General features: G+C 38.3%; 3 protein-coding genes and 1 long non-coding RNA gene across 10 annotated transcripts; 2 read left to right on the top strand and 2 right to left on the bottom strand.

Moving 5' to 3' along the window:
• Window positions 1-63,083: 63,083 nt before the first annotated feature.
• On the bottom strand, window positions 63,084-86,958 carry tpcn2 (two pore segment channel 2). Of its 4 annotated transcripts, none has more exons than XM_034308571.2 (27): window positions 86,608-86,958; window positions 86,331-86,493; window positions 79,625-79,680; window positions 79,450-79,526; window positions 78,593-78,770; window positions 78,356-78,472; window positions 78,111-78,217; window positions 77,552-77,624; window positions 77,230-77,329; window positions 75,025-75,090; window positions 74,862-74,926; window positions 74,658-74,764; window positions 73,863-73,944; window positions 73,670-73,756; window positions 73,408-73,527; window positions 72,553-72,612; window positions 71,698-71,826; window positions 71,482-71,531; window positions 71,276-71,375; window positions 71,057-71,128; window positions 70,161-70,232; window positions 70,001-70,071; window positions 69,270-69,372; window positions 69,090-69,172; window positions 68,907-68,988; window positions 68,124-68,215; window positions 63,084-66,676 (listed from the first exon to the last, which is right to left on the bottom strand). In XM_034308571.2, exons 2-27 carry the CDS (start codon window positions 86,482-86,484, stop codon window positions 66,574-66,576), a joined length of 2,406 nt encoding a protein of 801 aa, XP_034164462.1. In that variant the 5' UTR covers window positions 86,485-86,493; window positions 86,608-86,958; the 3' UTR covers window positions 63,084-66,573. The 4 variants fall into 4 exon arrangements, with proteins under 4 accessions (XP_034164462.1, XP_034164461.1, XP_026786216.1 ...); XM_034308570.2 differs by having other exon boundaries at window positions 86,331-86,490; window positions 86,608-86,957; XM_026930415.3 differs by lacking the exon at window positions 71,057-71,128 and having other exon boundaries at window positions 86,331-86,490; window positions 86,608-86,955.
• On the top strand, window positions 67,374-68,899 carry LOC128319227 (uncharacterized). Its single transcript, XR_008302666.1, has 3 exons — window positions 67,374-67,510; window positions 68,057-68,203; window positions 68,464-68,899. It is a non-coding gene; the product is annotated as an uncharacterized LOC128319227 (long non-coding RNA).
• Window positions 86,959-89,048: 2,090 nt separating the features above from the next.
• Window positions 89,049-108,235, bottom strand: nadsyn1 (NAD synthetase 1). Of its 4 annotated transcripts, XM_034308572.2 has the most exons (21): window positions 108,058-108,233; window positions 107,856-107,916; window positions 106,733-106,849; window positions 106,589-106,642; window positions 106,361-106,450; window positions 105,457-105,508; window positions 105,088-105,176; window positions 102,987-103,104; window positions 101,840-101,971; window positions 100,586-100,657; window positions 100,363-100,487; window positions 99,354-99,402; window positions 99,109-99,211; window positions 98,034-98,202; window positions 97,434-97,569; window positions 94,720-94,826; window positions 94,508-94,639; window positions 92,688-92,757; window positions 92,173-92,301; window positions 90,542-90,718; window positions 89,049-90,441 (listed from the first exon to the last, which is right to left on the bottom strand). In XM_034308572.2, exons 1-21 carry the CDS (start codon window positions 108,140-108,142, stop codon window positions 90,403-90,405), a joined length of 2,106 nt encoding a protein of 701 aa, XP_034164463.2. In that variant the 5' UTR covers window positions 108,143-108,233; the 3' UTR covers window positions 89,049-90,402. The 4 variants fall into 4 exon arrangements, 3 of the variants coding, with proteins under 3 accessions (XP_034164463.2, XP_053094049.1, XP_026786221.3); XM_053238074.1 differs by lacking the exon at window positions 89,049-90,441 and having other exon boundaries at window positions 90,561-90,718; window positions 92,099-92,301; window positions 108,058-108,235; XR_004579071.2 differs by lacking the exons at window positions 89,049-90,441; window positions 90,542-90,718 and adding an exon at window positions 92,468-92,507 and having other exon boundaries at window positions 92,178-92,301; window positions 92,616-92,757; window positions 108,058-108,234.
• Window positions 108,236-109,901: 1,666 nt separating this feature from the next.
• Window positions 109,902-120,331, top strand: dhcr7 (7-dehydrocholesterol reductase). The gene is made up of 8 exons (XM_026930361.3): window positions 109,902-110,026; window positions 112,529-112,641; window positions 112,924-113,146; window positions 115,185-115,275; window positions 116,141-116,354; window positions 116,425-116,629; window positions 117,726-117,857; window positions 119,016-120,331. Exons 2-8 carry the CDS (start codon window positions 112,535-112,537, stop codon window positions 119,478-119,480), a joined length of 1,437 nt encoding a protein of 478 aa, XP_026786162.3. The 5' UTR covers window positions 109,902-110,026; window positions 112,529-112,534; the 3' UTR covers window positions 119,481-120,331.
• Window positions 120,332-144,179: the final 23,848 nt, after the last annotated feature.

Raw genomic sequence — 144,179 nt, 5'->3', positions numbered from 1 at the left:
CCACGTTCTGTTGTAAATGAAGCATTTAAAGACAGTGCATAAAATTACAAAGGCCACAGTGTTTCCTTGAGAAAAAGTTCGGGCCACAGCATAGGGAGGCATCCTCTCAACACTAAAGCAGGATTTAAGATAAGACAGAGAAACCCTAAATGACCTAACTCTTTTATTCATTCACAAAACCGAATGGGTAAAAACCATTTGTGGTGGCTTTCTGATTTTTTCGCCCCTCTCTCTCTCTCTTTCTCTCTCTCTCTCTCTCTTTCTGAGCATGACTCCCCCCGCCTCTCCCTGCAGGTTGATTTTGTCAGCATGTCTGTCGTTGGTTCCCACTTATGGTTTCATGTGATTTCCTATCAAGTCCTAACGACATTAAGCTATTTTTATCAATGGCTGCCTGCCTATTGTCCCTTCTAACCTCAAGCCTCCTGTCTCCATTGCAGAACTGAATGCAGTTCAGTAGTTTATCCTGAGCTTGCAGAAGTAAAACCGGTCAGCTGACTCTCGGCCTGTCTGTGGTGTTAGCAATCATGAATTAGCATTAATATCAGAAATAACAAGAGAAACAAAGAGACAAAAGGAGACAAAACCAGAACTCGACTGTTGCACACAATCTGATGAATTAAAAATGATGCAGAACTTTGAAGTGAATAACTAATAATACGACAAATGATATCAGTGACGCGCAGACAAGTTTTTTTTTTTTTTTTTGCAACAGTGCATTGCCTTGCTCTTGAATCAGACAGGATGCAATTACATCAAACTTCTCATTATCAACTGAAGTCACAAATAGCATCTACTTTTTATCTTTTGTTGAATTTGACACAGCAAGCAAGCAATAAGAAGCTATTTGGAATCGAGGTAAATGTTTTTTTAAACCTTTGCCGGGAGTGGTCTGCCCTATGGCAAAACAACTGTGTTTCAACTTGTCATTCTACCAACTTGGGTTAAGTGTATTGCACCAATGTAAACTGCTCGCTATGAATAAATCCCAGAGACAAGAGCCGTGCTTTGAAAAAGGGCACCAAATGAATGACTGTGATATTTGCTGTTTGAGTCATGACTGGGTGGATTCAGAGCCTCTGGAATTTACTTGCAATTCTCAGTGTAATTGGATCTAAACGCCTTTTCACACAGTTTGCTACCTTTGGGTGCAACCTGCAAGTTATTACATTGGACCTACAAATATATTGAAGATGCATCAAGGTTTATATGTCTTGCTTTTAAAGATCCATAGTGTTATAATCCATGTAGTCAGCCACTTATTGGACAAAAATTGGCATAGAAAGCCCGAGATGCTGTCACCTAGTTTTTCTTCAGTTAAACACATTAAACTGTAATACGTTTTCCTATATGCATGCAACGAACCATTACTACAAACTTAACAATTTAGAGCAAAGGGTTCTCAAGCTTTTTGTAGCCAGGGACTCTTTTAATAGTAAAATAAATTCCACAGATCCAATCAGTACAGATTTATTTTATGAACATAAAACAACTATTCAAATATTATGCTCACAAATTAAATTTCTGCAAACTATCTATTAGAGCCATAGAGCTTTTTATTCCTGGACTTTCCATTGACAGGATACATCTGGTCCAAGCAGACATTATTTATAAGCCTACTTGTTTTTAAGTGAGATTTGGATTAAACCCATTTCATTCAAGTAACAAGTAACTACAGTGGATATAAAAAGTCTACACACGCTTCTTAAAATGGCAGGGGTTTTTTTTTTGAAGTAAAAGAATGAAACTAAGATAAATCATGTCAGATCTTTTCCCATCTTTAATTTGAAATTGCAACATATACAAATAAAGTGAAAAAAATAATCAGAAACTTTTTTAGGGAAAAAAGGAAAAATAAAAAACTTATAATAACCTAGTTACATAAATGTGCATACCGCTAAACTAATACATTGTTTTGGTTTTATTGAAATTGAAATTGGTTTTATTTCCCTTTGATTTTTTTTTACACCACTCAGTCTTTTTGGGTAAGAGTCTATCAGCGTGGCATATCTTGGCTTGGCAATATTCCCCCAATTTTTCTTGCAAAAACATTCTAGATCCATCATATTGTAAGGGCATCTCTTGTGCACAGCCCTTTTCAAATCACCCCACAGATTTTTAGTTGGATTCAGGTCTGGGCTCTGGCTAGGCCATCCAGAAATATTGATCTTATTTTGGTTAAGCTATTCCTTTGTTGAATTCGATGTATGTTTTGGGTCATTGTCATGCTGAAAGGTGAAATTCCTTTTCATCTTCAGCTTACTAGCAGACACCTGAAGGTTTTGCACTAAAATCGACTGGTATTTGTAGCTATGCATGATTCCCTCCACCTTATATATGTATAATAGCCCCAGTTCTGTCTGAAGAAAAGCAGCTGTAAAGCATGATGCTGCCACCACCATGTTTCACCGTGGGTATGGTATACTTTTGTTAATGTGATTTTTTTTGCACAAAACATACCATTTGGAATTGGGGAATTATTATACCTTTTGGAATTGGTCTCATCGGACCATAACAGATTTTGCCTTATAGTTTGGGGTGATTTAGTTGGACTTGGATGTTTTTTGTGAGAAAGGGCTTCCATCTAGCCACCCTACCCCATAGCCCAGACATGAAGAATATGAGAGATTGTTGTCACATGCAGAGAGTAATCAGTACTTGTCAGATATTCCTGCAGCTCCTTTAATGTTGCCATAGGTCTCTTGGCAGCCTCCCTGGTAAGTTTTTGTCTTGTCCTTTTGTAAAATTTTGGTAACATCACTGTGCTGCCCCATTTTGTCCACTTGTTGATGGTGGCCTTCATGGTGTTCCATAGTACATCTAATGTTTTGGAAATTCTTTTATACTCCTCTTCTGACAGATATCTTTTAACAAATGAGATACTGTACATGCTTCTGTAAGCTCTTTGCAGACCATGGCTTCAGCATTTGGATGAAACCAAGAAGATGTTAAGAAAATCCTATAGAAACAGAGGGTCTTTATTTGGAGTTAATAAGAATAATGTCATTGATGACAGCTGTATTATAATTACTTTTGGACATGAGATTGAATGTGATTGGTTCATTCTGAAAACAGCCACAAGCCCAGTTATAAAAGGGTGTGCACACTTACGCAACCAGGTTATTGCAACTTTTTTATTTTTCCTATTTCTCCCTAAAATGTTTCTGATTGTTTTTCGTTTAATTTTTATACGTTATTATTTCACTTCGAGGGTGGAAAAAGATCTGACAAGATTCTGGGGACCCCACATTGAGAAACACTGATTTAGAGAACAGAATGTGATCTGAATTTAATAGAGGTAATACAAGTTTGTGCTACAATAAGAAAAAAAGAAACAAATAAAAAAGCAATAGGCCACATTTATGTCTTAACCACAGTAGGAAGTGAAGCAATAGGGTGGTTCTTTGGTCATACATATCATGTACTGCAATACATGAGAGTATGTGAGAATAAAGTCAGCAAATAAGTTGAAAACACGTCTCCAAAGAAAAAGACTATAACAAACAGACAACACAAACAACTTTAATAAGACATGAATAAATGAAATGATCAGTTGGGCTCATGGCTACATCTAGGCTTTGCAGACACCAAGATCTGGACCTCAGTAGTCCCAGAAGATTTGGTGGAGTTTTTTTGCATGCATATATATACAGGGTTTAATGGGTTTAACCACCAGGAGCTTGGGGGGAAAGCTGATGCTCATCTCTTTCATTTAAAATGTTGCCAAAACTTTACATGCACACTTTCTTATTAAATACTGGATATAACATGTTTTCATAAGTTTGTTTAGTGAAAACAATTTTTATGTAAAATATACAAAAGCACAAACATCTCAGTTCTATCATTTTCAATAACTAATAAAATAGTTTATTAATAGTAAGATTTCTACTCTATTGTTCTTTAGTATGAAATTAGTTCAGTGTGACATTTTTGAAGAATATGCAAGGAAATATAAAGAAAATTCTCTGTAGGAAACAGTGATAAGCAAAATTTCAATAAGCAGACAAAATAAATGATACATTCTTGCAAGTTTCCAATTTTCAGACGCTAAAATCAACAGGTAGCTGTTGTAAGTAGTAGTAGTTGAGTTATATTTAACTCAGTAAAATTAAAGAGCAGTTTCGTGGAAGAATGCAAGGGTAACATAACAGAGATTAAAAATTAACATCTGATGTATTACAATCAATTGCGATAGTATATTAACTATGAGACATTTCTACAATGTAGACCTCACAAAAATTTTGATCTTGATTACGGCCCTGATTGGGTCCACTACTTTTCTGTGTTGGAATATACAAGATCAGCTGCTCTTGTGACAAAAAGGACAAGTGGAAGCAGTTGGTGGCAAGCATTAACAATTAACAAAAGAAATGATAAGAATAGACTAAACAAACAATAACAAAAGGAGCCCAGTGTGGTTGCAGGCTGCAGTCACATTCCTTAAGGTAAGACCAGGAGGTCGGCTCAAGCAGCTCATTTCCCCAGGTCATCGTCTTTCACAGGGACGCGCCGCATCAGAAGGGCCTCCGCTGGAAATCAGATCCAATCAGATGTTCCCAAGGCTTTGAGAGGGCCGGTAGAAGTCCCCCTATTTGATATTTGATCAGATTTGCCAGGCTCTCTAACCCCCACCACAGCTCAGCCACTCTCTTTTCCCTCTGCTTAATGGGAAGTAAAAGTCAGTAAGCCTTGTGGAATTCAGGACTCCTGTTACATGAGCATGTGCTTGCCGTCTGGACAAGGGCCTTTTTTTGCTCTTTCTCTCCTCCTCCCCCTTTCTCTTGTCCTCTCTCTTTCTCATGCCTATTTCTCTCTTCTTTTTTTTATCAGTGCACTTAGCCAAATGTCACTGCATGCAACTGCATTAATGTGTGGGCCAGGCACATGTCTTGAGAAAACGTTCTCTTCATTGTACTCACAGTAGTCATATCATGCATTTCCAAAGTGCTACACCCTCAGGTACCTGGTGGAGCATGTCCCCGGCTTGCAAAAGTGCAATGTCTCATAGACTAAATATCTTGTTGAAAAAGATTGCATGCCAAAGGTGTTATTCTCAGCTTTGGCTGTTCCAGCAGGAAGGAAAACCGAAAGGTCTTTCCCATTACATAGGTCAGCTGACTATCAACAAGTGACTTGAACTCTTCTTGGCTAGGCTTATTATCAAGCTGTCCAAGTAAATAGTGTATCATTTTTGTTACATAAGATGATCTTTTCTTTGGATACTAAAATTCAATACAGTGCATTCATTGTCACAGTTTACAAAAAAAAAAAAAGCCCTCAACCCAGTGAAGTTTAGATTTTCTGTGAATGGGACAAAAGCATCTCTAATGTGGTAACCAAACTCTTCCTTGGCCAAAATGTGAGAACTTCCAGCTGTGGGGCTAAATCCAAAAAGATAGGACAAAGCAGCATGGTGAAATCAGTATACAACAGGAGCAACAAATCAGGTTAACCAAGATTGTGGAGAGGTTTTGTGCAGCTACAGAAACATGATGTTTCATTATTGTTCTTGAGCAAAAACTAATTAAAAGTGCCAACCACTGTCATCAGATGTTGGATGTGCAGCTGATCTGGATCACTGAATGCACTGATTGCGCCAGATAGTTATACATATCCCTGCATCCCAGCCATGGCCTTCTTTCTCCATGTGTCCCTGATTAGCAAGGCCTTCTCGGGGAAAACTGCCTCTGCTCTCCAGACATCTCCACCCACACCCATGGATGAGGACAACCTGAAGTTCAAGCAGTCCTGTGCTGAAGGATGCATTACATCATATGCAGCCCGGACATCCAGACCGCGCAGAGCTTCCTTTAGGTCATGTGAGTTATCTTGGCACGAGGCACAAGTTACAGGTTACTGATAGCTTGCTCTGAATTAGCAAAGGTGACCTCTGCATCTTTCAAAGCTGGAGGATTCATTATTTAATAGACACTCAACACAAGATCATTCATTTATTCATCTTCAATAAGCACTTTCCCACACCTTTAATGGGCTGATTAAGGACTACAAGTGGCTTCTGCAAAGTTGAGATTCTTGGGTATGTAGAAACAAGGGCAGGCTTTACAATCCATCATAATCATTTTGATAAATGGTGCAAATAGGCCACCATATACAAACCCACAACAATCCTTTCACTCTAAGGCCATTTCTGGCTGCCTGTGGGCATAAGGTCTATAATATTGCTGACCCCTCACCTCACCCCACAAAACCGCTTCCTCCAGCAACACTGTGCCACTCATTCAGAGTCACTGGACTGTTTCAGCCACAAGTCTGAAGATGCCTCATAGAGGGACAACTGGAGTGAAGCCCTTTGCCGCACGAGTTGAATAACTTCCGGCCACTTTAATTGCAACCGAAGGAGCAGAGTTGAAAGGTCATGGTAGCTGCAGCTCTTCAAGGGCCATGCTTCTCAAAAGGGGGTTAGAACCAGATAAGATTGGCCAAGCACCCCATGCTGTTATGTGACATATTTGCTAAACCGTGTTTGCTAAAGTAATTGTCCTATATGTGAAGACTGAAAAATGCAAAAATACAAGTCAGAACAAACACATTCAAGGTAGACTTGTTAGGTAGGTCTTATCATGCTTAAAAGTAACTGCCTTCTTAAAAACGCATGCATGGGAATAGTATTTGCTCAGAGATTGACTGAAGAGTACAAGCCAATGACAAGCAATAGTTGTCTTAGGTGGTTAGCTGGTGATACTACTAAAACCTACTAAAAACCAGCGTCTTCTAACCAGCGTATCAATGAGAAATGTGTTTTTCTTCATAAACCTCTAGGAAGGTTGCATTGGTGACTTCTTGCCTAGTTACTGTTATGGAGGCTGCCACACTGTATTAGAGGTCAGTGAAGAGATGAATCTGCTTGTGGCACAAATTTGGTGCATGACAGGGACTGATTCATAAAGCACACCGGACTGAGGAAGGAAGCATGGCCGCCACCACTGCTATACTTATTTCCTTTTTCTCAGCTCTCACTGTCAAAAACTCAAAAGTTGTGGAAGTGGCAAATAACCATGGAGTCCCCACGGTTTACTGACATGTGAATGTCTTTGCTTTGTGGTTTTTGACCAGCGGCTGGTCCAATAACAGATGCAGAAACATAATCTTTCTCTTTCAGCAGACAACCACATGCACACACACACACACACACACACACACACACACACACACACACACACAGCAACACTGCAAGTCCTCTCCTGTTAGAGGCAGGATCTTTTCTCATTGATCCAATCACAAAGCATATGTTCCTGAGAGGACGACCAGTTGCATTACAGCTCTACTGACTGGTCCACCAATCCCTACAGAGTCTCACCCCCCACCCCCACCCCCAAGCTTTCACCATTCACAAAAAGCTCAAGGCACCTTTCTCATGTCTCAATTGTTCTTCAGTGAAACTATTGTGCAATCCTTTTAACAGAATCAGGAACTGAAAAAGCTAAAAGTGCATACACCCAAGAATGCCCTTTTAACTCATTAAATCCTTTGGAAAATGCCTGCAGAACAAATGTATTCTTCTTTTCAGAGCACAGTTGTCCAAAGGTACTCAGTGGTCAATATAAGCTTTGTTATCACTTACTGTTTTTATGCACTTACCATAGTGTCTGAGTATCTTCATGCACCTAGGCTGTTTTTATAGACACAACAAACAAAGTGACTGTGTTGATCTGGTGATAAAAGATTTGGGGGGAATTCATATTCTTCATACATGTAGTGCTGAGTTGCAAACTTCTTTATCAAGAGCATATCTCAATTTCATTCCTTATGTTTCCAGGGGAAAAAAACATTAATTGCTAGTGATTTTCCCTGAAATTAACTGAGCCAGTGGAGCACATGGGGAAAAAAAGTGTCTGTTTGGCCTTCTCACAGCAGCATGGGGGTTCACAAAGTCTTTACAGGATCAGATCTCTCTGCTTGGCTTCAGCTGAAGTGGGAACCTTCTTCAACTGCACTATCAAGCACTTTTATGCAATTACAGTCAATATTTAAGAAACAGCAAGGGAAAAAATCAGCTGACCAGTACGGCTGTCATGAGAGGGTGGATTCTATAGGGCTGATGTTGGTGGAGGCTTGAGAAAGCAGAACGATCTTGGTGGGGAATGATTTCAAAGCCATGCACTCAGCAACTCTGGAGGTGCTCCGTGCAGGCATACACTTGAACGCAGACAGATTTGACGATAATCGTCCCACTGAGTGAAAACTGATGATCTTAAAGCATTTCTGTTGTGCAGTGTAGTGGAAAGCCAAGGAATACTACATCTCCAAGAATCAGTATGAAAACTTCTAGTAAGGAGGACAATATGGACAGGAAAAGTAAAAAAAAAAATGTTCCAACACAACAGGGTATACTATTAATGGCCTTCCTCCTACTCCTATTAGTCTTAAAACTGGGTGTTTAAGAAAAGAACGCAACCAACCCAACAAAGAATGCCTTCTACCCAATTTGATATGGACTTCACTGGAATCTTTGCAAGTCTGAACAAGTCCAAAGTCTATCTGTGAGAGGTCTTCTAAGTGAATCCATTGAAAAGAAAACCTCTCTGCCCTGCTAACAAGGATACGCTAGTAAGCTAGCCGGACCGCATGCTGTACGCTAGGCCGAGAGCACATGGCTTGGGGGAGAGAGCTTACGTGGGAGCATTACCCCTGCCTAGTGTGTGGGCTGGAAAGTCTTTGTTGTAGATTACTGTCCCATGAGAACCCGGAGCAACAAGCAGGCGGGGAAAGCAGGCTGCATAAGGGAGGGGTGTACGGAGACCGACGTGCATCAAGCCAGGAATGTACGCTGCCCCCAATACACACTCAAACACCAAACATGTGCAGATATACACACAAACACCCACAGACACAATACTCGAGGATCATACAGTAAACAACACTGATGAGGGAACAACATCAGAGGATGTCCCTGAACAAAAGGCAGTTGTAGGAAGTGTATAAGACAAGCTGAGTTCCCAGACAGATACTCCTGACTGATGCTTGGAATTCCATTGGATTTGGATCACACTTAAGGTAGATTCAGGATGAAAAGTCTATTTCTATGAAGATGGCTTTGGTTACAGCATGAAAACTCCATGCAGCGACTGATCTTAGCATTAAATGAGTCTTGTTCTTCATGCCATTATAACTGATTCTAAAACCATTCATCAAACTTTACAGCTTTTCCCTACTTTCTTGACCTCTGTGAAGTTCCACATCACATATTTGGGACTCCAGCATGCCATTTGTTGACTGGCCTGGTGTAGGTCAAGCAGTGTCTTGCTGTGCCTTATGAGTCATAAAAGCTTCTCCTTTGATATACAACGCATGATAATTATCATTGTGCTTATATACTGTGCCTAAGAAGTATCTTAGGAATTCTTGAAAAGAAGTAGCCATGTAAACTTGTGGGTGGGTGGGTGGGTGCATGTGGCTGTGCACACACACACACACACAATTTTTTATATATATATATATATATATATATATATATATATATATATATATATATATATATATATATATATATATAATGTGTGCATGTATGTGTGTTTTTTACCACATTGTTTTACCTGCTTACCTGCTCACCCACTTGTAATGCTAATTGTAGCAGTGGGAGGCAATGACTATCAGACCCAAGACCTGAGAAGCTGTCATTCAGGTCTTAAAACAGTAAGTCTATAAGCCTCATCCCCCATTTATTCATCTTATTTTCCCAGCCCTCCCACACTCTCAAGTGTTTTACTAGTGCAGTTGGATTACAAGCGCCACCTTGAGGAGCTGCCCCTGAACTGCACCTCTTTCATAATAATCCATATTCCTTTAACCATTTCAAGCAATATTACAACTGTTAATAATTAGTTTAGTTTTTTGTTTGTTTGTTTGTTTTTTTGCATTCTTGGGTGTGACATTCCAAATTATACAGTGTAAACCCATATATAATACCCAAATTAAATGGTGTGACATAAACCTGATACAATAATTTATGTTCAAATAAAAGTCAATCATATATGGAAAGCAACGGCATGAAAAGATGTCATATTTCTTATATCATGATATGTTTTAGAAACTTGCAATGAATATTTTAACACATAATTCTTAAATTTGTTGCAGAAAATGTGAGCTGTGCAGATGATTTCTGCATGGGTGTAAATGGGTATTGCATATATTTTGAGATATGCCATGGGTATCTTTTATTTAAGATGATGTTTCTGGGCTTATTCATGTGAAACGTGACAGGGGGTTTACCACTGCCAGTCCCTGATAAGTAAAAAATATTTGACACCCTTTTGTTTTTCTCCAAGGGCGTGTTAATGCTCCAGAGTGACACTGCACTAATGATGATTTCATGTCATTTCATGTCAAGTCAAGTTTATCTAAAAGTTTCAAATACCAATACTGAAAAAAATTTATATCGATACTAATACAATATTTTTTTAACTGCTAAACTTTAAAAGATATGGGTTATTTTTATTTCATCTACCTAAAATTACGGTATAACTGCTGTACAGAACAATCTACCCAAAGAAATACACAGCCATTAACAATAATCTGTTCATAAAACACAATAAAATAAATTAAAAAATGAAAAATAAATATCACAGTGCAGATGAGTGCAAAAATCAGACAATTTAGATAAAAGAACTGTAATAGAATATAATTACATAATTACAATATTACAGCAACAATTATAATATAATATATATAAAGAGCTAGATACTCACTGTTGTTATAGTAACTTAGGTGGTTATTGTTCTCTGTTATCTGTTATAACTGTTATAATCATGACCTACTTTATTCTAAATTGCTAGTGATCTGTATTTGTTGCAGGTCGGATTTGTTTATTTTAACGCCACTATCCAGGGTCTATGCTGTAACAACATTTTAGTTCAAGGACAATGTTTGAGGAAAGACATTGATGACATAGATAAAGGTCTTTAAACCTAGTTAGTTATCTCTAAGTTACAATTAAAGGTGCTAATTAGCATTCATATTCACAACATTCTTCCTTTGATGCATACTAAAAGGGAAGTCATTTCATTTTCATGTCAAAAAAAGTTTTGAATATTAATAATTTGCTCTAAGTTCCCAACAGAAGCAGTTCAGCTTATACACCTAGCAATTAAAGCAAGCCACTGATGAGCGGTTAGCATAATGCTAGCTTTCTTTACTTGTTAGCACTGTTAGTAACCACGGGAGAACTTGTACCCATTGGGGGAGGAGTATTCCCAAAGGTAGTCTTTTCATCCTCCTTCATTGTGACCTCCAACAACTCCAGGGGTCAGCTGTCAGAGGTGAGATGTTCAAATCGTCTTTCTAACATTGAGGACGTGTGTGGGACAGGAAGGTGTCAGGTGTGTAACGGCCACCATGCTTGCTTTGGCTTGCTTCAGGTCAAGTCAGGTTTAAGAATCAGACCAGGTGCTATCAGTAAAGCAGGATGCTGACCTGGGATCAGGTCTTTGTTTGCTTTTTAGCAAGTATTCCACTCATTTGTCAGAGAAGCATATCCAAGCAGGGTTGCCAAGTCTCAGCAAAATTACCGGCTATACATTTTTCTTCTTTTTTCTCGGACTTTGTGTAGGAAACAAGTACGCCGTGGTATGCACGTATTTCTCAGGTACGGTATCTGCAATACACCTTTTAATCATCACCTGGAAAAGCCATTATCCACTAGATAATCCCCAATTCCCTCTCGAAATCTTTGCAAAATTTTTTACAACAGAAATGCTGTATATCATAGATACACTATCTGCACTTTTCCTTTGTTTACCATAAACTACATTTGTGGAAATTGTTTAGATTTCATTCCAATTATTTGCTTTCAAATAACATCTTGCCATCCACGAACTATTTTTAATGCCATCCATGGACTTGTTTTTTCCACCTACAATCTTGTTCCAAAACAAGCCCAACTGTATTAACTGAGAGCCTGGCAACCCTGCATTCAAGGCCTACAAAGCTGCAGGTTCTGTTTAGGCCGGTCTATCCTTCCATTTACTTGTAGCTGGGTCAACGATCTAGACAATCACTCAAACTTTGAAATAATGAAAGGAAAAGAACTGACACAGAAGTGATGAGTGATACCTCCATCATTATTGAGTTGTGTAAATATGACAGTGGTTTTCGTGTTTTTTTTTTTTTCCTCCAGACCAACTTGTTTCAGGCTTAAATGCATTAATAAGAGGCCCCATGGGTACACACCCTATAGTAAAACATTCCTGAATAGACACAGAGAATAGAGCTTTGTTCTTGATAACCATGCATGCTCAACTCCATAAAAAAGGATAGGTCGCTTTGATATTTCTCTACTGAAGAATAGTTTATGACTGGTATACAGTGCAATGAAATGATAAGAACTAACAAGTGCTAACTTATTGCTGGACTACAAGACTTTGCCTTGGTTATATGCAACATGTTGAAGAAGTTGACCTGGAAAAACAAACACTATGTAAGACTGACTACTTCAGTGTTACGTTGACCTACATAAAGTCTCTGTAGATATTTTCTTGTGTTTCCTCCCTGACTTCCCTGGGCCAAGTTGTTGGAGGGGACTCCAAGCTGTTTACATTTACTCCATATCCTTTACTCTGACACCTTCAATAGGAAATAAACCGTAGGTAAATATTGATAAAAAGCACTAACACAAAAAGTTTTGTGTTCTGTCATTTTGGCATCCACCCCTGTTTGAACAGTGTAGGTCAGATGACTAATGGCGTAAAGAAATTGTGAATGAAGGAGGGAGCTACTGATATGAAGAGGGCACCATTCATGCATTGCAGCTCTTTAGGGAAACATGAGCCCAAGCAAAGGGGGTGGGCTCTTAAGATCCTGCTGCACGGCTACTGAAGAAAGATGCTGTCAATCATTCCTGGAAATCTGAAGATCATTCGGGCAAAGTGAGGCCTGACGAATAAGTGAATGAAAGAAAGAATGAATGAACGAATACCAATTTACAATTCAAAAGACTGGGAACATAGCGTGATAGCACTGTTACTCTGTTCCTCTTACAGAAAAAAATGCAGCTTTGTCATGTTACCAAGAAACCAGAAAATTCCTTTTTCCTGAAGAAACATCTAACTGTTACAAAGCTCTGACACTGGAGACTCCTTCCATAAATGTTACATAAACATCTCCTATAAGAAGGCTCCACTCAATTTTTATCTATATCAAATCAAGTTTTTCTCTGTTAACTAACAGCACATTTTTATCCATATTTATTAGCTTTAGATTATGTGGAGTGTCCACCATACAAGTCTGTATGTCTGAACTCTTACTATAGGAATGATAACTTATTAAAATGAGCACAAATCTATCATTTGTGTTACAGCCAGAACTACTGTCAGAGCTGCTGTTATAGGAAATTAATCTACACCATCTGATTCATGAATTCAATAGCGCTGTGGTATAACTGCCTTTAAAACGCTGACCTCACTCCGTGCTGTCATAAATAAATATTTTATGTTCATCCAGGCAATTCTGAAGAATAAGTCAGTTTATGGCATGAACATCTGTCTGCATATGGCTGACAGTATTGCGTTATCCTCTTGTACAGTGTGAAGGAGGTAACCCAATTCCAAGGCCAGCTGTTGCCCAATGGGTGTTCTAGAGCAGGGGGAACATTACTCTTCTCTCTGGCTCCTTCTGTGAGCACTTCTAAGGAACAGTTTATAAAAACCAAGGCAGCGCTTCTACAAACTGGCTCATTCCAGCACTCCTGCCTGACCTCCCCAAATTTAACCTTTGGCCCGGAAGGCCAATATTAACTCTCAGCCAATTGTCTGGGGGCTCCCTACTTCCCCTGCGCAGCCCGTGAGAACATTCCAGGACTGGTTGCCAGGCGAGGTTGGGTGTTAGAATGCTGACCTCCAATATGTCCCGGGTTACCCTTGATCTCCTCTCCAATCCCCCCCCCACCATCTCTCCCAGCATTCTGCTTAGAGGGGCTACTGCTTACTCTCAGCTCCAACACCTTGAGTCCTGTCAAGCCCTGCTACCCCCAGTTCAATTACTACGAAACACCTGTAGCTGTTTAGGTCTTCTGAACACACACACTGTTCTCTTCCTGTGTCAGAAATTGCTTTCCAAATACCTGTAGGATCTGATCATTGAGAGTCCTAAAAATGAACATGGAGGCTTTTATGGACCAACTAGTCACGTCAAAACTCATGCGTGCTCAGTTATATCACTATACTACTTCTTTTTTAAATGCAGATTTTGAACGCTGCATATAAAAAAAACATGTATGCCCATTTACAGTTGCTGTGGACAGTCAGCTGATGTGTCCATTTCCATTAGACATGGGTAACTGGGTCAAATTTCCTTTTGTCCTTGTCTGTCTTCTCTTTGGGGGTGAAGGATCTGGGGGATCTGGGGGTGGAGGGTTTTTTTCTGTCGAGTCACTAGTGCATCGGACAGGGAGCGACCTCGGAGAACAAAGGCCAAAGCCGCCGTATCGCTGCGTGGGAGGATGAAAGGCCGGTCGCTATCAGGCCCGAGCTAAGGGCAGCTGCACTCAGCTGAAAAACAACACGGGCCACAATGTGAGAGGAGCAACACAACGCTGTGTGTGCGCAAGCAATCAGAGGGCACGGACCTGCAAGAAAGGAAAATGAATGGTCCTCTGCCACAGAATGCAAGGTTTTACTCAAAGTGACAGACCTCCTAACAAGCTGCATGTAAGCTGTTTCCCTAATCAAGTTTCCTTAAGCCAAGCAATGTGACTGATATCTGAGGTAAACAATGCAGCTTTGATAAATTAGGGACACTAAATCATCATTAGTCAGGCACTTAATCAATGATGTCAGGAAAAAGATTAATGATATCAAAAGGATCGAAAGCACAGTGTTGTTTTAAGTTAAGGTCTGGGCATGGTAGGCAAAAGTATAAAGAGACAATTTCGCTGTGTTCCATTTGCATACTGACAAAAATCCCATCCATTCAACCAACCCAATCAGCACTTTTCACAAGATTCATCTATAAATACTGTAGTTTGCAGTGCATGGTGACTTACAGCATTGTGCAGCAGTGGTCCTACTTTCATTTGTTTCATCAACCAGATGATAAACATTTAATGCAATTTTTCCTATATGAAGGTAGTTATGGCATCAAATCACTGTTACCCATCTCTATCAAATAGGCTCCTAGACAAATCTTCAAGATACCAGTTTGTTTCTGCTGGTTTAGGTAGGCATGTATGTATGTATGTATGTATGTATGTATGTATGTAGTTGTTTTGTCCTTTATCCTAAAGCTATCCAATGCATCTCTCAAAACTGCTGAACCAAGGGCAAATGAAGCCACAAGCCCAAAACTCATGACTCGTCAATCAATGACTTTCTTCACACTGCGCTACATATGTAGTTTGTCACTTACACTAGAATGACCTCTGCTTCTAAACAGCATGAAAACATTCAGACTCTTTCATAGAGGTTAGTTAATGATAAGTGTGCAGAGGCATGGGAAAGGAGCTTGCTTATCACTTTCACAGGTTAACAATGTCTTGGGTGCAAAGTGTTCTTTGAGTAATACTGAAACTAAAAGTATAATGTAAAGGCAATGCCCCTGACTTTGGATAACACATTCCTTAGAAACAAATACACACAGATTGGTAAAGATGATAGCAGAGATATAAATACAGTCCACAAAACATTTAAGAGGTGACTTTTAATGTGGTGTACACCCAAAAATGATATAAGTGAAACAGCATTCAAAATCTACAAATAACAGTCTACAAATAGTACGAGTTAGTCAGCTTTCTGCCCTAAATACGACCTTTGTGAATAATTCACCATTACAAAACATTACTCACTAACCTTGAGGGTCTCTTGAGAAGAACCAAAAGTATGACTCTTTTCATTCCTTAATAGCAACATTGGCATATTCACACTTTCCTATATGAGTCACACAGGAATCTAACATAGCTTCACTAAACAATGCCTTGAAACATTAACTCAAAATACTGCACAAAAGCTTTTATTGGTTAGGCTCACGAGAAAGTCCCTTTCAGCCTTCCCTTTTCATCCAAATGATTCAGCCTGCTATTTTTGATAGTTGAGGGTCACTCAGGCGAGAGCAGAGAGTATGGAGGGCTCTCCATTCTTCCTTCTGTTGTGTGATTCTAGCTATCTGCATCCCACCTGGAAGGGCTACAAAGACTTGCAGTGAGCACTAAGGGCTTTCCAAGGCTCTCTGGTCAGCAGCGGTCGATCAAAGGGGAATGACCGCCAGGCCATGAGAAGCTAAAGCTGTTCTGATTAAATGCATTTAGAAGAGGAATCCTGAGTCAGCAGGTTTGGCAGTGGACCACTTGATTCTTCACTGCAACACAGACTAGAAATTGATAACAGGGAAGACAAAGAAGAGATAGGCGTGGTCTTGGCAATGACCAAACCTCATCTGATGGGGGGGGGGTGCGTGGTCATGTGATGTCTGGGCAGGTCAAAGCCTTGAAAGTTCTTACATCATTTTTAGTTGCAGGTTTTTCTGATCAGCATGGCCACAAAGCTACAGTGTTGCTGAGAAAATTTCAGGATAATTGTTTGAAAATAATTAATGTTTTAATACATGCAAGGTCACACTTCGTAGACACATACTGTAGCTTTTTAATATTTTATATTGAACATTTTCTTGTCTAAAGAGTCTAATCCATCTATCAATTCAAACCTAAAGGCATGCCCCAAACCAGAGCCCCAGAGTAGAACTCTGGACTGAACTTCTCAGCTTTTTGCCATTGGGACCCCACCAGGAAAAGCCTGTAAAAAAAAAAAAATGAATGAATGGATGAACGAATTAATTAATTTTCTTAGTCTGTCTACATATTGAAGACTAACAAGGTTAGTAACAAGGAGACCCAGATGGACGTGTCTCTCAAAACCTTTCAAATCAACAGGGTTAGGGTCAGGTGACTGGGTAGGTCCTTGCATTACAGACAGCACTGCCTCCTTCCCCTCCAAATATCTCCTGCATAGCTTGGAGATTTGATTATGGTCACTGAAAATCAAATATCTGAAAATAGGCAAGGGGCCACAAAACTTTTTGGTATGCATGAATTGTCAGATTACAAGGCCCAACATTTACAGTTTAACCATAGCGGTTGACAATTTTTGACCACTTGCTATGGTGATACATGAGCCACCTGAAAACTATGCTTGTCTGCTTTCTCGGCCAAAGCAGCAGTCAGACCAAATGCGAATAAAATTTACTGCATAAAAGCCAATTTGCTGAAAGAGAAAGCATGCAGGACCTGAAAGATGTGCATTTGCTTCTGGTAGTGTGTCAACTTTATTTAGGTGAAATTTGACATTGGAATACATGATCCTCATTCTTGTGAGCCTATAGAAAACAGGTGGGTGGGGCTGTGGTCTCTGGCTGGTAAATAATTGCTATTTATATAAATAAATAATTAATTATATAATGGCTGTATATAATTAATGCTGTGCTCATGGTGCCATGTAAGTAACTTGCAAGTTGTATTTACATTTACATTTATGGCATTGGCAGACACCTTTATCCAGAGTGACTTACAGTAGTGCACTGAAGTTTCTATCAATAAACACATCCTGATACTGGTTCACTAGGTCACGGACTAAGAATACTACCAGTCTAAAAAACTCGAATAGTTGTAAGAATGTAATTTTCCACCTCGGAACTTTCGATGTGCAAAGTGGAAAAAAAACTTGGACAGGCCTCCAACAAAACATGTTTTCTTTGCTCTTTCAGAGCACGTAAAGCTCATAAAAAGCTACTTTAACCACACTTTTACAGTTACAGTGGCTGACGGTTACAATAGCCTGAGTGGTTATTAATACTATTCTGCTATAGTGAACTTCAAACATTTATGCAACATTTTGGACTGAAACTGCAGTACAGAAACAATAGCAGATAATAGCGAGTAGTGTAAGCAACAAGCTAGCCGGCTAACATTAGTGATAACTCTAATGTTGATGAATACCTTCTCAAAATAACGATTAGTTTGGTCAATGTTATAGATTTAACTAAGTACTGTGTCTGTATATCAACTGATCTAACACCAATACTGTTTTTATTTAAAAGTAGAGAAGGGGGACTTTACTCTGTTCACAATGTGAGCGGCCATGTTGATTTTATGTCACTTAGTACCCCAAGTTGACGAGTTGAAATTTGAAGTTGAGGGGGTGTTTTCGGTGGCTTTTACCAGTTCTAGGTGGGAAACTACAAGTTGCAACTTTGCCTCGAACACAGCACAAGTAGAGGTTACAGTTGCTTGGCACGCGGTTAAAAAAAACAAAAAACAAAGTTGTCTTGTCATCCACTGACATATGCTATGATTTTTGTGGTACATTCCACAACACCATGCACCCACAAGCGCTAAAATAAAAATAATGGTAATAATGTCTTACCTAAAATACAGTACCAACATGTATAAACTAGCCTTTGTTCTGCTATGACTGTCACAAGACAGAAATACAGTGAGATTTTTTTAAGTTCCTGAGGGAGAAACAGAGGACAGAGGACTAAAGTGCAAAGGGCTTCTGCAGCTCAAAGCAAGAGAAAAAGTCGTTGTTTGTTCAACCAAGAATTCGCTGGTTAGGTGAGAAATGTCCAGCAAGATGAAGCTCAGAGGGGCACGAGGAAGAAAGACATTCCTGTGGGTGAATGATTGAAAGGGCCGATGGCCGCTGTGGTTTCACGGCTTTCATGGCTCTTCACACGGATTCAGACTGTCGCCACGGCTCCTGAGCCTATGACATTCTTTGCTCTTGTTTCACACTCCCTCACTCAAATGGTTAATGTACATTGGCTGCTTTAATCAGATTTTATAGATAGAGTACCTGATTTTCCGAGCTTGAAAATTAACCTCCGCATAGCAGGGCAAGCACCTGACTGACAGATGGGCAAAGTCAAGTGTTGTTTTGGAGTGTGAGTCTTAAGGCTTCATGGAAAATGCCTCAGGATAATTGGTTCCACAGTGATACTGAATTCTGATTGAACTGAATCCTGGTAGCATGAAACTTGGTTGAACCAAGCCTCAAAAAATATATCACTATGTCAAGGGTCATACGTTTTTTTGGTAAACAGTCTGATACACGGGTACACAGGTATCGACTGACACAGGCTTTCTAAAAGGTAATGAATGGATGACATGGCAGCCATCTGCGGGAACCGTTAAAAAAAACCCACTTGGGTTATTTGTTCAGCATTTTGTTTTGTATTACCTAATACCTACCCATTTCTATGTTATGTGATTCCCACTGACTAATCATTAAAAGCCAGTAATTGAGAGGGAGGTAATAGCCCTGCCCTCTCATGTTCAGAGGAAAGAGATCCAGATGACCAGCTGTTCATGTACAGAACCTGATAATCAAGGGCTTCCTCCTACTTGGCCCACGTCTTTGCTATGGGAGAGAGTTATCAGGGATGAACCCCTCAGGCTTAGACCACGGGTGGAGGTGGACACCCTAATACCTCACACTGTACCTCCATGATAATAGCCTTATCAACATAACCACATCTGCAGCCAACAAGAAGTAGGCAAAAGGCCAATGAGGAAGAAGAGTCACACTAGAAATGTACAAACTACTTGGCATGCTTCCTCAAGAGCCTACTCTTCATTGTAGCTTGACTTTTTTTTTCTTCGATCCACAGACTGCATGGAAGAACACGTCCAGGAGTTGTCAAAGTCCAGCTTTGAGCAGGTGCAAGCAAGGTTATGAGGTTATGAGGAGTGTCTTGAGATGAATAGAAAGGTGAAGAGGGAAATCATCGGTGGTGAATGGAGTCGCAGCTGCCCACCATCCTTCAGTTATTTATGATCTTGACACCTCCCTGAACTAGGTACAAAAACAACAAGCAGCACACTTGATGGGCTCTATACAAACACCCAAGAAGCTGTCGAGTCAGAGCTGTAAAGATAACAAGGGTTTCTATCTTTTTTGGTTAAATCATCTATTTTAAATACCATCTGCTCTGCTGTCTTCATTATTCTCAATATACCACAAGGGTCCAAAATAGTAACCTGTATGTCCAATAAGAGTGGATTTTTCTTGCTTACTGTATATTCTGCTTGAAATTGCCTTAGATACCAAAATTTTGGTATTTAAATTGGTTTTTATAGTTTTGTAGATTTTTTTACATTATTAAAATATCCATTGAATTATTTTATTGTTTATTATATTATCTCTGAATGCATTTTATTTAATCTACTTTTTAATATATTTATGTGTCTACATTTGTGTACTTTTTTATCTCCTTATGCTTATTTCTGTATCTTATATTTTCTTTTCATCTCTGATTTTAGCTAGTGCGTTCTACTGCATTACTTTTTGTCATTTAATTTTTACTTCTTGATTGTACAGCACTTTGAGCTAGCACATGTATCAACTGTGCTCTATAAAAAAAACTTTTATTATTATTATTATTATTATTATTATTATTATTATTAAGTGGAAATTTTAGTAGGATCAAGTAGGGGCACAACATAAAAAAATATAGGTGTGCCCAACACCTGGGATTAAGACTTGCAGCCCTAGTAATGCTACGTGCCTTAAGTAGCCAGGGATCCCTGAGGACAGGACTGGTCACGTGGTCATAAGGAGGGAGGAACAACAAGGTTCCTTCACTCTGTGTTACACTATGCACTGCATGACATAGAGATGGTTCTGCTCTTGGTATATACTGGAGCTTGGCAGTGCTGCATAACCTGTAATTTAGATACTGGATTTACGAAAATATGTACAAAGTCTTAAAACTAAAATCTTAAAAAACTAAAAAACTTAAAATTAAAAATTTAAAACCTAAAGAGGATTCAAAAAAATCTACCGATGACAGTGTATTGTATCATACTATATATATATATATATATATATAAAATCATAAAGTAGGGATGGGTGATATGACAAAATACACAATATTTATCTTGATATATAGGTTTCCTAACACTGTCAGCAAAACAGTAGTGTTGCATTTTAAAATAAACGTTTAAAGAATTCATTCTGTGATACTGCTATTTATTGCAGACAAAATTAAATTTGGGGGGTAAATTTTTTTTACTTTTTTTATATTTTACAATTTTGAAAATTAAAAAAGTATAAAGCTGTTTGTTATTTTAAAAAGTAATTAAAAAAAATCACAATATCAATATTATATCATCATCTTGCTCAGCCCTATTATAGAGTCAAGTGCGAAAGTTTGTGTACCCTGAACAGATAATGAAGTTTATCAGGACAGTGAACAGTCGAGTCCAAAGGTTTGTGTACCCTGAAGAGAAAATGAAGTTTATCAAGTCAAGTCAAGTGCGTTTTTTTGTCATTCCTCTATATAGCTTGTAAACATTGGAGCAAAATGTCGTTTCTGCAGGACCATGGTGCAACCCAGAACAGTATGCAAGACAACATAAAGTACATTACACAACAGTGTGAGACGAGTGCAGGACAATAAATACACATAAGAGAACAGTAGAGACACAGGACAATGAATAGACATGACAATAAATATACAAAACATGGGCTGTTAACTGTGAACTATTTAGTGTAGCAGCACTAAGTATAGCAGCAATATTGGCAGCAAAAACGAGTGACTGATGTAGCTTTGTAAAGTGCAGGTGTGCAATGTTTTTGAGTGATCCTGGGTTAGGTGTTTGACTAGCCCAGGTGAGCATTGGGAGGCAGCAGGGTGTTGAGTAATCTGACTGCCTCAGGGAAGAAACTGGTGTGGAGTCTGGTGGTAGTGGCATGGATGCTCCTGTACCTACTACCAGATGACAGGATGGTGAAGAGTCCATGAGAGGAGTGAGAGGAATCATCCGCAATACTGGTGGCTTTGTGGATGCAGTGGTTGTTGTACGAGGTGTCAGTGGTGGGTAGAGAGACTCTGATGATCATTTCAGCTGTTCTCACAATTCGCTGTAGGGTCTTGCAGTCGAAGACTGTGCAGTTCCTTTACCACACGGTGAGACAGCTGGACAGGACGCTCTTTATCGTCCCTCTGTAGAAGGTGGTGAGAATGGGAGGGGGGAGTTTGGCTCTCTTCAGCCGCTGTAGGTTATTTATGTTGGTTATTTAAACCAACAAGCAATTTAATGATTTTATGAAAACTGTTAAATAGTACATGTTATGATCTTAATTGTGAAAAAATAAAAACGATATCAGTTTAACACTTTGTATTTCCTTTTCTGAATGTGATATACTTTATATATTTTCTAATTACTTACAGGCTCACTCTTTGCTTTTATAACTAACCCCTTTCATTTACTTGAGAAGCTTTCGAACCATTGTAGTTGTCTACAATGTGAAGTTATCACTTCGGTTCTTGACATATCTGCCAATAAGTCTGGCTTTTGATTCTTTACAAACTATTTCTGTTGATTTTGCCTTTTTTTGTTTGTCTTGTCTGTCTTATATTCTCTCATAGTGTTCTTTTGATTCATAAATAAACTGTAAAACAGAGGTAGATCTTCCTTATTTCCCCTTTCAAAAACCACAGGGGATGCAAACTTTTGCACTCGATTATATATTCCGCATCAAATGAGTTCGCAAAGACTTTATGTGAATTTCCTGCCATCATCCTCAGAGATACAGAGAATGGGATTGGCAAATCAAGGAAATACTTCTCAGCATCTGAACAAAGACTATCACAGGAACTAGTGACCCAGGGCAGGTCAGGCTTGAGGTCAGAGATCATGACCAAAACTCACCCACAGCATGCAGACAGACTGAAGCAGGCGTGAGTGTGCAAAGACCAATGTCACTTCCAGATGGACATGATCTTCAAAACGGCATGATGTCTGACACACAATTCTCCAGTGTGCCCAGTCCTATATTTATTAAAAGAAAAACATATATTAAAAATAAATAATTTATAACAAGCTAGTTAAATGTATGCCTATAGACTAAGAGAAACAATTAATATACGATCATATAGCACACTGTACTTGGCCATCTCAGCAAGTCAGCAAGTTGCTGGTGAACTTATCAGTCCTCAATTTGCACATAAGATATTATTTGGTAAGCATTTATATTTTCTCTCTATATGTTTACCTGTGAGGTGACTGCATGTTGTCAAAAATATCATCTGACATCCATGGACACTGATTAATCCATGTAATAAAAATCGTCCTACCATGGAGCAGATCATCAAGGTCAAGGCATCACACTTTGAAGACCATTAGGTTTAAATGTACATACCGAATGAAAATGCTGGTTTTGCAAAATACATGAAATCTGACATGAAATCTGCTTCTGTCTCTTCTCCCATATTTCTACCATATTTCTACAAACAAAAGAAACATGCTTTTATTTAATGAGCTTCACGGTAGATTTTCTGAAAACATGTCAAACAAACTTTTCAAATGTTCCTGGAATGTAACAAACAACTGAACTGAAATATTATTAGATGGCTATTGCTGTCAGCTATAAAAAGCAGTTTCTCGAATTGGGAAAGATGTTCTTGCTTTGAAACATAGCTTGCTTACTCTGTCATATCTGGAAAGATAGGAGACTTTCCAGAATGTACGGAATGTCAGGAGTTGAATAAAGTTGTACTGCAAATTGCTCTTTGACAGACAGTGACACTATGTTACATCCCTATATATAAATATAAATATATATAAGCAAATGCTTAAGAGCCTATGATTGGATCATTACTGCAGTGATTAAAATGTTTCAGCTGGCAACAGTTCTTTTAGCCTTAACTGATGCAGTGGTAGCTTCTCATTTCTTAAACAACCATGGCTGATTACGTATCCCATGGTCGTGGAAAAGATGTTACTGAAGGGGAAAATTGTTGGCCTGCATCAAGCAAAGAAAACAACTAAGGAGATTGCTGAAATCACAGGAACTGGGTTATAAAATGTCCAGTGCATTATTAAAGCCTGGTCCTAATTAAAGCCTGGTCCTAGTGGTGAACCGTCAACTTTACAGCAGAAATCTAGTTGGAAAAAAATCTTGAATGATCGTGATCGGAGATCATTACAACGCTTGGTGATGTCACATCGTAAAAAATTCGACAGGAGAACTCACGGCTATGTTTAATAGTGAAAGTAAGAGCATTTCCACACGCACAATGTGATGAGAACTTACAGGATTTGGACTAAACAGCTGTGTGGCCACAAGAAAGCCATTTGTTAGTGAGGCTAATCAGAAAAAATGACTTCAATTTGCTAGGGAGCATAAAGACTGGACTGTGAAGCAATGGAAAAAGGTCATGTGGTATGATAAAATCAGATTTACCCTATTCCAAAGCAATGGGCGTGTCAGGGTAAGAAGGGAAATGCATGAAGTGATTCACCCGTCATGCATAGTGCCTACTGTACAAGCCTCTGGAGGCAGTGTTATGATCTAGGGTTGCATCAACTGGTCAGGTCGAGGCTCAGCCTCATTGTGTGGCAATAAAATGAAGTCAGCTGAGCACCTGAATGTACTGAATGACCAGGTTATCCCGTCAATGGACTTTTTCTTCCCTGACGGCACAAGCATATTCCAGGATGAAGATGCTAAGATTCATCAGGCTTAACCTGTGAAAGAGTCGTTCAGGGAGCATGAGGAATCATTTTCACACATGAATTGGCCATCACACTTTTTTCGGCCAGGCAGTGTATATGTGTAGTATTTGGACAATGACAATGAGTTTTTGTGATTTTGCCTTTATACACCACCACAATGGATTTGAAATAAAACAATCAAGATGTGACCGAAGTGTAGACTTTCAGCTTTATTTTAAGAGGTTCCACAAAAATATGGCATTTACCATTTAGGAATTACAGCCATTTTAAGCAAAGTACTTCCATTTTCAGGGGCTCAAAGGTATTTGGACAAAGTGACATACTTGTAAATATAACCATAATTTTATACTTGGATGAAAATCCTTTGAAGTCAATGACTGCCTGAAGTCTGGAGCCCATGGACATCACCAAGTTTCCACTGAGTTTCCTCCCGGAGATGATTTGCCAGGCCTTCACTGCAGCTACCTTCAGGTGCTGCTTGTTTGTATGTCTTTCTGCCTTCAGTCTTGTCTTCAGTAAGTGAAAAGCATGCTCTATTGGGTTGAGATCAGGCAACTGACTTGGCCATTGAAGAATATTCCATTTCTTTGCCTTCAAAAAGTCTTGAGTTGCTTTCGCAGTATGTTTAGGGTCATTATCCACCTGCACTGTGAAGCGGCGTCCCATTAGTTTTGTAGCATTTGGCTGAATGTGAGCAGAGAGTATAGCCCTATACACCTCAGAATTCATCTTGTGACTTCTGTCAGCAGTCACATCATCAATAAACACCAGTGAGCCCATTCCATTGGCAGCCATACATGCCCATGCCATAACACTTCCTCCACCATGTTTGACACATGATGTGGTATACTTTGGATCATGAGCTGTTCCTTTCTTTCACCATACTTTTCTCTTCCCATCATTCTGGTACAAGTTAATCTTGGTTTCATCAGTCCAAAGTATCTTATTCCAGAACATGGGAGGCTTTTTAGATGCCATTAGGGAATACTGTTGCCATGAAGTGGTGACTGCAGCAATATTTACATAGGTGGTACGTGTCAAAGTAACATCCATATGAATACCAGGACTGAAGGTTTCCCAGCAGAAAATTGCCCAGAGCGTCACACTGCCTCCGCCGGCTTGCCTTCTTCCCATACATGGCGGTGGACATGGGTCAGCATGGGCACTCTGACTGGTCTACGGTAACGCAGCCCCATATGCAGAAGCTGCAATGCAGTGTGTGTTCTGACACCTTTCTATCATAGCCAGCATTAACTTTTTCTCCGATTTATGCTACAGTAGCTCTTCTGTGGGATCCTAACGGGCTGGCTAATATATCCCTTCCATTGACAGGTGCCATTGTAACGAGATAATCAATGTTATTCGTTTCATCTGTCAGAGATATATATATATATATATATATAAACTTCAAAAGGTTTACAAAACAAAAACTAACAATTTCATTTATGGCCTACTTTAGATGCTACTTTTATATTCATTTTTTTTTTGTGTCATTCTTTTGACTGTTTAAAAGGTATATTCCCTTGCAAGCCTTTATTTGCTTAACGTCTTCTAAAACCTTCCCCCAAACTAAGTATACACCAAAAGGGACAGGTGGCAAGCGCTTAAGGATAATGAAATAGCAGATAGGAAGAGACATATTGACATTCATATTGTTAACTCTCCTTCCTTTATGGTGGGGAATTTACCTGAGAGCACACCTGCAGCTCCATTCATAAGCCCCGGATTAGTCTTTGTGCATGTGGGACTATGAGGAAGTTCAGCACACTGGGAGGACGTTACATAACTGCTAAGTCAATACGTGTCTGAAGATCACAGGAAAGTTTCTGCTGCCAGTTCTGAATTTAAAACAAAAAGGCTTTGCAAAAGCTATCAGTGATGGTTAATAATTAATTAAATAAATAAATAAATAAATAAATAAAATTCAGTAAGTACTTGGTCAGGATCATGGTGGATCCAGATTCTATCCCTCTGAGGCAGGAATACACCCTGGATGGATGCCAGACCATCGCAGGGAACATGTTCTCACACTCATTCACACCTTTGGGGCAAGTTAGAGTAGCGAGTCCACCTGCTGGCATGTTTTTGGTAAGTGGGAGGAAAATGGAAAACTCGGAGGAAATCCGTGTGGACACTGGGAGAACATGCAAAACTTCATACAGACAGTAACCTGAGATCACGATCAAACCCAGGACCCTGGAGCTGTGAGGTGTCACTGCTACCTGTCGTGCCACCATGCCACCAATCAATCAATCAATCAATCAATCAATAAGCCGAAAAAGAACCATACCTCTCTGACAATATACTGATTTTTACTTGAAAGAATTAAAACTGTCTAGAAATTAAGTAAAGGTTACTACATTGAAGATATTTTCCCAATTTTTTCAAAATTTTCAAAATTGATGCTAACATTTTTTTCCTTTCATCTGTACTCTAACTAGAGGGCATTCTCAAATCCTGCATGTGTAGTCCACGCACTACGCCCAGTAGTCCGACTCACTGACAGATTGTCAATCCAACAGCTAATACAATCTCTTTTGCCGATCTTTTGATGAGTTTTTAATCCTGTTATATAACCTACAACGCACAAATTTGCAATTGCAGTCCTCAAGCTGTCCGGTCCTCTCAGCCACCCACTGCGAGAGACAGAAGAGGATAATTCAAGTGGCAAAGTTTCCCGCTTTCTCTCCCACAATCCAAACTGTCAATTTCCAGAGCAGCACTATGGCAGATTATTTCTAGCCCAATGGCCACAATCAACAGGTCCTGCTTGCTCATGGGTGGTTTGTCCTCATGAGGACAGTCCCGTTCACTCACGTGCACACATCCGTGCACATATGTGATGTCAGAGATATGTTTTATAATCATAAGGAGAACGTGCCCTCCCTCCCATGTCCTGCGGAGCACGCCTTTTCTGGGCAGCTGTCCCCATGCTGCGTTCATGAGTGTGCGCTTGTGTGTGTGGCTGGACTCGGCAATTGGGAGCCGCATGCCACTCATATGTCAAGGGACAATATGCCGAGCGAGGCAGATATTGGTGAACAATGGTCATCTGTCTGGTCAACCAGAGACAACACACCAATAATAAAAGGCTGTCAAAATGATTCAAACCAACCCCACGGTTAGACAAGTCTTTGTTTCTCTGAATGGACAAGGTTGAAAAGAATTTAATGTTGCCCTCATATCCAACGGTGCACGCTGTACTTTTACAATTCATCACTTAGTTCAGGATGTAGGTGTTCCTTTTTAAAATAATCGTTTTTTGTTCTGTTTACTAACTCTACAATCATACAAATGCTAAAGAGGCTAATTAAAAAATGGCAGGTTGTCATAATACAACAAGTTCCATCTCGTGCACATGCACAAAAGACACAAGGACAAAAGCTTGTGCGTTTATAAAGCTTCACTCTGAGGTCAATCACAAGCCATCCTGAGGTTACAGCTAAACATTATGTACAATCTTTTATACACTTTAAAGAAGTGTGCTGCTGGAAACATTAAAGGAAAACTCCACCCTGAACAATTATATTAATCTTTAATTAATTAACACATGATTTTCAATGGCGTCCAAGGTATATTTTAAAATGTTTTATTTTAGTTTAAACTTCTTTCACTGACATAATCTATTATCACTTTGGTTAAAGGTTTCCCAATGCTGTTCAACTACCTGCTGATAATGGTGCTAATGGAAATTCATCTCTTCCTAAAGAGATGAATGCAGCAGTGCTTTAGTCCTTTAGTCTCTCCAGCTGTGTCACATCCTCCTCTGTACACTCTGCTCAAACAGGTCAGCTTCCAAAGCTTCAACTTTTTTGCTAATGCCACTGTCAATGCTATCGCAATTGTTGTCTCGGAGATCTCTAACCAGCCAAACCAAGTCTTTGCAGTAACTCAGCAAAACTGTCATATAGCTGCATTTTTTATTCTGGAGTCTAGCATTTGCATCAATGTCTACACTACTCTTACTTCTTGTAAATATGATGTTGAACGTTGCTGTAAAATGGTGATTGAGAAAAGGAGCTCTTTTGTTTTTAGAAGCTAATAGCAAAATCCAATCATTGTTTTGAAACCATTATTATTTTTGAAATTGTTGAAGCCAATAACTGCTCAGCGGAATAACAAATACGACACCAACCAACAAATTAGCACCAGAATCACAAATATTTAAATATAAGCATACTTAATGTGTTTCAAAGTGGAGTTTTCCTTTAAATCCACATTACGTAACACCATAATGATACCCATATACAGTAATTCTTAGGGAATGTGTATCTAGTAACTAACAACTGGTCGTGGCCAGTAACAGTTTTTGGGAGTTTAAATGTGGCATGTCACAAGGTGACAGCTTCAACGAGTCAACATAAATTCCTAGCCAAACATTAACAGATGTGACAGTGAGAAAGGGACCTAACACCCATCACTGTAATCTGTCTGTTACTATGTACACTTTGTATTCATCACAGCAGGTTTTATTGTGACAGCTAGCTATTAGAATTCAACTAGCTTGTATTGCCAGAGTAATCATCATGGTAGCTAACATTCAAGAGAGGTACAAAGATGTCTGTTTATCAACATTTTATCAAAAGTGGTTCAAGAGTACGGTGCTCCAACAATGAGGCTCACTTGCGCTACTGGATATCTCCATGAGATGCAAACCAGTGGAAATGATTGGATGCTGGATCCCTCTGACTATCTTCCTGCCACAGGGTGGGAATCATTACTAACCTGGGAACCTAATCCCTGAGGAATGTTTCTCTCCACGACCGGATGCATCCATAGCCCCAGAACCTGAGGGAAACAGACAACTGAAGATGCCGGATTGAATTTACTCCTGATTCGCAACACAGATCCCTCTATTGTCCAAACATTTCAGCTTCTAGAGAGCAGTCATGGGGAAAGAAGCTGGGAAGGGAGCAAGGAGTATGATTTAAAAACTTAGTAGCATGTAAAGGTTTATTATGGGCAACATCTAATCTACAATAGAGCTAGCATTTAAATTCAAAAACTTTTTACTACTATAAGCAAACAACAAGTGCAAACCTAGCATTTTTCTGTTCAAAAACAGTGTAGAAGGAGCATAAAGGAGCAATTCTGCTTTATTGTTACAAGGACTTGTGCACAATATGTCTTCACTTTGCCAAAGTCAGCAATGTCTGGACTTGGAGTAGTGCCGTAGGTCTTTGGACATCACTTGGAACAGTACCAGAGTCAGCTCCATTCTCGTGATAGCTGTGAATGACATTGTAACTATAGCAACAACCTTAGAGAACTATCTAAATGGAGCCTATATTACTGATCCAATTTTGTTGCCATGACTGTATTCAGTGTTCTTAACAATTTCATTTTAATTCTACATTGTTGGGTATTTTGGGCAACACTGTTATTATAATTTCAGACATGATGCAGAAAAATCACAGGTTTCTCTTATGTAACTGTGAATACTTAATAGATAATAGAGGGCATTTCTATTTTGCATACTTGCCTAGCAGAATTCTTGGTGTAATATCCTAATCCTAATCATAAAATAGATCATATTTATTGCAGGGTTGGGTGCCATGACCTGTTGGCCTTCCCACACAAATTTAAATGGACCCAATGGCATTGAACAAAGATTGGCCCTGCCAACTGAACCAGTTGAATGGCCCAGAGGAAACTTTACCTCAATCCCATCCAATCTATTCATCACCATAATGTCCTGATTCCAACATTAGGATCTTTCAGTGGACAGAAGGACCTTAGTTCCATCTAATTGAGCACCTTCAAAGTTCATTGATGCTTTTGTTGTGCAGTTCCCTAACATGATGTGAGGTCAGCGTGTGCCACTCATTAACTCTGCAGACCCTACCAAGCACCTGCTCAGCTGCCAATAACCAAGCTATTACCCTTTTCCAAGCAATCACCATAAAACATATTCCCAAAAGGATTTGGCCACTGTCCACTCTGGCCCTGCACCCCTCACCTGGCCAAACCTGGTCTTGCCCTTTCTACCCTCTGCTAACAAAAGGTGCTTGGCCAGTCTGGTGTCTGTGGCACCATCTCCGATCTGTTTTGGCTGCAGCCGCACGCTTCAGTAGCCTACTGACAGTGCCAGAACCTCACAGCCATTCATACAAACGAGCTTTGATTCCTTTTGTTGCTGCTAACTGTACTGAGGAGTTCACATTTGTTCACTAATAAAAGAGGTCCTTGTCTCTTTACTCAAGGGTGGGGCAGGGGTACTGCAGAGGAAGGGAGATGCTGGACTGGCATTTGTTTTACGTCTGTTTACCCACACTTCAGTGTAGTGTTCATCCCCCATGCTCCTGACACTCACAGATAATGTCTCTGTATTGTTCTGGCAATGGCATCTTTAACAGAGATACACTTCACCAATTATGTTTTCCAAGGACAGCTCAAAGGCTGCTACCACAGTCAACAATGCCATCCAGAAATCTGACTAGATAACTTGTGTTCCACCCATTTCTTGCTGACTATAATGTCAATTAGTAGGAAATGTGCCATGGGGACATTTCAGGGCTGCCTTTTACACATGGCCAAACACTGACAAGTTTCATCAGCAAGTAGTATACACTGGTAGGATACTAATAGAAAAACGAAAATATCAGCATTGCTCAAATTCAATATTAATTGCTCAAATTATCTTGGGCGTCATAATCTACATATATTGCAGATGCCTTTAACGCCTCACATGTCAAAAAGGTTCAATTCAACACATTATTAGGTCTGTCCTCTGGGGGGAAGGCTTAAAGGTTTTAAGTAGAACAACACAACAGAGTGCTTCCACGTAGAGCCCCTTTGGAACGCTGGAACCATTAACTATTCAAAAACCCTTAAGGAACTTTTCTCTAAGTATTCGTATTTTCTCTGAAGTATTGTCCCTAATGTTTGAGTCTGCTCCCAGGACTGATTTTGGGCTCATTTGGGGGAGGGGCTCATAATCACAGGTTTGCTTTCACACAGAAGAATTTTTTTTTTCCAAACTGTGGATTCATTGCGCAAATCCACAAGTCACTAATGTGCTTGCAGGTTTGCAAATTGATAGATGCTAGGTTAATCCTTTAATCATGTTTTATTACTGTCCTTTGGTAACAATATTCAAGTGGCAAAAAACAGCACTTTTTGGCTACATGAATATCATTGTGCAGGAATACCTGCAAACTAGGAGCCTTTCTCATGTAAGATTATTTTTGGCCATGCAGGCTGGCATGAGATGTGCATTTTTTGTGTTTTTCTCAGCACTTGCACCACAAAGGTGAGCTAATTACAGTGTTCCAGTTCTATGAAAGTGCGGTTTTATGTATCAGTAGGGCATTCTATCTCCTGACCATAACAACCCTTTCCCTGCCATCACCAAACCTGAAACAGCAAGTAATGTGACAAGTTGAACCAATCATGTTAATCAGTGTGTGCGGCTGAGAGCAGATAATCACACTTCACCACTCATACCAAATTATTGAGGCAAATGACCCGAGTACCCCCAAAAAATGCAAGTATGAAAGAGTGTAGACCAGGCTCTTTCAGAAAAACTGCATGTTCCAGAAAAACACTTGGGGATAAATTACATCTTTATGTCTTTAGTTGCAAGACTTTGTGATGCCACAGTGTTTATGTTTCTGAAATGTTGTTAAGTGAACAGTCCCAGCGGAGACTACGGGTAGTCTCATCAAATTGTCTTTGCGTCCCCTAAAGGTCTAATTTGTGAGGACCACAACAAAAGGTGCTACTGTTATATACAGTACAGTACAGCACACTGTTGACCCACCCCTCAGTTGTTTCTCCCTCCTTTTCTCTAAACCCTCATGGATGGTACGGGGACATGGGATCTTGTTGAGAAAACTAATGAGTTTGGAATTATTAGGGGGAACAAGGGGTAATGAGGTCAGCATGTTGGGGGAGGATGACGCCCCGTCCATTAAGGACTACAGGCCAGCCACTATCTTAAGCCAAGCACACTCCATAACACCCCACTGGGCTCTGTCATATCTGGTGGAGGGGAAACTTATCACGTAGCTGACAGAGTGAAGTTAGTTATGAAAGTGGAGCAGAGACAATGTCCATTGTGAAAAGCGCTATACAAATAAAATTGAGAGAAGGTGGATTGGTGGTTTGGTGTTGGTAAGCTCCAGATTGGCAAGATAGAAGAAATACTTTTGGACTTGTTGAAAGACTGCGGAACACAGCAATATTTAAAAATGTAGTAAATGTTCCAAGAAGTAATCACACTTCTGATGCTGGAATCACCCAGCCATTGTTATACTGTCAAAATGGGAATATCAGTGAAAAAATTGTCAGCCCCATGGTTAGATTTCTCTAAAAAGCACTTTACTTACATTAATATGTATTTAATCATCTTAATTTCTCATGCCCAGTCTGCCTGAGGCCTCTGCTAACTACATGTTAGTGAGTGGAGTGACAGGTTCTGCGCTATTGTCTGCCATCACTGCCTCCAAAACAAAAGAAGCACCTGCCAGATTAGCTCCCTGATGACCCATCAGCAAGGAGCAGCATTGCCCCCACATTGGTTTGCCATGTGCCTGACACAAGGCCTTCATTATTAAACCAACAGCCCAGCAACTCATTTCTAGTGAAGTCCCTGGGGGATTGAGTACAGTATGACATGCTCTGGGGTCAACTCGGTGCAACTGTACAGTACACACCATGTTGGCCCTTCATTAGGATTACTGTGTGTGTGCCAAGAAAATAAGCCCCTCTGGGCGACTGACCTACTGGGGTGTGCTGAACACATGGAGCCATCCTTCCAAAATGAGCAATAAAAGGTCACATTATCAGACTATACAGCTACTGTACAAGAGGCCAGTATGCCCATGGATGGCCGTGCATTGTGCTTGGGCACAGAAGCCTCATTTGCAGGTGCAGGTGTTATTTTCTCAGGCCAGTGCCAGGAACGACATCATGGACAGAGGAACATGTGGCACCAAATTTGGCATGAATCTGCCAAGATGAAGCTACGCACTTGTTGTATGCGTCCATTTGTTGCACATCTGTCTCCTGCTACAGTATGTGTGTGGTGGCCTGGTTAAACCCTTCATATGATGAAATTTTGACATTTTCTACTATATGTAGGTCTAAAATAGGTCCTCAAATTAATATGCTTCTCTGTTGAAAGTATCTCAAACACAAGCAAAGTCCTAGTATTTTAAAATTTTGTTACCCCCAAAAGTAAAAAGGGATAAAATTGCATTTTAAATATACCATTCCGGTTGCAGCACAGACATTTTGACAGTTGTTATTTGAATTGATTAGGCTTATGTCTCTTTAGCTATCTCCCTGCTCTCAACTAACATCTTGATCCAACAGGTGGTGACGTACACTGTGTGAGGAAATGGCACTTAAGCCTAGTGCACATTGCACAATTTTAGCCGCAGTTTCCCAGTCGCAGACTAATTTAGGGGCACAGTGTCTAAGCCAAGTTCTACCATCCATCTATTTGTGTGGGAGTGTGAGGGCTAAATATAAGCACAATAATAAAGTTTCTATAGGAAATTATTTGTCATGTTATACCCAAATGACTGTTTTTATTTTTGCTGTTCATAACAAAGACAACATGATTCCTGGTGGCACCCAGTATAATAAATAAATAAATACATAAATAAATAAGTGCTTAAGTGTAGCTATATAAATAGCTACTTTTTTGCACTGCACCTCCGATTCTCTTTGCAGAACAGACAATCTTCACTGCCTGCTTCACCCCAACCAATTCTTCCTGCATATAGTTCTCTTATTTATCTTTTTTCTTGTTCCATACAAAATAGTGACAAAGTCACATGACAAACATCTCTAGAATTTATTTAGGGATCACCAAATTGTGAGCAAATGAAGTCATGTAGTGTGAAAGAGTCTGTGATTCTGAGATTTTGAAAGCCATGTAGCAAGACATCTTCAGGCAGACTGTTTTTAGCACCTCTTCTATTAAATTGGCTTTTTACCCAACATGGTCTTTGCAGGAAGAATGAGTAAGTATGATTTAAAACATGTCCATGTTACTTTGGTGTAATTTATTTATGGTTTCTTAAGGTTGAGGTGTCATATGTATGTCACAGGCATCAAAACCGAATTTTTTTTTTAGCCCAGAATTCAGCCACAACAACCACTGACTGGTTTTCCCAGGTTGCCAATTCTGACTTCTGACATGCTTAAGTTTTCAAAGGTCTTTCTTGTCACATGAGCCACAAACACTTCTACTTACATGTTAATCATTATAACTATAAAAAGTTCAAAATTTCTGTGCAAACTGATTTATACCTGGCAGTAAAAAGTACAGTGCATTTAGAGGAGGCTGTGGATAATGTTTGTACACGTGAGATCAAATCTTCCTGATGTACTACATGGGAATCATGTATAATCAGCCTGTCCATCTCTGGGGCATAAACGGATAACCATAACTTTTCTGCTTGTGAAAAAATAAAAAAACACGCCCATTTTCAACCGGTTTTTAATAGGTTGTAACCATACCTTGCATTGTCTGAATGCTTCTTTCATCCCCCGCAGGAGGGTTTGGGCATTCCACACTAATCTGGTTGAGATGTGCTCATGGTGGTGATTAGCATGCAAAGATAGAAGGTATCCATAAACAGAAAATGCAAGCTCTGACCTGAAAGAAGCATGTATACTATAAGCATTCTACATGAAACTAAATGAAATTTCACATCCCTTTCAAAGGGCCTCATATCACAACGTTGCAGTGGGTCAAACCAAGTCAAGCTCAGAGCGATGTACTGCTTTAAAACCAACACTGGCAGTTCAGCCAGAGCAAAACGAAGCTGCATGCTTTCATGCAGTGCGGTTGCAATATACAGTGAACCAGCTGATAACCTTGGCACATGGGATCAGAAAGAGGTCAGCTTGCACCTTAGTCGGCTCAGGTACATGTGTGGATTCCAGGATTCTGCCGCCCACGCTGTGAACACAGGTTAGAGGGTGCAGTCAGCATGGAGCCACCTCAGCAGAACGCATGTTTGTTTTGGAGAGTAAATAGAGACCAATTACCATGCGGTAACTTTGATCAGCCCTCTGTGTTGTTTTGAGGGAAAGAACGACGCAGTTACTATGGTCTAAAAACTGGGATTGATGGACAAAAATGTGGAGAAATTAGGATGTGGAAGTCAATTGTTTGGTGGAACTTTATAGCTGGCGTTGTGACTGTCTTTACTCAATAGATTTAACTGTATAAATACTCAACAAAGGTTGGTGTTTGTTGGAATTGAACATTGTCCTATAGTAACAAAAGTTTACAGTGATACAAAAGCTTTTTTATTATTATTCTTTGCTTAAGCCTGCAACAAAGACACTACAGGCTTGAAATATCCAAACCCTAAAACAAAAACAGACCCACAGAATATGGTGTGAGTTTCCACAACCACCTAGAGCCGAGTTCCACTGTGAGTGAGCGCCACCCGTTGGTAGACCATGCCTGTTACTAGCCAGCCTGCACTTCCACCTCAAAGAACATACCAATTAAGAGGGGTATCAGTGCTGGGCTTTATGTGGCATGATTCGCAGCACCTTCAGACAAAGCTCCCTTCACTTTGAGACATGTTTAAAGAAATGGAGCACTCATCAGAAAGTGAATGGAAGGAACAACACACAAGACAAATGCGCTTTCACAAGAGGGAGTTTCTGAACGCGTAAATCCTCCACGCTCTCTTTGGCTGCGGCCTTAATTCAGAGGTCGATCATGTAACAACAACAAGCGGTGACAACCCCTGCTCCCCCAGCATCTTGTGAAAAACACAAGGTTTTTGCGATGGACTTCAGACTGATCTAAAAAGAGCGCTGTCTCGAGATGCCCACACAATTAAATTACTCTAATGCAAGTAGACAGGCAATCTCTATACTATAGTCAGCGTGCACAATGCACTGTAATTACGCATTCACAAAATGCAAGCATTTAAAATGTAGGTGTAAGAGAACTATAGGCTTGGAAAACAGAAAATGGGCCACAACCACCGTGAAAGTAAGTGATCTTACCCTTGGAGCCCTACAAGAAAACTGAGCCCAGTGTCCTTATGAATAGCTGAGAGTTAGGCATGATACAAAGTTCAAATAAATAAACTGCGATGGAGTGTGGTACACCAAAAGGTCAGCACTATGAATTGAAAGAGGCCTGAAAGTTTACCATTAGCTGTGTAATGCGGTTGGTTGGACATCATGCTATTTAAAAGAAGTGCTGTTCTTTCACTAGCTGAACTAAGAAAGGAGGCAAAGGAAGTGGATGGGTCTTTAATGCTGGACTTGTATCAACATGTTAAAAAAAGGCTTTTTAGATGTTAAAAACGTCATTGAGGTATAGGAATGTACCATAACATAAATTCATTTAAATTGAATTAAAATCTATTTGAATGCATTCAAATATTAATTACTCTATAATTTTATACTGCCAGACAGTGAGCATTAGCAGTAGTGCAACAATATATTGCATAAACCATACAAGTGAAAATTCTGTAAAAGAAGATTACAAGGCAGCGAGATCACAAATCTGTCATTTATTTTCAGTTGAGTTTGTCAATCAATTTGGACAAATTCATTTAATTTATTTACCGCAGTAATATATTTGACATATATATATATAGTAGATCCATGTACAAATCCATCTTCAACTCATCTTTAGTTAGATTGAATCTTGAATAGCTTCATATTCACTATATGTGCTCACAACATAGGGTATAAAATAATGGCACTGTAGAGAACGCCAGTTGACATGCAGACACAGGAACATTGTGACACCTATTATTGCTTATAGGAAATATGTGGATGTAATATCAGGTTTTAACACACATTCATACATAATTTTAAAAAATATCTGAAAATAAAATGTTTTCTAATATGTCTGGCATTTTCTTGATCAACGGAGAAGTCATTTGGCCAATTAGTAATAAATCTACAATACAACAAAAGACAATAAATCTACATAAGTTAATGCTGAAAAAAAAAAAAAAAAAAAACACTGTGTCGTTTTATAATATCAGATTCCAGATGCATTCCCTCGTCTAGCTGGCTGAACAAAAGACTCTCCGCATCAATAAGAAGAATGTTGAAACAACCCAGAGGAGGTTCCTTAAAGCTCTGCTCTTTCTTCCAACCTCTTCCCAGAGGCCAAGATTGAGAGCTGCAGAGGGTCTATATTTTCTTAACAGATGGGTGCTCTGCTATGCTAAGCTGTGAGGGTGTAGCTCTTGTGGTGCATACATTCAGAAATGCAAATGGAGACTGCCGGCAGATGTGGCTTTAAATAGTGTCACACAGAGAGCCCCACTGCTGGAACCCACAGGGCTCAGGCCCGAGCAGCGCTGGGTGGGGGAGCGTCCCACATGAAAATAAATGGATCCCTTTGGGTTAGGGCTAGTTTAAAAGCGTTAAGGCCTCTCGCTCAAAGACAGAGGGTTCAGTGGAGGGGAAGGAAATGGTGAAAATGTGCATTTAGCACTCTTGTATGAAGAGCTTGAGGGTAGCGTCGTGAGGTTTTGGTGGGAAGGAGGGGGCAGAGTGTTCATGAAAATGGAGAAATAATGAAACAACGGAATACAGATGTTTCTGGAATTGAGAAATGATGTTGTTTTTTTTTCCCGAGCACAGCTACAGTGTAGCTCTGTCATCATTTCCAAAGAGGAAACTTGATGCCTCATGACAGTCCTAAAAAGATTTAGCAGAAGTTTAAGCGACACAAGAAATGGAGTAAACAAAAGCCTCAACATAAACCTGCTCTTAGGTAAATGTAAAGCTGCAGCAGGAAGTGGTGAAAGTTAAATAAACACTTCTCTCCCTCACCGTGCTCAAACAGAGGCCTCCCAGATGCAGCTTAAATGGGCCGGAAGAGTTTTTTTTCCTTCTCCTCCTTCTGGAAGGAATTCCCATTCACAAAAAAAAGATGAAGTGTTTTAAAACAGAGGCTGTTTCGCCCCATGTTTCTGAGGCTGATGAGGCAACAATTCACTAAATGATCAAGCTATTGCATACTTGATGCAGACATGATTCATATTCAGGAACATCTGGTGAAATTCATTTTGTTACGTTTAGAGTGATAAAAGAAATAAGTAAGAGTTAACATGATGTGACCAGTCAGTTTAGTCTGCATCTGAACTCATCGATTTGTAGAAATCTGCAGAAGGCTCAAGCACTCAACAGGTTCTCTTGGATTTCAAGTAAGATCCAAATTGCTTTCGTTTTTTCCTCTTATACCACAACAATTTGCCATTTAAACGAGATCGTACTTTTGAACCACTTACGGTTATATTTAATGTTGTGGAAAGCCTGTGAAACCGATTAGTTCCCTCACTAGACTTTTTTCCCCTCTCTCTTGAAATAAATAAGACAGAAAGTGCAGCTTGTCATATTATAAAGAAACTGGAAAGCATAAACTCCTGCAGACATTCCCTTGGTTGAAAACATACTAACTGTTACAAAGCACTGACACTGGAGACTCCTTCCTTAAATGTTATACACACATCTTCATCGTAGTAACAATTACACATGTGTGAGTGTCCGCCTGTGAATGAGAAACAATAACGTAGTAGAACGAGCACGTTTATTTAAACCTATCGCTTGAGTTACAGAAGGAACTATTGTCAGAGCTGTTGTTAGAGAAAATTAATCAACACCTTCTGATCAATCAGATTCAAGAACTCAAGAGTACTGTGGCATAAAGGACGTTTAAAACACATCTATTTTTCTGTCATATCATCTGAAAAAAAAAACAACTAAGTGCACATTCCAGTGTAAAAAAAATAATAATGCTTGAATATTCTTAACAATCCAGCTTTAAGAACTTCTTGAAGGACCGTTTCCTTAACCAAATCCAAATCTGAGCATCATCTCATGTGGTTCTCTTGTGTAAGTCAATATCTGATAGATAACACACTCTTTAGTTTGAAGACCTTTTTAAGTGGTCATGGCTCAACCATTAGGTCATTTGAGTTGAGGAATGACAAGGTGACTCTGAAGTCACACAGATGTCTTGTGTATAAATGCTTCACCCTGGGGTGAAATGACTGAGAGACCACACTGTCTGCCACATTCAGAAAATGATGGCCTGGAGAAGGCGAGTTTAAGCCTTTTAAGTGATGAATAGCAACATACACCATGAAATTGGGAGACAACAGAGGGCCATGAAATCGGGGAAAGTACCGGTGGTGTTTTTGGTAAGGTGTAAATTGTAATTGGTAAAGCTTAAAGACGCTGTAAACATAAGAGCCCTCTTGGAGAGGTGTGAATCTTTGTTGAATCCATGCTTTTTAAACGCATTCACCATGCCATTGTTAGGATAGGTCAGATTTTCTTGGTAGTAGAGAAAAGGGGAAGTGGAGAGCAAGTTTACATGGCAACAACCGCCTCTGGTGGTCCCATTAGGGGCCATTAGTTTTACTGACATTTTTTAAGGCCTTGGCATCCAGGCTGACCCAGAGCTTAACTCCAGGCTGGACACCAGCACCACCAGGGCCTCCGATAAACATGGCTGGAGAAACATTCCTTCGGGAATGGACACAGCCCTGCTTCATCAAAGCACTGGAAAGCTTCCGTTTTGACATGGCTCAGGTTTGGCATCCGAGGAATCCCTTTTAGGCTCACTTATAACAGAGTGAGGTGACAAAGACATCATGAAAACATTTACCAAAGAGAGAGTGACTAGAGGGTAGACGATGAAAGGATTATGTTTCTCATCATGGTCAAGTACATCCCTATGCTCTATTAGTTCGGTTATTTTTATGACCTGTAAAGAAACTGAGTTGGGCCTAGAGGCTTATATAAACCTTATCTGGATTAGAAGAGATGCAAAAGTCACAAATCATGGGATAAACAAAATCACCACAGAGGTCAGCGTTTCTATACTATTGGAGGAAAAACCTCAAATGTTATTAAGAAGTTTTTTTTTTTAGTTTTGCCAGGCAAATAACAGGTTTATATGAAAGCTATAACTTTACATTTCCAGCACAGGAAAATCTTCAGGATGGAGGGATTTGTGGATATTAACTTCAATAAAGAGGGAGATTGGAGACTAATGAGCAAACTAGTGTTCATAATTGTAACAAGCAATAACAGGAACTAACCTGTTTTTTGATCCAATAAACAAAACCTAACTATAAATCGATAAACTGTACAATGTGTTGTTCTTTACTAAAAAAAACATTGTTAGCATTGGCAAATTGCTGTGTTATAAGAGGAATAAAACACTAAAGTATGTGCTGTTATTGGAAAATAATCAACTTGGTGGTGGTAAAAATAACTCGTGTCTTCATGTCTGGCTGCTTCACACCACCCCATTGTTCATTATTTTCCTATAAGTGCACACCTGCACATATTTTATTCCTTATATATCACTTAGGCCTAGGGTACATTTTTATAATAAATGCAATATAGAGGTATGTAGGATTCTGAGTAATATGCTTCTGTTAAAAAAAAAAAGGTTGGTTGTATTTTTATGCCATTTCTATTAAAAAAAGAATGTAGTGTAGTTAGTAATTGGATCTCTCTTTCGCCTTTTGTAACTCCATTCCAGCCCTGCAGTCTCAACAACATGCTCTGATGTGGCACCCAGACAGGACAGGAATAGAGGTTAAGCCTAAGTCACAAGTACACCCACAGATCCACCACAAAGCATGGGCATGTATGTGTGCACAATTAAAGCCACAAGGATATCAGTAAGTCCACTAACCAGTAATCGCCCACACTGGTGAACAAAGCAAAAGCAAAAACTTAGATCTGCCTATCTATCTCCTTCACGATAAGGCAACAGATCACCTGATGATAACACATCACACTTTGTGTTGTAAAGTAACAGGACGTTTACCAGAACAGGTCCTTGACTTTGGGGGTCCAATAAAACAATAAAAGCACAGTAAATCCTGCCAGCTAGGATCTGTGGGAGGGTTGCGGTCACACCAAGCATGTCACAATGCTGGGAGCCCCACGACTGACCACTGAGCTGCATTGTTGGCCAGTTGAAGAGCAACGTCACCATATAAAAATAAGAAAACAAAAAAGGGCAGTTGTAAAAAAAAAAAAAAAAAAAAAAAACTAGCGGTCTCACAATGGTCCTATTCTTAAGCTCAAATGAGATATAAATGCCCCAGAAAGTCATATGAAGGAGAGGAACTTTCCCGTAACAAAATAAGCGCATTCTTTTTCTTAACATTCCCTCGTAAATGTGTTGCTTCTTTTTGTGTAAATTACAGCGTCTGGCTGTTGGTCAGTCAAGTCCAGGGCCTGCTTCATGACGACTGAACAATCATGCATAATGAAGCCATGAGAACACATAAATGCTCATCAATACAGAAAAATCAAACGAAAGCTCAAGTGTGTCTTTTATTCATTTTGATTTGTGGATCAGTATTTAAAAACTGGAGTGTCTGAGTTTTCCCTCAACTTTTCGAGTCCACTAGACCATGCATTCTCCACCAATCAATCAGTGCGACCAGTCAGACGCAAAGCAACGGAGGATTCCAGAGCTCTCTCCCATGACAGAACCAACAGTCCATTATAATTTAACAGAAACAACTGTATGACTGCTGAAAACAACATTATCTCAATACCCCATTTCAGGGGTCAATGCTTTTTTAAAATACCATTCCACTTTGAGTTGATTTGCATATTCATTAATGAGAAATGAGAAATAAAACAACATAAAGGGCAACCGCTGTTTAATAAAGTGTCAGTTCAAACTCATTAGATAAGGGAAATGGTATGAGCATTCATGATGGAACAGCTCAATTTTAATATTCATACCATCTGGTTATTGAGAGATGAATTTCGCAAAAAGCAACCTGTAAGTTCTTTGGTGATGGGGTAGCATGTTGTGGGGATTCTTTTCACCAGTGAAAACTGGGAAACTGGTCAGTATTGTGGTCAAGATGGATGGAGCCAAATATAGGGCAATTAAAAGAAAACCTGTTCCAATCTACAAGAGACTTGAGACTTGGTCAGAAGGTTCATATTCCAACAAGACAACAACCCAAAGTGTACTGTCAAAACTGCCAAAACTACACTGTGGCAGTTCAAAACCAAGAATCTGAAAGTGTTAGATTGGCCCAGTCAGTCCAGACCTCAATCTGATTGTGAATCTGTGACAAGACTTGACAAGACAATTCCAGGTTGTACCATTACAAAATGAAGAAAAGTTCACGGTGGGTGAATACTTATGCAAAACACTGTAGGAACCTTTTTTTGTTGTGGAACATCCATGAAACAATTTACTTCCTGTTATCATTTCTGCTATAGCAGCTTTCTCTTACCAGCAGATGGTCATGTTAACACCAAAAAAATGAGGAAAACTTAAAATAGTTACAGCTTTACCTCAGACTATTATAAAGCACTGACACTGGAGACTCCTTCCACAATTGTGTAATAAGAGAGATAAGATAAGATTCACTTTATTAATCCCAGAGGGAAAGTCACTGTTTCAAATATAGATTCACAAATAAATGTTTCTCAGAAAAATTCAGCATGTCATCAATGACAAGGTTTTTAAACACATTTATTATTATTTTTTTTTAGTGCCAACAAATAAATTACAGTGATTTGTATTTTAAAACGTATCACACACATTAGACAGCAGGCCCGTGGCATTGTGACAGTGAGCTTCAAGAGATAAAAGGTATAATATACATTATTATAGAATCATTCAAAATGTATTATTCTGTGTAGAATTATTTATTAAAAACAAATTATCCCTTATTAAAATTAAAATGCCAGGATTTATGAATATGAATATTGAAAACACCCTGTGTCATTCTGTCATTCCACATAGACAAATAGCACAAATATTTGCCAATTTAGCTAGCAGACTGCTAGTAAGCTAGCTCACAAGTGTCATAAACACAAGAGTTTTGATTTGCTTTTTTTTTATATTGTCAGTTATTTATTTAACCATTATGTTCATCACTAAAATGAGTTACTTTGGGAAGCCATCTAGCTAAATGTTTCCGGGAACCACATCATCCTTTAACTTCATTAGTTTGTTTTATCATTTAATCCAGTTGTTTTAAAGGTCTCAGATTATTCAGTGACATGACATCACAACCTGGGATGATGATGATGATGATGATGATGATAATAATAATAGTCAGTAGTAGCAGTAGTAGTAGCAGTAGTAGTAGTATTCCAAAATGAATGTAAATGGAAACATTAAACTGTGACTCAAATTGACCTAAATGACATTCAAGTTTAAAAAAACTGTACTCATAGTGACTTCTACTCTGACAATTCCCTCTGTCTCCTGGCTCTTGGCTTTTTCCTGAGCAGTTTATCACCAATGAACAGGCAGATGACATGCCATAAAACCCTGCGAAACAGCAGCAATATAACCAAAACCACCACCAGAACACCTGAAAACATTTTGAAACTACACTAAAAAGTGATACCTAATGACGTTTTAAATCGACAAAAGCCCTTTTACACTCCACTGTATATTTCTCGGTCCCCCCTTTTCTCTCGTTCTGTTTGACAGCCTCAATGCCCTGTGCCTGCTGGCCAAACAGAGATGTGTAAGTATTAATTCCAAAGACGAAGAAGGAGTGTGTGCCCAGAGCAATGTAATCTCAGCTGCATGCCAAGCTCAGGCGCGAGGCCGAGGCGCAGGGCTCAGGAGCAGGCAGCTGACAGGGCAAGGTTGAGTTGCTGTTGCTGTGTTGTCAGGATGTAGGTGGGGGGGCGCAGTGGTGACAAGGGGGGCCTGCTGCACTATTCAGCCCTGGCTTTACCCACTTCAACCTGCTAACAATGACAGCTCTGTCCGAGAGAACTCCAAGAACCGAGCCGGGGCCCCCCCTCCCGAACTAAGAGCCCTGATTTGTGGAGTGTGCCCCGCTCCCTTCTCCCTCTGATCCCTTGTCTATCTGTCCTTCGCTCCTTTCTTTGGCGCAGCACTGATGTAATCCAAAAACATCCACGGGAGCAGCTGCACAGCGAAACTGTCCTCTCCAGCTCTCTCTCTCCCTTGCTCGTTTTTTTTCTTCTCTCACTCTATCTCTCTCAGCCGCTTTCTTCTCCTTTTCTTTCTCCAGTGGCATGCGAGGCTGTCGCAGGGAGGGAGCTGTGGGGAGTGGAGACAATTAGGGCCTTTCTCTTCTCTAAAATGGGCTATCACTTCAAATCTCCTTTGCCATCTACCTCCGTATCCTGTTTGAAGAGCTTTCGACGTCTGGGTCGAGGACAAATAAAGAATTCCAACAGTTTGGGAATGCGGCTTCGGACATGCGTTTAGATGCGGAAAATAACAGGAATGATGAAATCGGGAAGTTGTGATAGGAGTTAAATTTTATAATGTTGTATATATAAAGTGTGGAAAGCCTCACCTGGTGTTCAGCTGTCAGGAGTTCTTACTCACTGGTCTTAAGCAGCAGCCTTATCCCAAAGTAAAGACCATGTGTTTGATTTTAAGATTTGAAGTGTAACTTTTCTGATAGACACACAATAGCATTCACCTTTGAGCTGATAAGGAATTGTGGGGGGAAATCCTTCAAGTCAAACCACTGGACGTACAACCGACTGTAAACTTCTGAAGGTGAACTTGTGAGACTTGTGTTTCTGTTTTTACTCGGAGTGGAGCTTCCTAACACCCTGTTGCATGGTTTTGCAAGGAGCCCTGAGGGTTATCCTGTGTGGAAAACCTTGATCGATACCATCCCTTCTACATGCCACAGAAGATGGAGGAGCACAGAGGGGTGGCAGGCTGTGTCCTACACAAAAGATCCTTTTCCAAATAGCCATCACATAAAGAAATGTGTTTAAAAAATGTACGTGTGCTGTCGTCTGGAAACGCACGACAACAACAACACTCCTAAAACAACTCTAATTACGTTCCATGCTATCATTGTGCAGATCTGGGAAATACCTCAAGTTCTGACATTCTGTTTGACCCCAGTTGACCTGTGAGAAACTTGAGGTGGGGCAAATGCATGCAGAGTTTCTCAACAAGCCCTTGGTAATGGCAACCAGAGACGCCAAAAGCTACAAACTGCCGAGTGGAGGAACAGGTTAGGGCACTAAGGGTCGGAAACAGGACTCCGTACAGCCACGGGGCAGGAAGTGGTCTGTTCAGCGTTAGCAGGGGGACCACTGATAGTAAATAAACAGTGTTAAAGACCAGTGCATTCAAGCCTTCTTTCAGCTGCCAACTTCTCTGGTGGAGAACCAGTGTTTGAAGCAGGAACAGATCCAATGATCTGATCAATTGTCTGGGAGGAAGGGTTTTCTAAGTTTGAAAGCTGCTTGATTTGAGATATGGGAAAGGTTTGTTCTAATACTATATATAGGGATATTTATTTAACATTTTTGAGAAAAGTCTCCAATGTCAAAGCTTCGTAACAGGTAAAGCTGTTCTCAGACATGAGAAAGTGTGCAGAACTTTGCAATTTATGGTTTCTCTGTAACATGACAAGTTGCAATTTTGTCTTACTGGCTTCAAGAGAGAAAAGACAGCTATAAGTAATAACAGGAACTAACTTGTTTCATGGATATTCCACAACATTAAATGGATAAAAAGTATGATGTCATTCTTTAATAAATAGTGTTAGCATTGGCTAATTGCTTTGATATAAGAGGAAAAAAACATTTCAGGACATGCTCTTTTTGGAAAATAGTCAACTTAAAGGTGGCAACAGTAACTTCGCTTTGAGTCGGGCCACATCTCACCACCCCATCAACGATTAGTTTCATATAACAGCATGGTCCATTGCTGTTTATTTCTTACAAATGTTATTTTCATTCCAATGAATACATGTCCATTATATTGCTTAAATAAAAAAATCTTCTTTATAGCTCATTATCAAAGAAATATCAGATAAAACCTTGCCCTGACTATCATCTACAGCATGATCCATATTCAACTATAAGTAAAGTAGTGGTTAATTATTTTTATGTTGTATGTTGTAATTTTGCTTAATGCCATTACATCTTCATTCATTGCAGAAAGAAAATGAATTCCTTCAACAAGTCTAATCCTGCATGTAAATTCTTCACATAATTATCTTCCAGCAGTATACATTTAATAAGCTGTGTAAGTTTGCCTGCAATGGCTTGATCATGAGTTCATCGATATACCATGACATATCTGAACTTAGCTGGAAACCTGAATGTTTCTGAAATGAACTGAAACATCTCCAAACACCATCACACTGATGTTGCATCTTGATCATATTTAAGTGACAAGTGGATAAACAAGAATGCTGATAAAGATCTTAGGAAGGAAATGGGGTTAAAAGAGGAGGAAGTATCACACAAAACCCTGGGTTCAACTGGCAGAACTTAAGAGGGTAAAGGGGCACTGCACTGGAGGCAACAGCCATTTTGGTCTTCGTCCAAGCCAAGCTGAGTGCCAAATGATGAGGACGCAGGGCCCAGGATGTGGGCAGACTGTGCAGTGTGGGTGGGCTGACCCCACCTCTCTTTGTGCCTGGGCCCCTGTTGATAAAATGGGCATGAAGGGATGTGCCTCTTCTATCCCCATTTAACCCATATTGTGAGCCTTCGCTAGTTAGCTGGTCTTCAAATTAATTGTTGCCACTGCTTCATGCCAAGGTTCATGCCTTATTACCCTTACCGTAGAAAAGCCAATTGGTTAAGTGCACATCTCAAGGGCTTTAGTGGCAGACAACTTTGATATGGTATCAACTTTGATTCAAAGGTTTCCTGGTGTTACATAAATGGACAGACAAAACTTTCCACACCATAGCCACCAATTAATTAACATGAATACATCAAAGAAAATGAAGAAAATGTGATGAAATTCTGCACCATGTCCTTTTCTCGTTGCCAGTCAATGAAGCTGCCAAATGCCAGTCTCACATTAAAAGCGTGTTTTAAAAGTAGAAGAATTGGCCAAATTACAAGGTTGGTAGAACACTAATGTCCAGCTCGGTTAACCAGGAAGTTGCCCTGTTCACTGCTCTGTTCACAGATTCTAAAGTCTCAAGAAGCTTAATTTCAGTTAGCACATGAGCACACAGTAACCAAATTCCATGTAATTAAAGTTTTACATGGAATTTACATTGCAAACTCATTTGATATTCAGGTTCAGCTAGAAAATTATAGTAGTAATAATAGTATAATATTCATATTAGGGTATTTTATCCCAGGACCATCCCTCTGTGGAGACAAAACAATACTGAGGTGGGATTTCCCCCCACTGAGAAAAGTGTTGCAAGTTTATCACTAATCATCAGTTGCCATGAAGCCGTTGCTTCATGCAAATGAGTTATTTGCCTGCACGTTTACAGTAAATTTCTAATATCACTGTCTCTGAATGAACCACGCTGGTGGGAATAAAAATTTTGGGACTGTATTCAACACAAAGTGCACAGTGAAGTCCTTCAATAAATATCAATACATGGCATGCTAAAGGGTTGAGAGTCAGACAGTTAAGATGGAGATTGTGACCTATGCAAAAAGGGAAAATGATAGCAGAGTAGCCAAGTCTCACTGACAATGGCAAAGAAAACAATTTCCTTAAAAACGTTGCACGTTTTAAGAATACAGATGATTATAGCAAAACTCATTCATTCATCTTCAGTGAATAATCACTTTATCACTTTTATTTATGAGTCATGATGGATCTGGAGCCTATTCCAGGAACACTATCCCAGGAATACTGAGAGGAGAATACTCTCTGGATGGGACACCAGTCCATTGCAGGACACCATTCAACCACACATTCACTCACTCATTCACTCCTAGCAGCAATTTACCAGAACCTGAAGGAAAAGAACCTGAAGGAAACCCACATGGACACAGTGAGGACATGTGAAACTCCGCATAGTAACCTGAACTCCAGGTGAAGTGAACCAGGAACCTTGGAATTATGATAAGTATACAAATTTATGATACAATATTATACAAATGCATGAGTGTGTTATTAATGCAGGAAGTCCAAACTGATAATTGGAAAGCACAGTCATGATGAGCATCATCCCTGCAGATTTATAACCATTCATGACAGTCAATCATTTTTGGGCTGCTTTGTAAAGTTACGCATTTAAGGGGTCACATTCATATCCATAGTCTTGACTGTGCTATTTAAGTATACTGTATTTTGTCAATACTTCTCTTAAAGTGAATATTTAGGAAAGGAGGTGTGTGTTTGTGTGAGAGGAGGCAAGAATGGATTTGGGGGGGGGGGGCGGTTTGAGGGAAGCAAGGGTTATCGACAGGCAGGGCGCAACGAATGGCTGGCGCCAGACGAGCTCCACAAGCCTGGGGAAGATTTAGCGCCAAAGAGAGCTGAGTGTCGGAGCGAGTGCGTGTGTGTTTGGGAGTGTATGTGAGAGGGTCAGGCTCTGAATGCCGAGCTGTTCAGGGCAGATTTCACGGCTGGCTGATCACAGGCGTCCGAGCCTCGACCCTCGCGACAGCTGCAAGGCCCTGCCGGCATTGCCCACTCCCCCCTCTACCCACACACACACACCTCCTCCATCCATACTCTGCACAAAGGGGGCCAGCCTGGCCCGGCACAGCCCAGCCCAACACTGCAGCGCCTGACAGGCCGCACTCGCTGCTAACGATGGCAACTGTGTGAGGTATGCATGGGGGGGGGGGTCATGCTAATGGAGCGAATGAGCGGGAAACGCAGCAGCCCCTGCTCTCCCCCTGCAAGCTCAGCGAGGGGCTCCTGCTTTCTATGAGATTATTTCTCTTTCTTCTCTCTATTTGCTTTGCCCATTTGTTTCATTAGCATCATTTTTTCCTCTTTCTCACATCTTTTATCAAAGGCTTTATCCCGATCTGCATATCCTCGGACCATCTCCGCTCCAATGAGAGCACGCCCCACATACAATACAGGGACGCTGTGGCCTTTGCACACTGGAAGTTTTTGGGAGGCCGAATTGTGTCAGAGGTCATGGAGGACAGATTGGCATCGAGCACGGCTGTGCTTACTGTGCCCGATCAATGACAAATGGCACAAACGAATGACAGGATGATGAAGATGGGAATAAATAGCTGTAACCAGTGATAAAGAATCAGTGAATCAATGTAAGGAGAAAACAATGGCTGCAAATATGCTGATCTACAACTTTCCACTTATTTCCCAAGCTGTCATTATTTCAAAGTGCAAGCCTATCAAATTAGCTTCAGTAAGTTAGAAGTCTAAAGAAGTGTGAAGTCATATTTCATAATGCTAGACCTCAAAGACCTTAAAGTCAGTTGTAATTTTAATATTTTATCTTCAGAACAAGACAGAAAGCTTCATAAAGACGTCATTTGGTCGGGTTATGAAAAGTATTCATTAAATTACTTATTTAAAATAAAATAAAAAATTCAACTTTTTAAAATATATCTATTTTTTTTTTTTAAATAAAGTATAGAATAAGACTTAGGCTGACTAAACTATGAATTAGCCAAATACGCTAAGTAAAAAAAGACATGCAAAATGGTGGAAAGTATTACACCACACCTCTCCTATGCAAAATTGTATAAAAATCTGATTATTTAAGCAATTATGATTATCTCACGATATACCCAGTACACACTATTCACCATCATCATCAGAGTAGTAGTGTCCATACGGAAAAGAGATGAGATTGTGTTGCAAAGGTTTGCATCCCCCATGGTTTCTAGGTGAAGAATAGAAAAATCTTCATCTATTTTGCAGATTATGTACAAAGCAAAATTCACTAAACTGCTATAACACAGTCTAAACTTTACAGCGATCAAGTCAAGTGATTTTATTGTCATTTCAACCATATACAGCTAGTTAGATAAGAGCGAAATGAAAAAACATTCCTCCAGGACCATGGTGCTACATAAAACGACACAGAACTACAAGAGACTACACATTTTTTTACATAAAGTGCACTTGCAGACATGTATAAACAGCACAAGACAGTACAGTGACTACCAAAACAGAACAATAGGCACAGTAGGATACAGTGCAGCGCTGACTAGTACACAGTTCTAGTAAGAAAGTGTATCAAATATGACAGTAGTGAAAAAGAGTAACAATATAATAAGTTGCTATAAATGTAAACATAACCTACTATGACATAGTATTCAGCAGATAAGCTCATACTATATATAGACATAGCAGTTATTGGGGTAGAAGCCAGGTAGAGAGTATAAGTAGTGACAAAAAATTATCTCCAATATATTATAAATACTGTAGCAGTAAAAATGCAGGTAGTAAATACAGAGATGATGATCATTAATAGTCAGTAAATTATGTCATGATAGCAGTTATCTTTAATGCAAGCTAAAAGGTTTGTATCCCAGTTGACTCGCTATAATTAATATATTTAAGTGCACTATGCACTGTGTACTGTGATGTATTATCATCAGATGATGATTCACTTGTACTTTAATGTCTATGGCTTAAACAGCCAACACTTATAGCCTTTTTAGTTCAAATAGGTTCAAAATCTTAGTTTATTGTAAGCAGTCAATTAAGAGTTTATTGGAGTTATAAAACACCTATATTGACCTTTCACATGCTGGAAGGGGGGGGGGGGGGTAAAAAGATATCAAAGTTGATTTTTTTTTAGAGTGAGTCCAATACCATTAGTAAGAATTTTAAGAAACACACAAGTGAAAGCAAGACCTGAAAAAAGTTCTCCAAGTGAGAAAGGATTAAAATACCACATGTGCATTACATTCTCAAAATTGTCTTCTTGTTTTGACTATTAAAATCTTTGCATGCATTTTTGATTATATATTTTAATTGTGATGAATGAAAGAACTTCTGTAAAGCTAATTTGTATTCAATGTCTTGTTTGGTTGCATAATTTCAAAGTAAGAGCAGTGTTTCCCACACACAGGTGAGACTTGGGCAGGGTGCCCAGGTATAATAACAACCGGCTAAGTATATTAAGTCCCATTACAAATAATTAGCATTGTATTTATTAATCTGTTCCAGGAAAAAAAAAACATAGCAACAAGAACAACTAATATGAGAGAAGAATCTGACTGAGCTGGTAAAATTTTCTCTTTTACTATTAATGCTTGGACGTTAATTACATTCTGAGTTTGATTCCTAGTAACTGCAAATTATAAAGAAGATGATAGACGGCTGCCCTCACTTTCCACAGAATACAGTAATGTTGTTTACCTACCTTATGCCCTCTGGGATAGGCTCCAGGATACCCTGTGACCCTGTGTAGGATAAGCGGTATGGAAAATGGATGGATTTTCCATCACTAATTAGCATTTTCTGAGTGCATACTCTCTCCTTATCACCATTAAACTAATGTAGTCGCAATGCATTTTCAAACAGAAGAATATGACCGATGAATAAAATTAATTCAACTCAATATCAATGTAATTTTGCCAAACATATTTGGCGACACTTTGAACTCTCTTTCAGTCGCCTCTGACTGTTTACAACTTAAATTTCCCATAGGTATTATGTAATGAGTGTATGAATGTGTGTGCATGGTGCCCTGAAACAGACTGATGTCCTATCCAGGGAGCATTCCCGCCCAGTGTTCCTGGAATAGGCTCCGGATCCACCACAACTCTGACATGGATAAAACGATCACTGAAAGTGAGCGAGTGAATTGAAATTAATTGTCCTTATTATTCTCCCCCCCCCCCAAACTTCTCTCAGTCTCCTGATACTTACGTTGCCTTTGACCACCTACAAGGCTGTAAAATAAATGTCATCCATTACAATGATGAAAACCAGAGCTTTCAACACAAATGAGGTGAATTGTTGACTTGCAAATATATATAAAAAATCCATAATCATAAAATATCAACACAATGGGGGCCTTCATTAAAAAAAAAGCGATTAAAAGTTTGACACAGTTAAGAATGCGCCAGTAACTAGATGCATACTTAGCTGTAGATAGATCCATCAACAAGATAATGACCTCAGACATACATTTCTATCAACACAGAAATGGTTGCTGGAACATAGTCATCTCAGTCTCAGAATCTGAACTTTACTGAAAACCTGTAGTCTGAATTAAGAAGACAGTTCACATGCAAAATCTTATAATATAAAGTATCTTAAGATGTTCTACATGGATGTGTGTCCAATGTGCCATGGGTTGCAAACTGGAAGAGGCATTGTGGTTATTTTCTCCAGGAGAGGCTTCTCCAAATATTATTTGTAAGAGTGCCAATAATTTTGTATTAAGAAAAATGTATAAAATGTAGTGTGTAATACTGGAATAATTCTGTCTGGTCATACATAGTTTTATATTTTGGGTTTTTCTTGACAAGCACACATATTCTGATACAATTTCTGCCTTGATCTTAAGATAAAACTACATATAAAAAATATTATCCATTGCACCACTACGTCTGTGGGTCTCATGCTGAAGTATCCTGACCAAAGATCTCAACAAATGCTGTCTTGGTTACGAAAAATAGTCTAGCCATGCTCTAATGCTTCACCCTCGTCATGGACCTTAATGCAGCATAAAGATGATGCACCTTGACCCTTCAGGGTCACTAGGCTTGATCACCAGTTAGTTCAATGCCCCTGAAATCACTGTAATGAGCTTAGACTGGCCTTGAACTGTGCAGACATGGGCTTAACACAGAATAATCCTTTTTCTTAACAGAATGGGCTCTGAGGGGTATTCCAACATATGAACAAACACCAGTAACTACAGACCAGCTAATGCATAGCACACCTTGCTAATATTGGGTGCACAATCATTACGCCATACCACAAAAATGGCTACAAATTGCAATTCAAACGGGCCATTTACCCGCGTGGCTGTATTTGGACACTGGCTGTGGAATGGAACTCTAGATAATTGATCTGTTATCACACCTAATCCTTTGTTCCATTTGAGAAAACACAATGACTGGGATGTTTGTCAAAAAGATATTAACTTTTATAGCAAGGAATCCACTCCCCCGCCCTCCTGTTGGTTGGCACAGATTTACACCCACGACGAAAATTTGGCTCAAAGGTTTCATGCACCTCATGTGACAGCAAGAGTAGTTGAGTGCCTGCTGAATCTGAGCCGATATATGCATTCCACACGCTCTGAGAGCTGGGATCGGCTGGGCAAAGAGAGAGAGCAGGTAGCTGCATTTCACCGCTCAAGACTGGGCTCATTGTCCGGTCTCTGTGGGAAACTCGCAGTACTTCCTTCAAGGGTGATTACTAGGAAACTTAATATTCCGTATCAGTGACACATCTCACGTTTGCCACAGGAACACGCATCTGCCCCCTCATATCTACAAGTTACTCACATACAAGACTCCCTACCTCCCACCCCAACATCCGTACAAAGACTGACACGTACAAAAACACACACAAATGATGAGGGTACCTGGTCTTTATCACTTGGCCACTTGGCCACTTGACCCATTGCAGAGGGCAAGGTGTGAAGATTTAATCCAATCCCTCAGCATGGTCTACGTACACTCTCCTCAGGGAGGAAGATAAGCTCATTCTGATCAGGAGATAGATGTGGCATTGTGAACAAAAGGTCAGCATTATCATGATTACTCTGAGCAAGATAATCAAGCTTTGCCTCTTTATCAATTGAGGCAACTTGTGATGCCAGAACGGTATGAGTCAACAACTGCTTGTTCAATGGAAAAACAAAATCAAAAGCAGATCTAGAATTTCAGTTACCCCAACCGATTCTTGCAATACAATGTGTTTGAATGTTTTTGAAACATTTCTGTGAGAGAAGTGAAGGAGTGTTTCCAAGTCTCTGGATATGTAGACCTTCTTCAATTAATCAACTGCCTCAGCAGCAAGGTCTTCTGCAACAGAAAGAGCATGGAAAGACTGCTGCTGAGATAGTGACTCTTGCGCTTGTTGCTTGTGGGATGGGCCATACTGACATCTAGCGGCGGTCTCGATCACAGCTTTACTATGCATTCTGAGAGACAAACTTTAAGCAGTGCTGACATAGACTAATGGCTCCTTTTGCAGCTAATGATGGAGCAATGTGGACAGCTGCTGGGCAGCCCTTGGAATGCCAACACTGACCCCAGGCTTTGGTGGACGAACACGAGAGATATTCACTTTACCTCTCTAACTCTCTTTCCTTTACTTCTGCTTGAAATTATCCCTCGTTTGCCCATTCAAAGCTCATCACACCAGTTCCTTTCCTTTCTAAAGGCCTGCTTCTTTTGGGGTCTTTCTTTGGCTCACCTGTATGCAAATTGTCCCAGCATTCTGTTTCATTAATCTGGGAGAGGTAGGGCGAGATAGCAGCAGATTGCTTCCGCCACAGCAGAATGTTCGCCGCACTTTGGCCACAAGTTAATTTATTACTGGAGGGTTTGGAGGGCCAGGCGCACAGGGGATGTTTGTTAAAGATCCTTTTCAGTGCATTCACTCGGCCAGAGTACGGCGCTTTGAAACCCCCCCTGCAAAAGAGTGGCCATTCACAGAGAGTGCAGGAAACCTGAGGGAAGAACTAGAGGGACAATTCTGAAGAAAGAGAGAGATTAAGAAAGGGGGAGTATGAATGTGTGTGTGTTTGCAAGAGGGACAGAGGAAAAGAGAAACAGAACTAGCCTTAAAATGAAAGCATTTGTGTTAGATACAACTATTTCAGATACACTGAAATGAAAAAATTCAAGTGAAAAACTTTGCCTTGGAGTAGACATTGAGATCTTGTAAACCACTAGGATGATCAACTTGATAAAACCTGGATTAAACTATGCATTCCCTACAGTCAGTTGGGATCTCAAATGTGAATATTGAGTTCTTGGAAGGTCCCTAGGTAATGCCTTAAAGTCCTGTTGTCTTCATTGAAAAGAACTCTACAGAACACGTTATCAGTATGCCACTACTGAAACACACCTCAGCAGCTGCTGCTAACAAAAGGCCAGGCAGTGTGAAAAAGGTGTGGGTTGAGCTGAAGATGAGGAGAACTGAACTTTCTCCCCAGTATCTCATTATTTACCGCCCTCCTTATCCACTGAACAAAATCGAGTCAGTCGGGACAGGAAATAGGGCACGGCAAGGTGAAGAAGTGGCACCTGGCTGACAGGTGTTTGGGCTGTCAGGGGTCATGGGATTAACGGCTCCACTCACCTGACTTACCTGAGCAAGGGGAAGGGGCAGATCCTAAACAGACAGGTGCATCTGCTTGAGCAGTGGTACAAATACATCCAAAAAACCCTGGACCTGCAGAGCCGGCCACATAATTACAGTTGGGGAAGCATGTGGATAGGGCTTTGAATTGCAGTGGTGGAGGTGCAGGAGAATAGAAGGGGAGTGAGAGAACCAGATAAGTTGTCCAGTTTTCAAACCACATCAAAACAACAGATCTGTAGCCCAACTACATTGTGTGGTTGAAGGGACAACCTCCTTTTCTTCACTGAAGCCCCTGCCAGAGGGTAAGGATGGCCGTCCTTTTTACCCCATGATGCCCTGGTTTTCACTTTCTTTAATTATAGCCTGAAAAATGCAAGCCCACTCTGTCCAAAAACGGGACTTAGGAATTGGGGCCAGGTGTATAGGCTTCAAAGGGCTGGGGCAGAGAAAGAGGTGAGAGTGGGATGTATCTTTAGTGCTTAAAGAGGTAGTTAGCTAAACCGCCTCCAATGAACACAACATAGCAGTAAAGGGCCATGCAACAGCTGTTTCTGGATCAGTTTCCATCCACAGAACTGAGGGATCGATGCCTTAAAGGTGTCAGAAGGTCACGCTGGCTGACATATCAAGCTAGCAGGCTAAAAGATCTGTAACTACAGAGTTGTTAAATAAAAGTTAAAAAGTTAAAGCTGCTGGATGTAAGATTCAGGATTTTCACCCTACTAGTAGAAAAATGCCACTGCAACCTACTTGCGAAAGAATATTTCATAACATGGGTTGTGTTTCTTCCTTATCTATTGCACAGATTAATCTCATGGCTGTGAGTGCCAAGTCAATACACACTCAGAGAGAATTCAAGGCTGTGTCCCAAACCGCATAATGTGCACTAAGAAGTATGCCTAAATAGTAATGACACAAATGGTCTACTGACAAACTATTTAATATTGTAGTATGCAGTTTGTGATGCGATCCAGGCGTTTGCGACTCTGATGATATATTTTGCAAACTGTGCATATCAGAGTGACTGTCACGCTTACTGGGTATTAGGCAAAAGAGCAAAAGTTCTTGGCTGCTGCTGTGTAGGCTCACATCTAACTGCATCAGACATGGCACACCAATAAACATGAGCTAGCCCATGAGCTCTAGCTAGCTATCTAAAATACAGCATAGAGAACAAAACTCTCTGGTCGCTACTGATGTGTGTATTTTTTATTACTCAATCTGTGTTCTTGTTATATTGTGTTCTCCAATCTGTCAGAAACATTTGGCACAAGTCAGATGGTGTTATTTACAAAATGGCTTGCACACCAAGCAAGAATGCAGCTACACCACAGACTCAAAGGCCAATGTTTTAGATTTTGAATTTGGTGGTTGTTCCTGGGGAGATTGCTCTGGCACAGTTCAGTGACAAATTTCATTGTTCAAGATTATGTTATTTATTTGTATTTATGTTAGTTGATGCATCATGGTGGTATTTTTGCATTTTTGTTTAGTATAAACTTTTGGGACAATTTGAGATACATTTTAATACATTTTTAGAAGACAGTTTAGACCAGGTAATGTTTTTCCAATATTCAAACTGTCCAGTTTCAGTGAAACCTGTGCCCAGTATAGCCTCGGATTCTTGTTCTTTGCTGACACTAGTGCAACCCAATGTGGTCTGCTGTTTTTGTTGCTCATTTGCCTCAAAGTTTGACATATGTGTTTTGATGCTTTTCTGCTCACCACGGTTGTAAAGAGTGGTTATTTGTCAAATAGGTATTTCTGCCTGCAGAACTGCCAATCACTTGATATTTTTTTGTTTTTGTAAAATTTAGAGACTGTTGAGGCTTGTTAGTGTACAACCCTAAAGAACCTTTAGAAGCAAAGGACCCTTAGAACCCCTGAGAAGCCATTTGCCCAGAGATTGTACCCTTCAAAAATCTAGGTACTATGTAGGGATGTATGTAGTGAATATTTTAAGAATATTATAGTGCATAGTGTGCATCTAAGGTATAGGTAAGGGAAGGCGAAAAGTTTCTGCAGGAGGTAGGAAGGAAGGAGGACCTTATAAGGAGAGGCAGCTCAGTGAGATAAACAGCCACAAAGAGCAGGTGTGGCTCAGGAATGTCATCTCGGCCACCTGTCAGCTAGGATTTTATAACTGTAGCCCCAATAGATCAACACACCGAAGTTGGTTTAATTAATTCTTATAATCTCTTTCTAATTTATCATTAATAAATCAACATATCCTCGTTTGTCATGTTTAATACTGTAAGCCATTAATGCGGCATGAGGAAAAGATCTGCTATAAATCAGTTCTGCAGAAGAAGTTTTACTCTGTGCCAACTAGGAATGCAGTGGGAGGCAATGCCTTACAGGCTGCAAATTCCACAGGTGAACACCTCTGCAGAGGTAGCGACAGGAAACACCTCAGTCATCAAAGAAGCCCTTTACAGAGACAAGATAAGCATAGACGAGCTAACCACCATCCAAATAGCTAACATAGTACAGGGCCTCACATCACTTACACATCTGTCATCACAAGCAAACAGTACATTCCGGTTTGCAAAAGAGTTGGACAGTGTTCGGTGACTTGGATCCTGCTGACAGGCATGCCGATAAACTTGGATGCCCCAGTAAATGACTGAACATGATCTAACACGATCACAGAATGAATCACAAGGCATACACAGAGCAGTAAACTGAATGATGAGTTCATTGTTTTTAATCATACTTCTGTTTTGGAAGGCAAAAAAAAAATCTCCAAATTTTTCAAAGTTTGCATGTTTGCCTAACATAGCCACATCATTTATGGAATTTCTTTTTCTCTCCTATGTCTTAATTATGCATCAAATTTCTAATTGAATGTAATAAACAAAAATTTGTGTCCTAGAAGTGATATTGCAAGTAAGTAAGTAATAATAATAATAATAATAATAATAAACTTTATTTTATAAAGCGCCTTTAAAAGCAGCTTCTCAAAGCGCTGAACACTATATAAACAATACAATAATAACAATAAAAAATCAACAAGCAAACGCAAGTTTAAAAAAATATGTCTTAAGTTGAACTTTAAAAATATCGTAATTCTGAACTTCCCTAAGTTCAAGAGGCAGAGAATTCCAAAGGACAGGAGAATAGAAAGAGAAAGCCCCATCACCCATAGATCTTAGACGTGTTTGAGGAACAACCAGCAAGTTTGACTGAGAGGAGCACAATCTACGATTAGGAGTACACAGACAGAAGTAGTGACTTTCTGTCTGACATTTGGCATGTATTGCACAAGTAGGTCCTTTAAAACCATAATTTTATAGCCTATAGTACACGTTTTAAAGTAAAATAAACTTTGGTAAACTTTTTTAAAAAATAAATTTTGTTTAAGACATTTAAATTATGTCTTCTGCATTAGTTTCAGTAAAAAGAACCAATGTTAGACATCTATCCAGTTTCCAAAAAAAAAAAAAGAAATGTTACAGAGAATTGCTGTTAATAACATTAATTATACCACAGCCCTGTGGAAGCTATTGATTAATTTTCTATAACAGCATCTCTGACAATAATGCAAGTTGAAGTTTATATCAATGTGCTCGTCCTAATGCATTATCATTCCTATTATTTTTATTGTTTCTATTATTATTTAATGGGTTTAAAACATAATCATTTTTATGGTAAAGTTTGCTATGTTTATTTACAATTCTTGAAAGGGGTCTCCAGGACCAGAGCTTTGTAACAGTCAGGGGTAAAGCTATTTCTTTATTTTTCCGACACCGGAAAGTATTATTAACTTCAAGAGAAAGAAAACTGAGGCTGGTGAAGGAATGACTGTTTATAGGTATCATAACGTAAGTGATAAAAGGAACTAACCTGTTTTGCAGATGTTCCACAACATTAAATATAACTATAAACACATAAAACATACAATCAATTTCAGGGTAGTAACGTTAATTCTGCTTTGTAAGGAATAAACAACGATGTGGCTTCCTATAACAGCAAGCCACGTCATTTTTTTTTTTATTCCTTACTTTATAGACCACATTTCTGATAAAAACAAGCCATCAAGGCTATTACCTGAACCAAAAGTCTGCAGAAAAACTGTGGCTGGTTCTCAGCAATACGAAATGATTTCCTTATAAAACTGCACTACAGTGTACATAAGACAGCTAATGCAGTTTTAAAGGCACCAGGTTATGCCAAATATTAATTTCTTTTACTGGTAATTATTGTTTACCAGTTTGTATTAGTTTGTATTAGTAAGGTGCTGGGATTCCACAAGCTGCCAAAACGGCTTCAATGGTCCTTGGCATTAATCAAACAAGTTCACTAACATACGTATGGTATTAGTGTTCTAATTAGATCTAAATTCTGTCTATTAGCCTGTGTACACATAAGTTATGTGTACGCTTTTACAATGATCTTCTTATTTTAAAGCACAAACAAACACTGGTGGCAGTGAGGTTTATTATTCTGGTATACACACCAGGCAGTGTAAAAAAAAGTTAATCAATCATGTAATTATACACCTACCACAGTTCTCGTAACCCAACACATTCAACAGGTGGGTGTGGACCCATTTACAAACGTTTATTTACAGAAATGTAAAGCAAACAAGTCCAAATCAGCTAGCAGTAAATGTCCCAACGTCAATACGTCAACGATTACAGGAAGACAAGGACAAAGGGGAATATCCAGAGGAATACTGGAAGGTCATGCAGCACAGAAAGTAAGATGAACTCTGCCTTAAACCAGCTTTACACTGAATGATTTTCTGCCCAGTTTTGCTGTTGCTATTACAAGGTCCAGTTCAGTTTGAAGAATTTTATTGTTTCTGTACAAGCCCAGATCATGCTGATTGATAACGTGAGCCGAACGGTAATTTCCTTTAATCAAAGATCGATCGTTAGAGGATCTTCATCGTATAACCCGACTAGCTTTAGACTGACTAAATGACGAGACTGACTGCACTGAGGTCTAATGAGTTTCACAAGTCCAGTTAGTAACTATGGCAACCTAGTACTCTGGAACTGATTCCTCTAGTGCACATGTGAAGAACTGCAGTGAGGTCATGTAACATTTACAGTGGGGTCCAAAAGTCTGAGAACACTAGAGAAAATGCTTCTTTTTGGAATACCTCTTCAATTTAACACAAAGGTTTTCATCACAAATGATATTATCAGCAAGAACTTGCAAAGTAGAATCTTAGAGATATTTACACGTATTTCAGAGTTTCCTAGTGTTTGGTGTGTCCCCTTTTTGCTTTAATGACAGTGTGCACTCGAGCTGACACACAGTCCACAAGTTTGTTCAAAACCTGATGATCCATGTTAGATCAAATCCATCGGCATGTCACCTGAACAATAAAAGTAAAAGACTCATGGAAAATCTGACCATTTGTACAAAGAAGTTAACAAGGTTAATATCACAAATTTGACTACATTTAATTAGGGACCTTAAATAGGGACCTGAATGCTGAATAGTCAAGATGTCACACATTTCCTTCTTTTGTTTTAGAATTTTAAAAATTCAAAGACTTTCCGTTTATTTCCAATTTTAGATTAATAAATAAATGAATAAATAAATAAATAGCCCAGATTTCCAATGAGGTCTCAGATTTTTGGACCGCACTGTGTATGTGTGTGTATAAGTCCTGCATTAAGCCACCATCAGCATTACAACAAGACAGAAAGGCCAGAACTCATTTCTTTTCAAGGAAAAACAGCAATATTGTAAATGGCTGTACTATTTTGAGAACTGGTGAAGTTATATAATTGGGAAGCAATGCGATTTGGCAACTACCAATAGATTTGAGGGATAGTGGTACATTTTGGGGTATGTACTATTGCAGCAATTTTTTTTTTTTTTTTGTATTCCCAAGGACTGCAGATGGAAAATAACTAGTAGCTAACTCTGGTGTAAAATTTCTTTTCTCATTTGAGATTGTTTTTTATACATGGTCTCTCACAAAAAAAAAAAAAAAAAAAGGAAAAAAACTCATATAGATGCGCTATTATAAATATATTATAAATTGTGCCTGTGATACAAAAAATTGTTTAAAACTAATTTTAAACTACTAATTATAGAGCTACCACAATACCACTTTCTTTTCTAAAAGAAAAACCTTTATCGACACTGATACAGGAAAAAATAAGTTGCTAAAAACACGACTTCCAAAAAAAAATTGCAGCTTTTTCATGCAGTTAAACTCTTTTACACAAAAATCACTTCCATTGCAAATATGATAAATATAATAATGGATATAGTATAAATAAAATAAAAAACAATCTGGTCTCTTTATATGTAAACATTTCAATAAAAAAAAATCTATTCCAAATCTAAGTCAGGTCTTTTTGTTGTTACAGGATCGGATCAAATTCATTTTTTCTTTTTTCTCTGATATCTGTTCCACCATTTTTTGCTGGTATTCAGCCCGATACTGATCCTGTGTATCGGATCAGCGCCATCTCTTTTTAGTCATGTAATTAATAATTTATTTAGCTCCAGTTCCATGTTCTGTGCTCGAGTGATTTTTGTGATTTCCACTCACACTTGCCAAAGGTTTGTTTACCTTTTTTTGTCGCCAAGTTTCTGACCAAAACATTCTGCGAGTACATTTTTGTCAAGATTTTTGCTGCTTTTTGGTTTGTTTAATTATGCTTTTCTGTTCCAAACCAAATGGTGAACGAACCAAAAATTTCAATTTTGCCCAGACTCATAAAAGATGTATTTAAATCTTATGAATGTGTTATGAATGGGTAATACGCTTTATGTAGGTACTCATCAGTACAATAACCCCAGACTGTTTATACCTCAGAATATAAATAGACTGCTTAAGTAAACGCTAGTGTACTCTGCTTTCTGACATGACAGCGATGGTATGGGGTTTGGTGCAGTGGATGAGGTTATGCTCGGGGGTAAATACCCCAGATACAGTTATGAAAATGAGAGTTAAAATAATTGTGTGCAGTGATGGGTGGGGTCACTCCGTAGTGATTTGTCTGAGGTTTCAGACCACTCCGTGTTCCGTATCAATTCAGGATGGAAAGTAAACAATCTGCAGGGAGGGAGCTTGTTTGTGTACAGAGGGGTAAGAATGACTTTGCATGTGTATTGAAGGCAGTGGGGTTTTTTTCGGAGTGGGTACTTTGATGTGTGTCCTCGGGAGCTCGGGTTGTCAACACACACTGTTTTGGGTAAACATGCCCCATGCAATAGGGTGTGTTTGTGTGTTTAGCTCTCTGTGGTCAAAAAGGAACAGAAAAACAGACAGAGAAGCAGACAGACATGTAAGATCAATACTTTTCTCCCAAGACAGGAATTTAAAGATCCATTAGGATAAATAAAAGGCAAGTAGCTGATCTGAAACTCAGAAGTGTGTCAGAAGTGCTACAGCCACATTAGTATTCAGGAACATCACATTCTGCATTATGGGTGTAAATTCATTTTTCAGTACACACACACATTTACAGTGTAGCTGGAGCTAGACTGTAAAAAATGTGCATTATGTTATTAACAATATCATAATAGAACAAGTGGATTGATATAAACCTGTGATTTGAATTACAGCAACACTACTGTCAGAGCTGCTGTCATAGAAAATTAATCAACACCTTCTGACCAATCATTATCAAGAATTCAACAGTGCTCAAGAATGAACAAAAGAAAAGAAAAAAAGGAACATGATTGACATTTCAACTTTATGACAATATCCCATTTTATTCAGATGTCTCTCAGAACACTGAAATGCTCATTTGATGGTATCAGAGACACATATTATGATTATATAACACAAATTTTATTAATCATGATAATATCGTAAAAATATTCTTATCCAACACTGACTATAAAAGTTGTAATAAAATCTTATTTACATACTGAGTAACAAAAATGGCTCATCTGCAGCAGTGATTCCCCTTTTGATTTCTTTTTAATGGTTTATATAATCTAAATATAGATCATTAATAACTATTATATATCATATATAAATATTATAATCTGAACATTTAGTTTTGTTTAAAATTTTGATCCAATCATAGTGCCAGTCTACTAAACCAAATGTTTATTATTGATCATTACATCGATGACTGTTTATCACCAAATGCTGTGTGTGTGTGTTTGAAAGCCCTATCATATTGCCATCTATATCTCTTTGAAAAGAAATTCATTCAATGAAAGCATTTTTCAATCTAATATTATCTACCACATTTGTAGTGCATGTGTGATTTCAGATACAAAATTCAACACAAACTGAGAAAGGAACTGAAAGTGTTTTAACACACTTTTAACACACCTGAATAGTGCACGTGATTAGCTGTATAACATGAATTCAAAACTAACCATAACGCTCCAACAAGTAATGTATTAACATGAGGCACAGGACATGAACATGAAAGAAAGACTTAACAAAACTGATCTTATAGAGTAAAAACTAATTCAAGTTCCTCATGCTTTCCTGAATGCTATCCATGTGATGTGCACTACAATGACAGCACCTACTCAGAAATTCTTACAGCTTAACTTACAAGTGAAAGCAATGTACAAAATGCATAAACGTTTATCAACTGCCCCGACAACTGCCCTTAAATCTCCATTATTAAACACTGTTGTGTAAACAGGTTTTTCTGCTTTTTAAATTCTGGTTTATGGTTATCAATCACTACACTGCAAAGGTGGTAGATAAAAATTAGGGTGAAGACGACTGGATATATTTCACTGGATATATGATATTGTGCTCTGTACGCAGCCAATGAATAATGAGAAATGAACCAATTTAACAACTCTACTTGTGTGTATTGGTCTGGGAAAACCATCGGATGATGCTGATGGTGCTACATTGTGGCAAACAGCCAAATAAAATAAACATACAAAAAAAAAAAATCCAACATTGTCCAAAATTGAATATACATACTTGGAGAAACCATAAATATATTTAATGGAAATGATGTGGAAATGTTTTTATTCACTTTTTTAAATATTGTCTAGGCTATTTTCCTGTAAAGATGCTGGGTAAAGAGCCAGTTTAATAAAATGGCAGTGGTAAACACAGTCAGGCCCCACCCACACGTTTACAGATATTGTTGAAAACATAGTTTTTACCCTTCTGTTTAAAACACACACACACACACACACACACACACACAGAAATAGCGTCTTTAAAAATATCTTCATCCATACGAAACCGTAAAAATGATTTGAAAACGTTCACGTGAGCAAGCCAGCGCAGTGATAGTATGCCATAAAAAATGATAAACACACGGATTCATATGTGGACTGATGATGAGGTGTAACTATTGTGCAACTAAGGATGCACTTGAATACAAAGTGTTCTCCCAGGTCTTCATCTGCATTGTGGTTTGTACAGACGGAGCGGTCGATTCAGGCGCGGTACAGCACGCGTTAACGTCTGGCGCCTCTGCACGAGGGTGTAATAATAAAACGAAGTGGAATGAAATTACAAACACATTATCAAATAAGAAATTACAGACCACAAAGCGATACTGTGATCAACCTGATCAACAGAGCATTAGCACGTTTATGACACATGAAAACCCGTAATGGGCACGCACAGGTTCGCGCCATGATGTCAGCGTTTTCAAAAACGAATGCTTTTTTTTTCTGTAGTGAAAACAAAGTTTTTAATCCACTTCAATCTGTCTCCACTTTTCAGTCTCCGAAATCTTAGCTATCTGTATATGTGTGTATGGGGCATCAGTCTAGATAAAGATGTTAAAAACCTTGCTTGCTAAGTGTGATTTCCTCACACACAGTGAATGTCACGCTTTGATCAAGTTGTTGGATAGCTATGTTCTGTAGCACAATGACTGCAGTCAGAATGAAATCCTTTTGCAATTTTATACCTTTTCACTTTTAAAAGTAAGCAGGTATAAAATGTTGAGATACATGCAAAAGCTTTCGGAACTATATAAAGTAAAAAAATGCCATAATTTCACCATGTGAAGGGTTTTCTCCGGGTGCCACACACGTATTACCAGAACAGCAGCATTTATTGACATTATCATCAGCTAAGGAAGCATTAACAGGTATATCTGTAAATATATATCTGCTGCTTCAGTGATTAATACTATATACTTCCTTTGTAGACATGTTAGTTTTTAGACCAAAAGACATCTATCGTTCAAGGTTGTAATGCCATAATAGCTTTGTTGAGTATTAATGTACCGCATGCTCAAGGATAAAAAGCACCTCAATAAATTCTGCATTTCAGCAGCACCACTGTCAAGATCTTCACGTTCCCATCTCAGCAGTAAAACACAGTCTGGCTGCATGAAAGAGTTTCTGGCCCAGCTTCAGGGTCATTTCAGCGCACTATTTCCATGTCACTGACATCTGCTGCCTGCGTTTGAGCTCAACGGTGCTTCGAGTAGATTGGTTGAGTGAGTGAGAAGTAGTGGAGCATAGAATGTGGTGCCACTCACAAATGACACTTCAGACACCATACTGTGCCGTGCATAAGTTTTCACCCCCATTGCACATTTCTACATTTTGTACTGTTACAACCGAGAACTGAAATTGTTTTAATTGGGATTATAAATCATGACAAGAAGTCACACGACTATTTGAATGGAATGCACCACAACTTTTAAGTTTTTTTTTATTTGCAAATAATTTTGCAATCTATATTGACTTCCCCCCACTTATATATTACATATTTTGTTTAGACTCATGATATGTATAATCCCATTTCAGTTCCAGGTTATAACACTACACCATGTGGAAAAGTTCAAGGGAGTTGAATACTCACGCAAGCAACTTAATTTGCTGCCTTTTTTTTTTTTTTTTTTTTTGGAAACTCAGACCAGGCTGGATGGTATCATCTTGTCCATGATCTCTCTGCAAAGACTTGAAATTCATTATCTAGTTAAAACATTCATTTCAAAACAAAAATCTGATAATTTCCCTTTCATAACCAAGATCGAAATGCTCTAGTACTAAACTAATTAAAAAATAAATAAATAAAAATAATAATAAAAGGACTCTGGCATTTTAAAACAGTGCCATGTCACTAACATGTGTTCAGCAGAAAACTGAGCAGCACATGGCGTTGTCTTCTGCACTAACCCCACTTCAAGACCATGGCAGACTGTACTCCTCCACACTCCAGTCAGGATTAATGTAAATGTAAACGCGTGGTGGAGAGCAGGTGTATGTGGCGCTGTAGTTAAGGGCTGTGTGATTGCAGGGACCAGTGAGGGAGATGGAGATGTGGAAGACACTGGAGGTGGCTCTCTATGTCCTCCTGACTCGGTCCTTGGATTTGGTCTCTGAGGTGGAAGTGGGAGATGGGAGAATATAAATGCATATTGCAGGATGTTTTAGAGCAGAGTATGTTATAGAGCATGCTATAGATCGCTAGAGTGCAATCAAGTGTTAGATATGTTTTTTTTTTCCAGACAAGAAAAAACCAAAACAAGAATAACTAATGGTCTTCATTCACAAAGGCAAGCCAGTGCAGGGAGGAACAGCATGTCAGTAAGGAATGAGGCTTTAAATCTCACTGCATATTGAAATCCAAACCATCTTGAAAGATGCTGCTGAACAAAGGATTTTTTTAAATTAACCATTTAGTTTGATTATTTTGGTATTTTATTCTAAATACCAAAAAATAGCATTTAAATCACCTAATATTACTACATAACTCTTAACTAGGCTAAATTCAATAACAGGTCACTACTTACAGTTATAGTATTACTGAAATTCGTCAAACAATCTGTCATGGCATGAGAATTATATAGTGTTTATGCTGATTACTTTTTTCAAAACACACAGACTAACATTAGGCCACAGAGTGATCAACAGATCAATGGATCAAGGTCTCAGTTTATGGGAAAGGGTCTTATCTACATTTCAAACCCTGATTTGTTCAGTCCTGACTAGTCAATCTCAATTTAACAGCTAATATTCACTAGCTGTTTCACTACAACACTTGGATGCTCAATTCATATTGCTTGCTTCATGTGTGCAACATCAGAGCTGACTTTTAGTTTTCATGCCTGGAATCAGGGAATTGATTCTTTTTAGGATCGAATCCCAGCACCTTCGATGTGAACCGAAAGCAGGATGACAACTTGATCACTTGACACACAACATATATGAAGGTATATATTGTGTACTTTAAGAAAATTAAACAATGTAATGTTTTATTACTGAATTTTACTACTTGGGAATAATGTACAATTGATACAAATACAAGTTACATTTGTCAGTCTCATCATTCATTTTAACAACTGTCATTAATCTTAAAATTCTTGCTATCAGCTTTGATTGTTGATTCATATTTGTGTAATTTTCACAGAGTGTCTCTGAATTTTACTTTCTTGTCTTTCTTGTTGAGGACCGTTTTTCAGACCCCATTTTTTTCTGATCCCAACAATGAGTGATTAAAATAAACAAATATAAATTTGTTTAATATAAAAATATTTTTAAATTCATGCCGCACCTCAACTTGTTTGAGCGGTGATCTCAAAGCATTCTGTCTATAGAAAGGTGAATTAACATCAGGCAAATGATTCAAGACCCATAGCAGCCTTAAACAAAGCTTTTTGTGAGCATTAATCTCAATGCAAATAACCTGGGGGACTATAAATGTATCGCAAAATGTCAACAAAAGAAAATGTAACTGTCTAAACCATTCCTTGTCCAAGAGGCAGAAGCTCAAGCAGAGACAAATTCATAAAAAGTGGACCAGTCACAAAGACACTAGGAGCTTACCTGAACATCATCAGCACTGTGGTCTCATAGTTTGTTCTCTCCACATCTGATACGCTCAACGCATGACTTTTGTCCCATTTGTAAGTAAAGTTCTGGAACATTAAAGGTGGATGTCATGTGTGTGTGTGTGTATATTCTTATATGCATTGCATACTTAAGACACTTCTCTATTTAAAATATTAATAATTTAATAATTGAGCATTTCCTTGGTCGCTATACAATAACTTTACATATTAAATATGTAGTTAGATATTTTTAACCAGATGTTAACTTAAGCTAGTTGAATGAAACTGAAATGAAAATTCAAACAATTTCTTGATTGCTCTTCTCCCGTTTATAGCCTGGGGCAGCCACAGAGACCAGAGAGCGTTTCTCTTTGAACAGCCATATATAAGAAGACTTCCCCAAATATTACAAGTGTTCTGACATAATGACTGACCCCACCATTGAATACTCACCAGGAAAACTACGTAATTTATATATTTATAATAATAACAACTAAACAGAAAGAAACTATACGTTTAACAACAACAGCAAAAAAAAAATCTCTGTAGATACCATAACTGCTTCACAGACATTTTCATGCTGTTTCCAGTCGGTGTAAGTTTTACTGACAGGGCCATAACTGACTTTAGAGCTGGTTTGGGTACTTTGAAAAAACCCCAAAACACTGATAGACAGTGTTTTTCAAAGTACCCAAACCAGCTTTAAAGTCGGTTATGTACTGCTTTGCTGAAACCCACAGAGATAAATTAAAATTAGTAACAGCCAAAATTGTCATACCTCCAAAATGAGTGCCACAAACAAATTGACCCACATGACAGACGAGGTGAGCCACCAGGATACAAAGTACACCTTCGACCACCTAAAGACAACCATTATGATTATGGTTAATCATGCAGAAATGTATAGAGAATAACATAGCTGAAACAAAAAATATTTTAGCTTCTGGAGCTGTTGCCTTACTCAGTGGTGTATCTCGTGTAAGCGTCCATAAAGACCTGCCAGTTATTCACCACCATCACGTCATACAGCAGAACTAGAGAAGACTGAACGACCCATAAGTGAACATTGAGTAATGAAAAAAAAAAACAAGCTGTTAATGCTTAAACTATGCAATAAATATTGCTGAGGGTAAATACTTACAGCAAAGTCATCAAAGTTGTTTGGCCAATACTCCAGCTGTTCATAGGAGCCACACTCCATGGTGAAGTTGGATGTACCATTCTCACTAGTTGAGTTGGCCGCACTACAAGGAAACATACACAAGTAGGGTATAAAATAGAATACCAAGAACTCATTTACAATATGTCATAACATTAAAGCCCTAATTAGGAACTGTGGGAAGTGGAACAACAGGTTGAGCTTTAATCAGCAACTCTCGTGTATGGTATGTATTAGGGGCGGGTGATATCATGATACTCAATATATATAGATTTGATATAGATATAGATTTGCTAATAAACTACAAAGTTTAATGATATCTTTATTTTCACTCTACAAAAGTAAATTATTTAACACTAAAAAGTGTTAACGGTTCTATTCACGGTTCTGTACAAAATTGTACCAGCTGCTTCCAATGAGAGTTATTGTGTAATTGTTATATTAATACTGACAATGTCTGCAATATATCAGAAAAGTGTAAAAAAAAAAAATAATAATAATAATTAGAAAGAGTAAAGTGTTTACCATGATATCAATATTATATGATCAGACTGCCCAGCCCAAATATGTATATGTACCAAGCTCTCACTATGTCAACTCTGAGTTAATCCTGACTGTTTGTGGTACATTCTTCAGTAAAACAGCTTAAAACTATATGACAATGTAACAACATTATAAAAGTATGATATTTGTTATTGATGTATATACAGTACCTTGAGGCTGGAGGAGTAATAGCTCCTTGGAAAAGCCAGATACCAATAACAGCATACACATAGTACACCACCTAAATCAGAGAGCAGAGAACTTGAAGACTGCATCCTTAACGCATGACTGATGATGCTTTAAAAGCCTTAAAGCGCTGTTTACGCTCACCACCAGAATCCCGGCAAAAGCCCGCAAGTTTTTCACGAGGTCCACAAGAGTACTAGCCACCAGAGCCATCAACTACAAAAAGGAAAAATAAAAAACTAAATTATATACATACCATGGACTCAGGAACCTGCAACATTAACACAACTGGAAAAAAAAATTCCATCAAAAGAGCTGCAAATTTCCGCCAATTTACTATGGAAATACAATATACAGTCCTAACCACAAGATGGCGAGAGAAGTCCGTTTAACAGGCATGCACCATGACTACCCTGGCCACTCAGAAAAAGTCAACTTGCAATAAATGTTGCAATATTTGAAAAACCAAATTTTTGTAAAAATTTTTATCCAGATTCACAAAACTATTCCCAGCTCCAGAAACAGAAAATGTGTAATTAGAAATGAGAAGGTTAATTTTCTACAACAGTAGCCCTATCAATAGTGCCAGCTGTAATTCAAATCACAGGTTTATATTAATGCACTTGTTCTAATATAGCATCATTTCTACAGTAACAGTAACAGTAATACTAATAATAATACCTCATTCACAAGGACTTGTTTAGCGGATGCGCCACATAACCCAAGACTAATAATATACAGATTAAAAACCTTCATTTAACAAAGAAAAATGTACAATCATTAATATGGTGATGTCTTCCGTAATGACAAGCTTATGTAGCATTTATGGAAGGAGCCTCCGGTGTCAGCTCTTTGTAATCTTCAGTACGTTTTCCACCCCACGAAGGTCTTCAAGACAGAGGAATTTTGATTTCTTTTTTTTTTTTTTTAGTTAAAATGACAAGATGCCTTGTTTGTCTTAATAACTTCAAGAGAGAGAGAGGCTGGTGATGGAACGACTGTTCATAGCTGCTATAACGTAAGTGATAACAGGAACTAACTTGTTTTGTGATGTTCCACAACATTAATGGATACAAATGGATGTCAAGTACAACATATGGCGCTTTAATCATCTGTAAACAGTAAAAATCAACAGTAAATATTTTAGCATAATGATACTCAATCCAGGCTTGCGATGTGACTGTCGCATGTGCATAAGGTGGACTGTAGAAGTTGACATGATCATAATACAAGTCATTCATAAGGACCATGCGGCTGACCTTGACTTCTGGAATGATCCTGAGGAAACGGAAGACAATCAGCATGTTGACCAGTCGCACCATTTCCCACAAAGATATGTTCCCGTGCAGAGTCGGCATCCTGGGAACAACACACAGCTACCATTAGCATGATGAACACAATAAAAATAAAGAAAGGAGATTATCATTACCATTATAATACTGTGTGTCAGTGAAATCACACTTACGATTTTGGATTGGTAATCCTGAACATGACAAAAATAGTAACCTGGAGGATCTATTTAATGAAAAAACAGTATACAGGTTTCGTTTAGATGCAGGTGTAACAGGGAAACTGTTTATCAAATTATAAAACATGAAATCTGTCTCTATCAGCAGAATTGCTGAGCAAACATTAACTAAACAATAATTATTTTGTAATATATATGTATGTATTTATATACCAGCAGAAGGACAGTGAAGAACCCATCAAAGATGTTATTTCTGTAAGAGATGTAACCCCTCCAACCAAGGGCAATCAGTTTCAGTATCATCTCTAATAGGTAGTAGATGATAAAAGCCCAATTAATGATCTGTACAAACAAAAAACAATCCATTATATGCAACATAAAAAAGGCTAAAGGTCAAAATGTAGTACCACTGGAGATACAAGGTTTCCAAAAAATACAAGATATACAGTATATAATGTTTTCTATCAGTCTATCCCAGGGGGCATTTTGGCCTATGCTACCTTATACGTAATACATTTTAACACAAAACAAGCACTGCAAGTACTAATGATGATCATTTCCTGTCACTCAACCAAATGAAACTGTGTCAGGATGCTTCACGTGTGGCTTTTTCTGCCACAGAGGTGCTTCAAATGTTTCGAAAAAGTGACATATTTTATCTCCTGACCAATCAGGTCACAAGTTGGGGGTCAAGCAAGAAAAACAAATATGTAATCTCGTTAGTGAGTGTCTATAAGGAGATTTACGACATGTCGAATTGAAAATATTACATTGCCAAAATTCTAATGAGGCAATGTAACTAAAAATAACAACTTTCAGCTCAAATTCTCTTGATTTTCTGCTTTTAAAGCTACAGCAAAGACAAACAATCTCCTCATCACCACAGTTAAACCATATAGAGCAAACTAGGCTAGTTAATTAGCTGAACCTAGATAGTCTGGTAAGAACCTTGTTGTGGTTACAGTGTGCATGTCATGTGAGCCTTTTTTTTTTTTCCTTATCAGCACAAAAGGCCATGTGTGAAAGCACCTTTATGGTACCATAAGCCATCACTCAGAATAAAGTTACCTCCATGTAGTAATCATTCCTTTCCATTACAGTCTTGTCTGAATCCAGCACCAAAATGCTCTGCAAAACACAATTTTATAGTTTTCTCAACAATGCTCAGTAACTCTGCAAAAAAAAAAAAGTGGTATCACACACGGAAATATATAATATACATATATAAATATAAATATAATCATTTCTCTGACTAGTGTCCTCTATACTAAAAAATAGTCCAGAACTTCAGCCCTTCAGAAAGAAAGGAATTTTATATTATAATTTATAATTTCTGGGTATTTTAAATTTATTTTATCTTTGGATATATCAAACTGAAAAATTTATTGCATGTTTTTTTATTATAATGTTTGCTTACACATTAATGTATAATATACGGATTTCATTTTTTTTTCTATGGCTCAGGATTTTCTTCAGACCAGCTTTGATTTGTGCGATTTTCCACTGTCAGGCCACGTTTATGTTCTTACTGATGTATCTTGCCCATCACGATACAGTAGCTGATACAGAAAGATTAAAAAGATTTTAAGATTAAAAGATTTGTTTAGATGATTAACAGTTCTAACGAGGGTTGTATGTGATATCTTTTCTGAAAGGGAATCCTCAGGATGTAGTGTTTAACGTAAAGCCTTCAAGTAATCCTTCCCTGAAGAACCCTTGTATATTTTCCCCAACATGTTCTTTCGTATGCTAACCACAAGATGGCAACACAGACCATTATAACAAAATGTCTGGTTTTTTGGCATTGTTTTTTTTGGCATACATCTATCAAAACTATCATTTAAAATTATAACCATTTCTTTTTCTTGTAACTGTGAAGGAAAATAATATTTGATATAAAAATAAAATGAAATGGCTACTCACACAGATGCAAATGACGTTGGCGAGGGCTACGGTGTTTCCCACCACAGTGAAGTAGTAATGACTACACACGTTTTGGACCGATTGTAGGAATGAGGAGCTGTACTCTGGTTTCGGTGGGTGCTAGTGGACAAAGAGCAAATATCATCATTTACAAATATTTTCATAGGTAACTAAAGATCTACATGCATGCAAAAACACAAAGCTCCCCGGTGGTATCTAGATACAGTTATACAAATGACTTCCTCAGAGCAGAGGACGTTACCTCTCTGATGTGCTCCTTATCCAGTTCGTTAAACAGCCTCCGAAATGCTTCACCATCAATAAAACCATCAGGGAATTCCTGAGCAGCCTGAGAAAAGAGATGGTAAACTGAAGTATAGCTTTTCCCATCCCAGAGCCGCTTTTCTTATATACAAAGCCTGGAAATCTTTTCTCGGCTTGATATCTGAACTCACCTTAATGACAGCTTGTCTGTAGTATGATGTCATCTGCACTCTTCTCATGACCTGCAGCACTCTGTCCACTCGAACTCTCTTTCTAAACACACAAATACAGGATGTGTGCACACGTCAATTACGTAAAGAATAAAAATCTTGGGGACATATAGGAAATAGGATAGGATAAAGGAAAATAATCACCAATAATTATGAGTGGTGTGATGTGTCTCAAATTATTTTGTTCCTATTATACAACAGCACTTTGCCAACAATGACTTTTTTTACAAGAACAATGTAGTGTACTTTGTTTATGTTATGTCTGATGCTGTTGAACATACATAAAAACAAGTTAGCTCCAGTTATCACTTATGTTATTACAGCTATAAACAGTCATTCCCTCACCAGCCTCTCTTTTTTTCTTTTGAAGTTAATAAGATGTAAAAATGTAGCTTGTCATATTGCCAAGAACACACAACCACAAATTCCTCGGTCCAGAACCCTCACATGTACAAAACTTAATGTCTCTTACAACTCAGTGACACTGGAGACCCCTTTCATAAATGTTTCATAAACATCTCCTTACAGAACACTTCCAAACAATATCTAACTATTATATGTTTTTCTTTGTTAAATAACATGGTTTTAAATCAATTTATTATTTGCCTTAAATTAAGTGGAGTGTCAGCTATATAAACCGGTGCTTTGAATTACAGCTGGAACTATTACTAGGACTGCTGTTATAGAAAATTAATCAACACTGTCTCTATCCAATCAGAATCTACAACTCTGTAGTTCAAACTGGCTGTAACTTACACATGACCTTCAGAATTGTCATCGTGGCTTTGACCCGGACAGCAAAGCACCTTAAATGCAGCTGTGATCCCCAGATGCCTCCTTAAAATAGAGGCCTGCACTGACATCTGCAAAGAAGCCAAGCCAAAGGGCAGAAATTCATAAGTAATGCAAGAACACTTTAACAGACACTGAAGACTAAATCAACACAAAACAGCCACTCACCAGCAGATAGCCTCGGAACTGGTTGTAGATAATAGCAGTGAGCAAATTCATCAAGATGTAGGTTCCTGTGGGGGGAAAATGTAATAACATTCAAATACATATTCATCAAACACATCTGAAGTTCTTAACATTTGTGACATTGCACAGGTTTTGTGAAACTTACCACATACACTGAAAAGTATAAAAAATATGGTATATCCCCGATTCAGTGAGTATGCAGGAACCATCACTGTTGGCAGAGAGAAAGAAAAACAGTTATGAAAGGGTCTTTACCTAGGACCGTTTATTGTGTATATTTTTGCTGTAGTTGCAGTTATATGTTACCACCCCAAAGGTGATTTTTTTTCCCCCTATATCAATACATCCTAAAGTGTTTTATTCATCTTATACTGCTGCTATTCACCAAGAATTTTTATTTATTAATACTTTTTATTCATTTATAGTTACATTTAATGTTGTGAAATGTCCATCCAACAAGATAGTTTCTGTTACCGATTACAATACAACAGATATAAACAGTCAGTCCCTCACTAGACTTCAAACGCACAAAGTTCTGAAGCCTTTCTTATGGAGGAAAACTTACTGATGAAGTGCTGACACTGGAGATTTTATCAAAGATTTACAAACATTTTTCTAAATTGTCTGTTGGGCATCTACCATACAAGCCCCTTTGTAAATTATTACTATAGAAACAATAACATACTAGAACAAGCACATTAATATAAACCTGTGATTTGCCTTGTAGAAGGAACTAGTGTCAGAGCTGCTGTTATAAAAAATTAATCAATACCTTATGACCAATCAAAAAAAAAATTCAATAGTCTTGTGGTATAAAAAATAAAGTGGTTTATATTATTATTAATAATACAGTAAAAAAAAAAAAACATATCCGCTGTTTCTGTTACCATGGTTTTATTTAACCGTGATTGTCAGTGATCCAAAAAAAATAAATAGAAAATTCCAGAAATACAGTAAACATTCAAAATTTAAATTGCGCACGATTCTGAGTAACATGATAACATCTTGTGCAGTCTCGCCTGGAACATTAATCATCCCTTTGTCCAGTGTATCTACACTGTATATGCCACCCAGCCGTTTTATATATATATATAGCATATAGTGTTCGCTACTATCTGCGGTTTCAGGCATCCGCTGGAGGGCTTGGAACCTACTCCCCGTGGATACAGGGGTCCTTCTGTAGTAGCAAATGTAGAAATGTTATGACCAGGCCTTTAGCACAAGAGGCACTGCCCAGCAAAATGCGTAAACATTTTCCAGTTTTTTAATTATCTTTAAAATACTGCAACACATTTGTCACAGAAACCACTGAGCACTGGACAATGGTAATATATTTTCCATGGCACTACGTGTGTGCCAGTCTGGGGAAACCCAACAAATGTCCCAGTGCATGAATTCTGGAAAACAGCCAAGAAGGCCAAAAAATCATGTTTGGACCAAAAAAATAGTTTTTCTGCCAATGAAAAAAAAAAAAAGAAAAAAAAAAAACCCGCAGAAAAATATGTCACCAAAATGCTGTTGATATAAATGATATTATTTATGCTACTTTTTAACCTTGCCTTGAAGCTATGGAGCCAGTTTCACAAATGCCATTGTAAATGTAGTCAGTCAGCTTAAAGACATCTAAAACCTAGGTAAGTGTGTTTTTCTCACGCAGTGAATGGCAAGCTTTTATTAAGTCGTTGGATAGGTAAGTGCCATAGCGAAACGGACACAATTCTGATCAGTTTGTAATCAGATATTGTGTGTCTATGATGCTCCTACACCATTACATCATCATCAAAACAGAGAAGAGAGTTTACACACTGTACAGATGACAAAGATTTAAAATGTTTAAATGGACTAATAAAAAGACGTTAATAAAAATAAATTTAGTTGACAGAACTGACTAAATGAGGCAGTAATTATTTCCCCAACGATGTTAGTGTGAAAAGAGATCAGTGCAGTGACAAAGGGACAGTGATGAGGCTCGTTTGAAGAGGCTCAGAGACTGATGTAGATGATGATGATAATTAAAGTGATAACTCATTTCCCCTTTGTAAACTTATAATTCTTTACGGTGTGGTAATAATTTTCAACATTAATTAAGCTATCAATATAGAGGTAGGTGCAGCATCTTTAAGTGGACTTGGACTTTAAAATGCTAGAACTTTACTTGTGATTGAGACATGTACGAAAGAAAAGTCTGTCACTTTCACAACTATACATAGTCAAAAATGTCAAAATTTGACCATATGAACGGTTTTCTCATGCCACCACACATATGATTCATTTGAGATTAATGTGAGTCATGTAATATGGTGAATACAATGATTCTGATTCTGATGAGACACAGTAAGAAACTCTGTACCGTCTGGGTTATTAGCAGTCGTCAGCAGCACAAGCAGAGAGGACAAGGCCTTAGGCAGGTCTTTGAAGTAAGCCTCCCATTCCCCATTCTTCGACGAGTCCTTTTGACACATTACACAACAGATTCCATACATTTATGAGTAATATTCTTCATCAGTTACACCAGCATCTAGTATTCTGATTTAGAAAAAAAAAATGATACAAATAATAGAAGCTGTAATGACAATTTGTCATTTAGGCAAATTAATTTTATCTTTAGATCTTACATTTCGATGATATCTAAGTCTCTATGTCAGAATAAAGTATGGCTTATCCACTGATACCTCAAATTTGGGGAAGATCAGCATACCAATCATGGTGAATAAGCACAGGTGGAGGGCCAGAAGCAGGATCACACTGGGAAAGAAAAAGACAGTAAGATGGAGGGTTGCCTTTGCATGTGTGTTCATGTGTACAGGGCTGTAATAGTTTAATTAAAGCCTTATTAGTACAGAATTAGTTTTACATGGGGAGGTGGGGGTAATGTGTTTATTGTTGATGATACAGCTTCTCTGAAATTTTAGTCCCATCCTTCTTTGGTCATGTGTAGCAATTTTTTACATGTTTACATGTCTAGAATGATTCTGTATTATTTTATTTACTATAAAATTATCCCAGATAATATACAGACAGGTGACAAATTAAAGGAAAACCAACATAAAGTGTCTTGGCCTTCATGAGCCACCAGAGCAGCTTCAAGTGTGTCTAGATGTGTAGGTCTGAGGTATCTACTGTTCCTGTTATGGTGATGTACGAATAACTAATTATCAAGCTCAACTTCCACAGACACAAGCCCTATAACACGCAGTCATAAGAAAAAAAAGAGCCTCTTAATGTTCTTACCTTGCTATTTCTGGAAGTGTCCTTTTGATACATTTTAGAGTTTTCTTCATTAAGGAGGAATTTTGCAAGAGGAAAAACGGCCGAATCAGCCTCCTGACTCGTATGGTCTGCATGTGGAGATAAGAAAGCAAACATTACTACCATCTACCAACACAGTTAAGAGTTAAGATGAAAATTCTATCTGATATCTATTTTAAACTTAATACATGAAATATGTGATCCGATTTACCATCTGATTAACTCACCGTACCACACAGCATGGCAAAAGAGATCATGCAGTCGATGACTGATACCGCTATAACCAGCACGTAGCCAATCAGCCATTTATTCATACGGAACTCCTCCCATCCAATCAGATAACTCTGTGGAGCAGAAATTCACATACACACGTAACTAAAGTGACGTCGAATATGTGTACATACTGTAAATGTTCTTGCACTTTTTAAGTATTTTATATGTAATGATTTTATGTAATAATATACCTTGACCACTACATCCACGATGAAGATGCAGAGGCAGACCATCTCTACAGCCTCGGGGAGGCCACATGGTGGCTCCCAGGGATCAGGCCTGAAGCGAGGGTCTGATGTGTAAGTGATCGAGGAAGGTTTCTCCACAAAGGCCAGAGCCAGAATCACAGCAATGGTAATACCAAGACCCCTTCATCACACACACACACACACACACACGCACAAAAGAATTAATATATGTATGTTAATAACCGTACATGCAGCTAAATTCATGGGTTATTTAGCTTTGGAAAACAATTATAACTAGTTTAAAAAAATATAACAAAAATTTGTATTTGCAGATCAAAGCAGGTCACCTGTCGTTATTAATAATATAGTGCATAGGCGTAGGTTTGGTAAAAATGCATACTGTTATTCAGTAAGTGTAGTGTTTAATGTTGCAGTGTTGCAGCAGTTTCCTGGACTTTCTGTAAGGAGCATTAAGTAAAAAATATCCACAGTAATTTATATGATTTAATTCCACATTAATTAGGCCACTACTTTAGTTGGCTAGCTAGTGGTTAACAGGTTTTTCTCTGTACAGCCTTGCTACTGAGAAGAGGGAAGATAGACGGTGGTTTTCTTTTTTTTTTCACAGTTATTTTGCAATTTTGCCATAACCCTCTCATTAATATATTAATGTATAAAATTAGTGTAAAATCTTTACTCAAACAATGGGCCAGGTCTTACAACTCCAACACTGGGGAAATGAAACACTGTTAGAGAGCAACCCAGTGGCCAGTAACACACCTCTTGATCCAACTAGTAAATAATTTCAGAAATGAGAATTGAGAAAACTGCACTAGAAATCCTTGCTCTTGCTTGCTTACCACTGACATGTCCTGGAGTAGTACCATCTGTATAAGCTCAAGGATCTCAAGTCAACCTTGTGATTAATGGATCGATACTGTGGAGAAAAATGTACACATAATACAATAAATAAAGTTTTAAAACAGGACATAGTAAACACTGTAATATAAACAATTTTTGGGATATTTGTATTACCTGAATGGCATCTTCAATAAATACAACCGCTTGCTGGATGCACAGCTCTTCATCACCTTGTTAAAAAAAGGCAAGAACAGTATATGAGTGAATAGGAGAGAAATGATGCTGTATAGAAGTCATTCCACCAAGGAATAAAAACAATGCGATGTGCTGTTATAAGAAAATAATCAACAACACATCACGTGTTGAGTGCCTCAACGGAGAGTGCCGAGAAGTTGATTATTTTCCAGTAACCCGAATGTTTTAGTCCATATACCATAGCAATTTGCCATCAATTACAATTTTCATTTATGAACACAAAAATCATACTTTTTTCTGTTTATAGTAACATTTCAAGTTGTATAATATCCACGAGACAGGTTAGTACCGGTTATCCTTTACATTATAGCAGCTCTCTTGGGTAAGACAAAAAAAAAATTTCAGCTTGTCATGTTACCAAGAAACCATAAAGCAACCGTAAAGTCCTCTGTCCTGAAGATTCTCCCTTGAAGGAAAACTTATTCTTACAAAGCACTGACAGTGGAGACTCGTTCCATAAATGTTAAACAGGGGATTAGATTAAGTCTACTTAAGCCCACCTTGTGAATTAATTATATTATTTTATTAGCACACATTTGAACAAGTGTATTAATATTAACATGTGATTTGCCTTACAGCTGGAACTACCTTTAGAATCAGTTGTTCAAAAATTAATAAAAACCTTCTTCTGACCAATTCAGATTCGAGAATTCAACAGTACTGCCATATTAGGAGAAAATAAACCACAATCCTTGAAGACATTTTCACAATAGATAATATTTTTTTTATAAATCTTTAAAAAAAATAATTTTACAATGAAAAGGGCTACATTTCAAAATAGATTTTACAAAATTCATACAAAAATAGATTTTAGTGCCCAATCTGCTACCTGTTACTATGAGTGACAATGGTGATACCTGCGATACTGATATCATATTGTTAACTTCGCCCATCCCTATCATCCAGAACTTCCAAACACTAATAGGATGCAAACAAAACATGAAGTAACTTCTAAATACAGCTGAGCAAAAGATAGCATACATTTTCAATTGCTCATGTACGCTTAACTCATGTTGTCTTTGAAAATATATACACTAAATGGCTAAAAGTATGTGGACCCTTGACCATCACACCCATATGTGCTTGTTGACTATCCCATCTCTGTGCAGGACACTCGAGTTCTTCCGCTCTGAACTTAACACACCATGTCTTCATGGAGCTCGCTTTCTGCACAGGGGCATTGTCATGCTGGAACAGGTTTGGGCCTCTTATTTCCAGTGAAGGAAAATTGTAAAGCTACAGCACACGAAGACATTCTATACAAATGTGTGCTTCCAACTTTGTGGCAACAGCTCGGGGAAGAACCACATATGGGTGTGATGGTCAGGTGTCCACATACTTTTGGCCATGTAGTGGATGTCATTAAATGTCATTAAATGTATTCATCTAAACTGTGCATATCTTCCAAAACTAAGGATCTTAATTAAGCTGTTACTGGATATATAGTACAGTATAATAAAAACCACCTGTATTTTTGTGACAGGACGATGGTGTTGTGTATGCTGTGTGCTTGCATATGACTCTCTTCATTTCACATCACATAGAGAGGATCAGCATATTAGCTGCTAAATTGAGCGTAAATTTCTTCACTGCATTTTGTTACATCTTCATTATCTTCAATACAACTGGTACACAATAGTATTCAATAGTATTCATTACACTCTGTTATGCTTCAATGCTATGTATTAATGTATACGACACTATGTATACTGTACTAGTGTATACTGTATACTGCATATGTCTACTGTATTAGTGAATACAACACTATGTATACTGTATTAGTGTATACTGCATATGTCTACTGTATTAGTGAATACAACACTATGTATACTGTATTCTGCACTGTTGTTCTTGTTTAATTTGCTCCAGTGTACACTACAATATTTTGCACTAACCATTGTATATATTACCTTTTGGAATACCTCTCTTCTTGTCTATTTTATTTTTTATTTGTGTTTGTCTATTATGCCAAAACCTTGTGAGCTGCTAAACAGTCTTTCATTGTTCAAAACAATGACAATATAAATCTATTCTATTCTATTCTAATTTTCTTAATACAAAACTAATATGATGAAATGAAAATTGAAGCGACTTTGTTAAGTGGTCGAGGGAAAAAAAATTATTGTGCAAGTATTCGATTGTTTCATATGATTTTTAGGAACCTCAACAGTGCAGTCGTTTCTGCGAAATGCATGGGTGCACAACGTATCGGCTGTCAATCGGGATCACAGAACTGCCACAGAAGGCCAGTGCAACTACACACATCTGATTCCTCGAGTGTTTAGATGAATCCTGGCACTTACATGATCATTTGACTTGTGTTTAAAGGATCATGTAGTAATGATAAATAATGACAGCCTTGTTCTTATGAAAGGTTCACCAGTTTAAGGGGCAAAATAAAAGTTAATTTGATGCATCTTTCAGTTTTGGACAGTTTAATGAAAGATTTAATTATGCCATATCTCTCCACATCATTTTACTGTACTACATTATCTGATCATGACGTAATCAAGAAATCATTGCATGATCAGCTTTACTGACTGTTGAGCAAAACTGATAATGAGTAAGAGTTTAAACTTAGCTGTGTGTGTGTGTGAGCATACAGTGCATAAATAATAATCACTTACAGTTAATCTCCCTTTAGAGGACACTTTCACTTCTTGTTCACTTTTAACACCACCTTGTGACAGTCAGGTGTCCGGTTACGCGTCCTTTTCACTCCTAGGTTTGACCACTGATATCTCTATCGCTTCTCCAGTGCTGCTCAAAGAGGTGTGAAGTGCCTGTTTAGATGCATTGCCACTGCTGACACAAGTGTGGGAAGATTTGCCCTACACTGGAGCTATACAGAAGCAGAATGTCATTACTATCTTTAGTCACGTGTGCTGTCTTGTATGCCCTGCTCGGGCGTGCAGTAAATCCAAGTACGTCATGTGCCTATACTGCTGTTTAACTACACGTTGCTAAAATTAAAACAAATCTGTTTCCCAATAGATTTGGCAACATGCTGCTTCCTGTCCAGAAGTATTTGTTTTTCTGTAAGACATCCACCTTTCCAGATATGAGTTTCAGACATGACCAAAATAGCTATATTATATTATATTATATTATATTATATTATATTATATTATATATAAAATTTGAATTTTTTATTCATTTTTAACTTGAATTTGAATTTGTGTGAAGTTTTGTTTTTAGTGTGACTCAAATCATTTTTCTATTTTATTTCACATAAATATTTCTTGTCTTATTTTTATAAAGGTTTCATTTTCAGTTTTAGCAATGTTAGTGCTGGGGCAGGTTAAAAAGTGAGAAATTATTTTGTGTCTGATATTAGAAATATATGACTGCACAATGTATGTTGTACAACATCAATCAAAACCTGTTCAATACATGTCTGAGATACTGCCAGGATTAACTACAATAAATCTGGCAGTGTGGCAACTGGTGTCAAGAGTCATCATTAACTTTTGGAGACTTTCTGGTTTTAAATACACCCACCTCTACACATGAATCTCACACATCCTGTCATTTTCTAAATGTGTGTCTCTGAACGCTGTATGTATGTTTGCCATGGATTTGAGCCACTGTAGCTGTCTTGCTGCTAAAGCCCCTCCTTAGCTTGTCACTTGGAATTCCTGAGAAATTTCGACAGTTGTTATGTAGGAGGATTTTTATAATAGTGGGTTTTTCCCCTTGATTTTGCGACAGTGCACTGTGTTAGTTTTCGGAACAAGCGGTAAATTACTCACTTGTTGCCAGACACCATTTCCACTAATAAATCCGACTAGAACTAGAGTCACACGTTAGCACATTGCCATGCAGCTCCGCCAACTTCCTCCTGCGGCATGAAACCCTGGCATCTAATACTAGTGAATTCTGGCTCCTTTCCAAACTAAACAGACACCTGAAAACTGTTCAAATTCACCATAACTTTAAGCATTGAAAAACATACACAGAACATAGTTCACTTCTGCTTTTTCTTATAGTTCTAGTTTTTCTTTAGTTAAAAGTTTCAATTTAATCGTGTGTATTACTTTTGTGAGTCATACTTTTTATCTGTTTATAGCCAAAAAGAGCTGGTTTTTACCTCAAAACCCAACTTCCTACATCCTGAGGACTTTCCCAAAATAGAAAAGTGAAAGCTACAGCTTTACCTCCGACTGTTACAACGTGTCAATACTGGAGACTCCTTCCGTAAATGTTAAATACGCATCTCATTACAGAAAGCTTCAACAGATCAATAAATATACTTTGTTAAATAAAACAGATTTTTTTTATATAAACCTGTGATTTGCCTTGCAGCCAGAGCTACTGTTAGAGCTGCTGTTATAGAAAATTAATCAACACCTTCTGACCAGTCAGATTTGAGAATAGAGAACCATCGTGCCATCGTATATGAAAACAATTATATTTGATATTCATTTATATGTCTTCCATCATAATTTAACGCAGCATTCAGCTGGTACTTCTACCAGAAAAGATTTAATCTAAGTATTGGATTTACTCCGTATTCAAAAAGCTTTCAACCTTACCATAAGAGAACACAGGAAATACCCCTGTGGGCAATTCCTCTAAAAAAAAAAAAATAAAAATTTTGGTCTGTCTTCTGTATCTCTCTCTATACTGACATCATGCATCACTGATTATGTTTTATGTGCTAGAACAAGGGTTCTGAAAGTCCTTCTTTGTTTCAAGTCTTCTCTACTCCCAACAGGTCATGAGCTAATTATCAAGCCCTCCATAATGGATCGGATGTTTTGGGAGTAGAGACAAGCTAAAACTCTCAAATCTGTCACTTGCAGAGAAATTCTGTCAGAAGGAATTACCTGCAGAGTGAGTGCATCTCTCCGTGTCAGAAGAAAAAGCTTCCTCTGCATCACGGGAGCTTGTGAGGATTCTCAGAACGCTGCAGAAAAGTTTCAGAGCCGCTGATACAAGAATCATATCGCCTGGAGCAATTTAACTGGCTAATTTGTTTTTGTACACACTACACCTTCCCATTTTGTGTTTTGAACTTCAATCGGCTCTGCCCTTTAAGTAATAAGGGACCGTCATCAAAGTGCACTTCATTACATGCAGGCTTCAATGAATTTTTTATAAATACATTAAAGCAATGACTTTCATGGATGGTTTCACTTTGTTTTTGTACTCATGTTGATGTCAGTATAGAAACAAAATTTCTTAGTGTTGATGTGGCATTTGTGTGGAACACGCATTTAATAAGGCACACTTTGAAGACGGTCCCTCAACAGATTACAGTCACCTGAGAAACTTAAGCATAAATAACTCTCCTGATTTTGAGATACTAACTGATCTCTTTTTTTGTAAATAAATACTAAGGCATAATTTCGAGAAACTTTCTCATTATTATATCTAGTAAATGGTTTTATTTATTTATTTTTTTAAATGAAGTGGAAGAAATTGGCTGCCAAAACCTGATGAATAACTGAGAAGCCAGATTGTGGAAAATGGAGACTAATATCAAGTAAAAGAGAAATGCTGAATACAAGCAGAGAAAAAATAGCACAGCTCAGATCCTTCTTACAACAGACTGTGTCTGGAAAAAAAAAAACTACACTCGTCTATTCTTGTTTTCTAAAAAGGACACACACTCAGGACACTGAGAAGATAAGTGCACGTCTCAGCCACTACATGTGCGCGCTGTAAAGGTTCATTTAAAAGCTGTCACCAATGCAAACGGCATGTGCATAAGCTCTCCCGATACTTTACACACTGCTGTTAACAATGTACTGTGGTTGTGATGCACACCCTGAACTGCATGAGTCACCATTTTTCTCCTCTTCATACATACTGGAAGAATTAGTGCTGACAAAACACACAAGAAGGTCTTCCTAGACACTTCTTCTATGATATTATTTCCTTTTACTGATAGAGAATCCCTGAATGTGTATAAAAAACAAAATCACCTTGGCGACATTCTGGCATCAAACAGCCTCAAGTTAGTAATAAATAAATAAATAAATAAATAAATAAATAAATAAACTCCTGGTCACACAAATTCCACCCTCTTCCAAATGAATAAACTCCAACCATTTGCACGGGGATGATTGGAAAAGGAATACTGTGTGTGAAGACGCACAAACAGAAACACACAGACGAACCATTTTTGATGCTAACAAGCTGCTACTTTCGAGCAAGACCCGCCTCCAGGGCCGGGACATTTACCTTCTCGAGAGCGTTTAATTGGATGAACACAAGACTAGTACAGGATGAGTCATAAAAAAATTTTGAATCATTTTCACAAAAGTGATGAAGTCACAATCAAAACTAGAATATCTAGATATACTATCCAGATATATATGAGAGTTTCTAGATATACTATCGTACTGGTATCCATAACACCAACACCATAGTATATCTAGACAAATATTATATATATAGATACAGATATATATAGTTTTGGAGCGCTTTAGGTGCACTTTAGTGTCTGGTCAGTTTGCTAAAAGTGACCTCAGGAAGGGAAAGTTAACCTGGACAGCCTGCTAAGGAACAGGATATGCCAGAGATTTTTGAAATTGTGCAAGCGTGAAAAGAAATGCTGAGTGTTTATGGCATAACTAAGCCTAAATTAGCCAGAGGTAGTCTGTTCAAATGCACTTACGTTCTTCGACATGGACAGAGTCCCTGCTGTGTGAATAAGAGAGTCGACTCGTCCCTTTAGAGTCAGACTGGGAGTCAGATTCAGAGTCATGTCGAGAGCCGTAATCTACCGAGTCCTGCTTTCTGCTTTCTGATAACAGCGGCTCCGTTTCCATCCGGCTCTGCTGGAAAAGTTGGTAATTTCCAAATAAAAAAATCTCCTTAGCTAACGTTAACAGAAGATATCCAAGTGTCCGTATATATGTATAAAGGTATGTATATATAAAAGCGTGAAATACCGTGAATAAAGTGTCCGAGGTTTCCTCAGGACAGACCTCAGAAGTTTGCCTCTTGCCTCACTGACTGTTTTCCGCTCATGACAGCAAGAAGGCGGGTGTTTTTAAGATTCCCCGCCCATGTTTTCCCCTCTAATGTTCTTTTGTTAAACTTACTAAAACGCCTGAGTTTTCGCGAACAGACCGGGAAACCTGGCAGGTTTTCACTACACCTCTGCCATTCATCAACATCCTCTAACTGAATAACACTTGCGCGAGCTTTTTATACAACCAACATACCGGCACGTGAGTTATCGAGAGCAATATCGCGACAAAAAACGTGAACTGAAACTATAAGCAATTTAGCCCAGACCGCTAAGTGGTTTAAAACTGGTATATCATTGTAAATAGGATTATTTTTAAAGTAATCAATTACCAATTAAACTTTAAATAAGCAAAAGTCTTTGGAACAACGTTTTAAAAACGTTTTTAAATATCGCCTATATGTTTAGCAATGAACAACAAAATAACACATTTAAGGTAGTGGCAAATATATATGCAGGACCAAAGGAGACAAAATTAAATAATGTGGTGCAGGTTTTAAAACATAATTTTCCATAAAATGAATGAATACTAGTATTATGTATATTTATTTGTTAGTTTGTTGGTTGTTTTACTTTGTCAGTCAAACTTTGTGGACAAGACTGGCTACTATGAGGAGTAGCAGTGTGCCCTGGGCCTAACTAACCCCTGCTCAAGCTAACCAACATGGCTGCAGATATTCAGTACAAATTCCAAATAAGAAATAAGATAACATGGGTATACTGTTATAGGACTAATAAACTATTCATAAACTAATAAACTAATCAACAAAGGTGTCATTATTCCTTAAAGAACAAAATCTGCTTTATCCTTTTATGGTTACGTTTAATGTTGTGTTTAACATTCCTGATATCACTTACGTTACAGCAGCTATAAACAGTCGCTCCAACACCGACCTCTCTTTTCCCTTTATCTTTAAGTTAATAAGAAAAAAAATGTAGTTTGTCATGTTATCAAGAAACCACAACGCCCCCACCCCGAATACGTCCCCAAACTTAGATGAACAGCTTTACTTCTGATTGTTACAAAGCTCTGACACTGGAGTCTCCTTCCACAAATGCAAAATAGATGTCTCCTCACAGAAAACTTCACCGTATCAACAATTACACGTACGTACACGTATAACGAGAATTCAAAGCAAAATGTTAACTGCAGATGTGAAAAATAGCAGTCCATCAGTGCAGCCACATTCAGAATGTGAGACTAGATTAGCTAGCTATATTAGTGAATATTAGTCTATTTTCAGATTCAGATAACAGTGATAAGCAGCATGATAGCACCACATAGGCTACATAGTGGATTTTAAGAATATGGCAGAAATTTGGTTTTGAACTAGTCAGAACAATGCAGTCAGGAATGTGGGTGAGTGAGAATTAAATTTGTGAATTAAAGCTGATTAAATATCAGATCAGTATATTTATATGGCATGCTTGGTATCATTTTGATGCACGTTTTATTGTGGACAATGTAGTGATTTCAGTAGTAACATACAAGTTCTTGAAATGGCATTTACAGAATATGACTTTATATTCTGTTTTGTGAGACTTCAAATCACAATATAAGGGGTGACATGCTCTAACACACACAGGCGCATATTAGGGTAATCTGTGGTCTCACCCCTTTAATCATCCTAGGCTTCGGCCATTGTTCTCCTTAACTCCTTATCTCACCCTTCTGTTCTGTTCTGTTAGAACACAGTTCCTCCAGGAGAAGTCACCTGTGGTCAGCCATTGTATTGTTTTTAATCTCATCCTCTCTTAAAACAGTACAGGCCTGATTCCCATTTGATTACCTGATCAATAACAGCATAGGAACTTCAAAGTAGGCTCATGGGTCAAAAAAAAAAAAAAAAAAAAGACAACATATATATATTATTATTATTATTATTATTTGTTATTATAGTGCACTTGACTGTAATTTAAAGCGGCCTTGGGTGTGAGAATGGTGCTATATTAATTAAATGTATTATTATTATTATTATTATTATTATTATTATTATTATTAGTATTATTATTAACAACTCCTAAGTTCTGGGAGAATCTATGATCAGATCTCATGGGAAAAACTACTGTCTGGTCCTTTAACATTTAACCTATTGCATGTTTTCTTACATTGTACAATAAGCTTGTTTAACTGATCTCTTTCCTAAGCACTGAGTCATGTTTAAATTAACCTCTGACAACCAACTAATATAAATGCTGTTGCTTGCATGTATAACATACACCCGAAGCTAGTAGAGTAACTTTTTCATACAGTACATGCTTGGAGATAAATTAAAGAGTCCATTGTGTAACCTTCTAGTGAAAAGCTTTATTATATAAGTATATAATAAATATAATACAATATATTTATAATTTATAATAGTATATAATATTATAAAGCTGGGTATATTATAATGAAGTGCTCAGTGGGGAAGGAAATTTAATTAAACATTTATTGTTTGGAATCAGTTACATTAATGTTCTAAATTGGAGTCAGATAATTCACTTAACTCAGTCAGTCATGCAATGAATACATGCTACATGTGACCACAGAATCTGCTATATCCTGGAGCATGCACAAACAGTTAACAGACCAAAACACAAATACTTTGGCGTATTAATGTGCGATACACATGTCAAAGCACAGGCTTCCACACAGATGAGACTCTTGAGTCAGTGTCCCTGTATGTGTATGGGGAACAGGACTTCGTCATATAGGAAAGACAACTCAGATCTGGAAAGAAAAGCTTCCCATGCAGTCACCTGCCTTTTTTCCTAGAGGATAAGGCAGTCATACATGTGGACGGATGGGCTTCCACATGCTGTCTGCAGCACAATCCATGATTTTAAGGAATAGGTTTCACTATTCAGCTGAAACATGTTTAGTGCATGAGGCTTTTTTTATTTAGCATTGGAGCTAGACAATAATGTAGTTAAAAAGCAAAAGAAGGAATTTTTTTCTTAAATTATTAATGTCTAAACTGTAGTTAATTAGATCATAACTTACAAACGGAACTAAAGTAAGGAATAAAACATGACACGGCATGCCGTTATGGGAAAAATCATCAACATGGTGATGTGATCTGGCACAAAGGTGAAGCTGATTAATTTTTATGGCATTTGGAAGACGCCCTTATCCAGAGCGTCTTAATCATTAATCTCATCACAATAATCTCATTTATACAACTGATCAGTTGAGGGTTAAGGGCCTTGCTCAAGGGCCCAGCAGGGCAGCTTGGCAGTGCTGGGTTTTGAACTCACAACTTTCCAACCAGTAGTCCAATGTTATTGCTATTTTATTACCAGCACATCTGAAAATGTTTTATTCCTCTTGTACCAGAGCAATTTGCCAGTGATTACATTTTTACGTGATACATTTCATCGTTACATTTTAATGGAGCGTCTGTGAAGCAAGGTTCTTGTTATGTCTTACATTAGAGCACCTATAAACAGTTGTTCCCTCACCAGCATCCTCTAGACTGAAGACTTTCCTGTGAGGGAAAACTTAAATGAATAGTTACAAAGCATTTTTTCCCCTTTATTTCCTTTTTGTTAAAACATATCCAATAATTTGAGGTAATTACTAGGTACAGTAATATATATGAGTAAACTCCAACATTAAGGAGCACTAATGAACATACTACATGGTGCATTTAAAAGGATATTATTTGACATAGCAATAGAAACATGATCAGAATCTTAAAACAATAATCGTGAAGATTATTAGATAAGGACCTTATATGAATTCTGCATATCCAGCTTCCATTAAGGAAATCTGTAAAAGAGAGATTGTGGCTTAGAATATCAAAATATTATAATCTTTATAATGAGCATAAAGGGAACAGGACACAAAAGGACACAAAACAATTGCAAACCTCATGGTCAATGCAGCGGAACTGCCAAGACCACCGTGTGTTGTAGAGGAAGGGACGGAGGTCAAAGCGGTTGTCGTCCGGGCCGTAGCTCTCAGCATGGTACGACGGAGTCACTGTAGTCATCTTGTGCCTGTTGACCGAGTACATCCTGAAGAAATGCTTCACTTTTGCAGCCACCTAATCAGCAGAGATGGAAGATAAGAACAGACTCATCACTGGCAGCAATACCCAATACCCAGTGTCATGGCAATACATTTAATGTCTTAAAAAAGTTTTATTTCATTGTAACTAGAAGTTGTCTGGCTGATCATTAGCAAAGCAAGCCAGAGTGGTTTTTTTTTTCTGCAAACATTAGCTAGCTAAGTTAGACTATGTTGGTAAATTAGTCTATTTACTGGACAAATTTTAGCTTAAGAACCCCTGAACATGTTACTTTTATCATCACTACACCTTTAATATCATTAATAACGTAGCTAGTCAGCTAGCTAAGTGCTAGCATACATTTGTCACAGATATAGAAGTAAGATTATCATAAGATCATATTCTCAGCTATTTATTTAAGGCTACAATGTGTAGGATTTTTAAAAAATAAATTAATTCACTGAGGAGAATAAATTATTTATAGGATAAAACATGAAGTTCCTGAACTGCCGAGTCACCCTGAAGGCCCTGTAGTATTCACACTCGAAGCTGTCGGTTGGAACCAGTGGAGAAATTTTGAACACATTACATACGCTAGCTCACATACATTAACAAAGAGAAAGCTTTCTGCTTCAACAAGGCCTTGTGTTTTAGCTAGCTTGCTCACTACCTAGCATTAACCAGCTAGTTCAATAGCTTGTTACCGCCGTCTCACGATTTCGCAGAAAAAGCACAGAGCGTGGTATAAGCAAACAGCTCAGTGATTTAAAAAAAAAAAAAAAAAAAGCACTGCAGGATAACAATAAAGCACAAAACAGCCAATGCTAGTGGGATAACTGGCTAATACACAATACAATAATCTTTTATTCTTATATTGTATCAGTCCATGCTGTCTTCTTCCAGACACAGCATGCAGTAGGATTTTTCAGCCAGAGAGGGTGAAACTCTAAGATTTTGTTCATCACTAACATTTGTTAAGTTAGCTAGAAGGCCTACTAGCTTAGCATGAAGGTTCTCAGAGAAAAGTTTCTAGAGTCCATGTAATTGTCGAATCCTGATTAATTAATGATTAATCCAAAACCACGATGATATTTTATGACATCTGAGCTCATATATACCACTCCCCAAATCAGGAGTGTCTGTTTTAGGTAGAAAGCCGTGACCTTTGAGATGTATTCACCTATTTTACCCAACACCAATCTATATATTAAAAATCTGCCATGCAGGAGGAGTTAACTTTTCAAAAATTGACTTTTTTGAGAAATAAGCTGGAAAAAAGATGCTTCTGTAGCCAGACCGTATTTATGAGCTTCACAATATATTATAGACTCGGCTAGTAAGACTTTTAGCTTTTCCTCAAATTAAAAATTGCTTAAAAAGTAAGATTAGATGGTGTTCTTTGCAGTAAAATATCACCTAGAAATGAGCCTGATTGTTTCAGTGTGAAGAAGTCGTGCTCTCCTACTGACTAGGTAGAGGACAGAGCTGACCTGGGAAGGGGAATAGCTTTCTCTCCATGAGTGAATGAGCTTGCAGAACATGCTGTACGGGCCACACTTGGAGATCTTCCTAAGCTTGCCGATCACCGACAGCTCCGAATAGGTCATCCCCATATCGGCCTGAGAGACACAGAGAGAGGGGTTCCGTTAAATGCGGAACAGGTTATATCATTAGCTCACCAAAACCACACACAGGTAGAAAAAAAAGGAAGTGATACAATGATGTGCGAAAGATGAAAGACAAGAAGTTAATAAATCGAGATGTCATGGTATAAGCATGACCTACAGACATACTGGAGGACCATCAGAAGACTCCTAAATTATTACTTAGGAAACACAAAATATTGCGTTAAAATAAAACTATGCATGCATCGCCCAATGCTCAAGCTTAAACTATCACTCATTTGAAGGGTGCCAACAATTCTGGAGCTCACTCGATTTCTCCCAGGCTACTGTAATTGCGTGTATCCTCTCTCCCTGTCTCTTTCAGAGTGACTCATCCATACCTCATCAGTCTGAGACACGTGGCCGTCGGTCAAGGGTTCGAGCTCTGCAGTGGGAGGGGCAGCTATGATGCTGCAGGACAGAAGAACAGGACAAATCTGATTGGCTGAGAAATCATAAAATGCTGCAGGTTTCACTCTCAAAAAAAAAAAAAAAAAAAAAAAAAAAAAAAAAAAAAAAAAAGCATGGCCAAGCATCAGATCATCTAGTTTATAGCACTGTAGCGTGAGGTACAAATCCTGAGGATCCCATGTTGCGTATTTTTGAGCTTGATTTGCTCTAACACACCTGGTTCAGCTGGTTCAAGCAGACAGACAAGCAAAAAAAAAATAAATAAATAAATCACAGAAATGTGTTACACTAGACCTAGTTTGCACTTTTTGGTATTTCATACGCACTGACAATGTGTAGCTCGACTGAGTATGCATTTTGCTGTTGTGTAAAGTGCTGTGAAAAACAGTTCCTCTATTTTAGCATAATTTTCATACAAAATGGTTTCAAAACCTTCATGCAAAATGTAATATGAGGCAAGGAGACCATGAGGAAACATATAGAAGGTGAAAGGTTACCCAACACATATGTCACCCATGTGAAAAAGTAACTGCCCCCATAAACGTAATAACTAGTTGTACCTGCTTTAGCGACAACAACTGCAACCAAACGCTTAGGAAAACTGGAGATCAGTCTTTCACACTACTGTGGAGGAATTCTGGTACACTCTTTTATTTGCAGAATTACTTTAATTCAGCCACACTGGAGGGCTTTCGAGCATAAACTGCCCATTTAAGGTCTTGCCACTGCATCTCAGTGGGGTTCATGTGAGGACTTTGACTAGGTCAATCCAAAACCTTAATTTTGTTTCTTCTGAGCCATTCAGAGATGGAATCGCTCTTGTGCCTCGGATCGTTGTCTTGCTGCATAACCTGATTGCGCTTGAGCTTAACTAACTGATGACCAGACACTCTCCTTCAGGTAGAGAGCAGAATTCATGGTCTGTCAGTTATGGGAATTTGCGCAGGCCCTAAAGCAGCAACACATCCCCACATCATCACACTACCACCACCATGTTTGACTGTTGGTATGATGTTCTTATTGTGGAAAGCTGTGCTAGCTTTTCACCAGATCTAACAGCTCATCAGTCGACAGAACATTATCCCAAATGGCTTAGGGGTCATGAAGTTGTTTTTGCAAAATGTGAGACGAGCCACTGTGTTCCTCTTGGTTAGCAGCGATTTCTACCTTGCAGCTTTCCCATGGATGCCATTTATACCCAGTCTCCTTCTAATGGTGGTACCATGAACGCTGGTCTTCTCTGAGGCGAGGGAGGCCTGAAGGTCCTAATATGTTTGTCTGGGTTCTTTTGTGACTTTCTGGGTGAGTCATCAGTGCACTCTTGGAGGAATTTTGGTAGGTTGGCTACTTATGGGAGGATTCACAACTGTTCCAGGTTTTCATCATTTGGAGATAATGGCGTCCCAAAGCCTTAGGAATGGCTTTGTAACCCCTCCCAGTCTGATACATTAAGTGATGTTTACATGAAATTCACTTGTAATCAGGCCACACATGGCTGTGACTAGTCTAATTGAACCCAGTTATCAATTAAACTTGGTTAAATGGTTGACTGAGTAACTAATGGAGGAAATTACAATTTCACACAGCGCATTTTGTGTACATATCTGTATTTTATATTTTACACAGGTTGTCTGTCTTACTGAATTTTGTTTGAGGATATGAAACAACTATATCTGAAAAATATGCAAAAATAGAAGACATCAGGAAAGAGCAATATGGCACTGTATCCATGCATTGGACATTCACACACCTCTTAAGAGCGGAAAGCTTAAAGTGCTCGGCACAGTAACGCAGGAAGCTCTTCAGGTCCATCTTACTAACACCTCCAATGGGGTTTATATCGGCACTGGAGCAGTCATATTTAGTGAAGTAGCCAGTCAAACTATGGGAACAGAAACCATTTCATGAATCCATGACTCATTGCTTATGAAATTGTGATTTTGCAGTGTAGATGAGTCAAACCTCTCATCCACATTGGCTGAGCCAAGCACCAGCAGACCTCCAGGTTTCCCTTTAGCCCACAGATACAGCTGGGCAAAGAGGTAGGCCAAAATCATCCTGACACGAGCCTGGAAGTTCAAAAACACAAACACACTGTGTATAAAAGTACTCAAATATGAATAAAGAATAAAACAGGTGTAGTGGGATGCCAAAGTTACCACTTGATTAGTGGAAAAGTTGATTATATTCCAATAACAGCATCTCCAGAAGTGTTTTATTCGTCTTATACCATAGCAATTTGAATGACGGCTCATGCATTTTATCTGTTTATAATTTCACTATAACCCGTTGTTCCCTCACCAGCCTATTAAGTTAATAAGACAAAAATATACAACTTGTACTTGTATACTGTACATGTTACTGAGAAACCAGAAAATACAAACTCTTCTGTCCTAGTGCTGACACTGGAGACTCCTTCCAAATATATTAAATAAATGTCTTCGCACTGTAAAACTTATCAGCACCTTACCAACAATTACACATGATTTATTTTCATCTCTTTATGTGAAGCATCTGCCATACAGGTCCCTGGTTACTGACTATTACTAGAGATGGCACTGATCTGACATCCTGTATTGGTATCAGGCCAATACCAGCAAAAAAGGATCGATGGATCGGATATCGGAGAAAACACTGGATATCGGATCCTATAACAAATGGCAAAGACTGGAATTTGATTTGGAAAAGAAATATATATTTGAGACTAGAAATGTTTATATATAAAGAGACTTGACTCTTTGTTTTGTTAGGATTAATTTTATCATACTTATATTTTATTATATTTATTATATTTATAATGTGTGATTTTTAAGTGAAATCATGTAAGTGATTTTTGTGCGAAAGCCTTTAACCGTGAAGTGCTTCAGTTAAAAATTGAAAATTTAAAGCTTAGTAGTTTTTATCAAGTGTGTATCGATACACAAGGTTTCAGTAACAGTATCGGAAAAGTGGTATCGTGCCATCTCTAGCTCTTACTATAGAAACAATAACTTAGTATGAGTGCATTAATGTAAACCTACTGTCAGCACTCAGCAATCAGATTTGAGAATTAAGTTATTAATAAGTTATTAATATTATCATCGTCACTGCAGTCATTCAGGAGTGATTAAGATTACACTGAAACACATACACAAGCAGTCTTGTACATTTATTAGAAAGCAAAGAGAATTAGGCAGACTGCACACATTAGCCATGTAAGTTGTTGCATAAAATGTGCTGTGTTTTCACAACTGAAGAAACTCAGCTTGGACACCCAGATCACTGAGGTAAAGAGTGTCAAACGGTCCAGCGTGGGTGTGAACACTGTGGTAAAGCTGTGTTACACTGCAAGCAAACTTCTTCAGCAGAAACAAGCAATCAGCACAATATGCCCGGGCTTTTCTAATGGCTTAGGGTTTAAAACACACAAAAAAAGCACATTTCCAGCACATTCCAGTACAGTCAACATACAAGCAAATATAATGCAGTTAAGCTTTAATGAAGAACTGAAACTTTTTGACACTAAATATGAACTGAGTATTGCTTTATAACACTGATATAACATTATATAACTGAGTGTACAAAGAAAAAGAGGAACAGTTAGACTTTCATTTAACAATTGATTTCATTTCAGATAAACTGCTATGCGACTACTGCATTAGGGCCAGTTTCCCAAAATCATCATAATATTTAAGTAAGGAATAAAACATGATGGGGTGTGTTGTTATAGGAAAATTAATCATCGACAGGTTGGTGTGATGCAGCCAGACATGAAGCTGACGTACTGTTAATATCCCAAAGTTGATTATTTTCCCTATAACAGGATGTCCTGAAGTGTTTTATTCTTCTTATACCACAGCGATTTGCCAATTATTCCAATTTAATTTCCTAAAGTATGACACATAAGGTATTTTATCCATTTATAGTTACATTTAATGTTGTGGAACATCCGTGAAAGCACTGACACTGGATACTCCTTCCATAAATATCATAATATAATCATCTTTTTACAGAAACCTTTGCCATATCAATGAATATATCTAGTTATTGTTTAAATGCCAACCCGTTGTTTTAAAATCTGTTTATTGATAGACTTAAATTACGTGGAGAGTCCACCGTACAAGTCCTTGGGAATTAGCTGTACATAACATATAACAACGTGTGCATTAGTATTAACCTGTAATGTTCCTTGAAACCAGAATTACTCAAGTTTTCATCTTTTTTTAAAAATTATCTTTGTCTTTACTATCTACGTGAGGTATAGAAACCTCACAAGTATTAAAATTTGTTTGCCTACGCAAACTCTAAATCATCATATTTTGAAAACTGTCACATTTGAACAAATACCTAATCTTTATTGAACATGTACTGAGAAATGAACTGAATCGAACAGTTTAAGCCTAATTCCACTTTATTTGACACAATCCGATTTACATAAGCTTCTTTCTAGTGCAGTTTTTAGCAATCCCTTGTGCACTTCCCCTCAACAATTCCCCTTGACGGAGCCCCTCACAGTCATCTTAACATTTGTGGTTGATCATTTGCAAAGCCACAGGCATCACAAGAATCTGCTACGTTCTAGCAAATGCTATACTTAAAGGTAAAGGTGCAGCTTTATATGTGTAATATGTTGTCTAGTCATAAGCTTTTACTAAAACAGATACTTAAGTGGTGATTTTGCATTAAAAGGTCCCCACCTGTACATTCTGCAGAGCCAGGTTCTCTCTACTGCTCCCTCCATTTGCACGAAAATTAGGCCACTTGCCCATCACCATGGAGAAGATTCCCAGCATGCCTTTCACCGCCATGTCAATGTTGATGTTGAGATGATTGCTATAAGAAGAAAGAAATGCAAAATCTTACCTACTCCCCATATAAAAACTTTTAGCAGCAATCATGATGCCTGGGTTTAAGTTCCAGTCCTTCTATATTTGGAAACCATAGAAATCATGATGTAATGAAGGAGTGTTAGAGTAGGCAAACACTAAAGTAAAACAGTAGATGGTTAAACTAGACTCGAGTGATAACCAATATCATCACAGGACCTTTTCATTCTTTAACTTGTTCTACTCTGGTCATAATGAGCCTATTGTTAATAAGAGAAAATAAAACTGGGTTTTCCAACATGAAGCTTTTCTGCTTGGTTATTGATGGTCAAGTAATAACCTCCTGGCAGAGGCAACCAGGCTTTGGACTAGGAACACTCTGGTATTTAACCTGCCATAAGGAATCCCAAGCATGCAAAGGGCTTGTCTACATTTTACAACCGTGTTGCCTGAAAAACAACTAAATCTGACCTGCCGATTTGAGCAGCCAGCTCTTTCGCTCGGTTGCGGGTGTCTTCTGAGGAATTTTCACTGCCCATGTAGCAGGTGGTGAAGAGGCGTCCACACAACTCCCGCGGATCTTTAGGCCTGTAAGAGGCATCGCTCACCACGCGCTGAACATCCTGCAACACCTGATCATCTGGAAAAAACAGCGTGACTAAGACTGATACAGCTCACTCTAGTGCATCAGTAATTTGAGTAATGAAAGTTCTCCGAATTAAATATTTCTCTTTTCTAAGGAAAGTGTGTCTGTGTGTGTATGGATTTCTTTCCTTTTGTAAAAAATGTTAAATGGTTAAGAAATTGTAATTTATTAAACATAGTTTGGAATTGCAGTGCAAAATTTTGGTAAATCCTGACTAATCTTTGCCCAGTTCTCTTGCTATGTATAAGACTTTCCAATGTTATACACTCCCTGCTTTAGATAATACCATATATTGGCACTTTTTAAAACAAATTTTCTGTTTTGAGTTTGCTGTCTATCTCCAGTTGTTGGCTTGTTGCAGCATACACCCATGTTTCATTTTTAATTCCTTGGATAATTTGTGTGTATAAACTGTAAAATACAGGTGCATTTGCCATTCTTCCACCCGGAAACTATGGGGGATGCAAACTTTTGCACTCAATTGTAAATTTAACCAGGATGGCAGTAGTGGTGCCACCTCACATCTCCAGGATCCACCGGTCCAATCCTGAGCTCGAGTTACTGTTTGTATGGAGTTTTGCATGTTCTCCACATGACCGTGTGGGCTCCCTCCATGTTCTCCTGTTTCCTTCCACCTCCCAAAAAAAAATCTCAGAAGATGAACTGGGTATGCTAAATTGCCAGAAGGTGTGAATGCGTCTGCACCTGAAATGCAACCCTGCAACGACTGAAACACGTAACTACTCAAAACTAGTTTATTAAAGACTTTAAGCCTATAAGGCTTTTAGTACATTAACAGCTAAGACTTATTAGCTGTCACAATGGAAAAACTCATATTCCATTACAGAATTTCGGGCTGAATTTGGCCTCTATTAGCGTCTGTATGTGTGTAAGACTTACTGCCATCTTTGACTGCCTGACAGATGAGTACACACATGGAGTAGACGATGCAGGATGAAGAGGCGCTATCAACTCCACCACTGAGAGGAAGCAGGAAGCCGGCCTGAAGCCACAGAGAGAGAGAGAGAGAGAGAGAGAGAAAGAAAAACTCTATAAATGAAACACCTCTGAAACAGAATGAAACAGGCATGTACGCACACACACACATACACACACACCATGCACAAACAGCAAAAGATCCTCACCTGACCGCTCCTCCTTAAATAGTCCCATAGCCAGCATGCAGGACCAAGACTGAGGGGAAAACAATAATAAAATGAAATTATATATATATATATATATATATATATATATATATATATATATATATATATATATATATATGAGAGAGAGAGAGAGAGAGAGAGAGAGATACATGTAATACTATATAAATGAGAAAGAATACCACATTTTAATTATACCATATTTTGTGGTAGATTCTGAAGATTCAAAAGTAAAGCAGGAAAAGGAGGAGCATGGCAGTGAATAGCTACCATTATTACTAGGTAATATGTAGTTGTGTGCAAAAGTTTGCAACCCCCATGACTGCAGGATGGGAAAACTTTTCTTTTTTTCAGGGGTTGGGGGGTAACATAAGGAAGTTAAATATTCTGTAACAAGACAACAATGGTAAAAAAAACATGAAAAAATCAACAGGAAATTGTTTGTACAGAACTAAAAGCGAGTTTACGATCTGCAATGACCCTTACAGTCTCCAGACCTTAAATAAAAGCCTCCAAAAGCTGCTCAAAGATTTCAAGAAGCATTTAGAAGCATTTTGAGGCGTTAAAAAGCAAAGGGTGGGCGAAGAAGTTACTAGAAAGTATTTTCGCACATTCAGAAAAGGAGACACGAACTTTTCAAATTAGATCATTTCCATTTTTTGGTCATTTTTGTTATTTCTGATAATTAAGGAGCATCTGTGAAATCTAAATGACACTAAATGTGGTATGTGTCCTAGGGGTGTGTAAACTTTTGTACTTCACTGTATGAGCAAGGAGGTGAAGATTTGCATCTAAAGGAATCTCATACACCAGAACACTTCTTATTAGTGTTGAATTATAAGCAGAAATATGGTAAAAAAAAAACTTCAAGCATGTTTATTCTTGCCAAATGGTGTCTGGGTAAATACTGTACTGTAGCAGGACATTTTTTTATTTATTTTAATGATTAGACGTTCCATTTTTGAAGAGTGTTTCGGCAACTCGGACGCACCTAATCTCCTCCTCAGGCGTGTGAAAGATCCAATCGACAGCCTGGTGAGTGGGAAAGAAGGTGTCTTTGCAGTCAGACAATGAAAAATCGACCTTGATCCTTTCGTATGGTTTGTGTTCGTACTCCTGCAGAGCGAAAAAGAAAAGAACACAGCAGTGTCTAAAACGTAAGTATCTGGTAGTGAAGCGTGAACTTTTCAGCAATGTCTCCAACGGCACCTTACCATGTGCGGGTGACATCTCTCTCCTCTGTAGCTGCGAACGTCCTCAAGGTCAAGAGTGGCTGTGAGAACTTCCTGTAATGAGTTAACAGAGATGAAGAAAACATCTGCTAGCCAAGTTTTGTATAAACATTAGTAGTACGTCTAATAATGAACAAAGTTCCATAATTAACACCTAAAAGAGCAGTTTGTAATGTTTAGTGCCCTCTGTTGCCTGGTTTGAGAACTACAATTGGAATGAAAACACAAGCAAGCCTTCATCTATTCCCTAACTGACCCCAAAGCTAAGCAGCTAGGTTTGACATTGGGGGTGGAGCCAAAGGAAACGCTCTAATCGGATTGGTCAGGAGGTGTTGCGTGAAGGTGTAGCTGTTGATTTTTTTATATATATATATATATATATAACAGCAGCACTGACAATAATGTCAGCAGTAATTCAAATCCCAGGTTTGTATTAAATTCACTCATTTTAATGTTATCGTTTCTATAGTAACAGCGGCGAGCAAGACGCATAATCCTAAAACTATTAATATACAGATTAAGAAAATATATTGGTTTTTAATCATTGATATGGTGAAGCTTTCTGTAAGGAAGCATATGTTTTGCAGATGTTCCGTAAAACGTGGATGTTCCATTAAATGTAACTACCACTGCATAAAAAATATCACATTATTCTTTAATAGATAATAAATTTAAATATTGGCTAATTGCTGTGATATAAAAGGAACAAAATAACTGATTTTATTAGAAAATAATCATGTTCAGGGTGATAAAGGGTAATCATATCACGTGTCATTGATTACTTTCCTATAACAACACATCCCCAAGTGTCTCATTCCTTACCTATGGTCTACATAGAAAATATCGTGAATCATGTTTTTTCTCTAATGTATTAAAAGTTCTCTAGTTTTAAATATTTCCATCTTAAGTCACATTATTTATTATCATTTACTATGACTACCATCAGTTCTCGCCATGGCAGGTCTATTCTGCTACAAATAAGCTTTGTGTTGAGTATCCCATCAATCCCTCAATCTTGTACACAAAATACCCCAGAAGGCTGATTTCTTTCCTCGATCTTACTTAAAATAGAAGTACATTTAACTTCTTAACCAGCAAGCCAAGAAGTTTGCAAAATTTGCACTCAAATGTTCGTCACACTGATGTGCTCCAGTATGGGCCAATATTTAAAGAGCATTACATCAGCATTTCAAAATTGCAAGAATGTCCTGAGAACATTTTAATCAAGACACTTACCACTTCATCAAGGGAGAACTGTGTCCCCTGAGCGACAATGTCTCCGTTGATGGCAATCATAGCGCAGCCATCGTAGTACAGACGATCTCCATCACAGCCTTTCTGATTAGCGAACAGATAGATCCCTCCACTCTGTAACAAACACCAACAATAAAGCAATAAAGGAATACATTTTCAAAATCAAATTAATAGTGCTTATACCACAGCGCTGGCTGAATTCTCAAATCTGATTGGTCAGAAGGTGATTAACTTTCTGTGATAGCGGCTCTGACAGTAGTTCAAATCGCAGGTTTATATTAACGTACTCGTTCTAATACATTTTCGTTTCTATAGTAACAACTCATTCACAGGGACTTGTTACGGCAGACGCCCCACATAATCTAACTGAGCTAATTAAGTTATTTAACAAAGAAAACTAATCACTGTACTCGTTGAAGCTTTCTGTAACCGTCTATTTAATACTTTATATTTATGGAAGGAGTCTCCAGTGTCAGCAAGTTTTCCACCATGGGGACTTTGTGCTTTCTAGTTTCTCATTTTTTTCTCTTATTAACTTAAAGAAAGACAAAAAGAGAGGCTGGTAAGGGAACAACTGTTTATAACTCCTATAACGTAAGTGATAACAGGAACTAACTTGTCTCGAGGAGGAGCAACAAAGTACTAATTGTGATTTTTTTTGTTGCTGTTCATGATTCCATAATTTTTTTCCTCAACATTGAATGACTCCATAATTTTTTCCGCTGCTTGATCTGGAAAAAAATATGCCATTAATTAAAATAATTTATTTGAGGAATGTTTCACGAAGCCAGAATGTTCAGCTATTAAAGAAAAATTGTTTTGTTTCATATCTGTGATTTGTTTATTTGCTACGCAGTAAAAAAAAGCTGGCGGAACATCGTCTAAATGTGGTGATTCCATAATTAATTATTAACTTCAGTCTGAACGTAATAAGAATACATTATAATACACTGCAAACTTTGTATTTTGGCTTCTTATAGCTTTATTACTAGCATTTGGTGAGAATATCTTTATTTCTTGTTGATGCAGAGAGAGTTAATAGTTAATCGAGAACAGTGTCTATTTTTGTCTCAGGGCCAAAGTCTTTCTCTGTCCTGTGACAGGAGATAGGAATGTGTGTGTAACTGACCTTTGTGGTAGCTGACTTGACCAAGTTCACCCTCTGGTCAGCCTTGCGTAGCTCATGATAGCTGGCAGACGAGTTTGTAAAGATCTCAATGCCGTCCAAACCCATGTCCACATGGGGACTGTAAAATGGTCACACAAATTAGTACATGGTCTCACAGTTGCAAGTTCATAACAAATCACAGAGCTCTGTGCTACGTACAAGATAATACAGATAATACAGCACTGACGATAATAAGTCATTATACAGGGCTACAAAAAGTGTAAACAGTGCAATAAGCATAGGACAAGGTCTGTTATTTGGGAATGCTGTTATTGTTGTTATTATTTATTCTTTCGGCTGCTCTTGTTAGGGGTCGCCACAGCGGATCATTGGCCCGCATGTTTGATTTGGCAAAGATTTTACGCCGGTTGCCCTTCCTGACACATCCCTCCGGGGATTCCGGTTATGGGACTGGCACTGAGAGTACACTCCCAGTGGCTGGGTTTGTTCCCTGCCTGCTAGACCACCACGGAACTCAAGGTCTGTTATTTGGGAACATTTGTTGAATATTGGTCTTGGTCTTGATCAACATGTCTATCCACACTACTCTATTAATCCTGAGTGGAGCTGTGAGGCAGTTCCACAGTTCTAATTTAATTACAGTCTAGAAAAACTTAGTTACATGTTCCTACTTAATTGCATGGGTGTCAATGCAATCTCACCTTCACCAGCTTATTTACTGAGTTGTGACAAGCAAGTAAACATTCACATACAATACTTGATTTAAGTCAGTTTGTAAAAAGAGTTAAATTGCTAAAACAGAGAAATATACAGGTTTGTAATGTGTGAAAGTTTTGCCTGATTGTTATACATACAGCATACACACCCTGTTAAATTGCAAATTTTGTAATGTAAAATAAAATAATAATAATAATAATAAACCAGGATAAATCATGTCAGATCTTTTTCCATGTATAATGTGATATCGCAACCAACAAAATTCAAGTAAAAAACAATAGAAAAGTTTAAGACCTTAACTAATATTTTGTTAAAGTATGCTTTGCCTGTAATACAGCACTCTTTGTCTTTTTGGATAAAAGTCTACCAACTTGGCATATTTTCCATCTGATTCCCATGATTCCGTCTATCTTGACTACAGCCCGAGTTCCAGCTGAAGAGAAGCAGGCCCATTGTGTGATGCTTCCACCACCATGCTTCACCATGGATATGGTGTTCTTTGGATGATAATCTGTCTCGAAACCAAGAAGATTTACGAAACATCCTACAGAAACATCTGATGTTTATTTGGAATTAATCAGAATCACTTCATTGATGACAGCTGTATGATAATAACTTGATAACATGATTTTGAATGCGATTGATCAATTGCTTAATTTTTTTTCCTTTTCTTTTTTCCTCCCTTAAAACATTTCTTTTTGTTTGTCACTTGAATTTTGTTGGTTGCTAAATCACATTAAAGCTGTAAAAAGATTTGACATAATCTATTTTGGTCATTTTAACAAGAGTGTGTAAACTTTTTATACCCACCGTATAACTTCAAATATCAATTTTAGTTTTATAGGAATGACGTTAGTTCACTAAAGAACATTTTATCAACACCGATCACATAGGTAATTAAAATTTCTGTTTGCCTTTTATGTTTTCCGTATTAAAAAAATCGCAAAGGGAATGCATAATAATAGTGGCCAAGTTATAACTCCAATAAATATTACTCTGGTTTATCACAAAACACAGTTACGAACACTTCCTAGATCACTGAGAATGATTAATAATAATAATAATAACAATAATTGATTAAAATGTAAAGAATATTGATTTAATTATATCAAGAAAGTAACCGAATGATCATCAAAATAAACAAAATAAATGTAATAAATAAATATTAAATGGAATAGTTAGTAATAACTCACTCCCTATGTTATAATGTCACTGATGTAAACGTTTACTTATTAATGTGGATGGAAAAAGTAACAAATCATGATCCGTTTCTTGAAATAGGATGTTTTTGAGTCATTTTAATATTTTTCTAACTTAAAATTCTGAATAGCAGTCTTGCCTAACATGCCCATCTCTAGCACTGAGTGGATTTATAGTGCAGTACCTCCTGGGGTTCCACAGTTCAGCACAGATCTCACTGCCTATACACGTGTCCTTAGTGGACAGGACTGCATCACCAAATGGAACCGTCACCTAAACGGAATGATTATCACAAAGAAAACTGATCATTTCAATAAAAATGTGAGAAACTGATTAATCTCAAAGCACTATTTAAAAAAAAAAAAGGAGCTGTAAATGAAGTGCCATCATTCTGGAATGCTAAATTCACCCAAAAACATTCATTTTGTATGTGAGGCCAAGGTGTGGGGGAAAAAAAAAAGATCTGTTCCCACACACCCACACAGGGAGAGAAAAGCTTTGTGTGCCATAACTTGTTTCTTTGTTAAAATATGTTTGGGGTGGAGTGTTTTACCTGTCCTGTCACATCCTGGATCATTCTTGGCAAAAAGTACTCCTCAACATATCTGTGAAAATGAGGCACTGTACCACTGCTCATACTGGGGCAAAAAAGTCATACTTAAAGGAAAAATCCACCCTGAACAATCTGTATATTAATCTTCATGATTAACGTGGGATCTTCGATAGCTTCCAAATTGTACTTTGCCATTAATTCTTTTATCGCCATGTTGATCTATTTTCACTTCAGTTAATGGTTTCCCCACAATACTGGAAGGATTTAGCCTTCACTTCATCTCTACTTAAAGAGAGCACTGCAGCAGCGCTTTAGTTCTTTAGTCTGTCCAGAACTCTTACCTCCTCGTCTGTACACTCCAACAGATCAGCTTCCAAAGCTTCAGCTTTCATGCTAATACCTCCATCAACACCATCACACTCACTGTCTCAGAGACAGCTAACTAGCCGAGCCAATAACTCTCTGCCGTAACTCAGCTCGATTGCGTCGTATAGCTGCATTGCATTCTGGAAATTTAAGTCCAACATTTACAGAAACATCTCCACTACGTCAACATGGCTGCAAATTGATAAGTGAGAAAAGAAGCTCTTTCTCTTATTTAAGTGCTAAGAGCAAAATCTGACCGTTATCCAATATGTTTGAGATCAGTGAAAGTTTTTTTTTATTAAACACCACTTTAAGTGCACTAGCAATAACATGTCCCTTGTGACGCCAGAGCAGCAGATAACCACTAACACGGGAATAATAAAAATGCCACCTCAACCAACAAACTTGCACTGGAATCACTATGCACATCACAAATATTTTCCATATAAATGTATTTAATGTGGTTCAGGGTGGAGCTTTCCTTTAACAAAATGTTACAGAAATTTTGAATAATTAGTACACAATGCTGTTCATGTACCTGGGCTTACTCCATGGAGAAAACCAGCGAAATTCCCTGTTGTTGCCATGATTTGCCAAAAGCATCTTAGGCCGGATCAATAAAATCTTCCTGTCGCAAAAGCAAAAGCAAATTCCGCCTTTATTTGGGCCTCTACTGACATGTATCCACATGATCGAGCTAAAACTACATCATGTGCTGAACAAATACGCCTTATACTTATTTGATTTGTCAATACCAAAGACTGACTTGTTCAGGAACAGGACTCTGCAGTTATAGCGAACGTTGTGATGCATAACAGGCCTGTGGAGGAAAAAAAAAACCACAAAGCTTGAAATAGAAAAATTAATTAATGTTACAACAGAACAATAAGTGAGCCGTTTTAACACTCACATGCCAACATCGCAGACGATATCCTGCGTCTCAGGGGACTCCAGCAGCGCCTTGAGGACTTGGAAGCTGTGCAGAAGTGTGTCGGATTCATAGAAGTGATCAGCGCATCCGTAGCCACTGATAATGGAAAAGCACAGGAGACTTATACTGGCACAGACAGACCAGGCCCAGGTTTAACCCCTGCAACTCCCAATTATTCTGTACTTACAGTTACTAGTTACTGAATGATGAATAATTGCATAATTGCACACAACAAAGGGTTAAATGCTTCCAGAAAAACTAATTATGCGCACTCTCACGTATTATGTCAACATAAATCCTACAAATGTCAATAAGCAAAACAGCAAAGCATGACACACCCACTGATCCCAGATATGAACGTGACATTACATTAATAGTTTTGTTTTTAAATGAATTTAACTCTCATTCAGCCAAAGTCTGCTCTGTGCTTTAACAGGAAAATAATCAAAGACAAAGTGGTATGATGTCACCTGATGCAAAGTGTAATTACTGTCACCACCCTGAAGTTGATTACTTTCCATTAACAGCATGTTCTTAAGTGATTTATTCTTTGTATACCACAGCAATTTGGCAACGATTGCCATTCTTCATTTATTAAGCAATGACAAGTCATACTTTTTATCAGTTTAGTGTTACCTGTATTGTTTTGGAACTTCCGCTAAGAACAAGTTCATTCCTGTCATCACTTACGTTATAGCAGCTATACACACTTCACTTTTTTTTTTTCTTGCAGTTTGTCATGTTACAGAGAAACAGTAATGCACAGGTCTTGTCTGAAGACGTTGCTGTGGCGGAAAACTTAAAGAAACAGCTTTACCTCTGACCGTTACTAAGCTCTGGCACTGGAGACTCCTTCTATAAATGCTAAATAAACGTCTCATCACAGAAAACACCGAAAACTTCACCATATCAACATTTAAACACATTTCAAACCATTTATTCAAGCATCCACCATGCAAGTCCCTGTGAATAAGATGTTACTTTAGAAAAGACAACATATTAGAGCAAGTGCAAGAATTATTGTCCCAGCTGCTCTTATACAAAATTAATCTACATCTTCTGACCAATCAGAATCGAGAATACAAACAGATGAAGTAATCACCAGATTTCCAGTTCTGGTCCCAGTCTGTACTTGGCTCCTTTAGATTTGGCTATCTCAATACCTGTTTTAGGGAGTGAAATTAAAAATGAATCAGATCAACCCTAATAACAGACACCAAAATGCTTCTCTTGACTTCTGCAATAACTTCTGCAATAAATCGTCCATTTCTGAGCCAAAGGTAAACGTTACAAACAAAACTTACTTTTCAGTATTCTTTGTAAATTGCCATCAAAATCTAAAGCCCATTGATTCAGGGAGCAAGTCGCTAATGTAACTTTCCGCCCCATGGTGCCAAAATAACCAGCAACTTCTACTGACCGCCCAAGCAGATCAGCGCGCGAGCCTTCCTGCTGTTCCTGCGATGTCACTTCCGGTCTGTAAACCCCGCCCCCTCCCACCAGACTCCACTACTCCAGTTCAGTTCATTTCAGGAAAAAGAAAATGGACATGGAAATGTTTTTGTTGTTGTTGTTGTTGTTGTTTTTTTAAGGTAATAGGACATGTAAAATCAAGAAGTACAGAAGTATTAGAAAGTTAAAAAAAAAAAAATTTAAATTAGGCTCAATTATTCCACACACACACAATAAAAAAGAAGTCACAGTTAATTAAATTAAAATTAAATAAATACATAATAAGCAGATAAAGATGGATGTCATGTAAATAAGAAGTTATGTTTTCTAATTGACAAAAGATACTTACAGCTGTTTTTTGCATTTCATTTGATAAATTATTGTACAAAAAGTTTCCTTTTTAAAAACCAAAAAATATTATTTTTGCATAACTATTTTTGCTGAGTTCATTTTGTTAATTAACACAATACACCCCTGTATTCTTCTTCACTAATATCAAATTTGAACATGTAAACAAACAGAAATGTATATACTTTTAGAAGTATAGAAGGAAAATATCCAAAATAAATCAATAAATCTGAAAACTGATAGTTGGAAGAAAAAAAATCGCAATTTTCTGAATGTGGTTTCGAGTCTTATAAGCAGTTAAACTATAAAAATAATATTTCTGAATGTGATATAAATGTGATATTGCATGCATCATGCTGCTCACCACTACCTGTATACTGTTTATCTCAACTAACTGCACCATCATTCCTATTTATTCCATTGAACTTCATTGCCGTTTGCATTACTGGTATGCATCATATTGTTTACCTTTACCTGTACACTGTCATCTTATTGCACCGTAACCTTTTTACCTCATTTTAACTTATTTGCTATTTGCACTACTGGTTGGATGCTGAGTGCATTTCGTTGTCTCTGTACTCGTACTCTGACAATGACAATAAAGTTGAACCTAATCTAACCTAACCTAAATGTGGACTTATAATCCACATGCGTTCATGAATTGTTTCAGGTCAAACAATTTGCCAACAATTGCCAATGATGAAGTCATACTTTTTGTCCATTTAGAGTTACACTGTATTGTTGTGGAATGTCCGCAAAATAAGTTAGTTCCTGTTATCACTTACATTAAAGCAGCTATAGACATACACACACACACACACACACACACACACACACACACATATATATATATATATATATATATATATATATATATATATATATATATATATATATATATGTGTGTGTGTGTGTGTGTGTGTGTGTGTGTGTGTGTGTGATATAAATGTGGACTTTTAATCCATTTGCCTCTATGGACTTTTTCAGGTCAAATTTAAGTTTTTATGTTTATAATCCATATAATTATAATCCAGCAAATGCACCATTTATTAATTATATACTTTTAAAAAAAAAAGAAAGAAAGAAACCACTGTAATCGGATATTTGTGCTGGGTAAGTTTTGTTTTCTGTAATTTCTCATATCTTGCCTCTATTTATTATGAACGTGATCCTGAAGCCCAGAATCAAGTGTTCTGCGTAAATCTAGCGCAGTGCGACGCTCTAAACAACAGGTACAGCTTTCCGCTTCCTCTAGTCTCATCAGGTGCTTATGGCGTCAGGGCCGCGCTGTCCAATCACAGAGCTGGATATTTTGTGTACGTTATTCTAATTGGGCGAAAAATCTTACATATGGTGTGGGCGGAGTCGGAATTCTGCAAAAGTCCCGTCCCATTTTTTACTGAGTATTATCAACATCTGGGCAGATTCTCTTCGAGAGGTAGAGCTGTGCACTCCTTCGTGCCCTATAAATAAGTAAGTAATACTATTTAATATAGTTTAATATAATATTTAATATAATGTTATATACTGTAATACTGATATTATTGTACTGTTATTGTGCTTCAGTTACAATTCTGGCATTGCAGATGAACTTTATGGATTAAAAGTGATCGCTTAGAATAAACAGAAATTCATATTATTAGATAATAAATGGTGCACTGGAGTTCAGTGAGGTGTGTTACAGCAGAACTTTGTGGAAGATGCATAAGTGTATTGTGTATAAGTGAATTGTGTAAAAGTCTCTCTTATTAATTACATTGTGTGAATTAGTTGTGGAGTTGCAATAGCTCAGTGTGCAAGGTTATAGCACTTGGAGGGTCTAAGACAACTGTCATTCATTCATTCATTCATTCATCTTCAGTAACCACTTTATCCTGATCAGGGTCATGGTGGCTCCAGAGCCTATCCCAGGATCCCAAGGTGCAAGTTGGGAATACATCCTAGGTGCAGTGTTGCCACCATTTATAATAATAATGCATGCCCAAAGTGTCACTAGGTGACGTCACAAGCCAATTTGTAGTGTGATACCACCCCATTACCAGCTGGGTCCCTGAAGGACTAGTGGTTAGGCCTCGGCGCTCTCGCTGCTGCAGCCCAGGTTCGATTCCCTGCCAGGGAGCTAACCCCAGCCACTTGGGTTACACAAGATAGTGCACTCCCAGTGCCGGATAAAACTGGGGAGGGTTGCGTCAGGAAGGGCATCCAGCCTAAAAACTGTGCCAAATCAAATATGCAGACCAATGATCCACTGTGGTGACCCCTAATGTATTATTTTCAGATAACAGCATGGTCTGAAGTGTATTATTCCACTTATACCGCAGCGATTTGCGATGATAATAATGTTTAATTTTTTAATGAATGATACATCGTGCTTTTAATGGTTTATGGTTAGATTTAATGTTGTGGAAGATCCGTGAGACAAGTTAGTTCCTGTTATCCCTTACGTTACAGCAACAATCAACAGTAATACTCTCACCAACATCTCTCTTTCTCTCTGTCTCTCTGTCTCTAAAAACACAACTTGTCTTTCAACCGAGAAACAGGAACATGTAAATTCCTCTGTCCTAGAGACTTTTCCATGCTGGGAATTTTGTAAAACATTGTGACAGTTACAAGCACTGACACCTGAGACTCCTTCCATAAATGTTAAATAAGCATCTCCTAACAAAAAAACTTACCTTATCTTTACCAAAAAAAGTTTTTCATTGGGAATAATGGTGATCACTGATTGGCCATTGGGATCAATGGTGATTAGTGATTGGTCATTGGAACAATGGTGATCAGTGATTGGTCATTGAGAATAATGGTGATCAGTGATTGGTCATTGGGAATAATGGTGATTATTGATTGGTCATTGGGAATAATGGTGATCAGTGATTGGTCATTGAGAATAATGGTGATCAGTGATTGGTCATTGGGAATAATGGTGATCAGTGACTGGTCGTTGGGAATAATGGTGATTATTGATTGGTCATTGGGAATAATGGTGATCAGTGATTGGTCATTGAGAATAATGGTGATCAGTGATTGGTCATTGGGAATAATGGTGATCAGTGACTGGTCGTTGGGAATAATGGTGATTATTGATTGGTCATTGGGAATAATGGTGATCAGTGATTGGTCATTGGGAATAATGGTGATTATTGATTGCTCGTTGGGCAATACTCAGACAGGCTTTACACACTGGTGGTGAGTCGACTGAGCCCACTCTCTTAATTCATACAAATGGAAAGTCACCAAAGGGGTCTTAAAAAGTCACAAGTTGGCAACACTCCCTGGATGGGATGCTAGTTCATAACAACTGTCAAATATCAATGCACTTTTATCATAAAAATGCATTTGTGACATTATATGCACCTTCAGAAATATTCCTGCATGACTTATTATGTTCGTAATGGGTGGTAACAGTCTTTATCAATCTCTTTGGCCAAGTTCTTTATTACAGATGTTAGCACACTTTATATAACAAGTTATCTTTAAGTCTCAAGTCCATTCAGCACCCTTGACCTTGGTTTCCAATCTCACTTGGGTGTGGTATAGAGGTTACCTCTGTATAGATTACAGATGATCCAATCATGATGTCCTCACAGTAACTGATGATATACATCAAGCCAGAGATTCCCAATCCTGGTGCTGGAGAACCCTCTGACCTGCACATTTTAGTGTTTTCCCCTACTCTAACCCACACACGTCAGTACAGGAAGGGCTGTTAATTAGCTGATTAGTCCAATCAAGTGTGTTGGGAACAGGGAAAATACTATAATGTACAGGACTAGGGTTGGGAACCTGTTTGAAGAAAGAAACAAGCGTCAGTGAATCAGATTAAAAACGATGCCAAATCCAATCCAATATTGGTGCAGCATTTCAGTCCAGTATCAGTACAGTATCAGTACTCAGTGTCAGATCAGTGTCAGGCAAATCACTAATATATACCACGTGACTCCCTTTGTGTTTCTGTCACCTTTTCTTTGATAGAGATCCATGAGTACATCAGAGGGTGTCCGAAAGCGCCATAAGGTTCAGCCCAGTGGCACCAATGTGGGGCGGAAAGAGAGGAAAGCGGAGACGGGCCAGTGGGGGAGAGCATGGTAAGTTCATACAAGGTGGTAAAAGTGGACATAAACAGAACGCTAAAAATGTTACATTCACATTTTTTTACTCAAATGTTAGACCTAGTTATGTGGAAATTAAAAGAACTCATAACTTCATACTTTCTGTTACTAGTTTCACAGTAGTTACTGAGTAATTAATGGTGATTTCTGATTAAATATGCTTTAAGTGAACTCAACAATATGCTGGCACTTTAATCCTGAGCTGGATAGGTTGCCAGTTGCAGGGAATTTAACTTTCTTCATCTGTGGTTACACCAGGGAGGTGGACTGGTTCTCGTTGACTGGTGTGATTCTGCTGCTGTGCCTGGCCCCATTCATCGTCTTCTTCTTCGTCATGGCGTGTGATCAGTACCAGTGCTCAGTCAGCTTGGTTCTGCTGGACATGTACAACGGAGACGCCAGTCCACTGAGCATCTGGAAGCAAGCGCCTTCATTCACATGGACCGCTGCCAAAATCTACGCCACCTGGGTCACCTTCCAGGTAAAAATGTTCATATTACAACAGTGAAAATTACAATACGATATTGTCATGATATTGTTTCTCCAAGGAACATTTAGTGAGTTCAAACTTGCATACATCATTCTATACACCTACAACATAACTACATACCTTTTCCATTCATTTCACAGTAGTTGCAGAATTATGTTTTAAAATGAAGCACTAAATAATAAGCTGTGAGGTTAAAAATGACTATATTACAATTTTTGGAAACCTTGTACAGTGAGGGTAGTTATATGATTGCCTTCACCAATAACGATACACATGAGAGGTTCGCATATACCTCTGGTTGTTAGTGAAGCGATATGGACAGGGTTTGGATCCAAGTGCATGATTTTATTAAATGACGTAGACAAGTCCAAAAAGGACAAGCTAGTGATGTTATGCTGGGACCTGAAAGCTTCAAGCGTGTGGCGAGAAGGCTTTCATGTGAAGCTCAGTTTGTGTGGTTTTCTTCATTTAGAGATTGCTCTGAGTACGGGTCCATTTTTATCGGGTTGTTTCGAGTCATCAATAATCTGTATAGATTGTGTAGAAGCATATTCAATCTCAAAGCCCTATTCAGAGCCCATTTAAAGAAACACAGTTTCAACCCTGTTCAATTGAAGCACAGTATTCATTTGTAAATTTGAATCTTAAGGACATGATTACATCAAGGATCCTTTTGCACCTACTAGCATTATAAGGTCTTTTAACATACAGAGAGATATCTCTGCACACGTGTATTATTTAAAAATGTAATGTTTCGCTACAAAAAAGACACTTTCATATTAAAAAAATCCTTTATGTAACGTACAACAGCCATTTTTTTTTTACTGGTGCTGTCATGTAGAACAGTTTTACATAGCACACATTGGTGTGTATTCTTTTTTTAACCATTTGAGGACCTAGTGTAGCCCCTGGTGAAAAATCCAGCTACCGGCTACCAGCTGCCAAAACACAGGCCGAGTTGAACAAACTGGTAGACCATCATTGCCAGGTAGTTCCTGATTACTAAATTGTCTAAATTGATCAGTGTAGAAAACATTTGCGATGTTCTACTCGCCTTATACTTGCATTATTTTCTTAATAATGACTGATCCAGTGTTGGATCATTAATAGCAGTACTTAGGAAACCATTTCCTTTCTACAAGTGCTGGTCTACCAGTTTGGCCTGTGTTTTGGCAGATGGTAGCTGGCTGAGCTAGATTTTTTAGCATTGAGAAATGAACTATTTATCAGCACAGGTGACTGGGAAGATTCACTGTTTCATGACGCTTCATCTTGCCATCACTAGGACAAAGCAAATTTAAAGTCGATAATTAAATTTGAACGTTCAAAACGCTCAGGAGCGTGACTAGTGGAATGCTAGGTGTGAGACTTCACAAAGATTCAGCCAAAGTCCAGGTTATTTATGGGAATTGTGCTGATTGGGAATAGATGGTTGTGATTTGAAGTCCAAGAACTAGAACGTAGCATGTCATGTGACTCGGTTTGTAGTTTGTTGTTTTGCTGAGCATTCTTGGAAATGCTGCTGGTATGTGGCACAGGCATAAAGATATTTCAGCCTTGGCAAGGAAGAAGCTTGACGAGGAAGCATTGTATGAACATTACACCTGCTCCATTATTGGAAAACATTACAGAATATTATTCATAACTAATCTAGTTGTTTTGTGTCAACTGGAATAAAATGAGCAAAATATGTTTTAAAAGTTGGAGATTTCAAAATGGTTTAATTGCTCAAAGCAAAAAGGTTGAGGTGGGATTCTGACTGAAACAAAAATGATGAAGTAGAGCGGATAAATAAGGTTCTGGATTAATAGTGTGTCACTAGTTATGTTTTTAAGGGTTAAATCTCATCAAACCATGACACCTTAGCAGAGAGCTATAATTACGCTGAATGGAAACATTCCATAATCAGTTGTGTCTGATTTCCACAAGTGTCTGATTAGCAGTTGTTCCAAGTGTGGAGAAAATAATAATGAGGAAATACCATACCACCATGATTCTTTAACTTTTGCACTTGGCCTCTCTCCACTAGATGGTGCTGTATATGTGCATTCCAGATGTTACCCACAAGGTGCTGCCAGGTTACGTAGGAGGGGTGCAGGAAGGAGCTCGTACACCAGCAGGTAACGAGATCACCGGCCTCAGTGTCAGCCATCACAAGCTTGTGATTGTACAGCAGAGGAAACTGATCCAGAAGAAGATTTTATTGTCTTTAGATTTTGTAGGTTTTGCAGTAAACCCACATGGTAAATAATGCTGCATTACTGTTAGCAAAGATACTGTGGTGTCTGAGAGGTGAGGACTAGCCCAGAATATTATAAGTTAGACATATTAAACAAGGACAAAAGTGAGAAGAAACTCAGAGACACATCAGAGCACAAATAGTTGATTATTTTCATATAATGGCATGTCTCAAAGAGTTTTATTCCTCTTATACAACATCAAATTGCCAATGATTACAATTTTTTATTTATTAAGGAACAACACTGCGTGACTTTGATCCATTTATAGTTACATTTAATGTTGCGGTACATCTGCAAAACAACTCCAGCCTTTCTTTTTTTTTCTCTCTCTCGCTTGAAATTAGTAAGAAAAAAATGCAGCTTCTTATGTTACAGAGAAAGAAGACTTTCCCATGTCGGATAATTTGAAGCTGTTAAAAGCTGTTAAAAGCACTGACACTGGAGACTCCTTCACCATATCCATGAATACACATGTTTTTTATTCAGTTTATTGAGAGTAACATATTCAAATTTGTTTACATTACTATAAACCTTGCAGTCAGAACTATTGTCCTTACTGCTGTGATAGAAAGTGTATCAGCACCTTTTAACCAATCAGAATGGAGAATTTAGCATCGCTGTGGTATAATACTATGTGTTTATCTGGTATCACTGTGGTTGATTTCACATCTTTGTTTTCTTGCTCATAAAACTCCTGTACTTTAAGTTAAAACTTAATAAACACACGCTGCTTTCCTTCTTTCAGGCCTGATTAATAAATATCAGATCAACGGACTGCAGTGCTGGATTATAACGCATGCTTTATGGGTGGCCAATGCTTATCACTTCCACTGGTTCTCTCCCACCATCATCTTCGACAACTGGATCCCGCTGCTGTGGTGCACCAACATCCTCGGCTACACTGTTTCCATCTTCGTTTTTATCAAGGCCTACTTGTTCCCTACCAACCCAGAGGACTGGTAAGAACATATTTTAGTTATTTGTATCTTGTTCCATTGTGTTACCGACTGACCGGTTCGTGTCGTGCAGCAAATTCACAGGAAACCTCTTTTACGACTTCATGATGGGCATCGAGTTCAATCCACGCATCGGAAAGTGGTTCGACTTCAAGCTCTTCTTCAACGGCCGGCCCGGGATCGTCGCCTGGACTTTGATTAATCTGTCATACGCTGCCAAGCAACAGGAGCTCTATGGTCATGTGACCAACTCCATGATCCTGGTCAATGTGCTGCAGGTGAGCATTTCTACACTCACTTAATACAGAAGTCTAAGGCCAATGTAGTTTGTTGAATTGGTAATAAATCTAATAATCTAAAATCTAAGAGTGCTTCATGCATTTTTTGTCAGAGCAGACCAATACATTTAATCATAATACACAGTTAATTACACTTTCCCGAAGTTTTGAGATATAGAGGTTGTACAGAGAAGGGGAGTCAGTCATATTGCCCATGGGCCCATGTGTTTCTTATTCTAAATTCAAATCATTTTGTGGACTGTTATTGATTTAAATGATTTAAAAAAAAAGAATAGTCTCAATTATTCCCCTATGAGGCAAAATAAAGCAATAAACCCAGGGCCATAAAAACTCAGCTACTGACACCAAGTTTACCTACCTATTCTCACAAATTTACCTCTGTAACTAATATGTCTTTTCTTTCCCAAAGAACTAGCTGAGGGGCTTCATACTTATGCAACTGCAAATTTTATGATTGTTTATTTGTAAATAATTTTGCAAACTATATCAATTACCCCCTCACTTCTACATTATAGGCTATTTTGTGTAGATTCCAATTAAGACAATTTCATTACCAGGATGTAACACTACAAAATATGGAAATGTTCAAGGGGTGTGAATACTTATGTAAGCTGTTGTATATTTAAATTTATATAATTGGGAATTTTTGTTAATGAACTGCAATATGTTGATCCATTTTGTAGGTGACGTATGTTCAATTTGCATGTTAAGAATGTGCCTTTAAGATAAATGCTGATAAATGAACACATTTAAGAGGAGTTACTGGTCTACTAAACTGATTATTCGGTCCAGCCCACTTAACATTTGACTAATTGTAATGTGGCTTGTTATGTAAAATGAGCTTGACACCCCTGATGTAGACATTACGTTAATATGTTAACAAGACTGGACTATTCCTTTAATGCTGATTTGCGTTACTATGTGTGGATTATGTCACTGTCTGAATGATTGCTGGCTTCACTTTGATGAAAGACACTTGAGATAGTCATCCCTGTCAGAAATATTTTTATAATATTTTTTTTCTCATGCCTGGAGTTCACTGCCTGTGTGTGATGAATCACTCTTCTCCACTCAGGCCATCTATGTGTTAGATTTCTTCTGGAATGAAGCCTGGTATTTGAAAACGATTGATATCTGCCACGATCACTTTGGTTGGTACCTGGGCTGGGGCGACTGCGTCTGGCTGCCTTTCCTTTACACACTACAGGTATGTTAATGATACACACCACTTCACAAAGCTTCAAGCATTAATGTGCACTCAGGGTAAAAATAACAGGGCATCTGCTAAAAATTGCAATTGCAAAACATTTTCAAGCCTTCTTTCCTTCTGGCCCGAACAGCTATGCTTCTTCTGGGGGCGGGGCTAATTTCTGGGCCAGAAAAATATAAATAGAAGCCTGAAACAAAGTGAGATTGATTGCACATTATATATATATATAGTAGTACATAATAGAAATGATATGATTATTATATGTATAAAACATAAAAACTTTTTTTTTTCTTTTTTTTACATAAAACTGTATGTGCTTGGTACAATGTCTGTAAATAATATGACCTGAGAGGACCAAGGTAAACTACAAAAGTACTGAAAAATGAAAATTTTGTCAAAAAAAGACAGAAATTCAGGGTTTGGACCAAACTGGTTATATGACATACTTTCATACCTCTACTTTTAGGAAAACAATAAATGTGGAAATGTTTTTCTTTTACTTTTAATGTTTATACTTTTTAATTTTGCCTAAGCTATCTTCCTGGAAAGATCAGGTTGTGATCACGCCAGTTTAACAAACACAGCATTAAACACACTCAGTCTGCCTAAAGATGTCTAAAACCTTGCTAGCTAAGTGCAAATTCCTCAAACGAGAAGGATAGTAGCCTAATAAATTAAGTTTGTAATCAGATACCGGCTTTCAAAACGTCTGTAAAGCTTCTGCACATTGGAATAAAATCTTTAAATGCAGTTTTCTAACTTTCTCCTTTTTTTTTTAACTTCTGGTTGAGACACATGCAGAAGGGAAACATATTTCAGTGCAGGAAAGTCTGTAGTTTTCAGAACTATATATATACAGTATACAGTATATGTCAATAATTTCACCATGTGAAGGGTTTTCCAAGGCCGCCGCACATTTCTACTCCTACCTATTCTCACAAAACCTTCCCTCAGGTTTCTCCCAATGCTATGTTATTTACTATTATTATTTGTCTAAATTATTACTAGTAAGTGAGACGAAGCTATTAAGCATTTTAAAATTAGTCTACTGGGTGATCTATTGCTAAGAAGTGGACAGAATGGAAGATTAAGCCACATGTTTATGTAAGAAATATTGAGTATCTCTCACCTTTCTCTCATGATGCTCTGTTTCAGGGCCTGTACCTGGTCTACAACCCAATCCAGCTCTCCACGCCTTACGCCTGGGCCGTCCTCGTCCTCGGCCTGGTCGGCTACTACATCTTCCGCTCGGCCAACCATCAGAAGGACTTGTTCCGGCGCACGCAGGGTGAGTGCAAAATCTGGGGCAGCAAGCCAACCTTCATCGAGTGCTCGTATCACTCCGCTGATGGCGGCATTCATAAGAGCAAGCTGCTCACATCAGGCTTCTGGGGCGCCGCACGTCACCTTAACTACACAGGCGACCTGCTGGGTGCGCTGGCGTACTGCATGGCATGCAGCCACGGGCACCTGCTGCCCTACTTCTACATCGTCTACATGACTATCCTGCTGCTGCACCGCTGTATCCGCGATGAGCATCGCTGCAGCAGCAAGTACGGTAAGGACTGGAAACGCTACACGGCCACCGTGCGTTACCGCCTACTGCCTGGAATCTTCTAGAACAACAGAAAGTTATCGCCTTGCTTCTCATAACTTCACTTAATTGTGTGTGTGGGACTGTATCTGTTTTCCTTCAGTGTTTTTTTTTTTTTTTTGGTTCAACAGCCATCAGAATTATTTTAGTTCTTGACTGGATTTAGTACATGTTAACTTCTCTACCTCATTTCATGTCATTTGGTTGTACCTGGATTTTAAAGCTCATGCAGGAAACTGATGTAAATTGATTCATATTTACTATTGTTTTATGACCAATTTGTAAAGTAGCTGTGTGTGTGTGTTTATTCACATAATATTCAGTATGAAAGTAGGCACTACTTCTATGCATTTTAAAAGACACTTACATGTTTTATACAAAGGCTTTTGGAAGAATTCTTGCGTAGCCTAAAAGCAACAAACAACCCAATACAGCTCTGTGTCAGAGTTTATTTTATAAAAAGCTTTCAGCATGAACAGTTTCTACAATGCACAGATGAAAATTAGGTTAAAGCCAAGTACCATATTCTAAATAGAATGAAGTTTAAATTGTTGCTGAGTTTCCCATATTACAATTTTCTTTTAAAACATACTCAGTATGTAAATGGTAATCGATAATGAAATATACAGTAATTTGTATAGTACATATTAATTTGTCTTAGGATGTTTTTTGTAATAGCACACCCAGTGGTTAAACTTTTGCATTCCAGTTTATAAAAATATTATAGAGGACTTTTTGTTTTCTCAGTAACATGACAAACTGTGGGGTTTTTTTTTGTCTTATTCACTTCAAGAGAGAAAAAAAATAGAGGCTGGTGTGGGAGAATGACTGTTCATGGATATTCCACAAAAATAAATGTATCTACAAATGGATAAAATGTACACGTTGGTAGATTGCTGTGCTATAAGAGGAATAATGCACTAGGAGACGTGCTTTGATTAGAACATTCTCAGCTTCAGAGTGTAAGAATAACTGCTTTGCATCAGTCCACACCACACCACTGTGTCGTTGATTATTTTCCTATAACAGCACATCCTGAGTGCTTTACTCCTTAGATATTATGTATCATCACCTGAGATATCACATGAATTCCCTAAACTCAAACATAAGCTGGTTCCAACTAATGAATCTGAATGTTTCCTTCTACAGTCTGTCCTTTACTCTGAGTTCTGTACTGACTAGAAAGGCTTGGCAGACATTTCCAGCAGGTGGCAGAAGGGTCCTGCGTTTAAAAATGTTAGAAACTCCACTTATCACGTCAGTCTGGCCAGGAAGAGACACGAGAAGGTCATCTTGTATGTGTTGATTATATGTTATTGCATATATAAAAGAGCCGCCAAAGCTAAAAACAAAACCAAACAAAAGCCCTGACCTTTATGATGCATCATGGTTCATTGTGAGCGTGTGCCTAAGTACAGAGACGGAGATGTGTTTCGTGAACACGTGTGGTTCTGACACTGAATTAGCATTCGGGAAACTTTTCAGTATTATTAATAGTAATACTTCAGAACCACAAACAAACTTTGTACTTAGGCACACGCTCACAATGCACCATGATGCATGACTCCCACTTTACACATAAACACACGGTCACACGCATACCCACACTCCAATCCCATCACTCTTCTTATAAATAAACATGTGTGGGCTTGCTACAATGCATGACCGATTGGATCATAAATCAACACCCTGCAATTTCATGGTGGCTACTTTGCTAAAGACAATGTGGAAGTACTTATTCTATGTCCTGCAGAGCTCTGAATGATGAACTGCACTGCACTGCGCTGGACATGCTGTGAATCACAGTGACTGTTCTTAATGAGTCAAAAATGAACAAAACCAAAAGCTGAATAGAAACCAAGAAAGTTTCTTAACACTCAAAGTGCAGCTTCTGACCACACAGAGAAGAAACTGATAAGATACTCCAGACTGACTAAAATGGACATAAATGGGTTACAGTAATAGAATATGTATTGATTCACTATTTCTTTCTAAAAAAAAAAAAAAATTAATGCAACGTGTAATGAATTTGTTGCATTATGTTGCATTACACTAAATGACTTTGGCTTTTGATGAATGTGAAGATTTAGATGGAGAAATAATGGAGAGAAGTTGTTAGATTGAGTGAGTAGGCACAAAAGACACAATGTCTACATGGCTCATCAAAAAATTTGCTATCTACAATTCAAATAAGGAGTCCGTGCCTGGCCTGGTTCTCTGACGTCCCAGTGTGAGGAACTCAGAAGTTTAACTAATGACTAATAATTCAAAGTTTGTACCACATACTTACCCAGGTAATACATGCCCTTAGACAAAAAATGGTTCTTTAAGGGTTCATTTGATACAGCTTCTTGCTTAAGGACACACCCCCTTGAACTTCTGCACATTTTGTAGTGTGACAACATGGAACTGAAATAGACATAATCAGGATATATCATAAAATTACAACAACAAAAAAAATACCATTGAAGTTTCAATATGAATACAACTGTACCCAGAGTTTGTTAAAGAATATACCTAAAAAAAAACAGCATTATGAAAACCATTAAATTCATTATTAGAATATGGAAATAATATGGTACAACCATGACTCTTCTTAGAGCAAGCCATCCACGTAAAGTGATGGGTAAAGAGGGGATTAGTCAGAGAAGCAACCAAGAGGCCAAGGGTAGCTCTCATCAAGATGCTACCACTCCCATGCTTCATTGTGTGGATGGTGTTCTCAGGGTGATTAGCAGTGTTGGCTTTCTGCAAAACGTTTGCTGAGTCTACAGCATGCCTTTTGGCAAACTCCAAATGGGATTTCCTATGGCTCAACATTCTTCTGTAACGCCCAGCTTTGTGGAGTGTCCAGGCTATGGTTGTAACATTAAAAAATGTGCAAGTTCTAGGCGGTTGAATAGTTACACAGGTTATGCAACCATTCCTGATAGAAAAACACTTTGTTGTTGGGTTCTACACAGAACCTTTAAGGGTTCCTGCAGAGGGCCAACTGAAGAACCCTCAAGGGTTTTAAATGTTCTAAAAATGTACAAATAGACCATTTCTAGCATCATGTGTTATAGTGTTCAAATTTTTTCTTCGTCGAAAAATCCTCATTGTGCTCTCTGAACAAGCAGTTACAAAAAAAAAAAAAAAATCACAATATATTCATCAATCAAATATGTAACCGTTTGTTGGTACTGTATTATATATTTTTTCAGATAGCCTTTAAGAATGCCTTTGACAAAAAAAGAACATATTGAAGTCATTCTCGTGGCTGGATCAGGAAGCTGTCGCAATGTTGCGATGGACTTTAACAGGAAACACGGCAAGCACATCACGCACAACACTGTTGCCAAACTGGGAGCCAAAGTTGGGAGAGATGACTCTGTGTGTCTACAAAGAAATGGCAATCATCTAGAGATGTTTTGCAAATACAAAAAAGTTACAATTTGCTAAAAAGTGTTAATTTGATCTACGTATGGAGACTTTCGGGACATCCTGTATACGTGTCTCTATGGTTAATCATTAAATTTGCTGCTATCTAGGTTTCTGTGCCTGGCCTGGTTGTCTGTGGTCCCAGTGTGATTAACTCATTAACTGATAAGCTATAACAAAATACTGTAAAAGTTGTTCAGAGGTCAGTTATTTTCTCTTCACTTACTTCCTCTTTTTTTTTAAAATGTCTTTCACCACTTTAGTTTAACCAAACCTGATATTGGACATGTTTTTCTATTTGTGGATGGGTAAAATTGTGCAATATTGCTATAAGTTGTCAAGGTACTTTTGCATGATTAAAAATAAAGTGAAAAGGAGGAAATGAAAACAAATAAAATGTCTATGCTGAGATCTAGCTTTTATCAGTCTTTCTGCATATTTTCCCACAGGACTGATGTGTATGAGGAAGCTGTACTCGGGTGGGGGTTGGTGGTTGGTGGATGGCGTTCATGTGTCAACACACACAAGTGTTGCCTTTCATAGTTTAATCCACCCTTTGCAAATTCCCTACAGAAATTAAACTGTTTGAGCTGCTCGAAATAACACATCAGTCTTTTGTCACCTGCACCTTTACTTTACTTTCGTTCTTATAGGGTGTGTATATCTGTGTCTGAGGAGTAGATTCTTCCTCCATCTCTCTTTCCTGTCTGAGGAGGTGTAAAGGGGGAGGGGGTAATCAGAGTAAGACAGACTAAACACACCTGACAGTGTGACCCCAGAGGTCATCCTGAACCCACCCTACATAAATCAGTAAAACAAATACACACAGGGAGGACAGTTAAAGTTCCATACGGTACAGTAGCAAACCAATGATCCGACATTTTGACATTATTTCCACTGCCAAGTAACCCGTACTGTAACTAAGCACCTGTGTGGAATCGTCACATGACATCACACAAATCAGACAACAGTTATTTCAAGGGGAAAAAAACATCCTAGCTAGCAAGAAATGATGTTCTACACAGCAGTCTTCAATAGTGAAGTGACTGTGCCAAAGGTTCTTTTCCTAGTGACTTTAGGCGGAAATATCACACTTTAATCATTAACTTAACCAAGTACTGTATCTGTATATTAATTGATCTAAAGCCAATACCTCTATAAACTAATTTAAAAGTAGAGAAAGAGAACTTTACACTGTTCGCAGTGTGAGCAGCCATGTTGATTCGATGTCACTCCGTAAACGGGAAGGAACTGGTAGTTGAGAAGACTACCCCAAGTTGACGAGTCGAACTTTCAAGCTGGTGGGGTGTATACAGTGGTGTTTACCAGTTGTATGCTGGGATTCACAAGTTGCAACATCACCTTGAATGCAGCATTAGCTTTGTTTGACATTTCTTGTGCTATCCATGTTCTTTTAGCATTTTCAAATCCCAAATTACTTTCTATTCACTACATTTGATCACTACACAGGGTATAGTATAAAGCTATTGCAGGATGTATGTAGTGCAATAAACACAGAAAAGACAATAATCCCTTTTGAATATTTTGTGGTATTTTAACATCAACTGGTAAAATTTGCGTTTAGCATGCTGCGTACTTTCACAAAGAATTACGTATCGGGACATTTGGTTTCGTTTGGGTCACTCACAACCATTACACAAAATTTGCTGTGCCTCTTTGAAAGAGGCCTTATTTGGTAGAGAAGCAACAAAGCCTTTTGATCGATTAAGTGGTTACACTTAAATAATTAATTGGTTACATAACAAGTAATAAGTTATAACTATAGTTGGGTACTCAAGCATATTATTAGCCACCAGGGCCTCCAGTGGAAATTTTGCTCTCCTTGATAGAGGGCATTGAATTATATTTGCTTACCTGAACAATTTCACCCCTGATAGTCTCCACTCTACAACCTCAAGAAAATTCACCAGCACTTTCACCAGCACTGTTATGTGATGGTGAGAGAAAATGGAGACCAAGCACCTAATAGAGTTGGCAAAGCAAAGTGAGGGTAACAAGACCTGAGTTAGCACAACCCTCAGCCTGGAATAGCAACAGATTTAGAAAGGATCAGACACTTCTCACTGCTAGACACAGGAACTCAACCAAGGTTTACATAGATTAGTAACTAGTAGTGCACCATAACACATTCTAGTGGAAAAGCATTGGTAGAAACCATGGAAACTGGTGGAGGTGATGCCAGCTACAGAAAGTTATTGACTTGTATTAGTAAATACCATATACCATAGTTTGCTTCTTGTCTGCATGTAGCAACTGCTATATGCATATTTTACACCGATCATCCATAACATTAAAACCACCTGCCTAATATTGTGTAGGTCCCCCTTGTGCTGTCAAAACAGCTGTGGCCCGTAGAGGCATGGACTCCACAGGACCTCTGAAGGTGTGCTGTGGTATCTGACACCAAGACGTTAGCAGTAGATCCTTTAAGTCTCTGCTACTTCCTTCCAAGGTTTATTTTTCTTCATAATGTCTCTATATATATTTAACAAAAGTCCAAAAGTGGTCCAAGGCAGGTCAACTGGTGAACTGGCAACAGGGTCATGGGCGCCCAAGGCTCACTGATGCACATGGGGAGCAAAGGATAGCCTGTATTTTTCTGATACCACAGAAGAGCTGCTGTAGCACAAATTTCTGAAATAGTTAATGCTGGCTATGATAGAAAGTTGTCAGAAGACACAGTGCGATGCAGCTTTGCTGTGTATGGAGCTGCGTAGCCACAGACCGGTCAGAGTGCCCGTGCTGACCCCTGTCCACCGCCGAGCTCCTACAATAGGCATGTGACACCAAAGCTGGACCATGGAGCAATGGAAGAAGGTGTCCTGGTCTCATGAATCACATTTTCTTTTACATCATATGGACAGCTGTGTGCATGTGTGCTGCTTACCTTGGGAAGAGATGGCAGCAATCTCTTTGACACGTACCAACTACCTAAACATTGTTTCAGACCAAGTACACCCCTTCATGGCAACGGTACTCCCTAAAGGCAGTGGCCACTTTCAGCAGGACAGCGCACCCTGCCATACTGCAAAAATTGTCCAGGAATGGTTTGAAGAACATGACAAAGACTTCAAGGTGTTGACTTGGCCTCCAAATTCCCCAGATCTCAATCCAATCGAGCATCTGTGGGATGTGCCGGACAATTCAGATCAATGGAGGCCCCACCTCACAACTTACAGGACTTAAAGGATCTGCTGCTAACGACTTGGTGCCAGATACCACAGCACACCTTCAGAGGTCTTGTGGAGTCCATGTCTCGATGGGTCAGATTTGTTTGGGTGGCGCAAAGGGGTCCTACACAATATGAGGCAGGTGGGTTTAATGTTATGGCTGATTGGTGTATATCAACATGTTCGGCTTCATACTAGCAAGTTAATTGTACTAGCTATGTATTCTCAACAGAACCACCAATGAGCTCTGCTACTTCGAAGTTTTATTTTTCTTCATAATGTCTCTATATATATTTACCAAAAGCACATACTGTATATATATATATATGTTATAGGATAGGATGAAATCATGGTTACCAACCATATCTAATGCTTTCCACTGTACTGTGTTAAATAGCAAATGAGAATTGATTGCACGTAGGAACTAAAGTTGTGGGTTAGAAAACTGAAAAAAAAAAAGTTAGACACATAGGATTGGTCTGAGGATTGGTCTGAGGAATCAGCTGTTGAGCTATTGTTTTGTCGCTTGCTGTCACTGAAATTGTGGCTCCTTGTCATCCAAAAAGAATGCTCACCTGCTATTTTGTCGCTTGTTATTATGAATGTAGGGTTAGACACTGTGGACATAAGTAGACTGGAGGAAGTGAATTTAGACTGTAATAAATGATACAGTACCTGCCAGTAGTGAGTGAGTGTGAAGGGAAAAGTACGGCCTTGTCTCATTGTGTTTCTCTCTGTACCTGGCACTGAACATTACTCTGTTGACTTACTGTCTGCTGTGTAGTAATCTGTAACACAATCACATTGATCACGGCAGCAGGTGAATGTTTATGGGATGATGTAAAGAAGTCAGGCATCACATAAAAATCTTCATGACACACACATTTTGGTTGATTTATTTCTGTTTTCCTTGAGCATTAACTCACATGCGTTGTACCACACGCACACACGGCCAGCACACATTCCTTTACACCAGTTCACACATAATTGCCCGGCTGTAATGCGTCACAGCGAGTATCAGCTGTCTGTTCGTTTTGATGTACAAGGGGTCATATTTAGGGTGTGTTCCACCCCCCCCCCCCCTTCCCACCTTATCACTGCATATCTCTCTCTCCTCCCACTGACTATCTCTCTCTCTGTCTTCATCTCTCGCAGTGGGGAACAGGTGGAGAGGTTCCTGAGGGAGGCAGAGCACTGACACATGTCTGCCAGTTGCCACAGTGACTGATGGACATATCTGGCCTAGAACGGGTGGGGAAGGGTGGTGTGGGATGTGCAAACGCGATGGCCAGCTGTCTGCAGAGAGCTGGTGAGAGAAAACAGAACCCAAACTCACCCACAAATGTTGGCAAAGGAAGCGGGCAGAAAGGTCAGCGAGGCCTGTGCCAGCGCACCTCTCAGACCGGAATAGCAACAGCTTTGGCACGAATTGGAGTCTTCTCACAGCCAGACTGGACTTCCATGAAGCAGCATTATTGGCTAATATAACAGAGAAAAAGAAACTCCTTAAAGTACCCTTGAACATGTCATTTTAAACCAATATTTATGTAGAATACTGAAGACTTTTCCATGTCAGATAACTTAAAGTTACAGTTTTAACTCAAAATTTCACAAAGCTCTGACACTGATGACGCTAAATAACATCTTGCAGAAAACTTCACCATATCCATATAACAATTAAACTTTTTTTTTTTTTTTTAAATCTGTTTATATGGAGCTCCACCATACAAGTAAGTTTTACTATAAAAACAATAATGCATTAGAAAGAGAGCATAAATATAAACCATGCAATTGGCACTAATGTCAGAGCTACTGTTACAGAAAATGAATCAGCACCTTCTAACCAATCAGAATCAATACAACAGCGCTTGTTTAAGCTTGTATTTCTGCTTCAATTCATATTTTTGCTTCAAATTTACTCACATCTTGTATTGCTATACATGCAGTTTTTAATGCTATCCCATAGAGCTAGTTCAGCATGAAGTTACTGTTGGTAAGCAGTAAGCAAAATGTGTTTTATTTTTGTATTTGTTTGTCATTTGTATTGTACATTTGAAAGAAAGAACTTGTTGGAGATAAAATCTGCACACAGGTGATAGTCCATGTTGAATACAAATTATTTAGGAATTAAAATGCTGTTAAGTCGGTCTGAATTGCTCACCACTGTTCTCCTGTTTTATGTACTCACTTTTGTGTCACCAGAGACAGCTGGTATACAGTAACATATTAGCAGAGACCAAACTGCTGTGCATGGCGCCATCTTGAAAACACTCTAATCTTTAAATGCACAATGATCCTGTGGCATCTAAAGTAACTTTAGATCATGTGACCTCACCACAGAGGAATCTCAGAGAGCCTTGGACAGAGCTGCCACTTTTGCTTTATGAGCATGCCAGGCTCACTTCGTGTTGTACGCCCTTTGAAGGACAAGCCTGCCTTCACCCACGATTTATTCAGTGCGGGACAGAAATAAAACATCTCTGTGTCTGCTGATGTCCTGGCGGTCCATCGATCAGCAGCGAATGGGTCTGCCAAAGCAGCCTCCTCTGCGTGAGGTCCATTCTTAAATACACTCAATCAGATAGGACTTTGCCTCCACACCTTACATTTCTGGGCCGCCTCAGTGCCAGGGGATTTATGTGCCAGTGGCAGCTTTGAATGGTGGCCACAGGCCATCTTATAGTCCTTCAGACACATAGAGACAATGAAACCATAGTTCTTGTCTTCTCTAAGGTCAGGCAAGTATTCCATCTAGCATCCTGTCCATTGCTGCTACTCTACTGATTCAAATTGACGTCAAAATAGTCATGTTTGGTTGTTGCTCCCAGTGTAAATTAGCTGCATTTTAATCCAACAGTATTTATGATGTATGTATGACTCTATTTATAAATGTGTGTATGCCGGTAGGTCAATCAACTACTCTAAATTGGCTTCTAGGTATGATTCTGTGTGTGAAAGTGTGTGTGCAAGGGGCCCTTTGATCGACTGGGGTCCCAACCGGGGTGTATTCCTGCCTCGCAGCCAGTGTTCCCCGGGATAAGCACTGGATCTACTGTGACCATGAACAGGATAAAGCAGTTACTATAAATGGATGAATGAATGCAGGATAAATCACAGAAACACTTATCACACTTGGCTGGAGTGGAAAACGTGGTGTATCAATAAACGAGTACATGCTCTTTAAAAAGAATGATAAAAAGTAGGTTCCTCAGATGGTTAAGTCTTGATACTTTGACAACTTTTCTGAGAGGGAAACCCTCGGTTGTAGGGGTCTATATAGAACTTAGGGTATCTCCAGATGGACAAAACCAAGAATACATTTGCTAAATAAATAAATAAATAAATAAATAAAACTTTTTCTATGAATGTGATGGAAACATATTTTTCTTTGTTACTCTTCTGAATATATGACATCAAATTATTTGCATACCAGTAGCCAAAATCTTAGTACCTATTGGGCATTTTTTGGGGGAGTTTGCTTGATATAATTAACAAAATATTAGATGAAATAGGAATCTACTGAGGCAAGTTTGGCTTTGCTGAGTCAGAGACAGGCTGGTTCTTTCAGGGCCCATGATGTCTCCTCAGGGACACACACACACACACACACACCAAGGCTTTCCTCTTCCATCTCCCATAGTCCAGAGAGCCCATATCCTGTATTATTTCAGAGTACCTTTCCCTTCCTTCCACCCTGCCATATCCCCCAGACATGGCAGACCAATGCATACATTTCCATGTACAGCCAAAATAAAGGAAAAACCAACATGAAGAGGGATGGTAAGATGCCAGAACAGCTTCATTACAGAACAGCCAGAACAGCTTCAGTACAACTTGGCATAGATTCTCCAAGTTTCTAGAACAGTACTGGAAGGACGAACACCATTCTTCCAAAAGATGTTCTCTCAGTTGGTGTTTTGATGATGGTGCAAGAAAGTGTTCTCCAAAATCTCCTGCAGGTTTTGAATTGGTTGAGATCCAATGACTGCAAAGGCCACAGCAGATGATTTAAATCATTTCCATACTCAGGGGCAACCTCCCGTTCATGAAGTGTGATGTTAGTGTTACTTCAGCAGATTTGTTCTGGTGCCAGCTGTGCCTTGGCTAGGTCTCTGCGGAGTACAACATCTTTCCATAAACATAACTGGACAGGACTAAAGTCAGCTGTGAAAGAGGGAAGGTCAATGTAGAACAGGACAGGGGAATGAATGTGTGATTAGTGAATATCTTTGGAAACTTCCTAAATGTCCAGTGGATTGCCAAGACCATCTTAAAATGTATTTAACAGCAGTCAAGCATGCTAATAATTAGAAATGGTGAGGCATTATAAATCATAGTAAAGTCAAAAACTTAATGAATTGGCAGCATGAAGCCAGTTAACACCTTGGATGGGATACCAGTCCATTGCAGGGTACCATGCACCCACACATTTGCACACTCTTTCACACCTAGCATAGGCAATTCACTTTTCTGCATGTTTTTGGGAGGTGCGAGGAAACTGGAGTACCCATAATCACCTATTATACAGTGATTTTGGGGAAAGTTTTGATCGAGTAGATTAAGTAGTCACAACGGATTCTGAACTTTTTGGAAAGTCTTTAAGTAGTGACCATCAATGGAATAATTGGCATATGGGTAAACGAGTGAAGGCCCAATGCCAGCCCACACCTATCACTTTCATCAGACCAATATATCACCATGGGATGACTTAATCCAAACTCCACCTTGATTACACTGAAATTTTTGGCCTGATTTGGACCAAAAGACTGACTTTTGAACACTTTCAGCGAAAAATGAAAATCCTGCCAATGCAGTAGCTCTGGTTATTTGCTTTTGGACCATTTCTCCCATATCCAAAAGCTATGAAGCTGTCAATGTGGCTGCTTAAAGCTGGGCAGCCTTTTGGACCACAATACACTTGCCGCTGCCATAACCAATTACTATGTGTCGAAACGCAGCCATATTTGTCCTGGAATAATCTGCAATCTTGGGAATACTGTCATTAGGTATATGCCAAAAAGATCAGTCTTATTATCAGATGAAAATTATCTGATGCTAAAAGACTCAGAATTTGGGTATGCTTGGGTATGTTATGTTTTATTTATATTTTATTGCATGGATAAGATCAAAGACAATACACTGGGTCTTGGAAAAAATCTGTAATGTTTATCTAGTGGTCTTCAGTATGATACTTGTCAAATGGCCATTATGGTGAAGTGGTCTCTAATGTTACTTCAGAGTGTACATGAAAAACAAACAATGATATCGTGGTACTCGTCCACATTTTCCGCTTTCATCTGACCCACATACTTCAGTGGAATAACAGAAATGACCCCACTGGAATCTGTCTCAACCACAACTCTGCCTTTATGTTGCCAAAGCATTAGATTTGGTTGGCTGTATTTGGTCCATTTTTGGCCATGATCCCAAATACCATGAAGACCCTAAATGTGGCTGTTTATAGCTGGGCCAATTTTTTGTCGATGGTATGATTTCCATTACCATAACAGATTCTTATGTGTCCAAACTCCACCATATTTGGCCTGGAATCATCTGTTAACTGAGGATTAGGAGTGCATATATGTGTTTTATTGTTTGGAAATAAGACAGTGTAGAAGAAAATTCTGATTTTCTCCAGACACCTTTGGTATTCAAGGACATGTCTGGCTGACTATGAAAGACCTACATATCAGACTCCTGGTTGACTCCTCACTATGATGGAACCACTATGTGTTCTTGTTACATATTCCACATTATACGTTATATACTTACATTCCTAAAGGGTCAAGGGTGTGGGTTTACTTTCATCCATAAGCAGGAAAAACTGTTGGGAAATCCCTGGGCAATTAATCACTCCCAACAGCCAAGTAACACTTTTCCTCCCTTCATTCTTCATCTTCTTCCCCTCATCAGATACAACCTAATATTCCTATACCTCTTTAGCCATCAGTTGTGGGTGGCTGACAGCAGTGGGCATATATTTAATGGATTCCAAGAGCATTTTATTGCTGTCAAATGTGATCCCAGCCTCATATTGTCATCTGAATAATTCTGTTTGTTGATGACAACAAGCAATCATTAACAACAGTAACCAAGAATAACCTAATGGCAAATAATAGAAGGAATCCACGCATGTGTGTATATATATGGTTCTCTCAGTGTGTATTTTCAACACTCTAAACTTGGTTCTGCATTGGCTGGAAGGAATGCTTCATGGAGAGAGATGTGTGGTTTGTTACCAGGGTCACCCAAAGCCTAACAAACAGTTTAGTGCCAGAATTGTCAGGCAGGGAGCTTTTCCATAGCTTTTCCAAGAGCTGCTGGAAATATAGTTTGTGAAATGGCCCAACTGACCCTCACTCCTGGTCCTAGTACATTTGGTGCCCTATTTTATCCACACTTCATGCCGAACCAGGCTATCAATGTCTGTTTCTGTGGAGTTTTGTGTGTTAACGTTACTAATAATCTCAGCACAACCACCAAGCCACAGAGAGCCACGGCTGCTTTTCAGTGCCCTTTGGAGCTCCATGCTACTGATCCACCAATGGACACCAAATTTTAACCAAAGGTTGTATTCGAACCCAGCTGCACAACAGGATTCCAGTTTCATAGAACCAGAAGTCATCTCAGATGATCTACACCACAACATTATACCTGGTTACAATATATTAGCTGCGCATCCTGTCTGAAACAGGCCATGTGTATCCTCCATTCTGTGGGAGCCATGAAGCAGGGTGTCAATGGTAATTTTGAATCACAAACTAATTGCATGGTTTTTGACATACATTTTAAAGCTTGGTAAAATGTAGACAGCTGCTTATGTCACTTATGCTAAGCACCGCTCCTGCTGATCATGCAGCCTTTGTCCGTCAACTCTGTCTAGGGTCACCATGTGTCCGTTTCTGTCGACAACACAGGGGATGAGTGTGAGTAGTTCTCTAATGTCTCTAGAGGTTTTCAGTTATCCAAGTTAAATTGAACTGTCTAATTGTAGAACATCAAAGCAAGTAGACTTCTAGCATAATTTTGAAGTTTGTCAATCAGTCCAATTTTTTTTATGTCAGCTGTGTGGTGGGAAATTCCCCATTATTTATATTTCTTGGGTGACTCACACCAGTGACCATGAAACACTGAAATGTGGAGGTATGCAAACAAAGGATGTGAAATCTGAGGAGTAAAAATTAATGATTGATATAAAATTAGTTTCAGCCACCACTAAGGCTTCAAATAATTTAATGTGTGGGCTGAACTTAAAATAGACTATCCTACACAGATCGCAATTTTAATACGCCTAAACCTGGGCCACATCCGCCATTTTCTTGCAGCCCACATATCACATAGAATGGAGTGGCACAGATTTCCAAATCTTAGCTTGTTTACAATGCTGCAACTCAGCCATCTTTTTACCACCATTGCTAGAATTCAGCCTCCACTCAACCATAAGTACTGGATTTTTATCATCAGCAACACTTTTTTAAAATCTGTTTATTATTAATCTTAGATTATGTAGAGCATCTGCCACGCCCATCCTATGAACAAGCTGTAACTATAGAAATGATAAAGTATGAGAATGAGTGCATTAAAATAAACCTGGGTTTGCCTTACAGTTTGCACTACTGTCAGAGCTGCTGTTAAAGAAAATAAATCAACACTTTCTGACTAATCAGTATCAAGATTTCAGCAGCTCTCTGATATAATTCTGGAAGTATAATCTTCCCAGAACCTGTGAAATATTTACTGTATTCGACAGCTTGTCTCATTAGCTGAGAGGTATACACACTATTTCTAAGTGCTCTCTTTATGATTTACATTACATGATATGATAGCTAAAGCTCACCTGAGAGTGATAGCCCATAGAAATTTGCATGCAGCCAGATGGTGCATTCTAAGGCCAGGAAAGAAGTCAGGGAGATATCAGTGAGAGGTTCATTCAGATCTATATCTGCCAGCAGATAAAGAAAGGGATGCATATGAAGCAAAGGGTGTGGAAAGACACTTCCTACTCCTTCAGCAGGCATCCGGATTTCCATTCTAACTCACACCAGGAAGCACTACTCAGGAGTCAGTGTTTGTTGGCACGTGTGTGTGAGTGAACTGACAGCAAGTACATAACCCTACAGGGACAAACAGGGAATAGATAATAGAAATAGGGCTTAGTCATCACTGATTTCATTTTATAACACAGCTCCACTCCATCTTCTTTCCCCTTTTCCTCCACATTTGTCTCTGGGTTCCCATGGTACTCCAGAAGAGGGGAGGGGGAGGTACTCTGCTGCCTTGTCAGTCCACGTGAACTGGCTCCATTACGCTGATGGGGTTTTTATTAAATTAGCTAAAACAGTCTATGGATGACTCCTCCTTCACCAGGGGGAGAAAGATCGAGAGAGAGAGAGAGAGAGAGAGAGACGGAGAAAAAGAGGCAGACTCAATCACATTTGTCCTTATCTCATTAGTCAAGGCAGGACAGAGGAAAATGTATTATTCTTTATCGCTAGGAAAAGAGAAGGGCTCATAAATAGCCTCATATAGTAGATATTGGGGATGGGCAGGGGGAGGTGGGGAAGAGGGTTGAGCAGGTGATGGCCTGCTACAGTTTACTTGCTGGCAAACGGAATTTCTAAATTGGTTGTGTGCTTTTCTAACTCAGCGGGTGTGTGTTAATCAGGGGGCGTAGGTTGGGGAGACGCTGTAACAGGCAGTCATGCGGCCAGCATGCTCAGCTCTTTTACTGGTATAGTTTTATAAAGAGATTCCCAGCTGGGAGAACTTAGTCTCACAAGACAGACTCCTAGCATTCGCATTAATAAGCAACTGACATGGCAAATGACCAACCACAGACCTTTTTTCCTAGCCTGTTGGCAAACATGTAGGATTATCTCATTTACTCACCACAAATTGCTTCAAAATAAAGTCTTTAACAACTATTTTTTTGTGTGGCAGTGTTCAAATGTACAAAAGTACTGAATTGCAACCTTCAAGATCCTGAAGCTTGTGGCCAGAAAAGTGTACAAAAGATGTTAGCACTATGGCACATAAGCTATGCACCACCAAATAATAAATCCTCAAGAGAGTTGAGTTTAGAATAACTTGTGTCATACCTTGTGTACACTTTGCTGGTCACAAGCTTCAGAATCTTAAAAGTTACTGGCTATTTCCACATCCATGTGTACACATTTCCTTGCACTGGAATACCAACGCTTGATGCTGTAAGTTTTTCAGAGCACAGTATAGTCACTGGATTGAAGACATTCACAGCATGACATCTTTAAACAGAGTTCGACTTGAGCAGGTCTACAAGAAAAACAGAAAAAGTCTGTGGATGGTTCTTCTCCTGAGAACATACTCTAAGTGGGTTTTTCCATGTTTAGTGATGAAAAATAACAAACATTTTAGTGGTAAGTAGAAGACTGGTTTTCTAAAGTAGCAACTTAACCTAGCTAGCAAATGCCAAAGTTAGATATATTGGGGGAAAATGACTTAACTAAATTAGTTTAATTGTCATTTCAAAAGTAAATGTTTCCTCTTCCGCCCCTACTAAATGTAAATGTGAAACTGTCACCTGACTCATATATTCATATAGTGTGTTGGCTAGATCAATATTTTCCAGGTTGGTAAAAGTGACTGAAAATTTAAAAGGGGGTAGACTGGGGATTGGCTACTGGACAGACCATGTACATCCTACCAACAGTTCATTTTAGGGAATTAGGACCTTCCTCAAACAGACATACGTAGACACAATGACACCATTGGTTGTTTTTTCTTTTCCGGAGACTAATGATAAATAGCGTGACTTTTCACAGCTGTGGCATGATGCTATTACGAAATAGCCACATGTTCTGCTTTTTAAAATTTCAGAAATGAAATCAGACACTTCCACCAGTAGCCTGAGGATGTGAAACTGTGAGAGAAGCACAGCAACTGTGCAATGTGTCATCGTCCCAGGAACACTGAATGACTATTGCTCTGCAAATATTTGATGTGTATATATCTGATGTGGATTCATTTTTTGTATAGCACCACTGAGCTAACAAACAATCATGACCAAATGTTGTGTATATATATATATATATATATATATATATATATATATATATATATATATATATACTGTATATATATGTGTGTGTGTGTGTGTGTTTTACTGTATGTAAAGAATAAAACATGATGCGTTGAGATGTTAAAGGAAATTAATCAACAACAGGGTGCTGTGATGCAGCATGAACACTTTGAATTTGATTATTTTCCAATAACAGCAGTTATTGGAAAGTGTGTTTTATTCTTCTTATTCCACAGCAATTTGCCAACGATCACAATTTGTAATCTATTAACAGTTTTTAACCATTTATAGTTACATTTAATGTTATGGGACATCCGTGAGACATGTTAGTTTTTGGTTCTTTAACAGCACCGTGGTATAATAGTGCTCACTGACTTTGTTTTGGCAGTGCTAAAAAGAAAGGCAGCCATGATAATATAGCAAACTTAAAATTTAGTTGAACTCAAAAGAGAGCAAGAGAGAGAGGCGACAAAACACAATGTCACTGGAATGTATTATTATCAGCACAGACAATGATGCCAGCATCTTTCAGCCTTAGTAAACGACACTGCCTCGCTCAATTAAGTTGAGAACAAACAACAGTGGAGAGGGTTATGTAGAGGGCAATAATGACAGCCTTGCTGGCAAACAGTCTGATTCTGGCGTCTGTGGCCTACGCCGAGCACCGGGGGGCTTGTCTGGGTCCTGTATACCTCATTAGAAGACAGAGAAGCTCTATTCGCTTATGAATTCACTTGGTTCATGATGAATTGTACACCAGGCCAGCCAGGACAGAGTAAGATCAGGTAATGTTACTTTCTTTCTTTTGTTATCATAAGTATTAAACATATAATCCAGTAGAACTGAATTTACTGTGCATGGTTGAGAGTGCCATATCAAGGGTAATATCATATCATATTATCTGTTATGACATCCACGTGCATGCTTTCTGCAGCTTAGAGCTTGTCTATTATTCCTATCTAATATTAAAGCAGCAATCAGACCAAAAGCAAATAAAATATACCTGGTGAAAAAAAGGCCAATTCATTTGAATGGAAAAGAAAGTGGGACATGAAAAAGAACTTTCCTGGGGATGCAGAAATTTTGTCCACCTAATTTTTCAATGGACACAAATTACACTTTATGTTTAAATTAATTTAGCTAAAAAAAAATTTTGACTGAAAATGCTGTCCTGATTAGTACGAGGGATTTTCTAGTACATATTTTATACACCAACTAATTTTTTTTTTTCATTATCCACACAATATTGTGGATTAACGTCTGTGGATGAAATGTCTTATTGAAAAGCTGTGATAAATACTAAATAATAAATAGCTTTTTAAAATATTTTCAAAGAAATAAAAAGCTAAATACTTTATTACAATTTATGTAATGGTACAAAAGCTAATTAACAATACTTAAAACCAGCACTTAATTTTTGATGTTCTGAATTTTTGATCCAGACTGCCCTGGATTTATTTATTTATTTATTTATTTATTTATTTATTTATTTATTGGTATTTAGTTATTGTTCCTAATCCATTTCTTCCTAAATCAAGTGACACCACCACTGCCTGTAATTCACTACATCTCAGCAAATAAAATAGTGAAAAGAAAAAAGAAAAATCCAGTGTGAGCTGGTGATCTTTTACAGCATGGCGTAAACATACAGTACATGACTAAGCTTCCAGCGTTCTTTCCCATCTTTCTGATCTTTTTTTACACAGCCATTTGTTCTGAACACAATAGCTGAGCCTGTCCCTCCTCAGGGTCACCAAGGTAAAGTCCACAGCACAGAGGACTGCACACACCATACAAGAGTAAATAATGCATGGCATCGTGGGAAGGGACTCCAGGGTTAATAATCAAATAGCAGAAGGATTTTGCAATTGGACACGCTTTCTCTGTGTTTGTCTTTTTTATGATAGCCGGGCAGGGCTTGGTTCCTTTGAAGGTGAGATCAGAGACTCCATAGGCCTGAGTGGTGGCAGTAGGATCCATTACGCCGGCCGTGACCTCACAGGCAAAGCATGGCATCTGTGTTATTGCTCCATTAGAGTGAGCTGAGACTCACGTGCAGGCTGTTATTGGGAGCGGGGCAGAGGTCAAAGGCATGTACATCAAAAAAGAGAGCTTTCTTCCCACCCCTGTCTTTACTGCTTACTGCCATTCTTAAGTGAGAGAATGTGTATATGTAAGTGTATGTGTGTGTGTGTAAGAAAAGAGAGAAAGATAAACAGACAAATTTTGTGAGACATATGGCAAGAAAAACAACCAGAAAACGATAACGATAAAAGCAGACAGCAGAATATGATGTAAAATAAGTTGATTTTGGCTGCCACTTTTACCTCTTAAGCTGTAATTACATTAGAAATTTCCTTAGTTTTGGATGAATTAGCAATTTAGCCATGACATAGCATTTTAGATGTGGCTAGCAATACTGTAGTGAAAATGAGGAAACGTCAGAGTACGTTAGCTATGCTTCTGGGGCTACACAAACACAAAGTTTCATACATTAGGAGTTTGTTTATAATCTACCTTAACTATTAAAAAACTATTAACTATTAAAAACACAAGTAAAATAGCTGTTAGTTGCTAGCAAGCTAGCTAGCTTGCCAATCAATAACAGTTAAAAAAAAAAAAAAAGAGTAGCGATACATAGTGATACCATCAAATCCAGCCTCCTCACTGAGTGTGTACTATGCCATCTCTTTTTATTGAATAATTTATAGTCATGGCAGGAAGTGTTCTCCATTTTGGATCTTCTATCCTGGACCACGCCTTGAGAGAAGTTGTGCTAATGTGTCAAACCTCACCATAATTGAGCTTGCTATGAAATTTAACTCGCGAAATGTAGCCGCAATAGATATCTATGACACAAACATTTGATCGAGGCTAATCCGATTAAATGAATTGAATTTTAGCATGAATAATTTCACTAACAAAGTCTGGTATTATTGGGCCTTTATATTGTGTTCAGGTCAAAATAATGAAGTGATTTCATTTACTGATAATCCTCTTATTCACTGAGGAAACAATCATGAATAAAAAATAGAGATACTATCAAATCCAGCCTTTATTTTATTGAATTTAATTTATTGAATAATTTATAGTCATGGCAGGAAGTATTATATACAATCAACTACAATTAGCTTGTCCTCCATTTTGGATCTTCCATGCCTGTGCCAAATTAATATGGTACAAAAATGCTTTACTGTTAATATTTCTACATTTATTTGGTATGCCTGTATCTGTGTGTCTGTTTGACCTAGGCCTTTCTTTTTTTTCTTTGCTAAAATGTGACTGACAGGAAAACCACAGGCATGATTCATCTTAAGCATCACGGTTACTGGATCTTACTTCCATCCTCAAATGAACTCATGCACTCAAGTGTGTGAACAGGGAATATTGGATGTATTTTTTGACACGGTAAAGTTTATGGCACACCTTTACAGCGAGACGCCCTCTGTCCCTCTGGAGCAGTGCCGGAAGTGAAGTCACCCACAGCTTTTCCGACAGGAAAATGAAACCTGTCAAGTGTGACACCCCCCCCCCCTTCCTCCCTCCTCCCTCCTCCCATTTCTCTGCCTTCCTTGGGGGCATGAGAAGAGGGGGAACAGGAAGCCCATTCATTGTTCTGGGTGAGCTCTCGCTTTATACAGCTCAGCCCCACCATTCATCTAAATAGAGTGCTGATGTAAGCGTGCCAGCCATGACAAGCGTCACACTATGAATTCATCATCAGTCTTTCTTCCTTTTCCCTTCAATAGTACTACTACATCTAGTTCCACAGATCTAATGTGGGCTATATAAAAAGCTCACATATGATTCCAGTGAACAATCAGTGTAATGTCCTTTTCACTGCTACGAACCAATTTCAAAGTAATAAATGTGTTTATAAATGGCAGCCAAGCAGGAAAACCCCTTACTGTAATGGTCCACCAACAGGAACATAACCTCAGGGGGAATTCTATGACAGACCTCTGGGCATCTTTACAGAAACAAAGGGGAAGAAAATTTCCTTAGAAACGATTGTATGGAATAAACAAAATCCACAAACACTGGTGCATATAGCTCAACAGGACATGGTCAATGAGCTCTGCACAAGGACACAAAAGCTTAAGCTCATCAGCAGTCTGTTAGTGAAGACTTCAGAGAGCCCTCGTTGCCCTACAAGCTGGACTATACCATTCTAGGTGAAAGCACAGGCATGACAATGCAGTCGGCTTTTCCATTAGTTGCCCCTACTGCTGTATTAATTAAAATCCAAAAGGCTGAAAGTCAAATAAGGTTAAACAAAGTAATTATGATTATGCACAAATAAGCTACAACAATATACAATTAAACTATAAACCTATGAAGACTGATGATGAATCTATGAAAATAAAAGACCCAAGAATTATAAATGGGGCAGATTAACCAAGTACATTTTAAATCTGCTTTTAAAAATAGCCATGAAGACTACATTTCTAATGTTCTCTTGAACATTATTACAATGTTTAAGGGGTAATATAAGAAAAACATCTTCCAGCTGAGCTACGAGTGATACTCAGGATTAACAGCAGCACTCGCAATGAGTCATACTGCTTCAGGAGATCAGCAAGATACTCCAGAGTTAAACCATTTAGGGAATCATACGCAGGACATTGTAGTCAATGTGGGACTTCAAAGCATGCCAGTGTAGACTTATGCTGCAATCCATTGTACTCTGAATTCAAAAAGTCGACTTTCCCACCTAAACACATTCCAGTGCTTCAGTGAAAAACACATGGATGTCCAGAGCATATGGCTAGTATGAGTATATATGATAAAACAAAATTGTTTCTGTACAATTCGAGATGTGAAATGATGTATGAGATAGGTCAGCTTGTTCATCTTTGCTCATAAAAAGGATCTGTCACAATGGTTTGCGTTAGTAAACTGGGCTGAAATCAATGGAATTATATTACAGATCTAAACTTACGAATATGTTTTCACAAAACAAAAGCTACATATCAAGTAAAATCGAATTTCATCAAGTAGAAAACACAATTGCACATTTAATACCAGCCTTTCAGCAGTACTCATTTGCACATGCAATTGCTGTCCCTGAAGTGACTTTCAATTGTATTATGGGTGCACAATTAATCACAAATTTACAGTAACACCACTCAGTAATTTGCACTTTAATGTAGAAATGCCCCAAACTGTAGATTCATTACAGCAGATGCAGAAAATGGACAACATGCTATTTTGCTCAAGTGAAAGATGCAAATATTTTTATTTACATGCATAAACCTTGCATGCAATAATAAAACATGCAATAATAAATCAGGGCCCAAATCTCAATTAATGCTAACGAACTGGGAAAAATCTGTCAACGAAGAACTAAACCAGATGAAAATGTGTCTATCTATTCCAACCATATCCACAAGAGCAAGCAGTAGGTCAGTGACCAATTTAACAGTAAATTGATGCTATGATGATTCCAAAAACAAGACCGAAATACAAAATCTTAGATAGAAAAATTGTGGATGGAGACTGCAGAGATTATTTGTATTACGCTATATAATTTCATTCAAACATGACCTTTGAATACATCCTCCTGTGTTCACCAGAGTGAGTTGTGTACATGTCTGTGGTCTGTATAAATCCTCAGTTCTCTCTAATCTTCTTCATTTAACTCAGACAAGCTTACCTCACCGCTGGAGCCAAGAACAAGGGACAATCCATGCTACTGTAGTTGATGTGACCCCAGCCACCACAGAGGTCATCACACTAATGAATTCCATTGACTCTGTCGCTACGCCTACACGCACGCTGAGTCTCAACACACAAACACACACACACACACACACATCTCATGCATGCCTTTCCACACTGGCAAACTCTGATACAGGATAAATGTGTACACTAAGATGAGCAGCATATAATGTATACTGTATGTATGTAATGCAGTATGCTTTATCATTTAGACAGTTGCTGACACTGATCGAACAGACTACATTAAACATAGTCAGCATGAGCACAGCTGTATTTTTGCACAAAAAGAGAGAAACAGTAAAATATTTTATTCATCTTTAATAACTGGTCATTACTCTGGTCAAGGTCACATGGATCCAGAGCTTATCCGGGTGTGTATAGGCACAAGGCAGATATACACCCTGAACTAACATCTGCACATTTATGCTCCTTTGGGAAGCATATGTTACGTTTCACACATTTTTCACATAAGGACCTTTCATATGCAGCGCAGGTGATTTTTTCACAATTCCTTTATTTTCACGTGATTTTTTCAAAGGACTCTTTTATTTTCACACGATTTTTTTTTTCAAACGATCCATTTATTTTAATCTTTTTTCAGGTGATTCATTTAATTTCATATGATTTTTTTTTCAGATGACTCATTTTCATGTGTGATTTATTCACATGATATTTTTACATTCATTTATTTTTACATTTTTTTTTTCAGATGATTCATTTATTTTCACATCATTTTTTTTTTCAGATGATTCATTTGTCACATGTGATTTTTCATCATTTATTTATTTTCATGTGCTTTTTAACATGATTTTTTTTTACATTATTCATTTATTTCCATGTTTTTTTTATACATATTATTCATTTATTTCCACAAGTGATTTCTGCACTTTCACATGTTCTTCACATGAATGACATATTACTATTTTAATATATGATCACGTGTAAAATGTATATGGTTTTGCCTGTAAAGACACTAGTGTCAGTGCGATTCAGAAATAAGAGCCAGAGCTGAGAGCTTTCCCTGTCCTGTCTCTGTGTCATTTAGCATCTCTGACCTGCTTTAAAAAGGTTAAAAATGAGGTCACAGACAATGACAGGGTCCGTTAATGTCCCGTTGACTTCAAGACTTAATTAAATTTCCCTGGAAGTCAATGGAGAAAATTGTATGTGACAGCTTTAGCCCATTCAGCCACTTGAGATGACATATAGATAGAAAACAGAAACCAAGCACTATACCAGAGTATGCAGTTACATATTCTAAAACATTATAGATATATTCCACTAGAATAAACATATTACAATGACCTGTTCCTGAACTGAAGCTTTTTTTCAGAGTGTTATCTGCAGGAACCGCACTCCTCTGCAGGCCAACAAGGAGAGTGCTCTCGGCAGAAATAGCTGAGCTGAGCTCACTTGTGTACAGCAGAATGTGACAGCAAAATTGCACTTTTGTTTGCCGTGTCTGCAATCAGAATCTGTTTAGAAAGAGATTGCGCAGTCCCTGTCATTTCAGATGTTAGTAATTTTCAAGACTGGTGGGATGAATATGAGAGGCTTTGCTTGTGTCTTATTTCAGAGGAGTGCTTAGATATTATCAAGGATAATTGCAGGAAGCCCACCCTACAGTGCATAAAAAATGATTAAGAGGTGAGCAGGGACAGGGGAAAGTGTGTGCGATTGTGTTCGTGTCTGTTAGCATATATAAATGTGGGTGAACAAGTGTGGGTGAACGTTAACTGCCCATCTTAGAGTGGTCCTGGCACAGATGTGCTACAACTGGGGCCAACTCCATGAGTTTCGCTCATCCAATTTAATAGAGCTCTGGGCTCCATTGCCCTAATGCTGTGTTCTCATTAGCAGGCAGAAAGCCCAGCTCGCTTTGCTGTAGCATGTGTGTGTGTGAGTGTGTGTGTGAGAGAGACTGCTCTGGACTGTTCTGAATGCAGCAGGTTTGGCTTACACATCCGGACTCTGGAAAACCAATCCCAGTCATAGTACTGGTAAGGATAATGATGATGATGATGATGATGATGACGATGATGTTGACGACGACAATAATAGGTTATTACAGAGACAAGGTCAGGACTGCGTAATTTACCAATTCCCATCTTTTTACCACCTACTGCGTCTTTTTGGTGCAAGGGAAATTTGTTAGATTATACCAATGCAGCAATTATCACTGCCACTGTGACTTCCCTGGGGTCACAGAATCCAGTTGCCATGGCAATCGCGACCGTATCCCTTTGTGCTGGAACTATAACGACAAAGATTTCCCTCCTGGGATTATTCTAACAAGGCTTGACTCCACACATGGGCAAAGATCTCCACGTGAACTT

Source organism: Pangasianodon hypophthalmus, chromosome 11 (genome assembly GCF_027358585.1).
Source record: "Pangasianodon hypophthalmus isolate fPanHyp1 chromosome 11, fPanHyp1.pri, whole genome shotgun sequence".
Lineage (NCBI taxonomy): Eukaryota > Metazoa > Chordata > Actinopteri > Siluriformes > Pangasiidae > Pangasianodon > Pangasianodon hypophthalmus.
The sequence above is the reverse complement of the archived record's forward strand: the minus strand, read 5'-3'. Positions and strand labels throughout refer to the sequence as shown.

Excerpts from the sequence above, each read along its gene's own strand:
- dhcr7 (XM_026930361.3), top strand. The coding sequence starts at position 112,535 with ATGAGTACATCAGAGGGTGTCCGAAAGCGCCATAAGGTTCAGCCCAGT. Across the intron at positions 113,147-115,184 it reads CCACCTGGGTCACCTTCCAG|ATGGTGCTGTATATGTGCAT; the intron begins GTAAAAATGTTC and ends TCTCTCCACTAG. Across the intron at positions 115,276-116,140 it reads AGGAGCTCGTACACCAGCAG|GCCTGATTAATAAATATCAG; the intron begins GTAACGAGATCA and ends TCCTTCTTTCAG.
- tpcn2 (XM_034308571.2), bottom strand. The coding sequence starts at position 86,484 with ATGGAAACGGAGCCGCTGTTATCAGAAAGCAGAAAGCAGGACTCGGTA. Across the intron at positions 74,765-74,861 it reads AGTTCCGAGGCTATCTGCTG|ATGTCAGTGCAGGCCTCTAT; the intron begins GTGAGTGGCTGT and ends GCTTCTTTGCAG. Across the intron at positions 68,989-69,089 it reads TACACGAGATACACCACTGA|GTGGTCGAAGGTGTACTTTG; the intron begins GTAAGGCAACAG and ends GGTTGTCTTTAG.
- nadsyn1 (XM_034308572.2), bottom strand. The coding sequence starts at position 108,142 with ATGGGGCGGAAAGTTACATTAGCGACTTGCTCCCTGAATCAATGGGCT. Across the intron at positions 99,403-100,362 it reads ACGCCTGAGGAGGAGATTAG|TCTTGGTCCTGCATGCTGGC; the intron begins GTGCGTCCGAGT and ends TTTTCCCCTCAG. Across the intron at positions 92,302-92,687 it reads ACGTGTCTCAGACTGATGAG|GCCGATATGGGGATGACCTA; the intron begins GTATGGATGAGT and ends TGTGTCTCTCAG.